This window comes from Bos indicus x Bos taurus, chromosome 25 (assembly GCF_003369695.1).
Source record: "Bos indicus x Bos taurus breed Angus x Brahman F1 hybrid chromosome 25, Bos_hybrid_MaternalHap_v2.0, whole genome shotgun sequence".
Classification (NCBI taxonomy): Eukaryota; Metazoa; Chordata; class Mammalia; order Artiodactyla; family Bovidae; genus Bos; species Bos indicus x Bos taurus.
In genome coordinates, this window is record NC_040100.1 from 14746238 (window position 1) to 14886987 (window position 140750).

The following is a 140750-nucleotide window of genomic DNA, read 5'->3' on the forward strand; positions in this document are numbered from 1 at the left end:
GGAGTGAAGTTAATACACAAAATCCAGGCCACCCATTCCTGCACACTCCATATAGAGGGCCACAATGATGACTGTAGGCTTTCCATTAGTCGTGGAGAAGAAAGGAACAAAATAAGCAGTTCCCTGAGTGCCCTAAGGATTAAAAAACAAAAAAGATATTAAAGCAGAAAGCAATGAGAAATATAATCAGCACTGGTACTGACTTCAGATAAAGGTTTGTGAGTAGGTCCTGGAGGAGAAAGTCCTCAGGACGTCACAGGGGCTTGTGAGTCTGACGAGCCTCACTCTTCATCACATCCTGGGTCTAGCGCTGGACCAGCTTCACTAAACTCTGGAGGTCTCAGTTATCCCATCAGTTAACTGTAGCCATTCTCATCCTCCTTGGGCTGTTGTGAGGGTAAAATGAGGGCATGTGTATGTATGTGTCAAATGTGATCAACTTCTGGTAGCTATTGTACCCCCAAATCAATAGACTGATCCCTTCTCAGGTCTGCATCTTAAAGCCAGATGCTTAGAGGCCATTTACACTGTTTCCTATTGTACTTCTGGGGACTTCCCTGGTGGTCCAGTGGCTAAGAATCCACCTTGCGATGCAGAGGACATCTTTGATCCTTGGTCGGGGAACTAAGATCCCACATGCTGCAGAGCAATTAAGCCTGCAGGCTATAAGTACTGAGCCCATGCACTCCGGCTCCGTGTGCCACAGCTAGAGAACGTGGGCACCGCAAAGAAAGAGCCCACGTGCTGCAACTAAGATGTGAGGCAGCTAAATACATAAATATTTTTAAAAAGAAAAAACAGCAGTCTTGGTTCATTTTGGGCTTTGAAAAAAAAATCAGCCTGCCTACCCTAGACAGACTTCACTGGACCAGAGCTGCCTGAAGGTGGGTCTGTAACATTGGATGGTGGGTCCTCTCCCATCCATTTGAGTCTTCCCCAGTTGTGGGTCTTCCACATAGGACGGTGAATAATGGACCCAATCAAAACCCAAAGGAAGGCTGATGATGGAAAGCAGAGAGAGAGAGAGAGAGATAAAATCCCCAAGAACAACAAAGTAGCTGGCTGGAGACCAGAATTCCTTACAAGAAGTCTCGAAGTCTTCTAGCTCTTCCTTGCAACCTGAAAGGGCCACATAGAGCCTGTGCCTCAGAGGGAGGGCACGGCTGTCCCCCTCCACCAAGTCCTGCACCGTGTGGGGGAGGGGTGCAAGGCCATATCAGGAGCCAGGCGTTGTGTAGACAACTGTGCACCTACTGCAAAGAAGATGTTATTCATCCCATTTCACAGATGAGGAAACTCGGGATCAGAAAGAGGAAACAATAGTGGCAGAACCCAGATTAATTCAGTTAAAACCTTGAGTTGTATGTACAGTATTTGCCTTTATATCCTTCTCCTCTACCACACTGTGAACTAATTGAGGTCAAGACCAGTCCTACTTAACTGTGTGTTTATAGCTCCTGGCACAAAGCCTAGCACACAGTAGACTTCCACGAAAGGCTGAATTAATGAGTCAATGAATTATCAATTATATATCAATGAATTACACAATATTATATAATACATATAATATACAACATGTAATAAAGTCAATGGATTACAATAATCATATATCCCAAACAGATACAATATTACGTAATCATACCAAACATACAAAGTCAGATGACCCTTAGGAATCCTGACCCCCGACCCCCGACCCCAACCCCCCTGAAGCTTCTAAAGAATACTAAGACCCCATGGAGCATATCTAAAGACTCTCCTTGCAAGAAAATGCATTACCAAGAATGTCAGTCGTTTGGGTTGGGACTTTCAATATCATTTCAGTGCAATGTGTACCTAAACGATTCAGGTCATGGAATGGTTAAGCAGAATTTTCGTTTTACCTAGAATTATCCCTTTCTTCCCCACACACTATGGATGCATATGATTAGAGTCTTTAAGGATTGTCCCCAGTGAGAAGCAGGACTTTTTTGAGTCCCAAGAATCAACGTATTTCATGGCCACTGGATGTCCCGTGTTCTGTGTCTTGCTGGTAACCTATGAGCCAGCTGCTCCCTGGGGCTGGCTTCATGCTCCTCCATGTCAGAGCTGATGGGCGCTCTTCACCATGGCCAACCATTCCCAGCGTGCACTGGTCTACATATAACAAACCATTAATGCTGTATTTCAAACTAACTGCTTGTTTCTATAAAGGCCCAGTAAGCACATTTATGGGCTTCCAAGATGGTGCAGTGGTAAAGAAACTGCCTGCCAATGCAGATGACGCAAGAGACATGGGTTCAATCCCTAGGTTGGGAAGATCCCCTGGAGAAGGAAATGACAACCCTCTCCAGCATTCTTGCCAGGAAAATTCCATGGACAGAGGAGTCTGGTGGGCAACAGTCCATGAGGTCACAAAGAGCTGGATATGAATGAACACAGCACAGCAAGCACGTGTGCAACTGTCTTGTTTTTGCAAATTTTCGAGAAGCCAAGAACACAAAATTGTGCTTTGTTTTGTTTTCCTTTGTTACCAGATACTCTTAAAAATAAATATTGAGGGGATTCCCTGCTGGTCTAGTGTCTAGGACTCTGCTTTCATTGTGAAGAGCATGGGGTTGACCCTGGTTGGGGAACTACGGTTCTACAAGTCATGCAGCACTGCCAAAATTTTTTTAACTTTTAATAAAAAATAAATTGATACTTCTGCACTAGTGAATTATATTATGGTTTATTAGAAAGTATTATCCCACATATAATTTTATTTGTTCCTCAGAACAACTTGCAAAGTATGATTATCCCTGTTTTACAGGTGAGAAGTCAGAGGTTTTGTAATTTGCCCAAGGTCACACAGCTAATAAATGGCAAAGCCAGGACTAAAATCCAAGTCACTGGATACCACTCTGTCTATGCTGGAAAGAACCTTAGTGACACTTAACTCTAAGCCCAAATGAGAAGCTGTAGCTCAACAAGGCCAAGTGACCTTTCTCAGGACACTGTCTGGCAGGCTCATTTATGGCAAAGAACAAGCTTTCAGTCTCCATTCTTCACCTGCTACCCTAAGAGTCTGCCATGTTCAAAATCACTCATATACCAAGAGGTATAGAAAGGACTTAAATTAGTAACCATTTTGTGATTAGGTTGAATAATCTGAGAGATACGAGTCGTATTCTTTTATCAGAAACCTCCAACGGACTCTCCAAATAGCTCAGTTCTACTTAAATATTGTACTAAACAATACTTTGGGCTTCCCCCGTGGCTCATTGGTAAAATAATCTGCCTGCCAAGCAGGAGACGCAGGTTCGATCTGTGGGTTGAGAAGATTCCCTGGAGAAGGAAATGGCAACTCACTTCAGTATTCTTACCTGGGAAATCCTATAGACAAAGGAGCCTGGCAGGCTACAGTTCATGGGGTCCCAAAGAGTCGGACACAACTTAGCAACTTAACAACAAGAGGCAATGCTTTAAAAATGTGGGGACTGCCCTGGTGGTCCAGTGGTTGAGAATCTACCTCCCAATGTAGGGGACACAAGTTTGATCTCTGGTCTGGGTAGATTCCACGTGCTGCAGGGCAACCAAGCCCATGCACCACAGATCCTGACGTCCAGACGCCCTAGAGCCTGTGGTCCACAGTAAGAGAAGCCACCACAATGAGAAGCCCCACGCATCGCAACTAGAGAAAGACTTCACACAGCAACAAAGATCCAGAGCAGTCAAAGATAAATAAATAAATAATTTTTAAAAGTGAACCAGGACTTCCCTGGCAGTCCAGTGGTACAGGGGGGCACATGTTGCACTGTGCAGACAAAAATAGGAAAAAAAAAAAAAGTGGGCTGAAATCATCTTTGGACGGTACTCTGATATTCCTCTGATGGTCAAGTAGTGTATATTTTTCTGGATTTTGGACAGTGAAATTTATACTCTAGAGATTGTGTGACCGCTATGCCTGCTGCCACAGTAGATGTGGTCCATGAGAGCAAAATCTAAGGACGTTCAGAAAAGGAGAGACCTAAGTAAACTTCTCTGATAGAAGTACAATGAAGAAAAAATAAAGTACAGTGAGTATAATTCTGATGAATGCTATGGAAATTCAAGAAACACCACCTTTCGCCATTCATTCTAAACGGCAGCTAGCACTTAAAGAGCACTCACTTCGTGCCTGTCACTGACCTACGCACTTAATATTTTTTTAATGTTTCTTTTAAAAAACAATTGTTTTTTATTTCTGGCTGTGCTGGATCTTAGCTGCAGTGCGAGGGCTTCTAATTACGGTGGCTTCTCTTGTTATTAAGCATGGTAGAGGCCAGGCTAGAGCTGGGCTCAGTAGTTGTGGTATATGACCTTAGCTGCTCTGCAGCACATGGGATCTTCCCGGGCCAGGATTGAACCTGTGTCCCCTGCGTTGGCAGGCGGATTCTTATTGGCTGGACCACCAGGGAAGTCCCAACCGATGCACTTTAAATGCATCAGATAAATCCTATTTGCCCCATGTTGCCCCTCTCTTGCATGACAGAGCAATTTAGGATTATTTGGTGGGGGTTTGGGCAGGGCGTTGCCATACTCTATGTTCAGTTTCCACCACACCCACTCCCACTGCCAGCTCCATGGCGGGGCTAGACTTCCTCAGCAGCCAGGAGGCATTGAAACACAGGTCCCAGACCCCCCTGAACCCAGCCCCAGAGGCCACGTCTCCAATAATCTAGCTCTCAGTTTTCCCAGGTTCACTTCCTCCATCCTCAGTACAGCATTGATGAAGTGATCTGTACTCCCCCAAACAAAAGCCTTACGGTCCAGTGGTTAAGACTCCAAGTTTTCAATGCAGGGAGTGTGGGTTCGACCCCTGGTTGGGGAACTAAGATCCCACGTGTTGCACAACAAAGCAAAAAAAGATTAAAAAAAAAAAAACAAAAAACCTTATGTGTGGGAGAGGAGCAGGGTTCCCTCCACTTAGGATTGTCCAACTGAGAAAACACAGATACAGGATGCTAAAAAAAAGCCTTACCCAGGTGAGAGGGTAACAGGGTGCTCAGCTAAATTTGTGTGTCAGATAAACAACAAATAATTTCAGAGGCAGAAGCGGGATGTACATATACCAAAACAATCATTGGTCGTTTATCTGAAATATAAACTCTGTATTTTACCTGGCAGCCCTATTTGCACTCCACCTTTTCCAAGCTTCACAACATAAAAGCCATCAGGAACCCTCTTAGGATGGGGAGACCCATACGCAGAACACAGAGGCTTCTTGGATGGGGAAGCAAAGAGTATAAAAATACCTCACCTTCGTTTGACTCTTCTCTGCAGGGAGACTGAAGCACAAATGAACAGCCACCTCAGTGATGACTCTGCCACTGGAGCAAGGTGATAATTCATGGCAAGATTTTTAGAATATGTCTCTGTGACAAGGCAAATTTGTTATCCTAACCTATGTATTCACAGGTCTAGTCCTGAGACCTTCCCAAATCCCCAAATACTACTTTAATGTAAAGTGCAGCTGAAAATTTTAAATTACCCTTCAGACTCTTAATGATTCCCATACATACAGGATTTGAAATAGCCTTCAAATAGCCTTCAAATGAAATAGCCTTCTGGCTAAAAACAATTAGATGCCTCAGCTAAGATCCAGTGCAACCAAATAAATAAATAAATATTTTTTAAAAAGGCAAAGCAAGTTCTTATTCCTTCATGAGAGTGACCAAGAGGAGGATAGAAGAACAAAAGAGCACTGAGACATGATTTTGGGGGTTACTGGTTGGGTTCAATCACGAGCTAAGTGGCTTCTGAAACTTGTAACAACTCTGGAGGGGAGTCATGCAGATTCAATCTAAAATCCATTGCGAATGACAGTAACCTAATTTATGTGCCTTCTAATGACAAAAAAAAAAAAAGTCAAAGGGCCTAAATAGCAAGTGGTCTGAATAACAGCAGATATTTATTAAAGACTATTTTTTAAAACAGCATGTTCTTTAAAATGACACTCAGGATGTTCCATGCTAAAGAAGGTCTAATTTCACATTTGCTCAAGCATTGATTTGATGTAGTCAATATGACTCCAGTCTTGAATAACGGTGTGCAAACAACGTAGTTTTTATTTCCTCATTTATCAAAATGGATTATGGAAAAAATTAATGAGGGAACCAATAAGATGTTACAAGCTGTTCAGAGGATTCTCAAGACTGCATGTATACAAGACTATCAAGAATGATAAAGATGTTAAATCCTAAATATTGAAACACATGGGACTTCCCTGGTGGTTGGTGATTAAGAATATGCCTTGGGCTTCCCTAGTGGCTCAGACTGTAAAGAATTTGCCTGCAGTGCAAGAAACTTGGATTCAATCCTGCGGTTGGGAAGATCCCTGGAGAAGGGAATGGCAACCCACTCAGTATTCTTGGCTGGGAAATTCCATGGACAGAGGAGCCTGGAGGGCTACAGTTCATGGGGTGGGAAAGAGTCGGACATGACTGAGTGTCTAACACTTTCACACATTTGCAAATTCACGGGATGTGGGTTCCATCCCTGGTCAGGAAACTAAGATCCCACATGGAGCAGCTACTGAGACCTCAGGCCACAACCAGAGAGTCTGCGCCCCGCAATGAAAGACACTGCACTATTCAAGGAAGATCTCGCATGCCACAACTAAACCCAATGACATCAAATAAATAAAATGATCATAGATGTGTTAGGATACCAGATAAGGGCAATTCTTTTAATTTTCTTGTGTTTTTCAAACTCTTGATGTCACATACTGTCATATACATCTATAATTTTAAAATAAATTTTAAAAATATTTCAGCCCATTATTCACCTAGCTTCCAGCCCAAATTTGAAGTCACATATATCTCCCCAAATTATATTATCAAAATGAGAGAATTATGTTTAAAAGAAGTTCAGAACCTAGTAAAGAGATGTTTAGAGCTTTAGTGAGTTTATCACCTGCTCAATTGAAGAATAAAGTTACTTTCTAAGAATTACTCCAGTAAATATTAACACAGTGAAAGCTACTTATGAAAAACATGTAGCCTTAGCCTAGGAGATTTTTTTGAAATTGTAATGGAATCTTGAGAAACACCTGAATCTAAATAAGGTGACTAGAAAAAAGTTGCATGTGTAGACGAAAAAAGTTACAACTGAATTAACTTCCTGAAAATTGGACAAAGACCTGAATGGCAGAAATGTGTGCATTGGTTAGTGGTTCAAACTTGAGCAATGCACTTACATCTTATAAAGGAAAAATTATGAGCTTCAAACGTTAAGGGGCTTCCCTGGCATTCCTGTGGTTAAGACTCCTCACTTCCAATGCAGTGGACCTGGGTTTTACCCCTGGTTGGGAAACTAAGATCCCACATGTCACATGGCTCAGCCAAAAAAAAAAAAAAAAGTTGACCTATATTATTTTTATTATGATGTTACTTGAACACATAAAAACCAAAAAGTAGATATAAATGCCTTATTCTAAAAAAATAAAATAATTAAATGGCTTGATGTTATAGCTCCTTCTATAAGGATAAAGGGCTTCCCTGATGGTTCAGTAGCAAAAAATCCTCTTGTCAAGCAGAAGACTTGGGTTTGATCCATGGGTCAGGAAGATCCACTGGAGAAGGAAATGGCAACCCACTCCAGTATTCCTGCCTGGGAAATCCCATGGACTGAGGAGTCTGGCAGGCTACAGTCCATGGGGTCACAAAGAGTTGGACATGACTTAGTGACTAAAACCACCACAAAAACCACAAGGATAAAACCAAAGCAAGTTTGAAAATTAAATATAATTGTACCAGTAATACAAATATATTAAAAATGGTAAAATTCAAATGAACAGCATTCATTTAATATGATGTACGATGTTTTCTGAAAAGGAAATTCAAATTAAACCCACGAGGTATCATTTCCTGCCCACTAGAATGGCTAACATTTAAAACAATGAAATGCCTACCCGGTTGGCAAGGAAGTGGAGCAGCTGAAACATTCACACATTGTTGGAAAATGTAGGATGGCAAAACACTTGGAAAATTTGGCAGCTACTCATAAAGCTAAATGTCACCTACCATATGACCCAGCAATTTCACGCCTGGATAGTTTCCAGAAGAGTAATGAAAATATATGTTCACAAAATATCTATGTCCACGAAATACATATGTACAAACTTTTTATTCATATCATCTTTATTCTGAACAGCTAGAAATTGGAAACAACCCAATGTCCACCAACAGGTGGATGGATAAGCCAAGTATGGTATATTCATACAGCAGACTTGTACTCAGCAACAAAATACAAAAGAATACCAAAGCCTGATAGTGCAAAGCCAGTTCCTGAATGTCACAAATGACTTTTTCTTTCTCATTGGGTAGTTACCAATGTGCCCATGCATTTGTCCAATAAATCAATGAATTTGCAAAACCCAGTGCATGACAACCGCCTTACACGGTTGGTGGGACTGTAAATTGGTGCAGTCAATTGGTGCAGAAAAACAGTACAGAGGTTCCTCAAAAAACTAAAAATAGAGTTATCATATGACCCCACAAGCCCACTCTGGGGCATATATCCTGACCAAACTATAATTCAGAAAGATACATATTCCACTATCTTCATAGCAGCACTATTTACAATAGCCAACTCATGTTCATTGACAGATGAATGGATAAAGATGTGATATATAAACACACACACACACACACACACACACAGAGGAATACTATGAAGCCATGAAAAAAGAACAAAATAATACCATTTGTAGCAACATGAATAGATCTAGAGATTTTCATACTACAGGGAGGCCTGGCGTGCTGCGATTCATGGGGTCGCAAAGAGTCGGACACGACTGAGCGACTGCACTGAACTGAACTGAAGTAAGTCAAAAAGAGAAAAACAAATACCATATTATATTACTTATATGTGAAATCTAAAAAGATGATACAAGTGAACTTATTTATGAAACAGACTCACAGACAGAGGACAGACTTGTGATTGTGGAGGGAGAAGGAGAAGAGGAGGGAATCACCTTGCTGTATACCAGAAAGTAACACGACATTGTAAATCAACTATACTTCAATTTAAAACAGTTTTTAAAAGTGCACACATAAGCTTTTTGTGTGTTATTGCATGTAAATTTTACCTAAAATATGTATAAACATATAAACCTTAAGAAGAAATAATATTTCAGAGGAGCTGAGTAGGACTAAAGAGCTGAATGTCTGTGTGACTGTCACTTGAAGACAAGTGACACTGACAGCATGGTTGACCAGCTGAAGGGAAAACAGATCACAGAATTGAAAGAAGCTCTCCACTGTTTGACAAGGATGGTGATGAACATCCCAAAACTGAAGACTGTAATGAGGTCTCTTGGGCAAAATTCCCTAAAAGCAAAGTTTCAGAATAAATTAATGAAACAAATGGTGATGAAAATAGTACAACTAACTTTCTGGATTTTTTGATAATGATGGCAAGAAAAATGAAAAACATAGAGTAAAGAAGGAACCAGAGGAAACATTCCTTGTGCTTAATAAGGATGACACTGTCTATGTTGGTGCAACATAAGTACATCACATGATAAAACACCTTCGAGGAAAATGAACACATGCGGGGTTTGATAAAATAGTCAGGGAAGAAAATGTTGATAATAATAGTCAAGTAAACTCTGCAAATTTGTATAAATGATGTCAACAAAGCGAGACCATTGTACAGAATATGTTAAAATTCCTGTACAAAATTAATTTGCCTTTTTTTTTCCTTTTGCTATCAAAAGAATATGCATGATTAGTGATTAGGGCTTACTCCTCTAACTTTTTCTCCCTTATCTCACTATCACTGTCCTGTACCTCATTTTTCAAAGTGCATCAAGTAGCAAGCGCACATGGCTTACTAAATTACTGGCTCTCAAATTTTGGGAGCTCAGTATCCCTTAACATTTTAAAATTGTATTGAAAATATCTAAGATTTTTTATTTAGGAATTATATATATTAAAAGCTTGCAGATGTCCTTGGTGGTCCTGTGGTTAAGACTCCGAGCTCCCAATACAAGGCGTGTGGGTTTGATCCCTTGTCAGGGAACTAAGATCCCATGTGCCATGTGGTATAGCAAAAAAATAAAGTAAAATGAAAAATAAAAAAGATTAAAGTTTCCATATTAGAAATGAGAACAGAATTTTTAAATATTTACTTGTTCATTATGAAATAAAAACCATTGCATATTGACATAAATATTTCAAAAATAATTCTATTTTCCCAAACCAAAAATAAATTATTGAGAGAAGTGGACACATTTTATATTTTTTCATATCTTTTAATGTCTGGATTAATAAAAGACAGCTGGGTTCTTATATCCATATTCAATCTGTTGTGGTATGACACTTCATGTAATCTCTGGGATAAATAAATAAGAATAAACAGTTACTGAGCAAGAGAAGTAACAATAGCAAAGATAGTGAAAGTCATTCAGTCATGTCTGAGTCCTTGTGACCCCATGGACTGTAGCCCACCAGGCTCCTCTGTCCATGGAATTCTCCAGGCAAGAATACTGGAGTGGGTTGCCATTTCCTTCTCCAGTGGATCTTCCCAATCCAGGGACTGAACCCAGGTCTCCTGCATTGCAAGCAGATTCTGGGTTCAATCCCTGGATTGGGAAGATCCACTGGAGAAAGAATAGGCTATCCACTCCAATACTCTTAGGGCTTCCCTGGTGGCTCAGAGGGTAAAGTATCTGCCTGCAGTGTGGGAGACCAGGGTTTCATTCTTGGGTCAGGAAGATCCCCTGGAGAAGGAAATGGCAACTCACTCCAGTACTCCCCATGGACTGTAGGAGTCCATGGGGACCCAAAGAGTTGAACACGACTGAGCAACCTCACTTTCTTTCTTTCTTTCCAGTATTCCTGGGCTTCCCTTGTGGCTCAGCTGGTAAAGAATCTGCCTGCAATGTGGGAAACCTGGGTTCGACCCCTGGGTTGGGAAGATCCCCTGGAGAAGGGAAAGGCTACCCACTCCAGTATTCTGGCCTGGAGAATCCCATAGACTGTATTGTCCATGGGGCTGCAAAGATTCTGACATGACTGAGCGACTTTCATTTTCACTTTATTTACCATCTGAGCTACCAGGGAAGCCCCAGCAAAGACAACAATTCCCAGTTCTGCTTCAATGGTAAAGACTAGCCTGAAGCTTACTTGAGATGTTTTGCAGAATTTAAACTCCCCAGGCACTCAACTACCAGATCAATGGAAACCTAAGGGATGATGATGTTGACAGTTTCTGATCCTTGAAACTTCATTCAACTAAAGCTTGGACTCTGGACAGCCCAGGCCCTTTCATGAATATGCATGTACTCTTAGCTTAAAAATTCCCCAATTTTGCTGTTTAGGGAGATAGAATGCTTTGGGAAAGATCTGTGTTCTCTTTACTTGCTGCAAGTAATAAAGGAAGGAAGCTTCTTCCATTTTTTGGCTTGATTATGACTTTTGGCTCGATACCTGCTACTGCTGCTGCTAAGTCGCTTCAGTCGTGTCCAACTCTGTGAGACCCCATAGACGGCAGCCCACCAGGCTCCCCCGTCCCTGGGATTCTCCAGGCAAGAACACTGGAGTGGGTTGCCATTTCCTCCTCCAATGCATAAAAGTGAAAAGTGAAAGTGAAGGCGCTCAGTTGTGTCCGACTCTTAGCGACCCCATGGACTGCAGCCTACCAGGCTCCTCCGTCCATGGGATTCTCCAGGCAAGAGTACTGGAGTGGGGTGCCATTGCCTTCTCCGTTGGCTCCATATCTACCAAGAAGCAAATCCAGTTTTCAGGTAACAGCAGCAGCCCACTGTCTCTATGGGGCGCTGTGTCTATGGCTGTCATTTCTCCCCCAGGAGATGCTGTATGGTCCAGCTTCTTCTTACATCTTATATCCCCCACCACTCTGGTCTTGCAATATGGCAAGCTGCTGAGTCAGTGTTGATCTACTGCAGCTATGACTTCAGAATTCATCAGGGCAGTTTGTGTTTCAGAAAGCAAACAGGAGAAGGTAGACCTAGCCCATCACTGGCCAACTAAGCGGGTTGAAGACACTAGCTGTGAGTCTGCCTTTGCTCCCAGGGCTCTTTGAATAAAACAAATTCACTTCTCCCAAGGAATTCTCAAAGTACACCCCCACCAATGGTGAAGCTGAAACTGTGTACCTCAGACTGGGACTTGAACCTACTGGTCAGGACTCAAACCCAGCCAAAATCCATGGTTTTCCAACTGAGATCACACACCTGGTTTCAGCACCTAATGAATCTAAGGTTCTTGATGTCTCATCACAGAAAGAACTCAGTGAGAGACAAGTGATAGCTAAGAAGTGGATTTACATAGAAACACACTCTGCAGAGTGTGGGTAGTCTCAGAAGGACAGAGCAGCCTCAAAATACAGCAAGGTTAGTTTTTACCAGGTGGGTAATTTCATAGGCTAATGAGAGGATTTCATAGGCTAATCTCAGGGAATGGGGTGGGGCTCTCCAGGAATTGGGCCAAGGCCACGCCCACTTGTCATCTTTGGTGGCTCTATGAACTGTGCTGTGGGTGTGTCACTTAGCTAGGTGCTGTGCTACAATGAGTGTATGATGAGGTCTGAGGTCTAGTAGAAGTTGACTGATCCACCATCTTGGACTTATTTGGTTCTAATCAGTTTATGTTGTATTCTAGGGTTATGCCATTCTTTAAAGTTTGTGCCCTGCACCCTTCCCTTCTATTTCAGATCTATCTTTCTAGAAGTCCTATCTTAAATCCTCTTCTTATATTCTTTCCCTCCTTAAATTACCTCTCACACATCTGCAGGGATAGCAGACCCAGATCTCAGTGGGGCTGGCAGCCAGCTTCAATGATGAAAGGAGGCCCTAATGTGGGGACCAGTGGGAACTGTGACAAACTGAATGTCATTCCCATTCAAAGCTTCTTAAAACTGCTAGTCAAACCAAACACATGAACCGGAAGCCCACTTCAATCACCACAGCCAATGTGGGGTGTTTTATTTACATTTTATAGTACCAATTCAGAGAAGGTGATGGCACCCCACTCCACTACTCTTGCCTGGAAAATCCCATGGATGGAGGAGCCTGGTAGGCTGAAGTCCATGGGGTCGCTAAGAGTTGGACACGACTGAGTGACTTCACTTTCACTTTTCACTTTCATGCATTGAAGAAGGAAATGGCAACCCACTCCAGTGTTCTTGCCTGGAGAATCCCAGGGACGGGGGAGCCTGGTGGGCTGCCGTCTATGGGGTCTCACAGAGTTGGACACGACTGAAGCAACTTAGCAGCAGCAGTACCAATTGCTTAGTATTAATTACAGGGCCCTTCAGATTCAGCCACTCCTACCAATTGTTACAGGGAAGAACTGACTCCATGTTGGATCTGTTTCTTTTACCTTAACCTGTGCTTCCCATTGCTTCTGTTCACTGAAAGTGTTACAGAGTCCAAGCTCGCCCTGCTCGCCTGTCCACCTGTGGATGGCTACAGGAAGGAAGAAATCAACACATCCCCTTCCCGAGGCTAGTTGTTCCAGGAGATATTTGTAAGATTAATGGCCTTTTTTTACTTTACCTCCTCACCTCCCTGCTCTCTGTTCTATAAAAGAACCTGGCATCCAGACCTCGATAAGACGGTTATTTTGAGATGGTAGTCTGCTGTCTTCCTGGTCAGCCAGCTTTCCTAATAGTCATATTCCTTGCTTCAGCACTTTGTCTCTCAGTTAGTCGGCCTGTCATGTGGTGAGCAGAGTAAGCTTGGACTTGGTAACACCACATCCCTACACTCTGATTACATGACATACTTTCACATACTCTCCCTGTCACCTTTATTCATTCTTTTTGCCCCCCAGCATTTACTGAGCCCCTAATATGTATCAGGCGCTATAATAGATCCTGAGGTAAAAAGGGTGAACAAGAGTTTCTGTTCTCATGGAGCTTAGAGTGTATGTCAATGAAAAACTAATCAGTCCTAGTGGTAAAGCTCTGCCTGCCAATACAGGAGATGCAAGAGATGTGGGTTTGGTCACTGGATCGGGGAGATTCCCTGGAGGAGGAAATGGTACCCAGTCCAGTATTCTTGCCTAGAAAATTCCCTGGGCAGAGAAGCCTGGCAGGCTATAGTCCATGGGGCTGCAAAGGGCAGACACAACTGAGTAACTAAACACATACAAACATCTATGAAAGAAATGAAAATTTTTATCCAAGTCATATTGAGGATTATAACCCAGGAATGGCCTCTCAGAAAACTCTGAGAACTGTTCTGCCCATTAAAAATCAAAGCCCAGTTAAGTAAGTTTTTGGGGACAGAGGGCTATACATTAAATGATGTACTATTAACAGTTTGCACAATCCTGATCTGATCCTGATGGATCATCATAACGCCTTACAAAATCAGGAAGGAATGTCATACTTTAAGGAGCTGTTGTGTATGGCTGAGCAGGTATGTCTGCCTAAGGGACGGTTTGGTCAATACATAATGCAGATACACAAGGCAAGTAGAGGACAGAGAGAAGGCAGGGGAACATTTTTATGTTTAAATTTCTCCTCTTTTGCCATAAAGTATGAATTTCACGTCACAGTAGTGAGGAGACATATTAACAGTTACCAATCTGTGATAAGTATGAGAGAAGTACAGGGTTTGCTTGAACTAAACACAAGAGGCACCTAGCCGGATCAGAGAGAGATGGGCTTGGGAAGGCTTCTCAGAGGAACAGATACCTTAGCTGAGGTTAAGGATGAGCTAAGGAAGCAAAGATGAGAGTGAAAGGGCGAGGGTGATGTTAGGGAGAGGGTTTCCTGGAAGAGGAAACAGTACTTATAAAGGTCCCCAAAGAAACTGACATTCCATGTGGCTGGAGAGAAAGGATGTAGGAAAGGGTGTCACAAGATAAAACTGGAAAGGTGAGGAGAGGCGGGATCTTTCCAAACCTTGTGGACAAATGAGTCAGATGCTAACCTAAGGGCAATGGGCAGCCAACAGCAGTTGTTTTTTTCTAAGTTATTTATTTATCTGGCTCCACCGGGTCTTAGTTGCTGCATGTGGGATCTTCATTCTAATTTCTGTCACGAATCTTCAGTTACAGCACGTGGAATCTTTTTTTTTTTTTAAGTTGTGGCATGTGGAATCTTTAGATGTAGCATGTGAACTCTTAAGTTGGAGCATGTGGGATCTAGTCCCTGATCAGGGATCAAATCTGGGCCCCTTGCATTGGGAACTCAGAGTCTTAGCCACTGGACCACCAGGGAAGTCCCAACAGTTTTTAATCAAGGAGTCAAATTTGTCTTTTAGAAGAATTCCTCTGAAAAAAAAAAAAAAAGAATTCCTCTGGCCTCATTGTGAAGAACAGGCTGAAGCAAGCAAGGGGTGGATGCAAAGAGGATATTTAGAATAAGGGCCCTCATGGTAAACCAGCCAGAGATGATGATGACCTGGCATGCAAAGTGGCAGTGGGCTGGAGTGGACCAGACTTGTGAGAGAACTGACGCCACTCAGAGATCTAGTGACACGGGAGGAAAGACAAGAGGAGGTGTTAATGATGATGAACTCAAGAGTGCCCCGATCCCCTCATCTTCATGGACATGCAGGCACCTTCTTACCACTCTTCTCACACTCTGTCCCACTATGGTTTAGCACACCACACTGTATAATGGTGAGAGGCTTGGGTGTCTTTCATCCTTGTTATGTTGGTCAGGGACCCTGTATCACTCAGGGTCAAATTAGGAGATGGAAGCCACACAGCAGCTAAATTTTAATATGTAGATTTTTATCAACTGTAACAGGGGATTTCAGTAAAGAGAGATTGGCTACTAGCCAAAAAATAAAGCGAGCTCCAAAGAATATAGGATCTGCATATATAAGGTATATCCGTCACCTCCCTAGGCTGAGGCAGAGCACCAGGGCTGAGACCCAGCTTGCTGGAGACTTACACAGCCATGGGTAACTGGATGGCACAGAAGTCACCCAACGCTGCACCAATGGTGAGACCAAGTGTGGCCCTGTGCATCTCCCGGGCACAGGGGCCCTTTTGTCCCATTTCTGTTGTCAGTGAATTCCAGGTTTTTTCTTCATCTCAAAAGAATTCAGAGATGAAGCACAGAGATTAAGTAAGTAGGTGAGTGAGTGAGTGGAAGTCACTCAGTTGTGTCTGACTCTTTGCAACCCTATGGACTGTAGAGTCCATGGAATTCTCCAGGCCAGAATACTGAAGTGGGTAGCCTTTCCATTTTCCAGGGGATCTTCCCAACCCAGGGATCGAGCCCAGGTCTCCCAGATTGCAGCCGGATTCTTAACTAGCTAAGCCACAACTCTTTAATATTTATTTATGCATTTGGCTTCCCTGGTTTTTGTTGCAGTGTGCAGGGTCTTTAGTTGTGGCATGTGGGATCTAGTTTCCTGACCAGGGATCAAACCCTGGCCCCCTGCATTGGGTGCTTGGAGTCTTAGCCACTGGACCACTCAGGAAGTCCCCAAGTCCACTCTTTAAACAAGTAAATCATTCTTCTTTGTTATTCTGAGTAGATTAAAGTTAGCTTTTCCATCTTCCCACAGACAACTTGGGCAACATTTCTAGACTTGTCTAGAAAGTAAAGCAAAAGTTTATTTAAGCAAGGATACAGCCTCAAGGGGAGAGTGGGTAGGCAGGTGAGGAGCTGCCAACCAGGGTTTCTTTGGCAAGTTGGTTTTGAGAAGGGTAAGAATGAAGGGACTGAATATTCCCTGGGGAATGAGGAGTTTGGGCGTTGACCTTCCTGATTTTTTCATCCCAGCTTCATTTTACTGAGGGAAGGAGGGATTTTGTCCCTATTTAGCTTAGAGTAGAAATGTCATGGCATACATGCCTGATGACTATTCTTATCTGTGAGGCTAATCTTATCATAATGACAGCACAATGGGCAAAAGGTTACATTTGGACGCAGGGGATTCCTGCCTTTCCTCACCTTTCTTGGTCGCCTGTTCAGTCCCTTATCACTCAATTTCCTGTAAGTCTGAAGGTGCCTGCTTTCCTTATCTGCCCATGGACTCCCGCTGTTTACAAGATGCATGACTTTTCTGTTACTTGGCTCCTGGCCCCATTTCTCTGCTCCTACATAAGCTGCATGCTGCAATATTTCTTGTGAGACTCCAGCCTGCATGACCTTTCCTAAGTTCCAAAGGGCAGAATCAAGGGAATTGCTAATCAAGGGAGGAGCCATCAAGAAACCACTTGATTAAAGAGATCAGAGCAGCTCATCAAGATGAGATCACCTGAGAAAAGGTGAACACACCCTAATCTTGTCAGAGACCCACCTTGGAGTCCCTTTTATAAAACCCTTCATTCAATCCTCCTGGGTTGGCAATCTAGGGGGAAAGGCAGCTACGCCACCGCCACCGCAATGGATGTGTTCCTCATGATCCGGCGCGGCAAGACCACCATCTTCACTGAGGCCAAGGAGTCGAGCACCGTGTTTGAGTTGAAGCGCGTCATCCAGGGTATCCTCAAGCGTCCACCAGATGAGCAGCGGCTGTATAAAGACAACCAGCTTCTGGATGACAGCAGGACATTGGGCGAGTGTGGTTTCACCAGCCAAACGGCACTACCTCAGGCCCCAGTGACTGTGGGGCTAGCCTTCAGGGAAGACGAGGCATTTGAAGACGTGTGCATCGAGCCCTTCTCCAGCCCACCCGAGCTGCCAGATGTAATGAAGCCACGGGACTCAGGAAGCAGAGCCAATGGACAAGCTGTGCAGTAAGACCCCCACCTCAACTGCCTCACTTTCCCACTAAAAGAGATTTGGGTGTCTTAAAAAAAAATTATCCTGGGTTGGGACACATAGTTTTTCAAGGCAGAAGCCCTTTGCCTGGCGAAGTAATAAAGCTCTCCTTACCTATTTCACCCAAAACTGAGATTCTCTTTGGCACTGGTGTACAGGGAAGCTGAACTTTCAGTAACAATGGTAGTTGCTGGAAATTTGCCCTCCAGAATGTGTCAAGAACCTACCATCTAGGGCTTCCCTGGTGGTCTAGTGGTTAAGAATGCAGGGGACAAGGGTTGCATCTCTGGTCCAGGAAGATGCCACGTACCTTGTGGCAACTAAGCCCATGTGCCACAACTACTTAAGTCTGCATGCCTAGAGTTCACGTTCTACAAGAGAAGCCACTGAAATGAGAAGCCCATGCAATGCAATGAAGAGCAGCCCCTGACTGCAGCAACTAGAGAAAGCCTGAGTGCTGCAATGAAGACCCAGCACAGCCAAAATATAAATTAAAGAAACAAAAAACAAACTTACCATCTGGAGTGTCAAGAAAAGTCATTCATGGAGAGGAATCTCAATGGAGGCATCCTGAGACAAAGCCATCCAAGGTGGGGAGAATTGGGGGAAAGTACGGCTGCTGGGTGGTGTTGGCCCCTGTCATGGCAGGACTGGGGCTCCGGAGGAGCTACATGAGTTGGAAACGTGGTGCTGGAGAAGCCATCTGCACTGCAAGAGCTGAACCCCTACACACTGCAGGAGCCCGATACAGGAGTACCCTAGAATTGTTACCACCAAACACAGGTGTTTCCTTGGTTCTTATCCCCCAAAGGAAAGAATTCAATCAAGAGACAGAGAGCAGTTGTAAATAGCAAGAGTTGTATTAAGCAAAGCAGAAGTACACACCAAACAGAGAAAATGAAGGAAAGCAGGCTGCCTGAAAACAAGAAGCCGCCTGCAACAGGGTCGGGTTGGTTTTTCAGAGTGGTGGCAAGTCCCTCTCTCTGTCCTGTGTTATTTGACTAAGTTGATTGGCAGCTTTAGGTTGTATAACTTTCCTCCTAGCGCACAGGCACTTACCCACAAGCACCCAAGTGGAACCCACCATGGGGCGGGGTGGGTGGGGCAAACTTGAAATGCTAATTTACTACAAATACAATATAATGAACCCCGGGTTACTTCGAGTCATCTTTTAGGTCTTGGTGCACCTGTGCTGGCAGGTTTTATCTTGTTTGGTCCTGATAAGGCTGGAAACTTATCGGTCCTTGATCACAAAAAGGGAAGATCTTGAGGTGTGTTTTGATCACCAGTGTGGGGTGGGGGTAGGGAAGGCAGAGAGAAAGATGACCCTATCCAGGATGGGGCAGGGACCAGCCCATGTCTGACTGACTACCTAACAAAAGGAGGAGGGAAACCCCTTCCTCCTGCAGTTACTCTCCAGAGCGTTCAGTTGACAAAAACTAACATTGTGCCAGCTGGTTTAGAAAAAAATACTCAAGTGGTCCACCTCAATTTTTGCACAGCAAGCAATAAAGGGTGAATTTGGAGTCAAGAGGCAATTAACTGGAACCTGGCACAGACTCCATCTAGAAATCAACATGGCAAGGAAGGTTCTGAAAGAAGAAAAGTATATTCAAGTCTGTTGCCCATTTTTAACCAGTGTTGTTTTTTGGTTCTTGTTGTTTTTCATATATTCTAGATATTAACCCCTTATCAGATATATGATTTGCAAATATTTTCTTCCATTCTGTAAGTTGCTTTTTCACAACTTCTGATAGTATTCTTTTTAAAAAAGTATGTATTTATTTTTATTTGTTTGCACCAGGCCTTAGCTGCAGCATGCAGGATCAAGTTCCCTGACCAGGGATTGTACCCTGGCCCCTTGCATTGGGAGTGCAGAGTCTTAACCACTGGACCACCAGAGAAGTACTACCCATGTATTACATTTAACAGGAATTTTTATGTCTCCATATGACTACAAGTTACTGTTTAGCATCCTTTCATGTCAACCTGAAGGAATCCTTGTGGCATTTCTGGTAGGACAGGTCTAGTGGTAATGTGTGGGAGAGCGGTATGGGTGGGGGTTTGGACAAAGGCCGTCAAAAGACACAAACTTCCAGCTATAAGACAAACAAGTTCCAGGCATGTAACATACAATATGATTAATATGATTAACACTGTTGTGTATTATATACAAAAGAGAACAAATCCTAAGAGTTCCCACCACAAGGACAAAAAATGCTTTTCTATGTCTTTAATTTTGTGTCTCTGTGAGATGATACAGATGTTTACTAAACTTACTTGGGGTCCTCATTTCATGATAGTGTGAAAGTGTTAGTCACTCAGTGGTGTCGACTCTTTGCAACCCCATGGACTGTAGCCCAGCAGGTTCCTCTGTCCATGGGATTCTCCAGGCAAGAATACTGGACCGGGTTGCCATTTTGTAAGTCAAATGATTATGCTGTAAACCTTATACAGTGCTCTACACCAACTATATATCAATAAAACTGGAAGAAAAAATATTATATTAAATATTATAAAAATATATTACCTAAATAATATATTAAGGTATATTCATGAGGGAAAGAATTCTAGCTACTAAGTGTAGAAGAAATCATTGAATTAAAAAATTACCATCGCACAGCACCTAATGAAATAATAACAAATGAACACAACAGCAAACAAAAAAATGAACCATGGTTGAAACTATTCGATTGAAACTATTAATCCTGAACTATACAGTTGCAGGGATAGGCTGTCACCACCTGAGCCCACTAATCACTAAAACTGGGGCAATGAGCTATTGTGGGTCTCCTGGTGTGATGCCAAAACACATCACCTCCTAGGAAAGTGAATCTGTGCATAAACCCACCTCTAGAATCAACTTCAATTGACAAGATATGGGAGAGAGGAACAAGTTACATGACATGACAAGGAAGCAGATAAATCCACAAAGTGGGGCATTTACAGGACAGCTGACCCAGTTTTTGCAACAAGTCATGTCAGGGCAAAAGGAAAAGGGCAGGGGCCCGCCCTATATAAGAAGTGACTTAAACACCATAACAAGCAAATTTTATCTGTAGATTTTTTTAATGTATTCCAAGTTGTATGTTTCCTATTGTAATTTAGAGATTGAAATTATTTAAGAAATAGGCTGAGTTTTTTAGAGCTGTATATTGAGATGCATGCTTCCTAGGTGGCTCAATGGTAAAGAATCCACCTGCCAAGCAGGAGACATGGGTTGGATCCCTGGGTGGAGAAGATTCCCTAGAGAAGGAAATGGTAGCCCACTTCAGTATTCTTGCCTGGGAAATCCCATGGAAAGAGGAGCCTGGTAGGCTACAGTCCATGTGGTTGCAAGAGTCTGACACCACTTAGTGACTAAACCACAACCATTGAGATACACAGGAATAAAACTTAAGATCTGTAGCAGAGCAAAACAGAAAGGGATAAAGCAAACCAGACAGGATCTTGATAACTGTGCAAAAGCTCCCCTGTGAGGGGCTATGAGAGTTCTTTGTTCTATTTTCACTTTTGAGAATGTCTGAATATTTTCATTAAAAATTCTAAAGAGATTTTTTTTTAAGAGATAATGTGTGGGAGAGTGGATGGGAATAAACAGGTTCTCTCTTTCCCAGTAGCAGGTGTAAGACACGAGGGTGGAAGAGAAAATCCCCTGGGTGTGTTATTAAAAACACTCTCCTGGGACTTGCTCATTTAAGGAACTGCCAAAATTGCCCTCAGAGCTCGGTATGTAGGCCACGCCCCACCAGGGACACGACTTTAGAGAGCAGGGGGAAAAAACTCAAATTGGCAACTTGGTCACTGACAGAAACTCAGCAAGATCAAATATCTGAGGCCTTTTTTTTTTTTTTTTTAAGTAGAGAATTATTTTCCATCTATTAAAAAGAAAAGTCCCCGGGGGAGATGGCTGCAATATTTGTGGGAAGAGAATTATCTGCACTAGTTAAACCAAACGCAAACAAAGGCATTCTTGGCAATAATACCCTGAGAGCAGCGTTTAGGGAGACAGTAATTAGGCAATTAGACCTGGGAGTCTCCGCAGAGCCTCGGGTGCCGCTGGATGTTAATGACTCTTGCTCCGCGGTGCATCAGCCCTCGGCGAGGATGTAAACCTGGCCTTTTCTCAGCGCAGAACACCCGGCCTGATTCCTCTCGCCTCAGCTGCTCTCCGCGAGCATGCTTTCCCCCATGCCCGCGGGGCTGGACGCAGCCGGGGCTGGCGGGTGGGACGAGGGGTGCGCGCGGCTGCTCCCCGACTCTCGGCCCTCACCCCCTAACTGCCAGAGCATCAAGCTATCACACCAGCGTCCCCTGACCACAGTACTTGGGCACCCTCGGATAATCCAAAATTGCCGCGCGGTTCCTGGCCTTCCACAAGGCAAGGTAACTTTCCCTTCTTAATTGCTCGCTTAATACTTATTTCCTACTCCTTATCAAACACATGGACTATGGAAAGAAAAAAGAACTAATGTATGCCCCTAGCAGCAGGAATACTTTAAGCATTCTGATGCATTTCCTTTTCATCTAGATGTGTTTTAAAAATACATTACTGGGGGACTTCCCTGCTGGTTCAGTCGCTAAGACTTGGCGCTCTCAATTCAAGGGAACGGTTCATCCCCAGTCGGGATTAGATCCCACATGCCAGCTACAGATTCCACATGCCCGCAACGAAGGTAAAAGAAGAGCTGTGTGCTGCAACTAAGACCCGGTGCAGACAAACGAATGAATCAATTTCAAAAAATACATTTCTGGGATACCAGAGATATTATTTCAGAACCCTATCTTTCATTTTGCATTATTACTGCGCAAAGCTTCCCTTGTACCTCAGTTGGTAAAGAATCTGCCTGCAATTCAGGAGACCCGAGTTCGATTCCTGGGTTGGGAAGATCCCCTGAAGGAAACTGCAACCCACTCCAGTATTCTTGCCTGGAAAATCCCATGGACAGAGAAGCCTGGCAGGCTACAGTCCATGGTTTAGCTATCAAACCATCATCATTACTGAGCACTTAACTCATGTCATCAAATAACCTGACAAAATGCTCACTGTTGATCACCCCGACGAATGCACAGCCCCTCACTATTGATAATTGGCTAATTTCCCACTTTTGACCGACATAAACGGGTCTTCGATCGGATTTGCCAAATGCCCGTCTCCCACTGCTACTGCTGCTAAGTCACTTCAGTCATGTCCGACTCTGTGCGACCCCATAGACGGCAGCCCACCAGGCTCCGCCATCCCTGGGATTCTCTAGGCAAGAACACTGGAGTGGGTTGCCATTTCCTTCTCCAATGCATGAAAGTGAAAAGTGAAAGTGAAGTCGCTCAGTCGTGTCCGACCCTCAGCGATCCCATGGACTGCATCCTTCCAGGCTCCTCCGTCCATGGAATTTTCCAGGCAAGAGTACTGGAGTGGGGTGCCATTGCCTCCTCCGCCCCTCTCCCACTGGGGGTGCACAAAACTGGATGGAGAAAAAGGTCATGGTTACCCGGACTGCGTGCAGCGCAGAGGCCTCACGCCAGGGAGCATCCCAGCTCTGTGACGTCATCCCTAGGCTCCACCCCCTCTCCGGCGACGCCAATCGAAGCGCGGGGCGTGGCCCTCCAGAAACGCGCGCACCCGCCCGGGCGGGCGACCCGGCGCGATGGAGCCGGCCGCTCCCACTGTCCAGCCTCGAGCGCAGCCACCGCCACCCGACGTGTGGCCCCCGGTGGGCTCCGAGGAGGAGTTCTATGACTGTCCGGATTACTACTACTTTCGCGACTTCCCAGCCTGCGGGGCCGGTCGCATCAAGGGCCGGACGCGGCGCGAGCGAGAACTGCGCACCAACTGGCTGGTGCCCGGCGGCCACGAGCGCAAGATCGCGCAGAAGCTCCTGAACAGCCAGCGCAAGCGTCGCCAGCGCCAGCTGCAGCCCCGGCCGCGCACCCGTCTCACCTGAGCGCCGGTGCGTGCAGGCAGCCAGTGGCCCGGGCCCCGGGGAGCCGTGCGATCGCCCGGGCGGCGCTCCGATCCGTCCCCTGCGACTCGACCCGGCACAGTCGCCCCCTTCTGAGGCTACCCTGTAGCCAAGTCATTAGCCGGGTGGGCCCCCTAAACTCCCAGCTTCTCTCCCGGCTGCGGTTGGAATAGTGTAAAATTATATTTTGGAAATTTGTAGTTGGGTAGACGGGGCTAGGAAACGCAGAAAACATCTTCCTAAAAATACAAGGAAGGGATTTAATTGCAGTGTTTATGCACGGACTAAAGAGAATAATTGAATTTTGTTTTTTGTCTGATTTTCTACAGGATACCCATACCCGAAGGACCTGATATAAGTATTTTCTCTGACTCCAGCTGTAATCGTGGTCCTAAGGGGAACAGTCCATGTTGGTCAGCAGAACTTTACAACATCGCTTAAGTTTACTGCTTCAGTAACTTTTCCTTACTGATTGTTAAGTAACATCCAAGTGGGTATGCCTGCTTAGGGTTTAGGGTTTTTCATTAAAAGAGAGCAGCAAGAATGGCATTTTAAGTCTTCTGGTGTTTTTTTTGGTTAACTTGTTGTGGTAATTTGTTTCAAGCCCACAAATATTTGAGTTAAGTGTAAAGAAGTGACAGAGATGAATACGGGCAGAACAGAGATAGGAATTTGTATAAGACTTTAACTCAAATGTTACCTAGGACTGTGTGCCCTTAATATTTGTTTGTCAGAATAGAAGTATTTTAAATTCAAATGGTGTATGCTAGGTTCTCTGCACCACTGGCCCACAACAATCGTTTGAAGTGAATGCTATCTCCATTTTACAGGGGATTCTGAGGCATAGAATTCAAGTAACTTTCCAGAGGCCGTACAAGTTAGAAGACATTAACAGATACTCAAAAACATTCACTCTTCCCACCACCACCATTTTCATCAACTGTAGACATCCTTTTGTGGCTCAGAACCACCCACAGATTCCATGTTTAAAGATTATGCAGAGTATGGCAGGGTCCCTTTCCTGTCTCTTCAGTGTGCATTCTGTCAGGCCTCTGCACCCAGTGGTGAGGAAAGAAGGGTGGTGTTCTGGAATGAGCAACCTGAATTTTAATCCTAGCAATGGCTGTTCATTGACCTGGCATTCAGCAGACTTTGAGTGGTAACTACTTTCAACTTCTGCCAAGCTTCACGTTTCACATTTGTAAAATGGGAATCATACTGGGTTGCCCTGCCAAACTGATAATTGATAAAGTATATAAAACATCTAACACACTTAAGGGCTTGGCACATAATTGGTGCTCAATAAATGGTGATTATTTTTAAGTTTACAGAACATGATCCCTCTTTTTCCTCTCTTGTCAGGAAGCCTTAAGTTCTTTCACTGATTTCATTAATTCTTTAAAAATGTCTCCAACATTCAGGCAGTGTGGTAGGAGTCCTCCTGGTTTTGGAGTAAAATGCCTGTATGGACTTGGGCAAGTTGTTTAAACTCTATACATCTGTATCCTTACCTATAAGTTAGGAATGATACAGTACTTATTTCAAGAGTTCTTGTGAAGCATAAATGAAATAATGCATATAAAGCTCTCTGCCTGATATATAATAGTTACTAATAATGTTCCCATCACCACTGTCTTATTTAGCCTTCAGGATTTTTTTTCCTTACCCTTAGTCTCCCTCTACTACATCTCAGACATGGCTAGACCAATCTTCCTGAAGATCACTTTAATCATATAAAAACCCTCAATGACTGCTGTAACCTTGTAGGTTAAAAAGCTTAGATGCCTTATATTGTGCTGGAAATCATCTATTGGATTTTCTTAAATTTGTTTCTCACAACTTCCAAAAACACACTGGTTCTTGACACAGGTCTTCTGTCCTCTAAACTCACCATATTCAATTCTTCCTCTTCATTTAAATCTGTGCTATCCTACTCAGGGTGCCCTTAATCAATTTTAATTTTTCTAAAACTAGTGTCAGCTATACTTAAAAGTGCCACTTTCTTCCTGAAGCCATCACTCACACTGAATATCCATCCCCTTAAAATCCTTTAGAACTTCATATAGACAACACAACAACTTGTTTTATAGTATTTTGTACTTTTAGATCATCAGTTAAATTCATTCATTCATTCTTGTCTGGTATGTGCCAGGCACTATAATCATATACATATGTCTTAGTTATCCAAACACAAAACTACATTTACAGTGTATGGACTTCCCAGGTGGAGCAGCGGTAAAAAATCCACCTGCCAATGCAGGAGACACGGGTTCAATTCCTGAGTCAGGTAGATCCCCTGGAGCAGGAAATGGTAGCCCACTCCAGTATTCTTGCCTGGGAAACCCCATGGACAGAGGAGCCTGGCAGGCCACAGACCATGGGGTCGCAGAGAGTGGGACACAACTGAGCAACTGAGTACACAGTGTATGGACCTTAATGTCTTAAACATCTCAGTTCCTCACAATTTCTGCTCTAAAGTACAGCATACCCAGATAGACATCAGCTATGTTAAAGCAACCCGTAAAGTGTTCTAACTAGATTTTGCCCATTTTAGATAGTAGAGCTTTTAAAATTCAAATACGGTCACTGTAGATAGAGATTATGCGTACTGGTTACGTATTGCTGTGTAACAAATTACTATCTTAGCTTCTGTGCGTCAAGAATTTGGGAGTGGCTTGGTTGCGTAGTTCTAGCTCAGGGTCTCTCATGAGGTTGGAGAAGAATTTAATTTGGCTTCACCTTTTGAAGGGAGTGTCAAGGAATTTGAGGACACGCTTTAAACCACCAGGGTAGGTTTATTCATTGTGTGTTCACTGTAGACAAATTGGAAAATAGAGACAGGCCAAAAAAAAAAAAAATGAAAGGAAGCAGAGAAAGCAGTATCCAATGGATAACATCACTACTTGGCTGTATGTAATTCCAGTTTTTAAAATATATATGAACTTTCTCAAAATACATACTGTATATACTATTTTATAATCTGCTTTCACTTAATATTTTGTGAAGACAATTCTCATGTCAGATATTCTATAACATTTTAAATGGATGCCAAACATTTCATCATATTTAGGTACTAGAACTTATTTAACTAATTCTAAATACATTGCAAGACACTTAAGGTATTTCAGGTTTTCCCTATTTTATACATTTTGTTAAATCAACATCCTTATGGCTAATTTCTTTCACATTCACGACTTTTGAAAATTCCTAGATATGGAATTTATGGAACAAAGTCTGCACAGTTTTAAAGCTTCTGATATTTATCTTAGCCTTCAGGATTTTCTTCCCTTACCCTTTGTCTCCCTCTGCAATTTTTAATTGCAATCATCAAGAGTCCATTCAGCCAAATGTCTGTAACAACATCTGCAAGAGTTCTTTGTTCAAATTTTGATTACTTTTTAACTGAATTTGTGCCACTGCCTTAAAGCAACCAGTGTTGTCAGCTATTTTATACACACACAATATGGTCTTTTCTCTCCGTTTCACACAAATAATAGCACCTTGCACCTTCTGCCGTTTGCTTTTTTTCTCTTGACAGTTTAGCTTGGAAATCATTTCATATCAATATACAGAAAAACTTTTTTTTTTTTTTAGCTTTATATATAGCTTTGTTTTTCCAGTAGTCACGTATGGATGTGAGAGTTGGGACTATAAGGAAAGCTGAGTGCCGAATTGAGGCTTTTGAACTGTGGTTTGGAGAAGACTCTTGAGAGTCCCTTGGACTGCAAGGAGATCCAACCAGTCCATCCTAAAGGAGATCAGTCCTGAATGTTCATTGGAAGGACTGATGTTGAAGCTGAAACTCCAATATTTTGGCCACCTGATGCGAAGAGCTGACTCATTTAAAAAAACCCTGATCCTGGGAAAGACATAAGGCAGGAGGAGAAGGGGACGACAGAGGATGAGATGGTAGGATGGCATCACCGACTCAATGGACAGTTTGAGTAAACTCCGGGAGCTGATGATGGACAGGGAGGCAAGGCCTGCAGTCCATGGGGGCCACAGAGTCGGACATGACTGAGCAATTGAACTGCACTGATATTGTGAGTGTGCCATTATTTTTTTAACCTGTATTTTACTGACAGAGATTTAGACTATTTTAAATCTCTTACTTTCACAAAATAACCTTGTACAAACATCTAATTTTCTCTCCTCAATTTAGGAATGAATGACTTAGCGAGGTAAAATTAAAGTTGTCTCTGTTCTGGTCTGCATGCCTGTCTGTCCAAAGCTCTCCTCAGTCTAAGCTCTTCCGGTCCCAGAATGTCCTTTATAAATAAGGTTCCTAATAACCTAAATAAGGTTCCTTCAATTAAAAATAAGTATATAAATAAGGTTCCTTTCTCCCATCTCTTTTTATGAATTATCCAAAGGCAAATACAAGGGCTTACCATTTACAGTTTTCATTTCTTTAAGAAATTCTGTGAAAATAAAACTTTTTCACAAAATTTTTTGCATTATTTACCCCTCAGTTCCACAAACATTCTGCTGTTGTTGAAAAGGCTGCTTTAACTCTGTCACCTCTGGTGAAAGGGGGAAATTTCTGACTGACATCCAAGCAGAAATGGAGGTTCTACCCCTGCTTTCTCTCCTCCATAAAACCCATCCCATCTCCAAGGACTTCCACGAAGCCCCCCATGAAATGCCATTAGTTTACTTGTCCCCTACTGCAGAGGCCCTAAAATACATGGTTAAAAGAACTTTCCACCAAGTATCACTGAAGCACAGATCCTTGGGGCCTTTGCAATTGCTGTTCTCACTGTCAGGAAAGCTCTTACCCTTGGGGTGGCTTGCCTCCCCACTTCCTTAAGGACTCCGTTCAAATACTGCCCCTTCAAAAAAAACCTCCTGCCCTCTCGGACCCCTAATTCTCTACACCTCGCTTATCTTGCTTTTGCTTCCTATCATCACCATCTAATTAATGTAGGTGTTTGTGTCTCGCCTCTATGAATTTAAACTCCTTGAAGGTAGTTTTGTTTCCTGCTCTAAACCTAGATAGCACTTGGGAAATCATTCAGAACACCTTATTTCATTATCAGTGAACGAATATCATTCCACTTACGGGCACAAGTTCTATAATACACATGAAGGGGTTCGGAAATGTGTGAAATACATAAAAGTAAGGCATTATTACTGTCTGAATTTAACTTTTGTTTACTGGATGAACAGACAAAACACAAGTAGAACCAACTCGGCTCTGTCGATCCCTAAAATTGTCCGTTTTCTTCATTTCAGTCTTATTATGTGCCCACACTGTGCTTCAAGAAATACTCAAATAAGTAACTTAATGGTGAGAAAGGTTAAGTAACTGACCCAAGGTCCAGGAACAACCACGCCAGAGGTCTGACTCACTCTCGCCAGAGGTCTGACTCACTCTCTCAAGGTTGAAGCTGACCTACCACATTAATAAGCAAACGTTTGAAGGTAGAAGCGACGGTCCTTGTGCCCTAGGAAACGGTTGTGAGTCGCGCTAAGGCTCGGACAGAATTTCCACACCCACGGCCACCTCCGATTTTCTAAACAGTCCTGGCCCCGAGCGTCTGACGTCAACTGCATGCGACGAGGCGCAGCCGTGACGTCCTGCTCTTCCTGTGACCTTCAAACCCGTGGAGAAGTCGGAGAGCGGAAGCCCTGTGCGCTGATTGGCCGCGCGCTAAGACCAGCCCGGCCTCTCAACTTCCGCTCTCGCGCTTCGCAGAATCCGCCAGGGTCTCAGAGTCTCCCGCCTGTTGACGTCGCTTAGCAGTGCAGTCAAGATGCCTCGTGGAAGCCGAAGCCGCACTTCCCGCGTGGCCCCTCCTGCCAGGTGAGACTACGTCGGGGTTTGGGGTCCTGCCTGTGCTGTGTCACAGAGGGACGCTGTGCTTTGCCTTGGGACGGCGGGGCGTCTACGGGCGGGGGCGTCTGAAGCCTGGGGCGGCGTGGGCCTTTCTCCGGTCGCCGCAAACTGGTTATGGGGCTTTGGGTAGCTTTCCCGTTAGTGCAAACTTCCTAATTTCGAATGTCCATGAGTTATTTCTTAACATATTTTAGAGTCCATTTTGTGTTAAAACATGCCAGTTCTAGAAAATGGATATTTGTAAGTGTAATCTGGCTGAAACGTCAAAAACAGCAACAATAACAACAACCAAAAAAAAAGTAGAAAACAGATGGTATAAACAGGAAAATGATCGTACCTCAGTTCAAGTAAATAACCTTTGAGCACCTTCCATAAGCAGTGAGCGTTCCAAGGGCTCAGCCCAGTATACAGTGGCTAAGGTCTCACGTGTGCATGACGTTTTCCGGTTCATAAGATACTTGTAAAATATACTGTCAGTTGCACCTCCTGATAGCCTCCGAAGGTAGGTGTTTTCCTGTTACAGGAACAAGGAAACTGGAGAAGCAGAATAAGGGACTTGTCCAAGGTCATGTAGAGGTAGGAAATAGATGGGCCCCTGGGCCAGGCAGCTGGTATTTGTCAAGCGGAGTAAAACTGAAGCTTTGTTCTCGCCCTGATACTAAGGACAAAGCTAGTGGCAGAAGCTGAGCTCTGCTGAAGTGAAGAGATAAGGTGTCCACTCCTGAGGTCAAGGAAAACGTCCCTCTCTGCACATGGGCAGGAAGGCTCCGTGGGGGTCAGAAAGGGAGGGTGCGCCACCCCATGATAAGTGTGGAATATACCACAGGCCTCCACGATGGGAACCATCTTAGCAAAAAGTTGCACGTGCATCTTGGGGAGGGTTCTAGGAATAGTCACTGTGTGAAAAGGGACAAGGTAATTGGCCAAATGTAAACAAAGACCCTGAAGGACTGTCCTGTATAAGTGATTTAAATCACCTCTCTACTGAGTGCGTCATTCAGGATGCTGGCACTCCTCTCTGGGTGTGTATTTCTGCCTAGTTTCTGACTTTTAAGTTAAACTTTATACCTGTTTTTATAGTTTTTGCTTCCTGGAAACATTTTTGCTTTCAAACAGGGGAAGAGCCAGGAACTGCATCTAGCCTCCAGTCCCTGGTGGTCTCAGTTCAATTCAGTCGCTCAGTTGTGTCCAAGTCTTTGTGATCCCATGGACTGCAGCACTCCAGGCCTCCCTGTCCATCATCAACTCCCAGAGTTTACTCAAACTCATGTCCATTGAGTCCCTGATGCCATCCAACCATCTCATCCTCTGTTGTCCCCTTCTCCTCCCACCTTCAATCTTTCCCAGCATCAGGGTCTTTTCAAATAAGTTGGTTCTCATTTGGCCATCACGTGGCCAAAGTATTGGAGTTTCAGCTTCAGCATCAGTTCTTCCACTGAATATTCAGGACTGATTTCCTTTAGGATGGACTGGTTGGATCTCCTTGCAGTCCAAGGGACTCTCAAGAGTCTTCTCCTGGTGGTCTAGTGGTTAGGATTCCTGATTTTCATCCTGGATGAAAATTCATTCCTGATTACCCTGGATACGTTCAATCCCTGGACAGGGAGCTAAGATCTCTCTTCAGGACCGCTCACTGCTGTCCTTCTGTATGTATAGAGAAGCCAGGTCTCAGAGTTTTCTGGTGACAGCTTCAGAACGTTTAGCACAGTACCACATTGCTTCTCTAGACTAAGGTGAATTGTGTTCAAACTGTGTTAGGAGTGTAGAGAAGGAGTTCAGTAATGGAAAGATGCTGCTATCCAAAGGAGGGGAAACCACATTTGTTTGGTGAAATTAGACCAGATACTGGATACCACCTGATTAGAAGTCATAAACTTTTGACCTAGCCTTAACTAAAGGAAGAGCACCCAAGGAAACAATCTAAAAAATGGACAGAGAGTATAATCTATGTGAAAGATTTTTAGAGCAGTACCGGACACATTGGGTGGTGGTTTAGTCCCTAAGTTGTGTCCCATTCTTGCGACCCCGTGGACTGTTGCCTGCCAGGCTGCTCTGTCCGTGGGATTCTCCAGGCACAAATACTGGAGTGGGTTGCCACTGGACATTTTAGTGAAATTAAGATATCCAGATGTCCTACAGATGGGAAATCACTGATACTAGTGTAGGTACAACAGTCGAGGCAAGTCAGTTCCACTTGCTGGGTTTCAGTTTTCTAATCTGAAATGAAGGAATTGGACTAGTTTATTTCTCTAGACGACTGTCCATCTTTACTCAGTTGTTACCTCCCTTGACGGTCCTAAAATTGCAACATCCCAGAACATGCCCTCCCTCTCATAGTATTTTTCCCTTAACACTCACTTGATCCCTCAATAGAATGTCAGCTCCATAAAGGCAGAGGGTTTTGTCTCATGAACAGTTATATCGAATTTTATGAAGTTTTGGGAGAACTGTGTTCTTAAAGATACTATAGACTTTGTGAATACATGGAGATGGTTGCAAAAAAGCAGGGAAGAGAAGTTTATATCCAGTGATTACAACCTTAACAAAAGGTTCAAGAGAGGAAATGATGTAAATAGCTTAGGGAATTATGTGCTGTGAAGTTTTCTTGTATGTATATCATATTTGTGTTTGATAATTTAAAACCCTGAGGTTTATTTTAATATACAAGGGTTGTTTGTGTAAGTTGACAGTTTCCAAACCTGGCTGGGAATGGGAACTTAAACTACTTTTTGTCCTTTCTTTCACAGCCGCGCGCCTCAGATGAGAGCAGCGCCCAGGCCAGCACCCGCAGCTCAGCCACCAGCAATGGCTCCACCGTCTGCCGTCGGCTCCCCTGCTGCTGCTCCCCGGCAGCCAGGTCTGATGGCCCAGATGGCAACCACTGCTGCTGGTGTGGCTGTGGGTTCTGCCGTCGGCCACACTCTGGGTCACGCTATCACTGGGGGCTTCAGTGGAGGAAGCAGTGCTGAACCCTCAAGGCCTGACATCACTTACCAGGTAAGACTTGGGGCAGCATTCCCTTTGGTGTGTGTTTTATGAGAGAATCTAGTTGTTAGTAGGTTCTTATGTGTTGGCACTATCTCCACATGGGGAAAATGGTTTATCAAGAGCCACATTTGGCAGTTGAGTTAGTACGTTCCTTAGGCCAGCATCAGGGAATCCTGTACACATGGTATTTCTTCCCAAGGTGTAGAATTGTAGCAGTTCATCCTGATGCACTGTCAAGCAGCCCCTTTCCCCTTATTTTAAATGTTTTGGGGAGTTCCCTGGTGGTCCAGTGGTTAAGACTTAGCTGTTTCACAGCCATGGGCTCTGGTTGAGTCCCTGGTTGGATAACTAAGATCCCACAAGCCAGGTGGCCTGGCATAAATTAATGAATGAATATAAATATGTGTATTTTTTCCTGGTCACTCTTAACTCATCCAGGCTCAAACTTAGTTAAGTGTTTAGAAATCTGTTTTGTGACTCTAATGCTGTCTGATATCTTTCCTAATATTTGCCACTGCCTTTCTTTCTGACATGTGAATTTTCTCCTCTAGGGAGAGTGGGCATATACTTCGTTGTATTTCTGGTGTACTAAAAGCTCTCGTTCCTCTATTTTTCTGTAGTAATCCCATTTTTTTCCTTCATGAAACATGACTGAACCATTGATCTTTAGATGCCCAAATAACCACTTTGAATTACATCTTGATTCATGAGTCTTTCTGATTACGACTGGAATTTTAGTTACAGCTCATTTCTTTCTGCCTTTAAATTTCTTCGTGTTTCATGTTATGAAATAGGAACTTAATTTGCCTCTGGTTCTAGTTCTGTTCCCCCAGTTAACCTCAAAGAGTGGCTGTTTCTCTTTGCTGGGGCGTAAGTCTGATTTCCTTTTTTAATACTCCTAAATGTTGCGTGTTTGCAGGAGCCTCAGGGAACCCAGCCGGCACAACTGCAGCAGAATGGCCCCTGCTTCTATGAGGTGAAACAGTTTTTGGAGTGTGCCCAGAGCCAGGGTGACCTTAAACTTTGCGAGGGTTTCAGCGAGGTGCTGAAACAGTGCAGATTGGCCAACGGTAGGTGACCTCTCAGTCCATGACCAAACTTGCATCTGTTTAATTCACTGAATGGTACTTCTGGACCCTGTAAAACTTAGGGAGTCTGTGTTTGATAAATCCAACTGACAAATTGGAGGAGATTTTGTTTACTCTAAAAATAATCTTAACAGGGAGCTGGTCCAGAGATCTCTAGTCATTATCTTACCTTTTGCCAGTTATGTTCTTAGTCTAATTCTTCCTTAAGCAGATAGAGATTAGTGTGCCAGGATCTTACTGTGGCTATTGCATAGCCTTAGTGCTAATTTCACCAGAGTCCAGAAATGTGCACAAGATTTGATGGAGCATTGTCAGTCTTCACACCCCGTTTGGGAGAGACAAGTTTATTAGATCCCTCTGTGGGACTTTGAGCTTTATGCTCTTTGGAATGTTGGCAGTCAACTTATTCTCCTCTACCCCCCCCCCCCCCCCCGCCTTTTTTTTTTTGTAATTTCCTCCTGTCAACCTAGGAATTCACCATCTATTAAAAATGCTTGTTTTCATTTTCCTTCCTTCATTTATGGCAGGAAATATGGCAGAAGTTAATTTTTTCAGGTGGTTGAACTGTGGAATTAAGAGATTTAATGGCCAAGTTTTATCAGAAGTCTATGGTGAAGCTCCATCTAATACCAAAGTGACTATACTTCTGCTTCAGTACTCTGTGCAGAGAAGGACATACACCCTCTCTTTTTTCACTTGTGACAAGTATAGAGTTGAAGTTTGGTTGTGGCAAGATGCCTAGGGCTTCCCTGATAGCTCAGCTGATAAAGAATCCTCCTGCAATGCAGGAGACCCTGGTTCTATTTCTGGGTCGGGAAGATCCCCTGGAGAAGGAATGGGCTACCCACTCCAGTATTCTTGGACTTCCCTGTTGGCTCAGCTGGTAAAGAATCCGTCTGCAATTCGGGAGACTTGGGTTTGATCCCTGGGTTGGGAAGATCCCCTGGAGAAGGGAATGACTACCCACTCCAGTATTCTAGCCTGGAGAATTCCGTGGACTGTATAGTCCATGGGGTCACAAAGAGTCGGACATGACTGAGCGACTTTCACTTCACTTCAAGATGCCTTAAACGGTTTCTTATGAAAGGAACTAATAACCTTGGATTTCATCCCTCCTTTCATCATTTTGCAGGACTTCTGCTTTGTTGAGAATATGTAGCTAGTGCTCTTCTAACAAACCTTTTCTATTTGCAGGATTAGCTTAATCAAGAAGTTCCAGTTGAAGACATGAAAAATCACCTCTCGTGACCATGTTGATTTAGCATTTAAAGTATAATTAGTAGTGAAGATGTGAAGTGTGAGACCACCCGTTAAAACTCTCCTTAATCATTAATAGCTTTTGTGCTTCACGATTGCGGTGGAAGAGGGCATTGTCACTGTATAGAAGTTCACTGAGATGGTATTGAGTTTGGGATTGGGCAGAAGAGGCGGTTGTGGCCTCTTAAGCGTGCTTTTCTGATGTTATTGTTTGTGACTTGATTAGAATAAAATGCTTTTCTTTCTAGTCACTTTTTTTCTTAAGTAGAAGGTTATAAATCACACATGCTGAACACAATGGATTTTGCAGGAAAACACAGCTGTCTACATGTATATAGTTTATAGTCTCTGGGTATTAAAGCAGCGGCCACCTAGTTGCTCCCCAGCAAATGTGCTGTTCCTTAAACAGGTTCCAGGTACAGTACTGTCCTAAATCAGGAGAGTGATAAAGGAAATGTGGGAGCAGAGCCATTATACATGCCGTCTCCACGTGGCCAGGTCAGCAATATCTATCACTTTCACCCTAGAACATCCAGTTAATTGGTTAGAGATGAAAAATCATTGCCTTAGTGAAGGCAGTTCCCCTGCAAGTGCTTTTACTCTACTTAAGGCATATGGGGCCTTCCCTGGGGATCAGTGGTTAAGAATCTGCCTTGCAATGCAGGGATCATGGATTCCATCCCTGGTCACAGAACTGAGATCCCACATGCCGCAAGGCAGCTAAGCCTGTGTGCCGCAGCTAGGGAGTGTGTGGTGCAACAAAAAATCCCGTGTGCTGCAACTAAGACTTGACATAGCCAAATAAAAAAAAATTTTTTTTTAACTCATTCTATTTAAGGCATGGTGTGTTGCTCTTCCTGAAAGATTCAAGTTGCCTCTCCATGTTACCTTAGGGAGATGGAGATGCACCATTTAGTGTGCATCTTTTTTTTTTTTTTTTAATGAATCCAGCTCTATCCTTCACAACTCAAAATTTCATTTGCTTCTTGACCTCAAGTCTGCATTATGGTCTGCAGTTTTCTGACTTTCACATATACTTCTCAGAGCTCCCATTATCTGATTCTTTATTTTTCTCTCCGTTACCATGAAGTGAGTGAAGTGCTGTTGAGTGAATTATTCATTTGTTACCTCCTATCCTCAGCAGTGTTCTCAGAATGCTCCATTCTGCACCTAATCTAATTCAGTTCCTAAAAGAGGCCAAGACTGCATTGCCCAAGGACCTAAATGACCATAGACAATTCACTCTTGTCCAGTCCCCCAGCCTATTCCCTGGGTTCACCAATGGGCTGCTTTGCCTATTTTCCTAAATGCCTAAGACCCCTGAGTTCGTAGTGTTAATGCCGTTTATGTCCAAGGCAAGATGGTGTGTGTTGGGTACCCAGATAGGGTTGAAGCAGTGAATCCAAGGAAAATGAACCTCTGACAATAAAATGTAAGAGTCTGGCTGATCTGGCCTCTCCCTGGGGGAACCATGACTGTACAGAAAAGGGCACAGGGAATGATTCACTAGGTATGTTGGCCTTTTGCCCTAATGTCAGAGGGATTTTTGTCTTGCATTGAAACTAAACCAGCATGAGTCTACAGCTTAGAATCAGGAGAGGGAAAACAAATGAGTCTTTTTGACTGTAAGAGGGGACTTAAATGTTTTCATCCTTGGGACCAGATGTTGCATCTCAGTAAGCTGGTGGCCTTTATGGATAGAGACAAAGTCATTTACAACTCCTTTCTGTGTAACAATTCAGCAAAATATTTCCCTAGAATGAAAGAGGTAGTGACGTGGAAAGAGCATGTGGGCGTATACCTGGGGTTGACTTAGGCCCTTCCACTTGGTGACCTCATAGAACAAGTCACATTCTCTAAAATTGGCTTAATACCAGAGTTTCAGGGGCTCAAGTGAGAGTACATTTGCAGTACATTGTAAAATGCTCATTAAGTGGGCTTTTATAGGCTCGGCATCTGTATGAAGCACTGTATTATCCCTTTCTTCATTTGGTGTATTAGAATTAGGGGTTTGAATAACAAGTAGCTTTGGAATGAGAGAGCATTAAAAAAGTGTCTACTGGGACTTCCTGGTGGTCTGGTGGCTAAGACTTCACGCTCCCAATGCAGAAGGCCTGAGTCAGAGATGTAGATCTCACATGTCGCAACTAGAGTCCTCATGCAAAGAAGTGGCAAAGAAGATCAAAGACCCCTCCAGCCGCAGCTGGGACTCAACACAGCCAAATACATTATAAATAAAAAATAAATAGGAAAAAGCTTAATTTCTCTGAAATATTTTTTAAGTGTCCTTTTGATGCCAGCATACATTATTTCCAATTCTGTCAACCTCTTAAGCTAGAATCACACTGATGAGGACCCTAACCCAAAGGGCCCAAAGCCGCCCACAGTTAGCGCCCAAGTGTTTTTCCTGGCACATGAACCTCCTCTCATTCATCAGGAACTGCTGGCTGAAAACAAAATGAGTTAAGAATGAAATCTTGGAGGCTGATGAGAGATGGAGTCCGGGATAAACTTTGAGGTCTGCATTTGGTCAATCAGCCACACAAACCATAGCTGATCAGTTCCCCTGGACAGCCAGGCTGCAGAGTTGGCGCACAGGGGTGTCTCCAGAGCGCTCAGCACACAGAGAAGTCAGTGCATTCCTGGCAAGCTGGCTTTGTTCTCCCACATGCCGGAAGGCTTAGTGAGCTCCCGAGGGAGGCTTAGTGAGCTCCTGAGGGAAGACTGGTCACCGACTGATCACCACATGCTGTCCTGCCTGCTCCCAGGCCACCCGAACTTCCTTCACCCTCCACCAGAGGTCATCCCCTGGTGAGACTTGGCCTGCCAAGCCTTGGCCAGCATCCCAGCTTTGCAGTTGTGCTTTATTTTTGGCACATCAGCCTTCAGTCCTCAAGTAGAAGGAAGAACAGCAAGATATCCTACTCGGGCCACAAGTGTCTGCTCAGGACACGCTTCAGTCCTCCGCTGTCCCCTCTCCCTGGGCGGGTCCGGGACCTTTGGGATTCCCATCACGTTCACTCCAGGGCCTGCGAGGTATAGCGGTGAGTAGCTGGGTCAGTGAGTGATAAAAGCCTGGTGGGGAGCAGGAGAAGTCATGGGGTAGAGAAGACCCTCCCAAACCCACTAGGCCCACTTCTCACTTCTGACAGTAGACGAACCCAGGAGAATGGCAGCACTGACTTTTGAAGGTATTTGTCCACAGAAAGTAGATCCCTGTGACTGTTTGCTGACTGTCAGTTTTGGGGAGAGATGTTATGTTCCAAAAAGGACCGGGCTACGTCCTCGCATTTGGGGACCCTTTACAAAGGGGTGCCTTGGGGGATGCAGGTGGGGACAGTGGACAGAGGCACGAAGCTGGCCCCAAGTTAGGCCTAGAGCAAGGGGATGGGGCAAGATGGACCTCATCACCTACCTGCCCAGTGCTGGAACTCGGGTGGAGATGGTGGTGCCAGGGAATGGGGCCCCTGGATGGGATGGCATGCCAGGCTGGGTCGGGATACACCCTCTGCGCATGGAGGGCTGGGGGAAGGGAGAGACCTCCTATCTGGCTTTGAGAGGTGGGGAGCAGGGGAACAGATGCCCGCCTTGGAGCTTTACAGGACTCACCAGGAACTGGGCTAATTTTTCTGGGGAACAGACACTCCTGTGCTCAGCCGGGGTTGCTGACGAGGGTGGAGTGGAGGCAGCGCCAGGCCTGCCGCTGGCAGAGGAGACCGTTGTTATTCTTGTCCTTCCCCCGGTAACCAGGCACCCAGCAGTGAGGACACCAGGCTTCCTGGAACAGCCAGCCTGTCTCCAGGCAGCCCAGGCTGCCGCCAGTCAGCAAACTGGCCCCTTGATCAGGCCAGGCCTTCTTGGACCCAGAAAGCGAGATGGAAGTGGGACCAGAGGCAGCTTTGGCTGTGCTGAGCGGAAGCTCGTGCCCGTTTTCTCTCTGCCCCTTTTCCGGTTGGTACAGCATTTTCTCCATTCCTCAAATCCTCCAAGCGAGGAAGGAGTTCGGTGCCCAGTGGCCTCCACGTTCCTGAAGCAAAGCCGGCCAGCTCCTCTGAGTCCAGGCCCGAGTGTCCTGGCTCCACTCTGCCTGCCTTGCAGCGGGACCACCCAGGGCTCACTGGTCGTTAGGTAGGGCCTGGGGCATGCTGAGGACAGGACCATCCTGTGGGCAGGAATCTGGACCAGAGGGATCCCTCCGGCCGCTGACTTACATCTGTGGAGCAGCACTAGTAATACGCCTGCACTGGGCCGGGCGGGAGGGGTGGTTGGGAAGTCCCAGAGACCATCACAGTTGGATGGAGTGGGCACACGTCCATGAGTGACACCAGGGGCCGGGACCAGGACTCACCCATCAAGCTCTGCCTCCCTCGGAGCACCTGGCACAGTGCTTCTCAGAGTATGAAAGAAAGGAAGGAGGAAAGGGGACTGGTAGTCCAGTGGTTAAGACGCCAGGCTTCCAGTGCTGGGGATGTGGGTTTGATCCTGGGTTGGGGAGCTAGGATCCCGCATGTCCAGTGGTGCAGCCCCCCAAATAAAACAATATAGGCAAAAAAAAAAAAACCTTTTAAAAAAAGGAAGGGGAAAAGGAAGGAGGAAAGAGAACAGAGGAAGGAAGGAAGAGAGAAGGAGGGAGAGTGACAGAAGTCCTGGGTAAGGACGGAAGGAGTGAGGAAGCAGCAGTGGGAAGCATAGGAAGCCTGTCCTGGAAGGAGAGGTGTTTTCCGGGTAGGACAGTTACTACTGGAGCAATAAGGTGAGATTATGGGGGCGCCCGGTGAAGTCTCTCACCTTTTCCACAAGTGCAGAGGGCAGGCAAAGGAAAGCAGGACCGGCTTCATCTCCTCCAAGAGGAAAAAGAAACAGCACTTTAATTTGTCCTTTGCAGAGTTTGTTGGTGGTACTTCCTAAACCCAGGGGTGTGTTGGCCTTGTCAGAGCTAACCCTGGGGCCCAGTGGTCTGATTCCTGCCTCAAACCTGGGCTTGGACCTGGCTGACCATCTGCTGCTCCTTCTGGGGAGCAACAGCTAACAAGGAGAACATTTTGCGAGCCACGTGGTCAACTGGGGTCACAAGAGTTTACACCAGTGGGGAGAAGCAAGCTGAGCTCTTTCCAGAGCTTTCTTAAAATTCACAAGTGGTTTTTAAACTATCTTTTATTTTTAAAATTTTATTGATTTTTAATTGAAGGGTAATTGTTTTACAGTGTTGTGTTGGTTTCTGCCATGTATCAACATGAATCAGCTATAGCTATACTTACGTTACTTCCTTCTTGAACCTCCCTCCCACCTCCCATCCCATCCCACCCCTCTAGGTTGACACAGAGCACCAGGTTGAGTTCCCTGTGTTATACAGCACATTCCCATTGGCTATCTATAAAATTCACAAGCATTTATTTTGAATATTCACAAGAGGTCAGCCCTCTGCCAGGACATACAAAGCTAAGGGAGAGATGGTTTTAGCCCTCACAGACCACATCCCCTAGGTCAGGAAGGCTGACGATTTCTTTCTGTTCCCCTCTTAGAGCTGATATGACCCAGGACAAGTCGCTGCCGGACTCCTCTTCTGCACAGAGCTTCTATGAGAACTATGAGCCCAAGGAGATCCTGGGCAGGTAAGGCCCAGACCTCCCCCAAGAAGTGCGATCCAAGCCTCTGGACGGCTCTGCGGGCAGGAGCAATCTCTCCTTGACCCTGAGCCCTGACCGTCTTCATCTCCAAAGCACTGTCCACTTAGAGAAAACTTCAGTTTGGGGTTTGGGATGGAGGAAGCAGGTATAAAGGCACCCAGATCAGAGACCCTCCCAGCAAAGGGAGCCCCACCCCCCACCCCAGAGCTGTTGACAGCACATCCAATCCAGCCTTGGCTCAGGGTCAGGGGTCAGGCGTCAGAATGCAGCTCGGGGTCCTAGGGGTGTACGGTTTCTTCCTCTGAGCTGAGAAAGAGCAGTGACGGAAACCAGGAGGCCTGAAAGCAGACTTCTTCCTCTGGCTCCAGGCAAATCGCCCCCATCCCCCGGAGCCTTCTTCAACCTTCCGTCCCCCAAAGCAGGGGTTCCTAACCTCGAGGATCTAATGCCTGATGCTCTGAGGTGGAGCTGATGCAATACTAATAGAAATAAAGTACACAATAAATGTAACACTCTTGAATCATCCCAAAACTATCCCTCATCCCACGGGTCCATGGAAAAACTGTCTTTCATGAAATTGGCCCCTGGTGCCAAAAATGGGCCCCAAAGTTGGGGACTGCTGCCCCGAAGCTCACAGGGAGTTGGGGGACAAGGCAGGACCTCTCTGCTGTGGCCTGAATGTGGGCCTCCCCCTGGGGTTAGGGGCCCCCGGGACCATCTGTCCTCTGCACCCCTAGGGGAGTGAGCAGCGTCGTCAGGCGCTGCATCCACAAGCCCACGTGCCAGGAGTACGCTGTGAAGATCATCGACATCACCGGCGGGGGCAGCTTCAGCTCCGAGGAGGTGCAGGAGCTGCGAGAGGCCACGCAGAAGGAGGTGGACATCCTGCGCAAGGTCTCGGGACACCCCAACATCAGTGAGTGGTGGCCCCGAGCCACGGCAGGGTGCCCTGCCCCCGTTCTGCGCTGATAACCCGGCCGGGGAGTGTGGCCCCAGTGCAGCTAGCCAGAAACACCCAGACTGTCTCCCGCAACCCAGGGCCCCCGCCGGCGCAGTGCCCGGAGGCTTGGGGCTCCCAGCTCCAACTTCCTGCTCCCAGGATTCAGCTCCAGGCCTCTTCCTTCAGCCCTACAGACTGGATGACAGGCAGGGGTGTGGGTGGAGGAATGTGGAGTTCAAAGTCCCTGGCTGCCCCCTCTCCTGGGGGGAGGGGGAGGCTTCCTTTGAACCCTGAAACCCCCTCCAGCTTCTGAGTCAGCCCACAGCGCCTTTAATCCCCTCACCCCTGCATTCCACTGCCCCGCCTGGGCTCCTCTGCTCCTGAGATGAGCCATTTCCATTTCAGTACAGCTGAAGGACACTTATGAGACCAACACCTTCTTCTTCTTGGTGTTTGATCTGTAAGTACCCAGGCCTGGGGCCTAACTGAGAAAATTCTCCCCATTCAGGGCTTCCTGGAGACCAGCAGCCAGCCCCCTACATGGTGGACATCAAATAAGGACACAGAAGTTTTAGGCAGATCAGGCCCCTGGGATCAGGCTGCCTGGTTTTGAACCCTGCGTCCCTTCTGGGCTGGACGATTTACTTTCCACATCAGCTTTCTCATCAGGATTGCAGGAGTAATAAATACACAGGGACTGACACAATGTAAATGCTAGTCATTACTAACTACCATGTGATGACCAGGGCGGCCAGGCAATGCTTATTCTAGACACTGAGGATAGGCAAACCTACTGCGTGCACGAGTTTTCACCGAGAGTGAGGAGAAAGCAATTAAGTCATAAAACACACACAGAGTTATGCACATTTCCAGACACACAGAGCTGAGCAAGGGTCAGAGGGAGCGGGTGGGGAATGTTCTCCAGAAGTGACCTGAACAGAGACCTGGATGAAGGGCGAGATGGAGTCCAGCCAAGACCCAGAGAAGGAGCCCCCAGCAGAGGGAAGAGCTGAGGCAGTATTGGGGCAAGAGGCCCACGAGAGAGGCAGGCGGTAGAGATTGTATTTGGCATGTAGTTCAAAGATTGACATTATCATCATTGTCATCATCACCATCATCACTGTCAACAACACGTCACTATTCCTTTGCTTGTGCACCAACAGGACTATTGAGATAAGCTCCTTGTCATCTAGGGACTAGATTTACTTCAGAGAATTATTCAAGCAGATTTTGTATTGTTGGAACTTTTTTTTTGTCGCCATACTGAACATGCACAGTGTTACTTTTTTTCGTGGAGACACCATTTAATTTGGCCTTTGTGTATAATTAAACTGCCAGCTGTAGGAGGCAGGAGCCTGCTGATGGCCCTTGCAGTGTCCCAGCGTTTACTGGTACATCTTTTTGCTGCTGCTCTGCCATTAGTGAGTTCTCCTAGTGTGTTTAAAATGGAATTGAAGTGATCAAAACCGGAGGCACACATTGCTTTTTAAGAACATGGTACTGATCATGTCTGAATTACATCTGTAATTTCTGGGCTGCTCCTCAAAGAGAACTCCCCTCCCTGCTGCATCAGCTAAATTCAAGGATTTTCTTGTCTCCCTCTGATACTGGCCAAAATCTCTTGGACCCTGCTTTCCCTGGAGGGGTGGGCAGGATACACCTTTTTTATTCAACCAAGGGAGACTTTCCCAGGACCCCTCCAGCCTTGCCCAGCTGCAGCTGTCTCAACTCTGCTCAGTGGCTCAGTCCTGTAGAGCCCTTGGGGGCAGCTCAAATGTCTCTAACCTTTGAAGAAGTTGCTTGGGAAGTTATTTATAATGCTGCCTCAAGTTGCCCTCCAGGGTGTAACTAGATTATTCCAGCAGAGACCTCCTTCTAGATCCTCTCAAGTGGGAAGATGGAATCACACTTCTAAAAAATCCAAAAATAGGCAAAACCGCTCCTCCATCACTTGTACTGCTGCTGCTTCCATTTGTTCCTGGAAAAAGACAGGACACTCTGGTCCTTCTGATCTGGGTCTGGGACCTTGGGCCAGTGACTCAGGGTCCCTTTCTCCTCCCCCGACTCTGATTTTGGCTTTGATGGGTCCCAGTCCATGCTGTCACTCCCACACATGGGGGACCCTCACAATGGTGGCACCCCACCCCTCCAGTGTCCCTTGTTCTTACTCCAACCTTCCCAGACAGCCTCTCCACTCACTTCCCCAGCTCCTCCCTGCAGACTGTGGTCCTTAGTGGGGAGTGGGCCACTTTGCCCCTGGAGGTGTTAGGTGGGAAATAGGGTAAGGAGGGGGTAACCTGCTGGGCCATCCAGTGACAAATCCTCTGTCCCCGCAGGATGAAGAGAGGGGAGCTCTTTGACTACCTCACTGAGAAGGTCACCCTGAGTGAGAAAGAGACCAGGTGAGGGTCCACTTGCCCCTCTCCCTACTTCCTGTCTGAGTCCAGCTTAGGCACGGAGGTTGTGGAGGCAGCGCGGCGTGCACTGGTCTGGTTGGGGAGTGTGCGCTGTGGGCTATGGTGATATCCCTCCTTCCTTGACCCAGTCTAGGTGGGTCCGCCTGTCTGGAGTCCTCCGTCACTTGCAGTCAGGCTGGCCTATGGGCTTTGGTCTCCCTGCCTGTTACCTGACCTTGCAGAGTAGCAGATGAGGGTAACATGTGCCTGTGCCACCCCAGGAAGATCATGAGAGCCCTGCTGGAGGTGATCGCCACCTTGCACAGACTCAACATCGTGCATCGGGATCTGAAGCCTGAGAACATCCTCCTGGACGATAACATGAACATCAAGCTTACAGACTTCGGCTTTTCCTGCCAGCTGGAGCCAGGAGAGAAGCTGCGAGGTCTGGAAATGTGGCCCCAGCCCGTGTTAGGGGCTCAGGCTCTCTCATCAGCTCTCCCGGGAACAGGGACTGCCTGGGTTTTTTCCCCCCAGAATAAAAAATCCTACCATTTCAAGGCTGGCTCTCTCTTCCCGGGACTGGGCTGAGCCAGGTTCCCACTGCCTGTGTTCCAACCCAGTGCTGGCTCCTATGACCAAGCCACTGACAGGCCCCAAGTGGGTGGCCATAGGAGCCAGCACCCTGGCCTGCCCTTGGCTCTGAGCCTGGGGCCGTGTTCAGAGTCCCAGTCCGGCCATACCACTTCAGTTCCACGTCTACTGTCCCTGTGGGCCTTTCTCTTCCATGTGCCTCTGCTGACCTGCCCCGATGGAAACTGTCCCTGCAGAGGTCTGTGGGACCCCCAGTTACCTGGCCCCTGAGATCATCGAGTGCTCCATGAACGATGACCACCCCGGCTATGGGAAGGAGGTGGACATGTGAGTGTGTTGGGGGGAGGGAGGTGACCCGTAGGGACAGGGGTGCTCCCCTGACTGGGAGCACCGGGCTGGGGAAGGGGGATGGGGTGGGCGCTACAGCCCGCCCACCTGTCTCCCTCCGCTGCTCCCCCGATGCCAGGTGGAGCACGGGGGTCATCATGTACACGCTGCTGGCCGGCTCCCCGCCCTTCTGGCACCGCAAGCAGATGCTGATGTTGAGAATGATCATGAGTGGCAACTACCAGTTTGGCTCACCGGAATGGGATGATTACTCGGACACCGTGAAGGACTTGGTGAGAGGCCGGGTGTGCTGGCTCCCGGGCTCAGGCGAGGGGCAAGTCCAGTGTTGGTGTCGGAGTTGGGGGGGGGGGGGTGTTGGGGGTCGGGGGAGGAGTGGTGGGAGACATGGAGCCGCCTGCTGCGAGAGAGACCCCGGCCTGACATGTCCTCCGTTCCACCGTGTTTCTCTCAGGTTTCCCGCTTCTTGGTGGTGAGCCCCCAGAGGCGCTGCTCGGCAGAAGAGGCCTTGGCGCACCCCTTCTTCCAGCAGTACGTGGTGGAGGAAGTGCGTCACTTCAGCCCCCGGGGCAAGTTCAAGGTACTACGGGCTCACCTCCCACTCAGGGCCCCTGAAACCCAAGCCCCCAGTGCTCTTCATACGGACTCCTAACGACCACCTGCCCTTCCCCTCCCATCCAGCCCTATGATGGTTCCAGCTCAATTTCTTCCGGCTTCTGTTGCTGATAGTCTAAAAGCCTGCGCTTGCGGGTCGGGCGGGAATGGGGGTAATTGGGGGGCGGGGGGCGGTGACGGTAGGACGCGCCCAACCGACGCCACACAAGGCTTGGAGACATCCGAGCTCGGGTCGGCCTGCGCGGGACGCGGGAGGAGACAGGCCTGGGAGTGTGGCCCGGCGCTCAGGCCCCGCCCCCCGCAGGTGATCTGCCTGACGGTGCTGGCTTCCGTGCGCATTTACTACCAGTACCGCCGGGTGAAGCCCGTGACCCGGGAGATTGTCATTCGAGACCCCTACGCCCTCCGGCCTCTGCGGCGACTCATCGACGCCTACGCTTTCCGGATCTATGGTCACTGGGTGAAGAAGGGGCAGCAGCAGAACCGGGCGGCCCTCTTCGAGAACACGCCCAAGGCCGTGCTCCTCTCCCTGGCTGAGGAGGACTTCTGAGCGGAGGGCGGGCGGGGTAGGTGGGGCGGGGGTCAGGCAGGGTGCAGAAGCCACCGAAAGGGGGTGAGAGTGTGTGCAGGGCCCTGTCCAGAGGGTACACTTGGCCCTGGCCAGGACCTCAGGAACTGGGGCCACTCTCCCCTCTCAGAGGCATCATTTGATGGTCAGTGCAGCCGGAGCCAGGCCCCCGCACTAGGGGACCAGCTGTGGTCTAGAACCTGGAGCCTCTACGCAGCTCCACTGCCCAGGTGTACTACCATCTCCACTTCTCCTCTGGAGGCCCAGAGTTACTGACACTCAGTGCACTGCCCAGGGGGTCCCAGGGTGAGGATGAAAGAGAACAGTCTGAGAATCACAATCACAGGTGATTTTTACTGACCCCACAGTACCCAGTGACACCATGGGAGCAGGTTCTTCTCTGGGGACGTTTATAGAGGCATGTGGGCGCCCTTGCATAATTAACAATAGAAAGGGAATCATCTGCTGTTTCTTCTGAGTACTATTCATTCTGCGACTCCCATGGTGCACAGTCTCACCTGGTAAATCCATGGTTCTCCTAGACCCTTTTAAGACTGACATTGAGCTTTTAAAGAGCCCACGGAACTGCATTTCATGTGCTGGAAACCAGGTTCCCTCGGAGACGTGTGAAACCCCACAAATAAGGCAAATAAAGGAATCATTTTCTTTCTATGGCAACTTGCTGGGAAAACAAGGAGGCCTGGGGAGATTCTGGATTCCCCAAGAGCTCAGTTGGTAAAGAATCCACCTGCAGTGCATGAGACCCTGGTTCAATTCCTGGGTTGGGGGAGATTCTGCCTTGAATAATGTCAGATCCCTGGGTCAGACATCATGAAAGGGGGAAGGAGCAGATTGAAAATTTTTTTCACAAACTGCCTTTCTGAGCACTGTGACCTAACTGTTTGAATATGTGGCCCCTATATGGTCAATATCTGACCTCTAAGAGAAACATCCAGCTCCTGGCCACAATCAATAAGTTGGGCCCCTTCTCCAAGACACAGTATCACCATTCTGTGGAGGTCAGGGTCCTTTCCTGCCCTGGGGAGAGGTGCCTGTCACAGAGGATGGGGAAGGGGATGAAGGTCATCTGGAGTCTGGCTGTGTTTGGAATGTGGCCGGGGAGTGGCCTGGGTGCCACAGGACTCTTCTGGTTTCTGCATAGCCACTCACAGCTCTCCAGGCGGTCGGCCTGCACCGGAAGCGCAGCGGAAGCCTAGGTTGTCTGAGGCTGAATCTGGAGTGTTGCCCATCCTACCACCAGAGAATGGGAGAGAGAACGGACATTTGCTGAGAAAGGGGCCTGGGCCTCACCCAGCTCTCCTGCTCCAGCTCCCAGGGCCTTCTGTGGTCTGGGGGGTTTGGGGGCTGGGGACTGAGGAGGGCCTAGTCTCTAAAGAAAAGTGGTGTGAGGGCAGGTCCAGAGGGCATGCCATTCCTGGGGAGTGGGGAGAGGTAAGAAGGGACCTTGGGACAGGGTGGAGGAAGCGAGGCTGGTCCTGAGACTGCATGGAAGGCAGGAAAGGCCGTGCTAATAACTTCCAACTGTTGGTAGTTTAGACTAATAACTCAGCCAAAAAGAACCTGTTGGCAACAAGTGAGACCATCACAGCCTCAATCAGTACTCACACTTTTCAAAGAACTTTCACATGGATTCCTGCATTTGCTATTTCTCTTACTGCTCTGGAGGGTAGGTTTTGTTCACCATCTCACAGACCCCAGAATCAGATACCAGGAAGATTTACATGTCTTGCCCAAGGCCAACCACTCTTTCAGCAGAATCAGCAGCAAACCCAATTTCCTGGTCCCCAGACCAATACTTTCTCCACTCCTTTGTCCTAAGGTAAAAGGGGAAAGACTTCTCTGGTGGCCCAATAGTTAAAAATCCACCTTGCAATGCAGGGAATGGGGTTTGACTCCTGGTCAGGGAATGACGATCCCACATTCCTTGGGGCAACTAAACCAGTGCACTGAACTACTGAGCCCAGGTGCCACAACTAGAGTTTGTGAGTCACAATGAAAGATCCTGCCTGATGCAATGCAGCAAATAAATAAGTAAATAAACATTAAAAAAAAAAAAAAAAAGGTGAGGATAATCCACATGGCCTCTCTACCATCCTTAAAGAAACCAGGAGCAGGAGGAGCTGCAAGGAGATTAATCAAAATAAATCTACAGACAAAGCAGAAAGTCCTAGAAGGCAACTTGGGAGCTGGGAACTCTACCATTCAGGGGCCAGCACTAACCATCACTAATCATCTGTATGAAATGAGCAGGCCCAGGACCTCCCTGAGACTATTTTTCCTTGATTGTAAAACAAAATGGTTGCATAAAATGTTTTTTTACATGCCCTCTTTGTTAGAAAAGTTAATATTTCAATGATCCCTGGCCATGACCTATTGATGTGGCCATTCCAGTCCCCTCCCTCTGCACGCCTAGCTATGAGGATAAGAGAAACCCATATAATTAAGACATCAGACACAGTCTACCTCGGTGCTGAGAGCTGGCAGGAAAAGGCACCGGGCTCCTGGCTTTACCTGGTGAGGTTGGCTTGCTTTCTCTTCTGGACCCACACCCCCCCAGTGGAGAGAGAGGTGTAGAAGCAGCGCCCACAGCAGCTCCGGTGCTACCTGTGCTCCAGGAGACCAGGACCCAGCCCCTCACCTGGTGGTGACACGTGCCCGGTGGTTGGCAGAGCCATCGGCTGTGTCGATCCAGGACGCCCCCCGGAGGACACGCATGTCCTGGTCGGCAGCCTGGTACTGTGACGCCGTCCACTCCCATACGTTGCCCACGAGGTCATAGAGCCCTGTGGCACAGCGGCGGCTCAGGCCCTGGCTGGGAATGCCACCTCCACCCGCCCTGACCAACAACGGCCCAGGGGACCGAATGCTTCCCAGCGCTGCTTCTCCTGCCTCGACTACCAGGCAGAACCATCCAGCCAACCAACCTGTGAGCGCCGACAGCAACCCGCTGTGTAGTCTTACCGTAGTCATTCTGTGGGGGGAAAGCATTCACGGGGGAGACGCCATGGAAGCCATCCTCAGCCTTGTCGCCCTTGGGGAACTTTCCCTGGGGTGGGTGGGAAGGGATGTTTAGGTTACAGGATTTACCATCCACTTGCCCAGAGGGGTTTTAACCAAGGCCATCTTGCGGTACCCTCTGGGGTAGGGGAAGGGCATGGGGCAGTGACCTGAGGTCCCAAGCTAGCTGCCTCACGTCCTCCACCATGACCTCCTGGCTGGATTAGGAAGTCTGTGGTTCCCTGTATGTCCACACCCGCCCAGCCCACCCACTTCTCCACTCTCAGCGACTTCCCTCAGCTGCATGAAGCCCACGTGCCTTCGGAGGAAAGGCCCCGTCTCCCCGCTCTGTACCCCGCCTCTCCCTACAGGAACCAGTGCTCCCTTGCACCTTCCCCTTCCCTTCCACCACCAACAGGCTTCACTCTCCCTTACCTGCCCTGACCCTGCCTTCCTCACCTCCTGCTCTTTACCACCAAGATTCTGGAACAAGTAACCAGTGTTTGCTGATGTCATTTGTTCAACTTATTCATTCGACTGGAGGGCAGCAGCTCTGTGTGCCAGCCCTCAGAGTCTGTCACATCTCTGAACACGCTGGACCCTTTCCCACTGCTGACACGCATGGTGTTTCCCCCATTTTTCTCCTGGCAAGCTTCAGTTCCACCAGCTCAAATGGCACGTTCACCGTCCAGTCACTCCTCCACCGTCCCAGGCAGGGATGCGCTCCTGAGCACACACTGCTCATCTTCACCACGCAGCCCCACTACACTGTCTTTCGCTTTATCCCTTTACTGCTTTACCCCTTTTCCGGTCTGTTAGAACATGGAGGCCCCTGAGTCCCATGGCCTAATGCCACGCCCAGCCTGCAGCAAGTCTCAATCCACACCCTCAGAAAAGAACAAGGGCGAGGAACTTGTCTTACCTGCCACAGGTTGGTGCGGTTTGGCTGGAACTTGTTTCCCCAGGGGTACACCTGACCTGCCGGGAGGGCAAGGAGACAGCAGAGGAGGGGAGAGGTAAAGGGTTGGGGAAGAAGGGAAAGACAGAAGGAGCGAGGGGACCGAAAGGAAGAGAGGAGGTGATGAGAAAGAAGAGTAAGATGACTCACTTTGACATCTCACACCCTTCCCTTGTCCTCACAGAACTGCACTCAGAGCCCCTGACTTATGATCTGTTCCTGGACAGCACAATCCTAGGTGTGATTTGGACCAGTGCCATTCTGTAAACTATCTGTTACCCACTCATGCTGGGGTAAGTACAGAAACCAAGGGTAAGCACTGAGAGATTTGTTCACTGGACTTAGACTGGATCAATGAACAAGCAATCTCATTTATCACATGAATAATACTGACTATGGGTTTAGCTGGTGTTCATTCAAAGAGTGTGTAGAGGCAGTGAATACGGGGAATTGCCATTTCACTCTAACTTTTTGTTTAGTTAGGATTGAGAAATAACTGAGTTACGAACAAATAGCAGTTTGTCACATTAATCCCTCCACAGCTATGGAAAAGGTATCCAGCATAGGGAATACTTTTCTTTTCCTCACGCCATGTGGTTCTGATTGTATTTATCTGAAGTGGCACATGTCTGTGGAATCTCCAACAATTAAAAAAAAAAAAAAAAGTATGTCTGTTTTTTCATTCCATTTTCTAGTTATTAATTTTTATGGTATTTTATGGAAGTACTGGTTTGAGACAGATTAGAAATAACAGTAACAACTGATCCATGACCACAGAGTGTAAGAAGCACTACTCCAGGGAGTGTGAGCCCGTCCCACCCTTTGAAGCTCCCCCGCCCCGCACCCATGCAAGGCAGGATGGAGAGAAAGAATCAAGGAAGATTGCCCTGGCATCTCTATACCCTTCAAGCCCCCTCGGGCAGCAAACTCCCACTCTTCCTCGGTGGGCAGCCGTTTCCCCCGCCAAGCACAGTAGGCACGGGCATCATTCCAGCTCACGTGTACCACTGGGAACTCCAGTTTCTCTCGGATGCCAGAGCCAGGACCTGCAGGCTGATAGCCAGGATGAAGTGAGACAAGCTTCTGGGAGCTCATGGAAGTCTGAGGAAGGCTAGGCTTAGGGTGCCTGAGTTCAGCTTTTACCACTAGATGGAGCAAGGAAGTAGGAAGAGAGAGCCTGGTGAGCGAGGAGAGGTCCAGAGACAGAAAGGACTACACGAGACAAAAGGGAGAAAGGGGACAAAGGGGATGGGCCAGGGTAAAAGGACTGGTGCAGAGCACACGGGGCAGCTTGGCTGCTTCCCTGAAATTTCTCCGTCATCCTTTAAAACTCAGTATTCCCAGATGGGCAAGGGATCACGGGAAGCCAGGCTTCCACAATGAGAGTCAGCAGGGGTAGGAAACAAGACTGAGGAACCAACCCTTACCTGCCTCCAGAATGCCCTTTCTACGGGGAGCCACCAGAGGAGAGACTGCAAAAAAGAAGGAGCGCAATTACAAGGTGCTCTGACCCAGCGAGGCACCTTCCTGACGGACATCCAGGAGGCAGAGACTTCAGGCTGAGACTCAGGTGGTCCAAGTGAGGCTGTGTCTGGGATCTTTTACTTATTTGTTTATGGCTGTGTGGGGTGTTGGCTGCTGTGCGGGCTTTTCTCTAGGGTGAGTGGGGCTACTCTCTAGTTGCGGTACATGGGCTTCTCGTTGCAGTGGGTTCTCTTATCGTGGCTCATGGGCTTCAGTAGTTAGGGCTCCCAGGCTCTAGAGCACAGGCTCAGTAGTTGTAGCACACGGCCTTAGTCACTCACTGGCATGTGGGATCTTCCTGGATCAGGGATCAAACCGTCATCTCCTGCGTTGGCAGGCAGATTCTTTACCACTGAGCCACCAGGGAAGCCCCTGTGTTCAGAATCTTTAAAGTGTGACACCTCAACACCCTTATTAGAAGGAGGCTTCTCCAGGGGTTCTCTGGCTGGTCCAGGGAGTACGCTGAACCCTGTGTATTATCTGCATCTTACAGTTCTCTCTCTGTGGACCTCAGCACAGAGTGAACTTCCCGGGAGTGTGTGTTCATCTGGCTCTTCCAGGGTGGGTCTCTCTGGCTTCTTCCTTGCCTCTGGTTCTCAGGTTTGATTCTCTACGGTGGCCCAGGTGACCCCCTAGACCCCATAGGCTTCTCAGTCCAGGTCCCACTCCCATGAACCCAGCTGCAAGCCTGGGTTCTCTTACCTGCATTCTCTGGGTTGCTTTGTTTCTAAGCTCATCAGAGACAAGGTCCTCAAAGACAAAGCTCCACCCAAACACCTCAGCCTCTGTGCGGTACTTTTTCTCCCTGACAAACTCCCTAAAAAGAGAGATTTCATAGTTTAGCGGACACGCTTCTGTGCTCCACCCTCACCCTCTCTTGCTGCAGCAAACCTCATACACCCTTATCCTATTAGTCACACATCATAGAGTCTTTAGGAACTACAAGGAATTAACCTGAGAGCCTGAGCAGATTTTCTTTTAAAATTTGTTTCTGTGTGTGCAGTTCACAAACAGGAGAATTCACATTTTTGGGGGTATAGTTTTGTGAGTTTTGATAAACCATATAGTCAATGTCACAATCAAGATACAGAGCAGTTCCATTAACTGCCCCCCAAAATTCCCCGATGCCTCCTCAAACACTGATCTGTTTTTTGTCTCCATAGTTCTGCCTTTCCCAGAATGTCAATTCACATAAACTGAATCAGGCAGTATGTAGTTTTGGGGTCTGGCTTCTTTCACTTAGCATACTGCTTCCAAGAATCATCCGTGTTGTTGACAATGTCAGTGGTTTGTTCCTTTTTTTTTTTTTTTTGGCAGTTTTATTGCTGAGTAGTATTTCACTGGATGGATAGACCAGATTTCATTTATCCATTCACCAGCTGCAGGTCATCTGGGTTATCTCCAGTTTTGGGAGATAATGAATAAAGCTGCTGAGAAGATTCAAGGGCAGGGAGTGGGTCTCTCTTCAACACATACCTAATCTCACATCGATCATGGGAGGAAGGGAGAATAGGTTTTACTATCTCCCTCAGACAGATGAGAGAAATTGAGTCAAATCAAAATGACTTGCTGAGGGACTTCTCTGTGGTCCAGCGGTTAAGAATCTGCCTTGCAATGCAGGGGATGCGGGTTCAATCCCTGGTAGGGAAACTAAGATCCCACATGCCGAGAAGCTACTGAACCTGAAAGCCACAACTAGAGAGTCCAAGTGCTGCAACTAAGACCCAATGTCACCAAACAAATGAATATTTGTTTTAAGAAATGACTTGCTGAGATTTTATAATGGATTTTCATATAGTTTGGTATGGTTGAGCCAATTTCAACATGCAGATTTCCAGGATAAGACAGATTGTTTTCTCTGGACTGAGAGTACCCGGTTGGTGTTAGCCCTCTGATATTAGAAGACACTGTTCACCCATCAAAGGGGTACTAAGAATGGAGGAGGAGGCGAGATTTGGTAGCAATAGTTACTTATTGACCTCTGACCATCTGAATGGTTTGAGACTCTTACCAGAGAGGTAAACACAGATTACAGGTTCTAAGCAAAGTTTAGGGGCTTTCTGGGGGTGACATTATATTTCCTTCATCTAAAAGGTCATCATTTGAAACATAAAAGAATGCATCTATCTAGCTAGCAATTTATGGTTGTCATCATGTGGTGTGAGCCTGATCAGAAGTGATTTCTCCTTTGATTTTAATAACTTTCCTTTTACAAATATTTTTTAAAGCATATATAACATTATATTATAGAAAAATGAGAAAACATAGGTAAGAAAAAGGAAAAAACTAAAACCATCCATTATCACACCAAGATACAACTGTCTATATTCTCTCCCTCTTCACTCCACAACCAAGTTTTTTTTTTTTTTAAGATGACATCTCTAATTTATTTATTTATTTTTGGCTACACTGTGCAGCATGCAGACTCTCAGTTCCCTGACCAAGAACTGAACCAGTGCCCTGCCTTGGGAGCACAGAGTCTTAACCACTGGACTGCCAGGGATGTCCCCAATCAAGGGTTTTTAAATCGCTTTTATAAGGTTCTTCCTGTCATTATTTTCATTTGGAAATCACAAAAACATGAGCAAAATCCATCACCTCATGCAATATTGCATCTTCCAGTTCTTTTTAACACATATACATTCTACACACATAGTTTAAAAAACTGGGCCAAATCCTATGTAGTATTTTGTAACCTTTCTTCACAACATTTTTAACTATCTCTTTTTGACAACAGGTTTTTAAGGCTGCTAAGTATTCTGTTATATTGATGCAATATATTTAAGTGATCCTTAAATTGTTAACATTTATTTACAAGATCACCTTTTTAGCTAAACTTTTTTGGACAACCTTAATTCTTCAAGACAAATTCCTAGAGGTGGAACCAATGAGTCAAAAGGCCTGAGGAGTTTACTGACAATCTTTATGCTTATTTTAGCCTGAGTCTCCTGAATCAATTTTCACCAGCAAGTTTTGATCTTGAAAACTTTTAAATCCACAAATGTAAAATTTGAGTCATTTTTCACATTTGCTTTATCTTCCCATCCTTTCCTCTTCCTTCCCCCCTCCTTTCTATATACTCCTCCCTCCACTGTTTGAAGGTAAATTACTGACATGTGCTGGATCATTTTCTACTTTAGCCTACCCAAAATGTATCACTTTGGGGACATTGAGGCATTCAACATGGCTTCTTAGATTAAGCTGGAATCAAAATGTTTGATTCTGGAAATAATTCCATTTCCCTAAGTAATACTGGGTTGGCCAAGAAGTCTGTTCAGTTAGTTCAGTAACATCCTTGTTGAAACTGAAAAATACGTCATTTTAACTTAAAACCAAACGCACTTTTTGGCCAACCCAATATAAAGGGAATTTAAGGAACTCTCAACTATTATGCCCCTTCTCCCGATTCATCCTCTTCTGTTGAAGAGTGTCTGACTTCTGCCCATGTTTCTCAGTGCTATGCCCAGTGCACGGGACAATCCACTGGCTCAAGAATCAGGGGATCTGAGTTACAGGCCCAGTTGGCCACTCATGAAAGATGAGGACTCTTTGGACTTCAGATTCCTCATCTGAAAAATGCAGATAACACTTGCAAAGGTCATATTCTGATAGTGAACAAGCTAAGCTCCTTTTAAATATTGTGAAATATTATTAGAGTAACTCTTCCAGGAGTCACTTCTCCTGGAAGAACACTGGGAGTACCTGAAGTCTTTGTTGGTGACAGGAAATATGTCGATGGCAAAGGGTTTTACCGTCACCTCCCGGACAGGTCCTTCACCATCTCTGCCATCTGGTGAATCAGTTCCCATCTGGAATCGCCCACCTGGTAGCTGGACCATGTTGACTGTCTGCCCATTTCCTGCAGAGGAAAAAGAGAGTGGTCATTAATTACATGAATATATATAAAACAAGTGGCAATATTTGGATCATATGTAAGACTCAATGCTATAGTGAAAAAATCTGGAGGCTGAAAAATTTGGCTTTAAATTCTTATTCTGCCACTTAATTTGCTGAATGACCTTGGGCAAATTACTTCTTCTGGATTTCAGTTTCTTCATCTATAAAATGGGGGTAATATCTAACTAACTCAAATGCATGGCTATATTAAAATGTGTGAAATGTTTAGCACATGGTAGGTTTTCAACAAATGATTTTCTTTCTTTACCTCTCTGTCCCTCTACATGACAACCCTTTGTCCCAGTGAGATAAATCTAAACATTGTAAGAATCTGCCTGCCAGTGCAGGAGACCAGGTTTGATCCTTGGGTTGGGAAGATCCCCTGGAGAAAGAAGTAGCAACCCACTGCAGAATACTTGCCTGGGAAATTCCATGGACAGAGGAGCCTGGTAGGCTACAGTCCCTGGAGTCGCAAGAGTCCGACACGAGTTATCGACTAAACAACAGCATAGCCTTAAATACATCTATCAACTTTCCATTCATTCTTCCGCTCATGTTGTTTCTTTGCCTCTTCTCCATTACATAAGAAAGAAAAGAACTACATCTATTTTCCCAGGTTATACCTGGCATCTAGCACAAGTGCACAAAAATTATCATCAAATAATCGAATGAACTCTCTCATACATGCTGTTTGAATACCTCAAAAAAAAAAAAATCATAGTATTAAAAGGATCTTTATTTCAACTCCCTCATTTGACAGGAAGAAACCAAGACCCTAAAGGCCACACTCCTCTGGCTTGATGTACTACTTTGTTGTGTTTTTACCTAAAGATGTCTAAGTACTCTAAGTTCCCTAAAGGCAGAGTCCACACGTTTTCATGTCCCCCAGAATCTTATCTTTGGCCCTTTTCTGGATCTCATTCTGACACACACTAATGATTTAATCAACTTTAAGGGAGGCTGGAGGGTGGAATAGAGCAAGCAGGAGATTCTCAAACTAAAAGAGAATTAAGAAACAACACACAATAGCAATATTTGAATTTTATTTGGACATTAATTCCACAAGTAAACTATAATTTAAGAACAGAGCAGATAGATTTGAACACTAACTGGATGTTTAATGACATTAAGGAGTATTGTTCATTTTTTAGGTGGGAGAGTTAGTGATACTTTGTGTGTGTGTGTGTGTGTGTGTGTGTGTGTGTGTGTGTGTGTGTGTGTGTGTGTGTGTGTGTGTGTGTGTGTGTGTGTGTGTGTGTGTGTGTGTGTGTGATTTCTTGTCTTTTTGGCTACTCAAACTAAATAATTACGAATAAAACTGTATTGTGCCTCAATTCACTCCAAACTAAATCTCCCAGAGGAATGGAAAAATGGAAGGGGTTACAAACAAGCAAGATTAAAATTGGCAACTGTTTAAACTGGGAAACAGGTACGTGGCGGGGGGCGGGGGGAGGCGCGGGGGGCGGGCGGGAGAGGCTTGTTTTATTAATTTTTTTATGCTCAAAAGATTCCAGAATAATAAATTAAAAGTTTAAAAAAAAAAAGTGAAATACAACGATATGAGCTGTTAACCCCCTCGCCCAGCTGGCCGCCTCTGGGAGATACCTCCGGGCGCTGCCAGCCGCGGTGGCCGAGCGCCCCAGCCCTTTCCTCCTGCCTCCTGGGACAGTCGGGCAGGCCAGCACACTGACCTAGTTCGAGCCACCGGCCGGAGAGGAGCGACAGCACAGTCAGCAGCGGCGACAGCGAAATGCCCATGCCGGGAACACGAGCCCCCGGAGCACCGCTGCAGGAGTAGCACCACCCTGCGGCTCTGTTGCGCACGCGCCCCGCACGCCTCACGTCGGCGGCCGTGCCCTGCGCGCGCGTGCGCACTGTTCACGAGAGCCCACCCAGCTAGCAGTCAGTCCGGAGTTAGGCGGCGACTAGAGTCCCAAATTCCCACGTTGTGTTCTAGAACCGGTTAAGAAGCTATTTCCTCAGGATTAAGGTCTAGAAGCTGAAGCTCCAGTATTCTGGTCATCTGATGTGAACAGCTGACTCACTGGAAAAGTCCCTGATGCTCGGAATGGTTGAGGGAAGAGGGCGTCAGAGGATGAGAAGGCTGGATGGCATCACCAATGCAATGGATGTGAACTTGGGCAAACTGGGAGATGGTGAGGGGCAGGGAGGTCTGGCGTGCTGCAGTCCATGGGGTTGCAAAGAGTCAGTCGGATACGACTGGGAGACTGAACAGTCTAGAGGCCCTGCCAATTCAGAATCCCCTTAAGTTGTGAACCACTGGATGGATTGATTTCCTTCCCTTTTATATGCAGATTCCTTTTGTACCCTGGAATACCATCTTGACAGCACAGAAAGGTTTTAACTTCATATTTATTACACACTCACTGTAGGCAACTGCCAACTCCTCAAAACACAAAGTTTAGCAACACAATTTCACTTTCAAGGGCTTCAGATATACCTACTGTATTTTGTGCGAACATGTAGAAGAGAACAGTTTTTAAACAGGACACTGGAGGATTTAAGGGTATCAGTATAAGCAAAGGTTCTGAGCTGTGAAAATAACGATCTTGCCAGAAAATCTACCTCACTAGTCCTTAGTCACCATATTTTCAGTCGTGTTTTTAACCTCTGCCTGTATTTTGCCACTTTATACTTTCAGCTCTTTGAACCCCTCTTGCCTCTAGTTCCATCTTTCTACTCACGATAACTTAACACTTCTGGGAAGCATTTTAGCAAAGCTACTTTAAAAGCATGAAAAGTCCAAAGTATGCTTGGGAAGCAGGAATGCTTCAAAACTTTAGGTTATGTAAGTCTTACGCTTAATGACAGGGAACTATTGGAAATAAATTAAAATACATCCATTAGAAGAAATTATTAAACTATTAAAATTTGGTTTTCAATGAATATTTAATAACAATGTAGATAACATATGCTTATCTAATATTTTTATATCACTGAGGGTAAAGCAAAATGTCCTGTTTACTGGGTAAGTATGACCTGCTGTATGTGGACACTGCAGTGCAATTTTTAAAATACTGTAATTATAATTTCAGAACTTCAGAATCTGAATAGGTGCCAGTGTTCTCTCCTTTTTTAATATGGGAAAAGAAAATCCTTTGAAGATCATTTGAAGCTTGGACCAAAATTCCATAGCTGTATTATTAGGATCACTCTGTAGTCTTCAGGATTCAGATACAAGGGAAGCTTCAATTCAACCTTTTAGAGAAGACATTCCAGCTCTCATGATCTCATCAACCAGGAGAATGTTGGTGGCAATCACAGTGCTGAAAACGGGGGGAAAAAAATCAAGACAGCTCAGGTTTGAGGTATGAACTCTAATTCAACTCAATCTTCAACTAACTTGTGCAAATTATGTCAAATTCCCCCTGTACCCCTACATACACAGAAGACTAGCTTCAGCTGCTATACTTCCGACTGATTACATTTTCTTATGGGAAGAAAATGAAACAAAATGTACCAATTTTAAAGAGTATGAAGGCTCCTTAAGTGTTATTTTACAGTTCTGGCTTTCCCAAACTTACCAGGAGTGAAGAAGCTGTTTCTTTACACAATAGTTATCCCATATGCCTGCTTCTGCTGCTACCATTGGTTCACCTGAAAAGTAACTCAGTCTTCTTAAAATCACATAGAGCAGGTTCATAAGATCAGAATGCTGTCTAAAAGAACTAATAAGAGTATTTTGTGCTGCTTTACTCATCAGTGTTTACTCATTTCTCCAGTATTAACTATGAGAACCCAAAGTTCCTCAATTAGCCCAATGCTGTATTACAGACCATGACTCCTATGCATAGCAGCTTTGATGAGTGGCTGATCTCTAGTTAGAATACTTTCAGTGACAGGAATGCTCTATTTGGTTGCCAAACATTTGAACATGTATCTTTTTCTGGAGACATTCTTGTTTGTCCATATTAAAGTACAGCACTTGAGCTATAATCTGGCAAGATAGGCTTATCATTTCCCTCATTCCAGAGAAATCTTTATTAACTGGGAATCTGGGAATGACATATACACATTATTATATATAGAATAGATACTAAGAGCCTACTGTATAGCACAGGGAACTCTACTCAATACTCTACAATGATCTATATGGGAATAAACTCTAAAAAAAAGTGGATATATGTATGTAACTGATTCACTTTGCTGTACAGCATAAACACAACACTGTAAATCAACTACACTCCAATAAAAATTAAAAAGAGAAACGTTTTACATTAACTTGAATGTAAATGCTGCTGTTCACAACAGGTCTTCCACATACTGCACAGATGTATGTACATCTTCCACTTTCTACTTGTATGATCTGTACTACACTGGCCTAACATCAAAGCCTTCATCATTTCATTAGATTTGGTTCCCTCTTCCAGCTTTTGCTATCCTTAGCCTGTTTTCACCCATAAATATGATCATCAAATATATCACTTTAATCAAAGTCCCTGATAAAAAGGTGACTAAAACAAGCTCAATATGAAACCCTTCAACATACACCTGAACCACCTAGCACAACTCAGCAGTATCAGCAATCTGTACTCTGCTTATAGCATCTAGATCTCCCCCTTCAAACGGCTGCATCCTCCTTACCAGTGTTCAAGTCCACACCCACAAGCTGACCGGATTCTGAATGTTCTGCTTGAACTTTAACTAGTGTTTCCTGGAGGTCAAAACCAGAGTTCTGAGCAAGAACCTAAAGGAAACAAATGTAACTATTTAAAGACAGGACCTACTAAGTGATAGTCAAGTCTAAAATAAAGAAATAGTATTTCAAACTAACAGTTAAAAAAAACTTTAATGAATGCAGACTGATATTAATGTTCACTTTACACAATGACTAATATACATTACTAACTCATTCACCAATCCACCTCAATCTCAGCAATACACTAGCCATAAACTGTACCTTCAAATGAGCACACAATAGAAAACCAACATATTAATCTTTCTCCAACTCTCTGCGACCCCATAGACTGTAGCCTGACAGGCTCCTCTGTCAATGGGGACTGTCCAGGCAAGAATACTGGAGTGGGTGGCCACGCCCTCCTCAAGGGAATCTTCCCAACCCAGGGATCGAACCCAGGTCTCCTGCATTGCAGGCATTCTTTACAATATGAGCCACCAGGGGAGTCCATATTAATCTTAGTTTAAAACAAATAAAAAGAAAAAGCAAGCTTGTACTCAAGGATAAGTCCTACACTACAACTTGAGATAGTCAAGCCTCCTGTCCAGAGGAACCAATACATTAGATATGGAGAAACACCTGTTCTAATGTTAGGGTGAAAATGGATGGTATCTATTTATTCAAAATCCACATTATGAAAAAACCCACATCAAAAGCTTTCATCGGATGAATCACTTTGGCATAGTTTAGAAAACTGTTAAAAGCATTCACACCTTGGGAATAATGAGCAACGCATCAGCAAATGCTTGAACTCCAAGCTGGGCCCTGCCCTTTACACTGGGCTTGTATTTAACCAGGGCTTCTGCCATCGCCACTTCCACTGCGCCAGCACCTGGGACGACACAGCCTGTTGGGTGAGGGGAAGAGAAAAATGCTGAGATACAGAGAACATAAAACTGTTGAGTCAATTATAAGGAAAAACATACATTAAAACACAAGAAAGCCATTGATCTGAGAATTCCGTGTAACCACAGCAAGTTTAATACTGCATTTGAAAGCGATACAAGCAACATCTCAAACAACAGAATGATTTAAGGAGCACATGCAAATCCTGCAAGCTTTTAGTTCATTTATTTGTATCCCCTTTTTAACAACAGCATGCTATGAAAAAACTTAGCATACCATCATAGCCATTTTAAAGGGAAAACACTACTTTTGCATGGTGTCTGGCTGTGTAAACTACTGACAAAAAGAACACAGTATTCAGCCATGCCTTTTAGACTAGAAAAAAGAATAAACACAGGGAAGATCTTACCATCATCAATAGCATTTTTAACAGCCCTCAAGCCATCTCTTATTGCATCTTTGATTTGAGTAAGCGTGTGCTTATTTGGTCCTTTGATCAATAATGTGACAGAGCGAGGATTGTTACATTTCTCAATAAAGGTGAACTTCTCTTCTCCCTGTGTGAAGAGATAGTATTTTAAAAAACAGGATATGGTTGTGCAAGGGATGACCAGAGGAGAGGGGCTTATGGAGGAATAAATGGGGTATTAATAGGGCACCACACTGATCACATTAAAGCTAATAATTTCTTTGAAAAAAGGTTACATAAATGAAATGTGATTTCCCCATCAAGGGCTTATTATTACTATGTACAAATCATCAAAATGTATGTAAACAAAGCAAAAACATTACCCTGAGTTTGGAAGAATTTTTAACTACTGAAGAATTCATGAACCAAAAAGTAGTATTATTTTGGGAAGAAAATACACTTACCAATGTATATTCATAGACAAGTCCTGCATGTCCCAAACAATCAGGATTTAGGTCATCAAGAGAATTTAGGGCTATCCCACCACAAGCAAGAGTCAGCCTGAAATATTCAAGTATTTTAAGGGAGATGCAGAAGTGCTTTTATTAGTTATATCTAGAGGTTAATTCTTTTTAGAAAGCAATCTTTTTCAGAATTACATACTAAAATCATGTTCTAAAATATATTTTACATAAGCCTTTCCATTTGCCACCAACCAGCTGAAAACTGGTCTTTTCTCCTAACTCCCCGTTTAAACCACTCTCCTCAAGTCAGTAAATACTCCTCCGACATGAAATCTAAAGATGCACCAAGAGCTCTGCGGGAGAAGTATTCTCTCAAACCCTTGATGCAGTCTCTTGATAAGGAAAAAACGGTACCATATAGGTCATCGTTTCAAAATAAAACAAGTATATATCAACACTCATAGCAGCACTATTCCCAAGAGTCAAGGTAGAAACCCAAAGAAATGTCCATGGACAGATAAATGAATCAACAACACGTGGTATTATTCATCCTGAAAAAGAAATGTGATCCCAACACATGCTACAACATCAACTTTGAAAAGACTACAGTAAGTGAAAATAAGCCAAACGCAGAAGGACAAATACTCCATGATTCCCTTACATGAGGTACCAAATTCATGAGACAGTAAGTGGACTAGTATTTACTGGCAAGACTGTGTACAGTTATTGTTTAGAAGTACAAATTTTCCATTTGCGATGGAAAAACTTCTGGAAACGAACGATGGTGCTAGGTGCACAACAATGTGAATTTCACTTTATGACACTGAATTATATATTTTAAAATTATAAACTTAATATTATGCATATTTTGTAAAAATAGAAAATTACAAACTCACAAAGATAAAAGGGAAAAAAGGAATAATCCAAGTTAACTTGCAAAATAAAGTGAAATTCCTGTCACACAGATAATCTGCCACCCGTACCTTTCCATGTTTCTCCTTTTAGCTCTGCGCAGAGCTATTATGCCTTCTTTGGCAAGAGCATCTAAGGAAAAGGGATCAATTCCCTGTAATAACAACAGAAGAAGTTTCAATATTTTACCATTAAAATAAAAATAGATACAGACTAGTTTATAAAACAAGATTTTTCACCTTTTGATTAATAACAACAAAACCTTTATCTGAATCACCACAGACTTTCTTTTTCAGTTCGATTATTTTTTTAACTCTGTCTTCGATGAATTTCCTTTCAGCTTTCACTAATTTCTCTCTCTCCTCTGCACTCTTGTAAAAAAAGCCAGAATTCACTTCTCTAAAAAAGAAGTTACAGACAGGGGAGGAAATATTTAGCAAGTGGTCACCAAGCTCCAATGCCACCCCCTGGTATGCTTTCAGAGGCTACTTCCTAGAATTTTCTGAATCCCTGGTGGAGGCACTTTGCCCTTTTTAGTGGAGACACTGAGTCTTAGGGGGAAAAAATGACTTGACCCAAATGCCAAGCTCGTTTCTAAGGAGCTATAAACTCACGTTTTTTCATATTCTAATGACACGTTGCACGTGAGGATGTATGCATCTTCCACCCTCTTCTTCATATCAGGATGCCGTGCCCCATGGTCCAAAACGAGACCTCTGATCAAGCTGTTAAAACACGGAAGAGATTATATTCTTACTTATTTCCAGATGGGGGTGTAAAATATGCTAACAAAATTAGAACACTGAGACTATATTGACAATTTTCACACAATCAAGTTTATTTCTTGAGTTATTTGAATAGGACTTTTGGGTACTACCTAAGAAGGTTCAATTGTGAAAACGCAAAATTCCAGAACATGACAAAAACAAGCCATTCAAATTAAAGCCACAACCCTTTCTTATACAGAAAATTCTCCACAGAAAACAGTCACAATTGGTTGCTATTACACTGGTGATCACCTCCTTTTAAAAATGTTTTCAAACTAGGTCTCTGAAATAATTTATCTCTAAAATTCCTCAAAGTCTCCTATATGCTCTGTACTCAATAGTTCAATAAATGCCAAATGACTGATGAAGCTGACTTTCCAGGATCATTCTGACTATAAATACAAAAAATTGACTTCAAGAGATAATACTGCTGAGTAAATGATAACTTGTCTAGGCAATATACATTAATTCAAAAAAAATTAGGCAAAAATAGGTACTGTGTAAGCTTCAAATGTGTACTCTGAAGTATTTCATAGCATTGTAACACCTACCTTGTATCTGTTTCAGATTTATGTTTCATCTCCATGATCTCAACCATGAAGAGGTCAATAGGTTCATCTTGTTTTTTAATGGCCAAAATGGAGTCCACTACGGCCTGCAACAGGAGTGTAACCATTCAATGAATTTGATTTGCGGAAGTTGAGACATTTATGGTACTTATTCTTCACAGATGTTTAAAGCAGTTTCTTGTCTTTGAAAATCTCTGAACTGATCTAAGTCTTTTTCTACATGCTAACAGAACAGAATGCACTATGTGTAAAGGGCTGGAGTAATTTACATTCCTGAAACCTCTATTGTAATTAAAGAACCACTGACACCTCTACAATAAAAAATACTGACAACAGGAAACTTTTTAATAATAAAATCTCCATTTTATAAACCCCCTTTACTGAAAGGTCTGATTATATCTTTGTAACCTGGCCAGGAATACTACTAATACTATGATTTTCTCACTTTACTTCTTCTAGGGACACAGATCAGGTTATTACTGCCACAAAAATGAACTTTATGGCTGACCAAATATTTAGTTGACACAGTATGACACTGTGAAGAGTTTAGATGGCACTCTCTAGTTGCAATTAGTAAGAATACTGATATTTCCAGTTGCCAGGGGTTCTCAGTATAGGCGTAAAGTACCAGACACATGTTAAACTTAACACATACCTCTGTTAAGACATCTGCAAGTTCAGCATGAACTTTAGTACGTAGAGATGTTCTGGCCACGTCTATAAGTGTTTCCCTGTCCATCTCTTTGCTTACTTTGACTTGTTCCAAGAACTGAAGTGCCTTTTCCTTTGCAGCTTCAAATCCTTCTGTAATTATTCTGGGATGAAGACCCTATAGTAAACATACAATTACAAAACCACCACTAACACTAGAAATCTTCAGGTAGATGCTAACTACAGTTCATTACAAAGCAAATTTATGAAAGTTTATTCTGCATCATTCATACCCTTAAACACAATTAATATAATGTGCTGACTTTCTGAATACATTTAAAAGGATAAATAGTCCTTTCAATGCAGAGGAAAAGAACAGACATTACTCTAGCACAGAGTCAAAGCCAAGGGAACTACAAAGCACACTTGGGTGTTCACTGTGCAAACCACAAGGGATAATGCCCCAAACTCAAAATTGTGTCATAACAATTTGACTATTACATCTTTTCTATAGGTAATCTGAAATTAATTCACATCATTTCCTAATGAAAAACAGAGAGACTGTTTTTCAGCCTGTCTTTCTCTTTCCAAGAAATCCTTCCTACATCAGACTAGTACTGAAGTTTGCTTTACCCGTGGAACTACTGAAAGTTAAAAAATTTATGGCATTCTTAAATTTTGTTGACTCTTTCGTTAAAAATATGCCATCGTGAATATCGCATTTCTAGATCTCAATTATTAAGCTATGTTATAGACATATAAAAAATTATATATGGAATGCAACTTGATTGAAAAAACGAAACAAAAACACCTTTCAGGTCAACAAAGATTCTTCAGCTCGAGGATGACAATAAATTTGTCAGACAAGGATACAGACTCTGGTTCCCAGATTTAAGCCCTTTGCTCTTTACATTCCATTATATGGCCTCAGCTACTATCAGTACATCAGTCTGTAGGAGTCAAACTGAGATTATTTCTTATTGACAACGAAGTTTCAAAGCAGCACAAGAATCATGTATACCTCAGAAATGTAGAGATCCGCCTGCTTCAGCAGCTCTCCGATGATGAGGACATTGGAAGTGGTGCCATCACCAGTTATGTCATCCTGGGCTGTTGCTACTTTGGCTATTAAGGAGGCTGTTGGGTGCTGAATTTGCTGCAAGTAGAGAAAGAGAAAAATTCCTTCAACAACTTAAAACAGTCCAAATATACCTTAAGATGTGTAAATGGCTAATCTATTTGCACAAAATGTCAAAGTATGCAGCTACAAATTGCTCTGATTAAAAACTCATGATTAGCTATTCTGAGTTATCAGTTTATGATGACAATAACACTTTCATGTATAATTTACTTCTCAGATTATCTTGACTTTATCGATGAGGAAATATGAGGCCCAGTGAAGGTTTACTCAAGGTAATGGGGCTAACAAGTAATAGCAACAATTTCAAATCCATGCAAGCCTCTTTATAACAAATGTAGGATTCTTGTGAGAATAAACCAAGTGCCTTTTAAAAATGAAAGCTCAGCAGCCCGGTTATTATTTGGCACTGCGCAAACAATTTACAACGGAAAAAACCCACTTAGCCTCTTTAGCAAATATTACCACAGTGGATGTTAAGTCACTGTGGAACAGTTTTGGAAGAACAAAATATTAATGTCTGTCACCCACAGATTCTTAACTACAAAGTATCCAATCATGGCTCCTGCACTGTTCTTGTCTCCTTTATTGTCCTTTACTACAGCCTTTTATGTCTTTAGGGACACTGACCGTTTTAAGAATCTAAACATACTAGCTTATTAGATTAGGTAAAATTAAATAGTCAGATAAAGATAGCTTTTCTGACATCGACTTTAAACTATGACTCCTATTTTTCTCTGCAAGCAGAGGCCACCACTTAACCCACCAACAAAAACTACACCTTCCAGGTTAGCTAATTCATACTGAAGATAGTAACAAAACATCTGGACATTGAAGGTATGATACGCTATTTTCAAAGCCTTAAATCTTATTTTAAACTCAAAACATAGGCAAGTCATTTCCTTTTCTAGGATTTTAACTGTTTTGGGGGAACTTAGGGAAATGACCGCTCCTCTCAATAACCTCAGATTCTTAGTCACTGGGACTTTAAAAATGGTAAGTTTTATTTCTCCTTCAGATGGTGGTGGTGAAGTGTGATATAACACAAAAGAACTGTTTGAAAAAGTATAACCATTCTGCCGCATTTTGCCTGTCATTCCTCTTAGTTCTTCAGGTTTTATTAGAATTTTAATTAACACCCTTTAAAGAAAGCCTTAAATGGTAAGAGTAAGGGATTCAAAGTAGACTTTATTAGACTCCAGGGCTCCTCACTATTCGGTACTGTCAATTATAGTACTGATAACATTTTTTCCTACTCCTTCCACTGTCTGGAAAACTACCTTTTGAGAGTAAAAATCTTCCTACAAATCAAATGTACTACGGAAAACCAAGACACTTTGGATCTAGGACAGCAGCCTCTCACCATTTCATGAAGCAGCACATTTCCATCTTTAGTGAGTTTGATGTCTCCAGCACCAGAAACAAGCCTGTTCAATGGGCAGAAATGAATCGCACTGTGACTTTTTCAATGGAGATCAAGTTAAGAGGCCCTTAACAATCGGGTTTTGACCAGATCTTCAAGAGCTGGGGCAAAGGGGTTGGTTCTCTGTACCCCGCTAACAGGGATAGCGCAGTGCTCACCCCTCTAGTGTCTGGCAAAGAGTCTGAAAGGGCGCTCAAGTCCCAAGCGCGGGGGAGCGCCGCGCACGCGGGCAGCTTTGTTCTCGGCGAAGGAATCGAGCACCAGGATACGGCCAGGGCAAAAAATACGACCCAACCGGGACAATGCGGGGAAGAAGGGCAGCAGTGGCGAGCGCACAGGCCCAGAGGCGGCGAGTTCCACGCCTCGGTTCCCGGCGCAGGCCCGCGACAGCGCGAGGTGCACGGTGCCCGCCCGCCCCTCCCCGCCAGTCCCGCCTTACATCTTCATGGTGCCCTTAGGCCCCAAGTTGGTCCTCAGCACGTCCTGCAGCCCCCGGGCCGCGCTGATGTTGACCGCCAACGCCGCCTGGGCTCGGGCCACCTCGGCCTTGGGGTTCAGGGTCTTCACGGCCGCCATAACTGACCCAGCAGAGGAAGATAAGAGGACACAGCGTGGCGAAAAGCCCTGAGCCGGTTCAGCGTGGCTGGGAGGCGCTATCCGGGTCTTCTGGAACAGTCGGGTGCGCCAGGCCCGCCCCCAGCGTGCCCGCGCGCCGCCGCCACTGGGCCGCGGGCCGGCCGGCGCCGCTCATTGGGTCGCGGCCGAACGTAGCCCCGCTCCTCGCGTCGGCCGCGGCGCCATTGCGTTCGGGCGGAGCTTGTATCCCTGCGACCGGCAACCGGGGCTCCCAGGGCTCCCAGGGCTCCAGTGTCGCAGGTGGTTGGTTTCCGGCTTTGCGGACCCCGGACCTGAGGACGTAGGCGGAGCGAACTTGTCGGCGCGTGACTGGAGAGGCGGCTGCTTTTTCGCGGAGTTCCCCGGCCTTAGGTTGTAGGGTGGGCCTCCTCCATTCCGCACTCGCGCCGTTTACTTTTTTCCTCCCTTTTTGAGTTTATCCCGGTGACCAGAGTTTTCTGGACTATGTACAGTGTGCTGGACGGTGTTCTAGGTGCTTTGGCGGTTACAAAGTGGACCTGAAAAGGACCTTTGCCTAGTATCCTAGGTGTTTTAGGCCTAGGGAAGAAGAGATATAAGGCAAGGTGGAAAGTGCTAGAAGCCTTTAGAAAGCTACCTGATTGGGGCGATGACAGTTGAGAAGCAAGAGTCGGTTCACCCTTCGGGCTTACGACACAGTGCTGAGACCTCAGGCTCTCAAGGCAGGTTTGAAAACTCAAAGTTGGCCAAGCAGTGGTGTCCAGCCTGTGAGAGGACTCCCTTATTCTGAAAGATGTCCACAGTTGTTTCTAGTATCCAGTTCCCGCCTCCCACCTAGATACCAGGTATTCTCTGATATTTTTATTTTTTATTTTTATTTTTTATTTTTATAGGTCATAGCTACAATTGTTCAGAATGTAGAAGGTGACAAAGGGTATATGATGAAAAGTATTTCTCCCTCCTCTACTTCAATTTTCTCCTGATGTATATATATACCTTTAGATACTCTGAATTTCCCAGATGCTGTCTGGATTTCTAAATAAATATGTATATAAATATTTTTAAAAATCCCCACCCCCACAAAATGGCAAATTATAATACACCCTGTTGGGTGTGTCACACTTAAAGTATCCTGAAGATGGTAACATAAAAAATATAAAAATAAGGGGTTCCTCATTCTTACGTTTAAACAGCTGCATCATAATCTTTATAAGAATGACCTGACTAGCCAGTCACCTACTGGTTGGCTTTTAGGTTGTTCCCAATCTTGTTCTAAGGCTGCAGTAAATATCCTGGTATGTAATGCTTTTCAGTGGCTTTTTATATTTGAGAATCACAAAAGCATGTGTATGAGTTACACAGTAGGAGATACATGATTAGTCCTGAAGATCCTTAATCCACAAGAAGCACATAAGCCTAGTTAGGGAGATAAACTTGTAGACAATGGCAATGAACAGTAAAGATTCCGATGTTATAATTAAGGGATGAATGAAGTGCTGTGAGCATGAAGGTATTAACTCTGAGCATCAGGGAAGGCTTTTTGGAGGAGGTGAGGTTTTTTGTTTTGGCCACACTGCATGACATGTGGGATCTTAGTTCCCCTACCAGGGATCGAACCCTGGCTTCCTACATTGGGGGCCTGGAGTCCTAAGCACTGCCAGGGAAGTCCTTGAAGGAGGTGAGTTTTGAACAATAAGTAAATACTTCACAGGAGAAGAGAGCCTAGGAGAGTGATGTCAGACAGGAAGACAGTGGGAGGGCCTGTCAAGCCCAACCAAAGATGTATGCATAGAATGGAGGGGAAAAGGTTGCAAGAGACAAATTCAGGGAAGTAGCCTGTCCTGACTGCCAGGGCCTGGTTTGTGAGTTAAGACGTTTGCGCATATGCCTGCTGGCAGTGAGAAACCAAAGAACTAGTGATGAAAACATTGGTGGAATGGAGGATGAACTAAGGGAGAAGACTGAGGATAGGGCAGTCAGAAAGGTGTTGAAAACTGTGTGCAGAGGATGAGGAAAGCATATTTAATGACACAAATAAGGGAGAAAAGCATGGTTTAAATAGCATGTGTAATGTGTTCTCATTTTTTATAACCATTCCCCAGGAATCAGCTCAAAGGGCAGAGGCCATCAAAATATTAACATGGACTATATTAAAAACATTCAGAATATTTTCATTTTTGCAGTACCCACACTTTATGTGTCCATAAAAGGGGGAGGCAGAAATATTTACAGGAAAATATGAAATGTACAAAGTATGTCCATTTTTATTTTTATCAAATCATATTGAGCTAATGAACATTTTTATTAAATCATTTACCTATATATGTATATATGATTTAATAAATACATATATAAAGGAAAGGATGTCCTCAAAATGTTTAACATTTTGTTTCTGCTAATTTTATAGGTGAAAAATGATATCTTAAAGTTTCGTTTGTTTAGAGTGATGTTGAGTGTATCTTATATGTAGGAGCCATTTGTATTTTTCTGTGAACTGTCTAGTCATGTCTTCTGTTTTTGTATTTAGTTTCTAAATATTCACAGGAGCTCTTTATGTTTTCTATGTTGCAATGAATTTGTCCTAGTGTTATTTGTATTTTGTATTTATGCCTTTTTTCCAATTAAACATTAACTTTTTTCATATAGTCAGATGTTTCCTTTTTTTAATGTGTGTTTGAATTTTGTGCTATGCTGTGTAAAGTAGGCCTTACACACTTAAATATTTTTAAAAATTTCCCATGTTTTCTTTTGTATTTTCAAGATTTTCTGTTTCATTTTAAAGTTTGATTCACTTAGAATTTAATAAGGAATGAGATAAGAATTTGTGATAGAATAAAAATATATGTTGTCTTTGTCCCTGATTCCTAGAACCTAACTAAAACCATGGTTTTCTGAGTGATAGGGGTGTCTTTTGTTACCTACTACAGTCCCCTTTAGAATACACCTGAGTCTTTGCTAATGAGTCAAAGTAGGGAGCCTAGATAACCTCAGATAGGAACTGGTCACTAGAGAGAACAAACGGGATTAGAGGATGGGAAATCTCAGCCCGCTACCCCCAACCTCCAGAGAATGGATGGGGTGGAGGTGGGTTATAAAAATGCTTAAACAATCTGTGAATGGACACATTGATGTCCTGGTAGCATGGTATATCCAGAGGGCGTGGAATCTCTGTGTCACTCCCCTCACACCTGGTCCTGAGCATCGCTTCCCTTTGGGTGTGCCTGAGTTGTATCCTTTATAATAAACTACTGAGTCAAGCGATTTCCTGAGTACTGCGTCAGTCTCAACATTTTTCAGTTTTCCCTATGGAAGGGATTATGGAAACCCCCAAATTTGTAGCCAAGTTGGACAGAAGTGTGGGTAGCTTAGAGACCTTGGACTTGTAACTAGAGTGTGAAGTGGAGACAGTCTTGTGAGACTGAGCCCTTAACTGTGGGGTTTGCACTAACTCTAGATAGTGTCAGAATTGAATTGAGTTTCTGGATGGCAGTTGGTGTCTGAGAACTGGAGAATTAGTTATTGATGTTTGGGAAAAAATTCACACAATCCAATTTTTTTTTTCAAGAATAATGTTTTCTACCATTACTGTGTAAGGTAATTATTAGCATTGCTACATTCCCAGGTGTCTCTGGATCTACTTTGGACTGTATTCACTTGTGTACTGTTGTAAGTATACATACCATATTGTTTCATTTACTATAGTTTTACAATATGTTTTAAAATTTGGTAGGGCCAGATCCTCTTCATCAATCTTTTTTCAGAAATTTTCTGGCTATTTTGTATGTTTGTTTTTCTTTTTAAATGAATGATAGAATTAATCCAGTTTTTAAACATCTCTTTTTTTGGGATCATAGGTTGCTTTCAAAGCATGTATTTTTAAGTAAAACATATGTTTAATAGGTAGAATATTCAAATTAATGCAATAGAAGTGGAGATAGGGAAAGGCCAAGGGGTTAGAGGCATTTCTGACAAAATAGAATTTCAAAATATATGCTACATAGTTACCATTTATAGACTAGGAGTCTGAAGAGTTAAAGGAAATTCCAGAATAGGGGCAGGTTTTGTATGAGGAGGTGGGGTAATCATACTGATTTTGGGTAATGTTTTTCCTATGTTGGCCATTCATTCTTTGAGTGTCTACTTTGTGGCAGAGTACTGTGCTTGGAGTAAATAGACACATGAAAAGAGAAGGCCCCTCCAAAGATTTCTTTCCCAATATAGTTGGAGAAGACTCTTGAGAGTCCCTTGGACTGCAAGGAGATCAGTCCTGGGTGTTATTTGGAAGGAATGATGCTAAAGCTGAAACTCTAGTACTTTGGCCACCTCATGCGAAGAGTTGACTCATTGGAAAGACTCTGATGCTGGGAGGGATTGGGGGCAGGAGAAGGGGACGATAGGATGAGATGGCTGGATGGCATCACTGACTCGATGGACGTGAGTCTGAGTGAACTCTGGGAGTTGGTGATGGACAGGGAGGCCTTGCATGCTGCGATTCATGGGGTCACAAAGAGTCGGACACGACTGAGCGACTGAACTGAACTGATAGGGACAAACATACACCAGCACACATAAGATACACAATGTACTAAAAACCTGTAATGGTATATGTGAGCTCAGTTCCATGCTGTTATAGAAGACTTCCTAAAGCAAATCTTTTTCCTAACTATTAAAAAAAATGTATTTGATTTTCTTATTATACAAATAATACACATAAACAATAATACATAATCATAGACAAAGTACCAAAAGCAAATTTAAATTCATAATCTCATCACTTAGAGATGACTGTGATGGTTAATTTTATGTGTCAGTGTGACTGGGCCATGGTGCCCACATATTAGGTCAAACATGTTTCTGGACATTTCTGTGAAGGTGTTTTTTTAAAGATGAGATTAACATTTATTAATAAATTGGTGAATTAAATATACTCTGTTGGTGGATTAAATACACTCTGTTGTGAAGAGTATCCTACATAATGAGTGGGCCTCCTCAGCTGAAGGCCTTAATTAATCAAAGACTTACCTCCCCCTAGCAAGACGGGATTCTGCCAGCAGACAGACTTTGGACCCTGTCTCCCCTGTGCCTCCCGTCTGGCAGCCTACCTTGCAGATTTTGAGTTTACCAAACCGCTACGGTCATGTGACCCAATTCCTTAAAGGAAATCAATCTTGGACTTCCCTGGTGGTCCAGTGGTTAAGACTCTATACTTCCACTGCAGGGGGCAAGGGTTCATTCCCTAGTTGGGGAACTAAACTAAGATCCCGTTTGCCATAAGACATGCCAAAAAAAAATAAAAAAGTAAATCAATCTCCCTGTCTCTCATTTAAGAAAAATAATTTTGTTTATTTCTTTTTGGTTGCACTGGGTCTTTGTAGCTGTGTGAGGGCTTTCTCTAGTTTCAGAGAGTGGGGGCTATTTTTCATTGCCGTGCATGGGCTTCTCTGCAGGGCACAGGCTCTGGGCACACTTGCTCAGTTGGTGGAAGTCTCTCTCTCTCGTTGTGTGTGTGTGTGTATAGATAGATAGATACACATCCTGTTGGTCTTGTTTCTATGGACAATCTTGACTAATATGGATAAAACTGTCAAAGGAGCAGAAATTTAAGAATGAATTTTCTTTATTTTTTTTTGGCCATGCTGTGCAGCATATGGAATCTTAATTCCCTGACCAGGGATCAAACCTGTGCTACCTGCAAAGTAAGTGCAGACCTAAGAGAAGTTAGGTCTTCTAAAGTTAGGTCATCTTTATATATTTATAAATATATATAAAAATATATATATATATATTTAAATTTTATTAAAGTATAGTTGATTTACAATGTTGTGTTGATTTAGTTATACATGTGCTTACTCGCTGAGTCATGTCCAACTCTTTATGACCCTGTGGTAACAGCCCGCCAGGCTCCTCTGTCCATGGGGATTCTCCAGGCAAGAACATGAGTGGGTTGGCATGCCCTCTTCCAGAGGATCTTCCCAACCCAGGGATTGAACCCAGGTCTCCCACATTGCAGGCAGATTCTTTACCATCTGAGCAGGGAAACCCTTAGTTATACATACATACATATATATATGTATTTTCTCATTTTTTTCCATTATGGTTTATCACAGGATATGGAATATAGTTCCCTATACTATACAGGAGGACCTTGTTGTTTATCCATCTTATATATGATAGTTTGCATCTGCTAATCCCAAACTCCCAATCTTTCTTACCCCCAACCCCCACCCCGCTTTCGGCAACCACAAGTCTGTTTTCTATATCTGTGAAGCCAAATAACATAGCGAGGTAAATTCTTCATTCTTTTTACTCCCCAGAGTTAACAACTATATAGAGACTCATATAATCATGTACTGCACATGTTTATAGACATACACAGAGTTCTTTTTCAAAACTTGGAATCGGTGTATATAATGTTCTGCAACCTGCTTTATTCATGACATATCATGGATATATTTCCAGGGTGTGACTTACTTGACTATCACACATTCTCATATGTGACTCTTGACACTCATGTATGACTTTCTTCTGAGTACATTCTTTTTTTTTTTATTTAATTTTGGCTGCACTGGGTCTTCCTTACAGTGCTTGGGGTTTCTCTCATTGTGGTGAGTAGGCTTAGTTGCCCCACATGGCATGTGGGATCTTAGTTCCCAGATGGGATCAAATCCACATCCCCTGCATTGGAAGGTGGATTCTTAACCACTGGACCACCAGTGAAGTCCCTGAGTGCATTCTTGAGATGGAATTGCTGGGTCATAGAAAATGCACAGGTTAAGTGTTGCTAAATAATACTATATTGTTTCCTAGAGTGACTGTCCAGTGTACTGTATTTTAGAAGGCTATTTTCTTAGCACTGAATTACTTTATAAAAATAGCACTTGGTTCTAAAATAGTTAATCATTAGAAAATTTGTTAGCTTATAGAAATATGATCTATAGAAAACCTTTCAGGAATACTAGTATTACTTGTATTAATAACCTCAATATTAAACTCAATATTAACTTTTTAATAACCAGTTACAAGTTTGCAAAAAAATTTGCTGATGTTTTTATTAGACTTACAATATGTTTATATTTGGTTCAGGTATGCTATTTACCATTACTCCAGAAGAACAACAATGAAGCATATTAAAATCTGTTTATATAGTTATCCCGTGTCTGATTGTTCCATGTATCTGTGACTACTCATTAACCTCCTCTGGAAAACTTTTTTTTTTTGCCGTGTTGCGTGGCTGGAGATCTTAGTTCCACAACCAGAGATTGAACCTGGGCTCCTGGCAGTGAGAGCCTCCTGGCAGTGAGAGTCCTAACCACTGAATGACCAAGAAATTCCCTGGACAATTTTTTTTTCCAGTATGTGTTCTAGCTAAACAGTGTGCAGTGTACAACACTGCCACCTCACATCCACAAGTGTTAATACAGGTGTGAATGTGAGGTGGGTACGGGCATCATAAGTAGTTGACAGATTTTATTTGGTATATTTTACCTGAAATCTATTTAGCATTAAGCATCTATGAAATATGAATAATAGCAAAAATGGACTCTTCTACTGTTTCTTTTCCTCTTGAAATAAACTCTCAATTACCATTTTAATACTTATATACAAGTATTTGGTGTTTATTACCTTGTTTCTTCTATTCCCCTGTATTTCTAAATTACTTACCATAGACTATAAACAGGTTCTTGACAAGATTATTTTTTAGACCCCCTTATTTTGTCCTCCCCTATTAACTATATAATCTTTTACCTCATATTTCAAATCATCAAAATTCCTCCTTCTTGTCCTTCATCAAAACCATCCCTGGCAGATCTGGGAAAAAATGGGTTGTGCCCCAAACCTGCAAACATTTTCTTACTGATGAAATGTGAGAATATTGAACTTCAAAGTCACATGTAACCTCGGAGCATCAGGACTCTTGTTTCTGGATAGAACTGTGTTTTTTGAGGCAGGGATGCTGTGTCCCAGCCTCGCTCCAGCATCCCCTCTGTGTGAATCACCAGTTTGGAGGGAGCCTGCGGACGTGAACTGTCAGTGTCCGAGGTTTCCGTTGTTTTAGGGTAGGACCTCACTGCCTAGCTCCAGACAGCTCTGCCCAAAGGTAAACGTTTGTGGGCAATGACTCCTTATTTACAGTAGTCAACATAAAACTAGTGGGCAAGTGATACCAAGAAGAAAGTAAGAGGACTCCCTCAAAAAGCTGGGGGTGCAAAGACTCATTTTGTCACTCATAGGTTTCTGCATTTTAGCTGCGAATGTGAGCAGTTTTTGCAGTTCTCTTGGGACTTAAATTCCTACAAGAGCATAAGCCAAGTGTGGATTAAAAAAAAAAGCCCCTTAAGGGGCTTTCGTTAATTGCAAAATCAGTACAGAGGTCCCTCTCTTCTCTCACCGACTCTTATCCCAAGTGGGTGGTGACGGTGGGGAGCGCTGGGAAAGGACCGGAGCTGTGCCATTCCTCCTCTGCAAAGTGGAGGTGGAGTGGCTCGCGGCTTCGCAGGAAAGCGTCCACCGCCAAATGCAAGTCGAGGTCCGCCGGCGCCGAGCCCCCGGCGGGATGAGGGGGCGGGCTCAGGGAGTCCCTCCCTCGGGGGCGGGGCCAAGGGCTTCTTCCCAGCCCGGCTCTGCAGAGAGGAGGTCTTGCAGGCTCCAGTTGAGTATAAAACAGATGCAAATCCCGCAAGAAGCCACCGCACTTGTCAGCGGATCTGGTGATTGATAAAGTCCCTGGGGCTTTGCACCGGTCACCTCCCTCAAGCTCCACGACTGAACGTCGGAGCCAACCCTCGGCCCTTTGCAGTCGGAACTTAACAGCCGCGGGAGACCTGAAGGCGGTGGCAGCGGCCCAGGAAGGAGCAGCAGCGCCGGGGTAAGTCTGGGCAAGTGTTTCTCTCGCCGTGTGCCCAACTTTCTGATTGAGCGGCCCGCCTGTCCTGTACCCGGGGCCTTTATGATTCTGCATTTCTTTCTCTTCATCGGGATAGGTAAATTATGTCATGGGATTTCAAGGCTTTCTTTTCATCCGTTTACTTTTGATGGTTTTCACTTGTTTTATCCTACTGCTGCCTGTTACCAAACAGCATGAATGAATGATGCAATCCCGCATAGGGGAGTCATCAGTACAAGAGTAGGAAAAGTTCCAGAATTTAGAGTTGCAGTGTCTGACTTCGTCAACTTCTTTTTCATCAGAATTCGAATTTTAAATATGTACTTACCAGATACATTGTTATACTACTTCAAGCCGGGAATTAAATAAATAATGCTTCCATTCATCAAACTTAACGTTCTAAGTTTTCCTTATATGTGACCTGCACATGGTGTTTACTCTTGAAATATTTGACTACCGAATTGGAATGAGGATCAGGGAAGAAAAATGAAGTCCAGCATTTGTATATGTTATCTCCACTGCCCGATGTGTTTTCAGTGTAATGATCCTAGTCCTGTGGCTTTCATATTGGAAAACAAAGTACTCAGGATGTTTTAAGTTTTCAGATTATCTGATGCATGTCTAATAACTTTTCTTTTTTGGCCGGGAAATTCGGCATGAGAAATCTTAGTTTTTCCCTGACCAGGGATCAAACTCAAACCACCTGCTTTTGAAGCAAAGAGTCTTAACCACTGAACCACCAGGGAAGTACCCCTTATAACTTATTTTTAAGGTTACATTTTATTGATGTATAATCTAATGCAACAATATGCACACATTTTAAGTGTACGTTTTGATGAATTTTGACAATGTTGTACACACTTATATTCACCATCACAATAGAATACTTCCATCTCCCCTAAAAGTTTCCTAGGGTCTCTATAATGATTTTTGTTATTATAGCATTTGTTGGTATTTTCTAGGGTTTCATATAAACAGAATCATACTCTTTTGTGTCTGGCTTCTTCTGGTCAGTATAATATTTTTTTAAATATTTATTCATGTTATGATGGTGGTTGGTTTAGTAACTAAGTCGTGTCTGACTCTTGTGAACCCATGGACTGTGGTCTGCCAGGCTCCTCTGTCCATGGAATTCTCCAGGCAAGAATACTGGGGTGGGTTGCCATTTCCTTCTCTAGGGGATCTTCCTGACCAAGGGATCAAACCCGGGTCTCCTGCATTGCAGGCAGATTTTTTACCAATTGAGCTATTCATGTTATAGTATGCATTGGTAATTTATTCCTTTTTTATTGCCGAGTAGTGTTCTATTTATCCCTTTATCTATCAGTGATGTTTATTCTAGTTTTGGGCTATCATGAATAAAGCTGCTTTGAATGTGTTTTCATTTCTCTCAAATACACCTCCAGGTTTGGAATTGATGACTGACTCTAACGGTAAGTAAATGTTTAATTTTGTAAGGAACTGCCAAACTCTTTTCCAAAGTGGTTGTACAATGTTGCATTGTATGAGAGTTCCAGTTGTTCCGTGTCCTCACCAATACATGATATTGTCGATCTTTTTAAAGTTATTCTTTTGAGCTTATTTGCACATCTTTTTTGAAATGCCTTTTAGGATCTCTTTTTGCTCATATTTTAATGGGTTGTGTGTTTAATTGAGTTGTAAAAGTTCTTTATCCTAGATAAAAGTCCCTTCAAATATGTGGATTGTGAATATTTTCTCCCATTCTGTGACTTACCTTTTTTTTCCCATTCCTTAATGGTGTCTTTTGAAAAGCAGTTTTTAATTTTGATGAAGTCCAATCTATCATTTTTTCCTTTTATTATTCATGCTATGTGGGTTTTATTTAAGAAAATTTTTACCAATTATGGTTGTTCTATTAGGTAGCTATCCCTGCATAACAAATAATCCCCAAATTAGGCAGTTTTAAAAGACAAACATTTATTTTCTTACAGTTTCTGTGGATCAGAAGTTTGGGAACAGCTTACCTGGGTGGTTCTTAATAGGGTCTCTTAAGGTGTTCCCTGGTGGCTCAGAGGGTAAAGGGTCTGCCTGCAATGCAGGAGAGCTGGGTTTGATCCCTGGGTCAGGAAGATCTCTTGGAGAAGTAAATGGCACGCCATTCCAGTACTCTTGCCTGGAAAATCCCATGGACAGAGAAGCCTGATAGACTACAGTCCATGGGATCGCAAAGAGTTAGACACGACTGAGCGACTTCACTAAGGGGTTGCAGTTGGCCAAGGTCAACTTATCTGAACACTTCAGTGGAGGAAGATCTGCTTCCTAGTGCGCTCATCTGGCTGTTGACAGGATTCAGTTCCTTGAGGGGTGTTGGACTGAGGTCTTCAGTTTCTCCCTGGCTGTTTGCTTTCAGTTCTGCCAAATGCATCTCTCTTAGGGCAGCTACCAACATGGCAGCTGCCTTCCTGTAGAGCAAGGAGTGGGGGTGGGGCAAGAATGGAAGCCACATTCTTTTTTTAAAGTGACAACAGGCGCACACACTCTTTATATTTTGGCCATGCTGCCTGGCTTGCAGGGTCTTAGTTCCTTGACCAGGAATTGAACCCAGGCCCTGGCAGTGAGAGCACTGAGCCCTAACCACTGGACCACCAGGGAATCTCCCTAGATAAACTCACTTTAAAAAACGCACTTTTTTTGTGTGATTAGAAATAATTATGGATTCACAGAGGGCTGCAAAGAAATATACAGGGAAATCTCATGCACTTCTCCTTCTTTCATGTCCCTTCCCCTGAGGGCAACATCTCAAGGAACTGACTCTGGCACAATCCATAGAGCTTGTTCAGATCTCACAGTTATACACACTCATTTGTGTCAGTCTAATTTTGCAAGTGATACCCTATCACCTCTGCCTCATTCTGTTCACTGGAAGAGAGTCACTAAACCCAGCTCACTCTCAAGGGCAGGGGGTTAGAGATGGGTTGGAATAGCAGGAAGTTGGTTCATTAGGTGTTGTTTGTTTGTTTTGTTTTTTTGGCCAAGTTGTGTGGCTTGCGGAATCTTAGTTCCCCAACCAGGGGTCAAATCCAAGACCTCTGTACTAGAAGCACAGAGTCCTAACCACTGGACCTCCAGGGAATTCCCTCTAGGGGCTGTTTTAGAGGCTGCCTGCCACAGCAGTGCAATTTTCCTCCTACATTTTAGAAGTCTTATAGTTTTAGCTTTTTTGTTTAGGTCTTGATTCATTTGGAGTTGATTTTTGGCATTGGACTACAAGTTTTATTATTATTATTACATAATTTGTCGTTGGACTACAGGTTAGGGAAGGATGTATATTTCAGTATTTCTATATATAATTAAAACTACCAGGTAGGATTTCAGTATAATGACTATCAGAGTCTTGTCATTTTCATATTGGTGAAACAAAATAGAACATTTTAAGTTTTCACATGATTTAATACATGCCCAGTTGAAAAAAAAAAAGGTAAGTAGCAATGTACAAATTCTAAATTAGAAGAGAAAAAGAGCCTGCCTTTATAATTAAAAGAATTTCTGCTTTAGATGTAAATGGATCAAAGGAGAAATAATAAACTATATTAAAGAAGCAAGTTAGGGCCTTCTTTGGTGGTTCAGTGGTAAAGAATCCTCCTGCCAATGTAGGGGACACAGGTTCAATCCTGGGTCGGGAAGATCCCACATGCCTCCAGGCAAATACCAATGTGCCACAACTACTGAGCCTGGGCTCTGGAGCCCGTGAGCCTCAACTACTGAAGCCTGTACACCTAGAGTCCGCGCTCTGCAACAAGAGAAGCCACCTCAGTGAGAAGCCTGAGCACCTGAACAAAGAGTAGCTCCCAATGGCTGCAACTAGAGAAAGTCCAGGCACAGCAAGAAAAACCCAGCAGAGCCAAAATAAAATAAAATATATACACACATAAAAAAAATAATTCACGCTTGAAAAGAAACAAATAAAAAAGAAGAAAATTGGAAATAGTACCATTCTTGTGCTGCCATTCTGGGCAGTGGGTTGTCTCTTAAAAGGAGCAGCTTCCGGGGAGGGCCAATAGGATGCCCCTCTCCGGGCCTGCAGGGGAGCGGGATTCAGAACACCTGCAGAAGCTTGGCAGCGTGGGGAAGACATGCTAGGCTTGCGTGCTCAGGTATGAGGCTTTGAGTACAGCTTGTTCTCTTCCTCCTTCTCGGGAGTATTATCCTCTCTGACTCTGGTGAGAGAAAGGGTACACCAAACCCTTTCTGAGTGCAGTGAGGACTGTATTTGAACCTCCCAGAAGATTTCTTTCCATTCTGTCGTCTGTCCTTTGTCAAGCCCTACTTTGCTCTTTCTTGCTGCCTGTTCTTAACTGCTTCTTTTTGTCTCTTTGTTTCTTCTGAGATTTAGCACCTTCGTCCACTTCTTTTTACAGTTTAAATGATGAGGATAATAATTGGAAGTTGTTGGCTTTGTTCCCTTCTTACGAGGCAGCAGGATTCCTCTCTGACTATTCTTGGAATGTTGCTGATTTCCTCGTTTTGAAGACAGCAGGGACCATTTTGTACAGTCTGTAATGTTCCTACATTGGCTTCTCTGTATTTGTATTTTGATTTCCCCCAAGATCCTCTTTCCCTTTTTCTCTCCTTTCCCTTGCCTCTGAGCCATGCCAATCAGGTGTAGGTGATTTTCTATCAGATTCGAAGCTTTTTCTGGTTTAGAGCCACAGAAAAGGGCATGTTTGCTCTTCTGTGGAGCTTGAAGGAGGCAGATGTGAAGTATTTCCCAGAGAAAGTAGCCTTAGGAGACTTTGCAGCCGACCTTTCTTTGTTCCAGTCCTACAGAGGGAGGATAGTGAAGCTAGACGGTCTCTTTCTTCTCCTGTGTCTGGACCTTGATGTTGATTTCCCCGTTCTTTCTAGGTTCTTACTCTTGCAGAACTCACGAGATCTCTCTTAAAGAAATTTGTAGTCAGAACTTTATGCTGTGTTTCTTTATCTCCCGCCCCCCCCACCCCCCCAGGAAAGAAGTGGGAAGAGAAGACCATTGTCTCCTGGGAATCCAGCACTGAAGAAGCGTGAGTCCTTTTTGTCTGCTGTTGTCGTCATTGTCAATGTTATATGTTTATCAGTTTACTCTTCACCTGCATAAAAAGAATTGTCTGCTGTAAAGTGGTACACATACAATCTCGGTTTCCCTGAAGAAGATCTGTTTTGTTTTGTTTTAAATCATAAAATGTACTATAAATGCATTGGCAGGAACCCCCGTCCTAGTTAGAGGAAGGCTCTTTGACTCTCCTCTGATCCAGAAGCCTCTCAGACTCCATTCGACCTTGTTTCACTGCTTGGAGGGCCCCAAACAGCCTCACCACCAGGACCAAAGCCACCCTAGATGATGCCCATCTGAGTCCAGGAATCTTTGCTCTGTTGGCTTCCTCAACCTCTGTACCAGCTTATATTTGTTCTTACATAGGTGAAGGTAAGAGGTCAATCCCAGCAAAAGCGGAAGTTGCTGAAGGTGATCTTAGATGTCTCTTGTGAGACACTTAGATGAGAAGCTGGAAGAGAGTTTGTTGGGATGAGAACGTTTTTTCCCTCTTATCTAACATCAGAATTCCTAAGGTTGGCCTTGAAGGGAAGCTTGCTGTTGTACTTTTGGAGCTGGGAGTAGGTGACGAGGGGTTGTCAGCTGTGGCTTCTTTACCAGTTGGCCCTCTGCTTCCCCAAGGTGGACCTGCTTGGGGTCGGGTGGGCAGGAGTCCTGTCCTGAGCCCCAGAAGGCAGTGGTCTAGGGGTTGGGACCAGGCTTGGCAACTGCCATGTAAACACAGACCTTTTCCACCAGGATTTCTTCCACCCCTGTCCTGTCCCCCTTCCCTGCTAGTCTGGATGTGAGGGCTCCAGAGTCCATTCTCCAGCAACAGTTTTTCTAATGTACACAATTCACTTTGAAGCAACTGAATTTACTCAGCAGATTTCCCTTCCTGCCCCTGGAACTATGAGGATTTTGAATTTGTACGAATCATGAGTCACTCCTGGTGGAGACAATGAAAAAAGAGGGAATCAGAAGTGAACAGGAAGGCAGAGCATTTTACAGTGGGGGTTGCGAAGTGCTGGCGGAAGCTGAATTTGTTCTGTAGTCTAAGCAGGGGATTGAAACCCATGTAAGCTGAGGAGTGGAGGGCATATCCCCTGGCACAAGCATTCTGGGGGCAAGGTTAAGGTCATATAATCTAGCTCTGTCTTCTAGGGAGGGCACAGAGAAAAAAATTAGCCTTCCAGGTAGCTTCAGTGTAATGTTTGTGCATGGCTGTTAGCATAACTAGCACCATCTTGGGTCCTTACAGTTTCTCCTGTCCTTCTGACCCTACCCAGAACTGTATTGTGCAGTGAATCACTTCTGTGTCTTCAAGGGCTTTACAGTTGATAGACACTGTTTAATAATCATCAGGGCCAGGTAGCTCTACACTCTGTTAGTCCCCAAACAATGATGAAAACCCTCCCTGACATATTTCCAGCACCCCCAAGACTACTTACCCATTCATCAGTCTTGGCTTAGGAGTGCACGCCCTGTTTCCAAGGACCCTGATTACATGGATCTCCCTGCCTCATTTGTCGCTCTCAAGATGCCTTCTCAGTTTGTGGGTACTTTTTGTTCCCTCTGTCCTCCAATAGTTTGTCTCAAACATCCTGTCTTGGGACCCACAGTGCAACCTACAGGTGTCAGCAGTTCTGAGTTACAAGTCAGGACTACTGTTCATCCGGATTTGTAGAAATCAGTTCTCACTTCATTAGAGTAAATGTATGTTTCCTTTTGTATTTGAGGCTCATGATCTGGTTGAAGCTATTGCTGGTATCAGTGGTTGGAAAGAGGCTCAAGGCTCTGGCTTTTCAAATGTGAACAATGATGATTTGTCCAGCCATCCAATGAGACTGAGAGCGTCTTGAAGGTGGTGCCCATTCTGTGGTTCCCAGATCATGTGCTGGGCACAGAGTGGCACTGTGCACTGGCTTCACTGTCTTTGAAGAATAGTCTGAACTCTTTTTTTAAAAAAATATTTGTATTTATTTGACTGTGTTGGTCTTAGTTGCAGCATGTGGGAGCTTCCATTGTGGCGCATGGATTCTCCAGTTCTGGCACGTGGACTTAGTTTCTCCATGGCCTGTAGGATTTTAGTTCCCTGACCAGGGATTGAACCCATGTCCCCTGCACTTCAAGGTGGATTCTCAACCACTGAACTGCCAGGGAAGTCCCAGTCTGAATTCTTGGTGGAAGTCTTTGACATTTCCTGGATCCATGTTATGTTCTTAACAGTGTCTAACTTTACTTAATTTTACTTAATTTATCCACATCTTTTATGTTGTCTCTGTGCATTTGAGATCCAAATTTCAGTTCTTTGGCCATCACTTAGGAGCTGTATGACCTTGGGTAAAACATTTAATTCCTTATACCTCTATTAGTTAATTTGGTAAATGGATGTATCTATATTGTTCCTGTAGAAAGGCACAGGACTAGCCCCAGATAATGGCTTTGAGCTTCCTTCCAACTTCGGAATATATGATGTTGATTCTGTTTCTCTGTTGTAGTCACCATTTCTGGTTAAGGATTTTAATTTTAGGGTAATAGCATACTAATTTGGAATTGTTTAATTGAGAACAGTAATGTACTCGATTCTGTGTTGGGTTCTCATTAACTGCTTAGATTCAGCTCTAATTCCTGAAACATTTCAATTTAACACCTACTGTGCTGGAACAGAAAAGTAATTCAGTCAAGGTCCCTACCCTGAAGGAACTCACATTCTAGGAGAGGAATGGGGGTAATTAATTAATTCTTGGAGGGGATTATGAAGGAGATAGTACAGGGAAAATAATTTAATCTGCACCTTGAAGGATAAATAGGAATTTGCCCCTTAAACATGAGTAATTAGGTGATTTCAGGCAGAATAAACAGCATTTGCAAAGATAAAGAGAACTAAAAAACCATGACATGTTTAAGGAGCAAGAAGTCCTCTGTATCCCTTGAGCATAAAGTGTGTGTATGTGTATGTGAGTGTTTGTGGGGGGAGGAAAGTGGTGGGGAAAAGCCTGGTGAAATGGAGAGGACTTGAATCATGAAGGGCATAAATGAATCAAGTAACAGAGACATTATGTTGATTTCTACGCTAATAATGAGAAGTGGATAAGCAGGGGCATTCTGAGGTGTGCTGTGATCAACCTGATTTGAATGTCAGTGGCCACACCTGCATACAGGCAGGTGCCAACAGTAGAGTTAATAAATGCAAATGACTATGTTAAAAAGAGCCTTTACCTTTTAAGTGTATACACTGAAATATTTTTGTATGAAATGATATGGTTTACTTTGAGATAAGTCAGATTTATCTCAAAGATAGAATTGTGTGGGTGTGAGAATATGATTTGTAATAAACAGGTATTTGGACCTGTCCTGTTTCTGACACAGAGCTCCCATAACCCTTGGAATTTTCCATGATGAGACAGATAAAGATGTCTCTTGTGTGAATGGGTGACTTTTGGACCTACCTAAGGATGAGGGCTGTTTGCCATGCGAGCCAACCATGTGATGAGAGGGTTGGAACCTTCGGTCCCACTGACATGACCCCGAGAGGGGTTAGAGGCTGAGCTCGGGCACCAGTGACCAATGATTTTGTCAAGTGTGCCTTTGTAATGAGGCCTCCTCAAAACCCACAAAGGACGGGGTTCTAAGAGCTTCTGGGTAGGTGAACACATGGAGATTTGGGCAGAACGGCGAGCCTGGAGAGGGCATGGAAGCTCACCTCCCCTTCCACATATCTTTGCCCTGTACATTTCTTTCATTTGCTTTTCCTAAGTTATATCCTTTAATAATAAACCTCGTAAATTTTGTGAGTTGCTCTAATGAATTAATTGAACCCAAGGAGGGGTTGTTGGAACCTCTACTCTATAGCTGGTCAGTCAGAAGCACAGGTGATGATAATCTGGATTTGTGACCGACATCCGGAGAGAGAGAGAGAGTGTGTGTGTCGGGGGTGGAGTGGGGTCAGTCTTGTGGACTAAACCTTTAACCTGTGGAATCTGATGCCCTCTCTGGGTAGATAGTGTCAGAATTGAATCGAAAAGTAGAACACCCTGCTGGTATCCAAGAACTGCTTGGATGTGTGGGAACCCCAACCCCCTTGTTGGAATTGGGGTGCAGAACCTTTTATAGTGGGGTTGTTGATGAAGTAAGATTTGCTATGATTATTGAAACAGTATTATAAATACATGGAGTTCATGTATTCATACTTCCTGTTTTTATATGTATGTGAAATTTGCCATGATAAAAAGTTTTAAAAAATCGTTAGCTGTGGGTATGTAATTCACAATTGTATCATTTTATTTATTCATTCAACCTTCAGAAATTAATTGAGTATCCACTCAGAAAAGGTTCAAAACGATAGGTGTTTTGGAAAATTTTGTATTTTAGTACAAAGAGCTTGCCATCCCGGAGTGAAAGTGATATGCACATAAATCAATATAAGATAAGTTGGAATATTATGAATTCCATATCTTAAAGCAGGTCTCCATAAAGTACTTTGGAAGTTCTGGGAGAGATGTTTTTCCAGATCAGGGAATCAGGAAAGACTTCATAGTGAAGATGGCATTTGAGCATTATTCATTTACACACATTACTGAGCCTTGTGCGTGTGCTAAATCACTTGAGTCATATCCGACTCTTTGTGACACTATGGACTGTAGCCTGCCAGGCTCCTCTGTCCATGGGGATTCTCCAGGCAAGAATACTGGAGTGGGTTGCCATGCCCTCCTCCAGGAGATCTTCCTGACCCAGGGATTGAACCTGAGTCTGTTATGTCTCCTGCATTGGCAGGCAAGTTCTTTACCACTGGTGCCATCTGGGAAGCCTTACTGAGCCTTACTATGTGCCAAGTACCGTTCTCAGTCCTAAGGATCCAGCAGTGAACAAAGATGATAAAGATCCTACTCCTGTGAAATTTACATCTTAATGGGAACAGATAAACAACACATAATAGACATGTGTTATCAGGTGTTAGAAGATGAGAGATGTTACAGAAGAAAAGAAGTAGGGCATCATGAGGGAGATCAGCAATGTCAGGGGTAAGGTCAGGGAAGGGGGTTACAGTGATAAACAGCGTGGTCAGGTTGACATCTGGGCAAACTGCTTCTGAGGGAACTGGCCAAGAGAGTATTCGCATGATGAGCATTCCCACCAAGGGCGAAGCTAGAGCAAAGACCCTAAGAGGGGAGCCTTCCTGGTGTATTTGCAGAGCAGCAAGAAGACCAGTGAGGCTGGAGCAGAGTGAACAAGGGTGAGAGGGGTAGGAGATGAGGCCAGAGAAGTAATTGGGAGGGCATGCTGGTGGTGGTGGTGGTGCCAGAGTTGGGGGGCAGATCTTATTGGTAATCATAGGAAGTTGGGCTTTTACTTTTAGTAAAATGAAAAGCCACTGAAGGATTTTGAGCTAAGATTGTGACATGATTTGGCTTATAGCTTACAATGATTCTCTGGCTGTAATGTTGAGAGCAGATAGTAGGGGTGGGGACATTTTAAGAGGCTGTTGGTACAATCTTGGCTAGAAACATTGGTGACAGGCTGGAACAACAGCAGTGGATGTGGTGAGAAGTGGTCATACTTTGGTTAGGTTTTTTTTGGTTAGCTCTTACGGGAAGAACCGGACATTCCGGGAGGTCCAGTGGTTAAGACTTCACACTTCCACTGTACTGGGTGTGGGTTTGATCCCTTTTCAGGGAACTATTGGAGAAGGCAATGGCACCCCACTCCACTACTCTTGCCTGGAAACTCCTATGGACGGAGGAGCCTGGTAGGCTGCAGTCCATGGGTCGCTAAGAGTCAGACACGACTGAGCGACTTCACTTTCACTCTTCACTTTCATGCATTGGAGAAGGAACTGGCAACCCACTCCAGTGTTCTTGCCTGGAGAATCCCAGGGATGGTGGAGCTTGGTGGGCTGCCGTCTCAGGGGTTGCACAGAGTCGGACACGACTGAAGCGACTTAGCAGCAGCAGCAGCAGGGAACTATGATCCCACATGCTGCGAGGCTCGGCCAAAAAAATATATATGTATTAAAGGCAGAACAAATAGCATTTCCTGAAAGATTGGATGTGGGATTTCAGGGAAAGAGAAATGTTAAAGGTGACTGAGGAGTGGAGTTGCCATCAAGAGAGAAAAGGAAGGCTGCAAGAATGGCAGTTTTGAGGAGGGGAGGGAACACTGGGAGTTCTGTTTTGGATGTTATGATTTATGTCTGGGATGTTCACTAAACATCTGAGTGGAAGTCAGGTAAGTATATAGAGTTTAGGGTTTGGGAGAGAAAACTGAGCTGCAGCTGTGTATTGGGAGTTACTGTCATAGAACTGACATTTAAAGCTATGATCAAGGATAAATTAATTCATCTAAGGGGTGACCAGGTGGTGCTAGTGGTAAAGAATCCCCCTGCCAATGCAGGTGACATAGGAAACTCTGGCTTGATCCCTGGGTGGGGAAGATCCCCTGGAGGAGGAAATGGCAACCCACTCCAGTATTCTTGCCTGGGAATTCCCAGGGACAGAGGAACCTGGTGGGCTACAGTCCATAGGGTCTCGAAGAGTTGATCATGACTGAAGTGACTTAGCACTTAGCAAGGAGTGTATATAGGTAGAGAAGACCAAGTACGGACCCTGGGCTATTACATTAAGAGAACCAACCAGCAAAGAAGCTTAGCCTCCAAGAGCAGATATGTGAACCTGGGAAGTTGGTCCTCTAACTTGAGTGGTCAGCTTGAACAAGAACATGATGTTGTGGGTAAAAAACAGATCGTATTGTGTTGGCCAAAAAGTCGATCGGGTTTTTCCATCATCTCTTATAGAAAACCCAGTAGATAACCAGTAGCAGATGTGTTTTGTATTCATGTTTTTGAAAAATACTTCTCTTCTGTGGAGACTTATCCACATTTAGGTCGATAATGTCAGTGCAGTTTTAAATTCTGTTATCTAACTGGATTCATTAATTTACCCTCCTCTGCCTGTTTTTAGTGGGACTCCAACGAAATTGATGTTTCCTGTTTGGAGTACTCTCTTGTAAGGGCTCGAAACAAGGATCAGCAAAATTTCTCTCTAAAGGGCCAGACAGTATGTATCTCAGGCTTTCCAGACCATGTCTCTGACACAGCTACTCAGCTTGTCTGCTGTTTTGGGGAAGTCACTATAGACACGTAAATGATGAACGTGGCTATGTTCCCATAGCATTTTATTTACAGACACTGAATTTTGAATTTTATGTGACTTGCATGTGTCACAAAATACTACTCTTCTACTTTTCCCAACTATTTAAAATGTAAAATTCATTCTTCACAGGCTGTACAAAAACAGGTGGCAGGCTGCATTTGGCCTACTGGCTGTGTTTTGTTGACCCCTGTCTTGAAAGATTTTTTTTCCCCCACGTTAACTTTGAACTGGATGGTTCTACCAAATGCACTGGTTTGTAATGAGTTACAAAGTGGGTTGGCCAGGCTCCTGTGAGTCAGTTGTCAGCCACTGTTTATGTGATTTGCATGGTCCGTGTACCTTGTACATGACGTATTAGTTTCTTTGATGGGAGAGTGGCCCCAGATGACCTCTAGGATCTAGTTCACTTCCAAGACTCTAGTCCATTGATTTTCTTTCTTTTTTAAAAAGTAATTTTATTTATTTGTGGCTGTGCCGGGTCTTCGTTACCGCTTGAGCGTTTCTCTATTGTGGCGAGCGGGGGCTTCTCACTGCAGCGGCTTCTCCTGTTGTGGAGCACAGGCTCTAAGGTGCAAGAGCTTCCGTAGTCATGGAGCCTGGGCTCAGCTGCCCCATGGCATGTGGGATCTTCCTGGACCAGGGATGGAACTGGTGTCTCCTGCATTGGCAGGTGGATTTTTTTTTTTTTTTTTTTTTAACCACTGAGTCATCAGGGAAGCCCCAGTTTTCTTAAAAAATAAAAAATACTCAAAATTGTTTTGAAACTGTCCTCTGCAGCTTCTGCGGCACTGTGGTCTCTCAGTTCCTCCCCGTGACTTCTCCCTCTCATTTTCCTTCACAGATTCCTGCCCTGACTGCCCTGTTCCTTTGTGCTCTGTCCTCAGCCTTCTTCTTTTTCTCTTTCTCTACTCTCTCTTCCAGCAGTGTGTGGCTTCAGTTACCATCTCTGCACTGGAAACAGACTCATGTGTATGTTTAGCTCGAACTTCTGAGGTGTAAAGCCTTTCAAGGTTTCCTATTAGCTAAAAGGTTTTTTCCCCCCAATATTTACTTATTTGGCTGCACCAAGTCTTAGTTGCAGCATATGAACTCTTAGCTGAGGTATGTGGCATCTAGTTCCCTGACCAGGAACTGAACCTGGGCCCCCTGCATTGGAAGCATGGAGTCTTAGCTCCTGGTCCACCAGGTAAGTCCTTCTGTTAGCTAGACTGTTAAAATCCAAACTCCTTAAGACTTACCTGGTGGTCCAGTGGATTAGAATCCGCCTACCAATGCAGGGGGCACGGGTTCGATCTCTGGTCCAGGAAGATCCCACAGGCCGTGGGGCGACTAATCCCAGGCACCACAACTGCTGAGCCCGAGCTCTCGAGTCTGTGCTCTGCAACGAGAGAAGCCATGGCAATGAGAAGTCCACCTACCGCAACGAACAGTAGTCCCAGATTGCCGCAACTAAAGAAAGTCTGTGTGAAGCAATGAAAACCCAGAAAAGTCAAAACAAAAAACAACCAAAAACAGCTCCTTAGCCCGCCCATACTAACTGCGCGTGCACTGCCTGCCAGCTGGCTTGGGCCGCTGGGCAGCTCCCAGCTCATCAGCCATATTCTGCTGCCTTGTCTTTGCACGTGTTCTTCCCTTTGCCGTCACTACCCCGCTCCTTGCTGCTGTTCTCCCCCTGGCTTATTCTCAGGACACAACAAACTGATACCCTTCCCTTTGAGAGCCCATGCAGAAGGCCACTTACTCTGCATATTCAGCTCAAATGCCGGTACCTCTTGGAAGCCTGTCTCATGGACAAGGTTAACCATTTACTCTGTGTGCTCACGGTATCTTATGCACATTTCCATTGTAGCACTTGCCTTATTGCTCTAACTGTTAGGTCAAAAGTATCTGAATATTGGTTGAAAATCAAATACATTCATAAATTGATAACCTTCACTAGACTTAATTCCTGGGAGCAGAATCTGGGTCTCCACTCAACTTTGTAGCCCCAGAGCCTGACATTTAGAAGGTGCTTAATTTGTATTAAAAAAAATGAATGACTTTGATGGGAAATACAATATATTGACATTTGTAGGCAAAATTAGACCTTTTATGATTATATTTTGTCTGATGCTGGGAAGGATCAAAGGCAAAAGGAAAAGAGGGCGACAGAGGATGAGATGGTTGGATGGCATCACCAATTCATTGGACGTGAACTTGGGCAAACTCTGGGAGATACTGAGGGTCAGGGAGGCCTGGCGTGTTACAGTCCATGGAGTTGCAAAGAGTCAGACAGGACTTAGCAACTGAACAACAATAACAAATGATTATATTTTATGTCTTTAAATAGATTCATCTTTTTCTGTTGTAGGAGGAAAATTCTTCCAAAGATGGTCTCCCATTCAGAGTTGAGGAATCTTTTCTGTTCAGCTGATGCAGTGTGCTTTGATGTCGATAGCACCGTCATCCAAGAAGAAGGAATTGATGAGCTGGCCAAATTCTGTGGAGTTGAGGATGCCGTGTCAGAAATGTAGGAACAGTATTTATTCACCTTATGAAATGATAGAGGATTGCAAAAGAAGAGTGACTTTTGAATGACGTACAGGACCAGAGCCACAATTCCCTGATTTTAGTCCCTTCCTATGAAATATGGGCACTGGGTTATTTTCTTCCATCACTTAGAGCTGAATTTGTTGGTGTAGTACATCATCCAACCATCCATTTATATAAATATATATATATATGTATATATGTATATGGGCTTATATAAATCTATGTGTGTATGTGTATGGGCTTCTCTGGTAGCTCGGCTTGTAAAGAATCCACCTGGAATGCAGGAGACCTGGTTCGATTCCTGGGTTGGGAAGATCCCCTAGTGAAAGGATAGGCTACCTACTCCATTATTCATGGGCTTCCCTGGTGGCTCGGATGGTAAGGAATCTGCTTGCAATGTGGGAGACCTGGATTCAATCCCTGGGTTGGGAAGATTCCTTGAAGGAAGGCATGGCAACCCACTCCAGTATTCTTGCCTGGAGAATCCCCATGGACAGAGGAGCCTGGAGGGCTGCATATATGTGTATGTATGTATATTTGGCCATACTACATGGCTTTCAGGACCTCAGTTCCCTCCAACCAGGGATCAAACTTGTCTCCCTGCAGTGGAAGCATGGCATCCTAACCACTGGACTTCTGGGGGATTTCCCATTTATACACACATTTATGCCAAAAAAGTGTATATATAACACTAATATATACACTTTGACAAATAAATATGGATGACATACCCTTAGCTTGACCAGGGGATTGATGACCACAAATAACCAAAAAAGATAACCTACCAGATCTCCAGGGGTCCAGTGATTGGTGTCATGGTTGAAAGTATGGCCTTAGAGCTTTGCTAGAAAGCTAGTTTTGGTTCAGTGTCTCCACGGATGCCCAGGTGAGAGTTCCTTCCTCCCTTCTGCTCTCCCCTGTGCCACCCACACTCACCAGGTCCTAGACTGTTTCATGTTCAGCTTCATCTGATGCAAGCATGCCTGGCCTAGTAAACCAAGCCGTACAATTTGGCTTATGATAGCAGCATCAGAGCTGCTCCAAAATATATATAAATCAACAGTGGTAAATATTGTAGATTTATATATATATGCAAAAATATATGCACACTATTCTTATGTCATCTATGACATTTTTTTATCTGAATACTTTAAAAATTATTTGTTTGCTGTGCTGGGCATGGGCTTCTGATTACAGTGATTTCTCTGGTTGTGGAGCACAGGCTCTTGGGCAGGCTTCAGCAGTTGCAGCTCCTGAGCTCCAGAGCACCAACTCAATAGTTGTGGCTTACGGGCTTAGTTGCTCCACAGCATGTGGTATCTTCCTGGACCAGGGATCAAACTGGTGTCTTTTGCATTGGCAGGCGGATTCTTTACCACTGAGCCACCAGGGAAGCCCCTGTATACTTTTCTTTGATGTGATTGTTTTTAACATGCTAAATTATATATGTGTATGTGTATGTATAAAGAGTACTGGCCTTTAGTCTCTTTCTTGGTTTACAAGAGCTCACGGCTTCTAAGGAAGGTACCTGTGGATAGTACGTGCATTTTTCTCAGCTCACTGGATGGTGTATTTGTGGATGCAGAATATCAATGTGATTCTCAAGCAAACCCTCCATAGTTTATCCCTGGCCCCACTTACTCCCATGGCAACGTAGCACGTCTGTTGTATGGTGGGGCACTGTCCTTGTGGATGGACCTTGAGAGGAGCTGAGGAGGGTGGGCATGTAAACTTTGACAACAGCTGACTTGGCTGGCTTGATTATTGGGTCTTCCTCCTTCTAGGACACGGCAAGCCATGGGCGGAGCAGTGCCTTTCAAGGCTGCCCTCACACAGCGCTTAGCTCTGATCCAGCCCTCCAGGGAACAGGTGCAGAGGCTCCTAGCAGAGCACCCCCCGCACCTGACCCCTGGCATAAGGTAAGGGATGCCCAGTCTGGGCACACTGTCTCTCTCTCAGCACCTGCATTTGGGGGCATGTCCTTCATTACTGTAGAGCTTCCGTGTGGTTCTTTCGGTCCTTGTGACTGGTCTTGTCTGGCTGGTTGGTCCTACCCATGTCTGCCTTCCCTCTCTCCCAACAGAGAGCCAAAATCCCCTCTTCATCTCGTGTTTCTAGGTCCATGGGCAGAGCAGAGTTGTGGAATGGTTTTCTAAAGCAGTCAAGCCCCACCCACTAATTTCTAAGTGCATTTAGAAAAATATATATGGAACATTAATTCACTAGGCGATATACCTTGTCTGATGTACCTTGGACAGATGCATTAGGAGAAATGCATATTTGAGTTTCCTTTTCACGTTTCCTGTTTTCACTTTTGTATTGATCAGCATTTGGTATTTGAGTTTCCTTTTTTTTTTTTTTTGCAGGGAGCTAGTAAGTCGCCTACAAGAACGAAATGTTCAGGTTTTCCTGATATCTGGTGGCTTTAGGAGCATTGTGGAGCATGTTGCTTCAAAGCTCAACATTCCATCAACCAATGTATTTGCCAATAGGCTGAAGTTCTACTTTAATGGTAAGACTTTCATGGTCACATTTTCCCCTCTAATCAGTTTTAGTATTTAATGTCTGTTGGAATGCAGCTTCAGCAAGGTGGCGTCAGAGTTAAATGCTGAGATAGAGGGTTCTCTTTACTGATGTCTTTCACACCTTGGTATCCTTTACTCTGCAAGATACACTTAGGGCATCATCTCTCCTACCTTCAGTATCCATAAAATCATCTGTCTGTATATACATGTCTGCATTTTAGTAAATAATGTCATGTAACCCATATGACTTATTTTGTCATTCAGTATATTTCAGTTTTATGAAAGCTCTCATGTATTAGAGCCAACTTGGCTCGTGTGTTTGACTCAGGAAGGAGAGTTAATTTGTGAGCAAGTCACTGCACTGTAGCTGCCTTTGGAGGCGCCTCCTGGCCCCTTTCTGGACCATCACAGAGCCACAACTGTAATCTTCTCGTCATCTTAAGATGTCTCCAGTTATGTCAGGGGGTGGCTGGCATTCTTAAAACCAAATGGCATTAATTAAAAACATTAAATGTGTTACTAGAACACTTTTGAAGAGTTTTTAAGATAGAAATCATTAAAAAAAAGAGTAGAGTATAAGTGTAGTAATTACTGTAAGATGGAAATAATCCATCAAATGTAAATTAGAATCTCCTCTTAGAAGAAATTATATAATAACATGTTTTAAATTAATATATTACTGTTTCATGGTGTTCTGCCATTTCAATAAGTTTTGAGACTTGCTGTACTGGAAGCTTAGAAGATAAAACCAATTAACTGCAAGATGTTTATCACCTAAAGGAATAACCTTGACAAGAAGTTTGTAATTTAAAAGCATAGCTTGTTTATTCTGAGAAATAAGTGTGGAAGTCCAGGCTGTGTGGAAGGCCATTTTTAGCTTTGCCAGTCGTATGTAAATGAGGATATCATCTATGCAAAAAAGTGGCCCTACTGATCTAATTCTGTGGATCTGTTTTATAGGTGAATATGCAGGTTTTGATGAGACGCAGCCAACAGCTGAATCTGGTGGAAAAGGAAAAGTTATTAAATTGTTAAAGGAAAAATTTCACTTTAAGAAGATCGTCATGGTTGGAGATGGAGCCACAGACATGGAAGCCTGTCCTCCTGCTGTATGTATTAAGCATACTCATTTTTATGCAGCTTGTGAGAATGAAACAAAAACCTGTATCACCATAAAACAAAAAAACAAAATAAATAAAACACATTCAATCTCAATATATTAATTGACTTTTTGCAAACCCAAGGAAGGTTGCAAGTAAGGAACTTAAACCCCATTTAAAACTTCCAAAGACCCCTTGTCCCTGCAGTATGGCTGCTGCCTCTTAGCCCAAGTATGTGCTCAATGAGGTTTGGCTTCATTTCCACAATTAATGCAGCTCTTATACTACAACCAGAATTTGTGTTTTATATTTGATAAACTATTTCCTCATACATTATCTTATTTAATCTTCATAACAGCCCTGTGAAGTAAAAAGTATCATCTTTTCCTCTTTACTGATGGGGTAACTGAGGGTCATGGGGATTCGATACTATGGCCGTATTAAAGCATTTTATTCTTCTTCTGCATTTCCATTGCTTTCTGAGACTAGCAGGAAATAAGTGCTCTATGTATGTGTGTGTGTGTGTGTGTGTGCGCATGTGTGCTCAGTCACTCAGCTGTGTCCGACTCTTTGGGACCCCATGGACTGTAGCCAATACCTTAAATATCACATGTCCATTTCACATAGGACTGTGACTCTAACATTTCGTTCTACCTTAAAAAAACTGAACCAAAAATATAGTGGTGAACATTTCACTACCTAGTTTCCTCAGATCTAAAAATAACATCTGTCTGTCAATGATTAATTAAAAGTGGTTAAAGAATTTTTGGGGATCCTTTTAACATTACTTGAGTCAGTTTGAAATAATGCGTTCTTAAATGATTTACAGCCAATGTCAGGGTCGACTAAGTACTGAAAGCCAGGCCAGTGGATATCAGAGTACAAGGCATAAAATGCAGGGTTCTCTCAGGGGGCCCTGAATCCTGGTATCCAAGAAGGACAGAATTACAAAGTGCAGAAGATCCTATCGGTCAGAAGGTGACACAGCCCGACTGAACCAAGGGAAGGTGGTGTGTGTGCAGGTCTGTAGCCCTGGAAGGTGGTCCGAGGAATCTGTGCCCTAATCTGCGCCCAAAGGTTGGGTTCCCCAACCTTTGTGGCACCAGGGACCGGTTTCGTGGAAGGCAATTTTTCCACGGACCGGGGGTTGAGGGGTGGAAGATGGTTTCTGGATGATTCAAGGGCTTTGCATTTATTAATTGCCGCCACTGACCTGACAGAAAGTGGAGCTCAGGAGGAGTGCAAGCCATGCGGAGCAGTTTGTAAATACAGATGAAGCTTCTCTCACTCTCCTGCTGCTCACCTTCTCCTGTGTGCAGTACCAAGTGCGTGGCCCGGGAGCGGGAGCCCTGCCCTAAAGGGCACTTAGCAGTCGCCATGTGGAAGCTAGGCAGAACTTGGCGGGGAGGGCTTCTAGGGGGAAGGGAAGCAGCAGAGCACAGTCCTGATGGACTAGCGCAGTCTCAGGCTGGCCAGTGGGCAGGGAGGTGTGGGAGTGGGCTTTCTCTTCAGCAAGAGAAGAAGACCCCACGCACTAGGCTGTCTGGTGTTACCTTTGGGTCATGGGAAGTCCTGGAAGCCTCTGGACCAAGAAGGAACAAGTCAGGGTGTTAGGACAGTGGAACTGGTGCTGGCCTGCAGAGGGCTGCCGCAGAGGCAGGAGTTCAAGAGGCTCGAGTTATCTAAATGTAAGAATCTACTTATTTTTCCCCCATTGTATGGTATGAAAATAAAAATGAAGAGAAAGGGCAAGTAAGATAAATCTGTACTTCTAAATCAGTGTATATTGTGTCTGTGTCCTGGCAGAAAAAAGAGAAAATACCACTTAAAAAGACCATTGACTATGGAATTTCCCTTGGAGAAGGGCATGGCAACCCACTCCAGATTCTTGCCTGGGAAATCTCGTGGACAGATTGCATCAGCCCTGGTAGGCTACAGTCCATGGGGTTGCAAAAGATTCAGACACAACTAGTGACTAACAACAATGAGGCTTCCCTGGTGGTCCAGTGGTTAAGACTCCACTTTCCAGTGCAGGGGTATAAGGGTTTGATCCCTGGTCGGGGAACTAAGATTCCACATGCTGTGAAGGCGCAGCCAAAAAATTCAAAAGATCATTAACTAAGAGAAGGTATCACTGAGAAGAAGTGAATGAAACAATGCACCTTTAAATCATTCTACCAGTGAAAAATAGAGTGCTGCTAACATACTCCGGGTTGTCATCTCCTTCAGCCCGGGATAACAGGCCTCCCTGCGGGCAGTGGGGTGGGTCCCTCAGGTTCACGCAGGACACCAGCTGGGAGATATTCTGCCATGGCCCTGATTCCATGCCTCGGGCATTTCCCCAGCCCCACAGGCCTCTCTTCAATCTTCTTTCTTTGAAATTGGCCTGGATGTGATTGCCACCCAGTTTAGGACTCAGATGTTTGCCACCTGGTGTGGTTTTATTTACTTGTTTTTTAATATTTGTTTGGCTGTGCTGAGGCTCCACTGTGGTACTTGGGATTTTTAGTTGCAGCAAGTGGGATCTAGTTCTCTGACCAGGGATTGAACGCAGGCCCCCTGCATTGGGAGCATGGAGTCTTAGCCATTGGACTACCAGGGAAGTCCCTATTTAAAAAAATATATACATGTATTTATTTGGCTGTGCAGGGTCTTAGATGTGCTGTGCAGGATCTAGTTCCCTGGCAAGGAACTGAATCTGGGCCCCCTGCATTGGAAGCAAGAAGTCTTAACCACTGGACCACCGAGGGAAGTCCCAGGTTTTATTTTTGTAAGCAGTGGTCTTGATTTTCCGAGGACTTCAGTTCTTCTGAAGCCCACAGTGTCCAGCTGAGTGCTTCTGCTGCAGTGGTGGTCAGACTCATTTATTCGCGTGGCGGGAAGAGGGGAGGAGGTGAGCAGGCTCACAGGGAGCTGGGGAGGGAGGCATCCCAGGTGATGCTGGGCTCACTTGTCTTTGTTCAGAGTTTCTTCTTTTCAATAATACTTATTTCCCTAGGCTGCTGCTGTCTCTCTTTCTCTCTCTCCTTATAAACTATTTCCCTTTCTTTCTCTTCGTAGGATGCTTTCATTGGATTCGGAGGAAATGTGATCAGGCAGCAAGTAAAGGATAACGCGGAATGGTACATCACTGATTTTGTAGAGCTTCTGGGAGCACTGGAAGAATAAGATCCATTTTTATAAAGTTCATAACTTCAGGTTAATTTTTAAAAGTTATGCAGTTTGATACTGTTTGCTTCCAATTGCTGATTACAACCCAATCTATGAATTTGGTATTGATTATCTGTACCTCCAAGTGAACGATAGTTAGGGCTCATAACATTGTGGTTTGTTTTTTTAAACTGTAGTTCCAGTATTATTATGACCATTTAATTGCCTGGAGAGTTTTATAATCTGAATTCTTTATCAATCTATCAGTTCTTTATCAATCAATCAATTCTAGCTATGTTTGATTTGAAGCCTTTGGAAGGTGGATGGTAAATTAAACACCTTCACTATTGGGAATGTGGATTAGGCAGCTTTAAATGAAATTGGTTTTCCCTTTATATATAAATAAAAGTTTATCCACATATCAAAACAAATTTGTAGGTTTTTTTTTTTTTTTTTTTTGAGTCACACCACTCAGCTTGTGGGATCTCAGTTCCCTGACCAGGGTGAACCGAGGCCCTTGGCAGTGAAAGCTCAGAATCCTAACCACTGGACTGCCAGGGAATTTCTGAGTTGTCGAAACTTTAATTCTGCCTATCATGTATTTCAGTATCCAATATTTCAGATACTTTAAGTATTCGAGTAGGAACAACCTCCAAGCAAGGAACCCAGGGGTGGAGATCCTGCTGAGCACAGAGGTCGTCACAGCACATCCACCATCAGCCCCACCCCTGGGGGCGGTGTTGAGTGTGAGGGATGGAAGCCCTTTTCTTCCCTCTTGGTATTTGTCACACAGGAAATGTTACAAAGGCTTTTTTAAAAAAGGTAACATGGAGGGTTGAAAGTACTGACCTTAAAAGATGGGTATTTGAGCTCAGCTTGGTGTCTGTGATGACCTAGAGGGGTGGGAGGGAGGCTCAAGAGGGAGAGGATATATGTATACTGATGTACCTGAACATAGCTGATTCACGTCATTGTACAACAGAAACTAACACAACATCATTGTAAAGCAATTGTACTCCAATTTTTTAAAATGGATATTTGATAATGACATGAATTAAAAGAACTAAAAACAAACCAAAAAGAACTAAAAACAAATCTTAATCATTTCAAATAAAGATCAGCATTTTCCCTTAAATGAATTAAGGAATAGCTCATCAGAACTTATACGAACCATTTCTTTCTTTTTTCTGAAATACTGATTTATTTCACTGTACCAGGTCTTTGTTTTGGCACTTGGGATCTTCTAGTCGGGACCTTTGAACTGTTCACTGTGACATGTGGGATCTAGTTCCCTGACCAGGGGTTGAACCTGGGTCCCCTGCATTGAGAGTGAGGAGTCTTAGCCACTGGACTACCAGGGAAGTCACTGAACTATTTCTGAACTATTTCACAAGTGGTTTGGGAGGATCCAAAAGGCCAGGTTCATGTTTATTCTGAGCAGCGGCCTTAAAGGGGACATTTCAGAACATGCTTTGAAAATCTGAGATTTTATACTCTTTGCTGGTTTGAAAATTTGAGATTTTATACACTCCCTGGTGGGAAACGGGGGGAAGACAGAGACACACAGGTTCAGGAAGAGGCAGCCTTGAGTGGACACTGTTGGATAATTAAGTAGCAAAGGCCAGAAGGGTTTAACATCAGAAGAGATTTGAAAAATTTATAATTTAACCAAATAATCAACTTTGGTCAAATAATGAGATCATTATTTAGCCAAATAATCAAATCAGATGAACCAAACCTCCTTCCAAATCAGAGTTTCTAGAGGAGAGCTTATGACATAGGTTTGGCAACATTTAAATGAGACCACAGACAAGAGGGCGGTTGTTTCGCCATTGTGAGCTCTCACTGGCAGCTCTCCTCAAAGCTGTTTCGCAGCTTTAGTGCCGCAAAGTGGGCAGGACCAAGCAGGCCAGACTGTGGAGAGCTCCGCAAAGCGCCTCAGCCTTGGCCACCACCCTGTGTATAGGAGCTGGAGCAAGCCCGGCGGACGGGTGGAGGACAGGGCTTCCGTCCAACCCCCTGCCCTCCATGTCTAACCACCAGGCCTGAGAAGTGGCCTGAACAGAAGGTGCGTGCTGAATGTGGCTCAGGGGTGTCTGATCTGCCGAGGAATCGTGAGACCCACAGAGAACCTCTTACACCAATCACACGGCCCCTCCTCCCGCCCCCAGGCTGCCCAGCTCTCACTGGCTGCCCAGAAGCAGCAGGCACAGTCCTGTCTTTGTTGTGTCGGGGGTGAGTCTGACACGTCCCAACAACTGAGCTAACCTCTTCCATGCTTTTCTCATTCTGGACTCATTGGAAACAGCCACAGAAAAGCTCTTCCAGGAGTTCTGTACACAGTGGCGCCAGGACAGGGTTCAGAAGGCCGCGACAGTGTTATGTGGTTTCCTATCCTTGTGACATCTATCATTTTTCATTCTGAAACAGACTAACATTGAGAATTGGGTTCAAACCAGTCATTCCTAAAGGAAACCAACCCTGAATATTCATTGAAAGGACTGATGCTGAGGTGGAAGCTCCAATACTTTGGCCATCTGATGCGAAGAGCCGACTCTTTAGAAAAGACCTTGAGGCTGGGAAAGATTGGAGGCAAGAGAACAAGGCAAAAGGGGATGAGATGGTTGGATGGTATCACTGACTCAATGAACATGAATTTGAGCAAACTCCTGGAGATAGTGGAGGAAAGGGAAGCCTGGTTTGCTGCAGTCCATGTGATTGCAGGGTTGGACATGACTGAGTGATTGAACAATTCTCTCTTTCAGTGGAGACAAGTGTTTCTTCACAACATCTAGGGAGGCCCACTTGGCTGCCACTCCCAGAGCAGGGCACAGCGCTCTAGATGTGGGGCAGGAGTGGAGCAGGAGATGCCAGAGATGGAAATGGTCGGCCTCAGTCGTGATGGCATAGTGTGGTGGCTCTTGCTCTGTGACCCTCAGAATCTTTATGATCAGGTTCAGCAAATTTGGACAGTCATCTGGTCACAAGTCACGCTGATTTTTTTTTAAGATTTTTTTTTTGATGACTATTTTTAAAGTGTTTATTGAATTTGTTACCATAGTGCTTCTGTTTTAGGTTTTGGGTGTTTTGGCCTCGGGACATGTGGAATGTTAACTCCTTGACCAGGGATCAAACCTGCACCCTCTGCACTAGAAGGCAGAGTCTTAACCGCCGGCCTAACAGGGAAGTCCCAAGTCACCCTGCTTATTTTCACATTTCCCAAGATGTGTTCAACTGTCTCCTCGTGTGATTCTCACAACCTTGAGGTCAGCAGTATAGAGGTCACTGTCCTATTTTTGACAGATAGGAAACAAGCTCACAAGTTAATGACTACTATGAGTTCTCATTCAGAGCTGGAACCCAGGCCAGTGATTTGCACAGCATCCTTTATCTTATGCATGACTAGAGCATGAACTATTTAGTGGGGCCAAGAGCATCCACCCTAAGCTGTGATCACAGGTGTTAACATAATACACAGAAGAAATTTTACCTCTTAGGATTGAAGACCGTTTTGCAAAAAATTCAAGTGGTTTCTTTTTTTAAAAAATTGTTTGTGGTTGAACTGGGTCTTCGTTGCTGTGTGTGGGCTTTCTCTAGTTGGCGGCAAGTGGGGACTGCCCTTCACTGCAGTGCGTGGGCTTCTCATCGCGGTGGCTCCTCGTCGCAGTGAGCAGCTTTAGGGCACACCAGCTTCAGCGGTTGCAGTGTGCAGGCTCACTAGTTGTGGCTCATGGGCTTAGTTGCTCTGCAGCATGTGACTCTTCCTGGACCAAGGATCAAACCTGTGTCCCCTGCTTTGGCAGGTGGATTCTTAACCACTGTACCACCAGGGAAGTGGTTTCATTTTTAATGGTTACTGAACTCTGGAAAAAGTGCTAGTTTTAGGAATAGTTTGACCAGTTTCCAAATCAGAATGTACATATATGTGTGTGTATATATACATATATATGTATATATATGTATATTTTTGGCCATGTCACGAGGCACGTAGGGGATCTTAGTTCCCTGCCCAGGGATTAAACCCACGCCCCCTGCATTGGAAGCACAGTCTTAACCACAGGACCACTAGAGAAGTTCCTATAGATGTTTTTTGTCTCCCTTTTATCAATACATTGATACATCAGTATATTATCAATACATTTATGGAGCTTGTCTAGGCAGATCATATTTCCAAGGATTTATAGAATGAAAAATAGGAATAAAGTTGCTGCCCTTCTTTCTGAGAGCTCTGTGTATTCTCCAGTTAGAACTGACAATCTCTTTTCCTTCCTTTTCCCTTCCTTCCCTTTCTCCCTGTTTCTTCTATTGACTCATCAAGCATCTTTATCTACTATGTCTCAGCCAGAAACTGAAATTATCAATTTAATAAGAAATGTGAAAGTTTAATGTAGAATTGAAGAAAAAGAATCTTTCACAGGCAGCTGTGAGGATAAGGGAAAAGAGGCAGGTTCTATCAAGTCCGAGTTGGGAGGAGAGCAAAGTGAGGTTCCAAGAGGGCTTGTAAAAAATAGTAGGGGTGATGTCACATGAACTAGAATTAAAAATGAGTTGGCTTGTATAAATAATAATCACCAGGCTTATACCCAGTGAGTGGAAAATGAGTTTGGAAGTTTAATATTGCCAGGGAAAATTACTAGTTGGACAAATTAATAAGATTTGTTCTACTCCAGGGGTTTAATAAAAGAATTTTACAAATTGGGTAAGAATTGCTAAAATAAAGTGTTAATTTGATAAATTACCTTATTTATAGATCACTCCTGCAAAGGTCACCAAGTGACCGCCATGTTACTAAATTAATGATCTGTTTTCAGCCTTCATCCAACCCAACCTTGCACTAGTGTTTGACACAGATAATCTCATCCTTGATGGACCTTCTTCACTTATGTTTCATGAAATCCCACTTTGAGTTTCTTCCTGTTTCCTTGGTGGCTTCTCACTCTCTCTTCCTGGTTTGTCTTCACCTTGGTCCTCTTCTCTATCTATACTCACTCCTCATTGATTTAAAAACAAATTATTTTTGGCTGCACGGGGTCTTTATTGCTCCACACGCAGGCTTCCTTTAGTTGCGAGCAGGGGCCATCTCCAGGTGCAGTACTCAGGCTTCTCGCTGCAGTGGCTTCTCATTGTGGAGCACAGGCTCTAGGCACACAGGCTTCATTAATTGTATTGCACTTAGTTGCAATTGTATTGGACTTAGTTGCTCCACAGCATGTGGAAGCTTCCCTGACCAGGAACTGAACCCATGTCCCCTGCCTTGGCAGGCTGATTCGTAACAACTGGACCACCAGGGAAGCCCTGTCCACTGACTTTCAGTTCTATATGACAATTCTAACTCCAGGCCAGATGTGCTCTGCATTTGAGACTCACATACCCAACTGCCTACCTGATACCTCCACCTGGGTATCTGCATAGACATGTCAGACTCAAACGAAGCAAAATTCCTGATCTTCACACCTTAGATCTTTTCCGCCTTCAGCCTTCCCCATCCTTTTAGTTGCCAAGGCCAAATTAAGTCATTAAAAAATTTTTCCCCTCTCATCCACATTCCAAAATGAGTTGTTCACCAAATCATCTTGGCTGTGCTGTCAGAGTATATTTAGAATCTGACCATTCTCCCTACTTCCACTGCTACTCCTAGTCTGGGCCACCACTTACAGTGTAAGTCAGACCATGCCCTTCCTCTGCTCAAAACCTCCCAGTGGATCCTGCCTCAGAGTAAAAGACCTTCCGATGGCCTCCAACCCCCTATGGATCCAGCTTCGTGACCTCTTCTCCCACCAGCCACAGTGGTCTCTACTGCACACCAGGCAGGAGCCTGCCTTAGGGCCTATGCTGTAGCCATCCCCTCAGCATGAAGGGATTTCTCCCCAAACACTGGCTAACTTACTCACCTCCTTCAAGTTTAAGCTTAAATCTCAGCTTTTCAGTGAAGCCAACTCCGACCAAACATTTTTAATATTATGTACTGCCCCTCCCAGCCCACCCCCAGATTCGTGATCCCCATTACCCATTCTACCGTTTTCCACTATGGCATTTATCAACTTCTGCCGTACCATGTAGCTTACAAAGTTTTGTATTTAATTGCTAGTCTCCTTTCACTGGCTCTTGAGAAACCTATATGCAGGTCAGGAAGCAACAGTTAGAACTGGATATGGAACAACAGACTGGTTCCAAATAGGAAAAGGAGTATGTCAAGGCTGTATATTGTCACCCTGCTTATTTAACTTATATGCAGAGTACATCATGAGAAACGCTGGGCTGGAAGAAGCACAAGCTGGAATCAAGATCGCTGGGAGAAATATTAATAACCTCAGATACGCAGATGACACCACCCTTATGGCAGAAAGTGAAGAGGAACTCAAAAGCCTCTTGATGAAAGTGAAAGAGGAGAGTGAAAAAGTTGGCTTAAAGCTCAACTTTCAGAAAGCTAAGATCATGGCATCTGGTCCTATCACTTCATGGGAAATAGATGGGGAAACAGTGGAAACAGTGTCAGACTATTTTTTTGGGCTCCAAAATCACTGCAGATGGTGATTGCAGCCATGAAATTAAAAGACACTTATTCCTTGGAAGAAAAGTTATGACCAACCTAGATAGCATATTCAAAAGCAGAGACATTACTTTGCCAACAAAGGTCCGTCTAGTCGAGGCTATGGTTTTTCTAGTGGTCATGTATGGATGTTTGAGTTGGACTGTGAAGAAAGCTGAGCACTGAAGAATTGATGCTTTTGAACTATGGTGTTGGAGAAGACTCTTGAGAGTCCCTTGGACTGCAAGGAGATCCAACCGGTCCACTCTAAAGATTAGTCCTGGGTGTTCATTGGAAGGACTGATGCTAAAGCTGAAACTCTAATACTTTGGCCGCCTCATGTGAAGAGTTGACTCATTGGAAAAGACCCTGATGCTGGGAGGGATTGGGGGCAGGAGAAGGGGACGACAGAGGATGAGATGGCTGGATGGCATCACCAACTCAATGGACATGAGTTTGAGTAAACTCCAGGAGTTGGTGATGGACAGGGAAGCCTGGTGTGCTGCGATTCATGGGGTAGCGAAGAGTTGGACATGACTGACGAGTGAACTGAACTGAACTTTCACTGGACTGCAAGCTTCACAAGGACAGGGAATCATGTTTTGTTTATGTTATTCCAAGTGCCTGGTGTTGGGCACATAACAGAAGCTCAGTGTTTGTTGAATCGAATGAAGGCCAAAACCCAGTTTTTACTGCCTCAAGTTGTGAAACCTAATGACTTAATTAGAACAGAAATCGCTCAAGACTCTAGAGGAGGGTGTACTCTGACAGAATTCCATTTTAGAGTTGGCTTATTGCTCTGTGCTTTTTTGAACAGAAAGATTGTTTAAGAAAGCAAGACAAAAAGAGAGTAGCAAACTATTTCTAAAAGATCAGTTTTTCATAGTCTATTGATATTCAGCACCTAGACATCCAGGTTCTCACTCCGAACGGCCCATGGATGAGCAGTCAGGTAGGTGAGGCAGTTTAGGGAGGTTCTCAGGCCCAGTTAATGTATCAACTTGTCTGGCCTAAGGGATGCGCAGACAAGTGGTAAAACTTTATTTCTAGATGTGTCTGTCAGGGTTTTGTTGGAAGGGATTAGCAGGAGATCCCATAGACGGTAAAGTGCACTGCTCTCCCCAGTGTGGGTGGATATCACCCCATCCATTGGGGGCCCAAATGGAACAAACAGGTGAAAGGAGGGCAAATTCACTCTCTTCGTGAGCTGGATGCCCACCTTCTGCTCTGATACTACAGCTTCTGGTCCTTGGGCCTTTGACCTCGGACTGGGTCTTACGTCATCTGCTCCCCGATTCTCAGGCCTTTGGACTTGGACAGAATCCTACCACTGGGACTCTTGGCTTGCCAGCTGGCGCACAGCAAACTATGGACCTTCTTGATTTCCATAATGGCACAAGCCAATTCCTGTAATAAATCTCCTCTTAAATACATCTTTCAAAAAATTTTTATTGAAGTACAGTTGATTTATAATGTTAATTTCTGCTGTACAGCAAAGTGTCTCAGTTATACACACACACACATATTTTCATATTCTTTTCCATTATGGTTGGTCACAGGACACTGACTATAGTCCTATCAGTAGGACCTTGATATTTGTCCGTCCTATACATAATAGTTTGCCTTTACTAATCCCAAACTCCCCATCCTTCTCTCCCCCAAATACATATATATCTAGATAGCCTATTGGTTCTATTTCTCTGGAGAACTCTAATACACCAGTGAATAACAGAAGATTCTTAACTTCTACAGGGTTTGTTTCATTTACAAGCCCACATAATTTTGTAAGTGAAAATTCCCTCTGTCCAGAGCATTTTGTTCAGTTCTGAACAGCTAGATTACCTTTACTAGTAATAGTCATTCTACCAGTTTTCATTAAGTAATTTAGAAAGCAGTTCCACCTCAATGATTCATTCACATCCTGCAAACATGCTCTGAGCATCTAATCAGCAGAGTAGCTGCTGAACTTCAGGTCTGCTATGGCAGAGTTCACTACACCCGCTCTCCCCCACTGCTTCCTATGCCAGCAAGAAGGGCCAGTTACAGAAATCAGAGCTGAAGGGACCTTAGACGCTATTGAATTCCACCTCCACATTTCATAGGCTAAGGACCCAACCAAAGAAGGCAAGTACCCCTTCAAGGAGCAGAGCCTGTTCTTCCATCAGCGCCCCAACTCCCCAACACCAGACCATTATGCACTGGTATACAGACACCCACTCCCCATAACACCTACCACGTGGCCATAAGCAGCAGCTGATGAGCTTATTTTACCCTGTAGACTCACACATGCCCACTGAACTGGGACAAGCCATCTTTCAAGAGTGATGGGCTCACTCTCAGCATCAGTTCATTAAAAAAGATCGCATACATGTAATATGTGAAAATTAAGAGGATTTTTATTAACTTTTATATGTTCTTGGAGAAAACCATTCACATGTAAAAGCTTGACATTTGATATGAGATTTATTCACACTTTAACATAAATTCTTTGATCTGGGGGTCAGACATAATTTTTCACTTCAACAGGACTTTCACATGATTACAGTCACAAAATTGGCACTATTAAAAAATGAAATCAGAGCTAGACAAAGTATGCAGTTTTATGTCAATTTAAATCTCAACATGCACACCCCCCTCCCCCCATTCATGATCTTGGAAGAATCTGCTGTGAGCTTACTAAAATGCAGGTCACAGATGACTGTTTACAAAATAAAACCTCTTTTCCTAGTGCTACTCGTTTTGTTGTAGAAAAATATTACAAATAAAAATTAGTGCTATTCAAGGTGTTCATTTCAAAGTCACATATGATACACAGGTTCAAGCCATCTTTTCCTCGCGTATAAAGACAACACAATACACAAAGTGGAGACTGAATTACCCATCAACCACTTCCCCCTCAGTAACGACACAGTTTACTATGCTGACATTAAAAATGAAAGTGAAGCAAAACATTTCCAGGTATTGAGTACACTTATAATTTGTTCCTAGTCTGAAACTCAGAAAAAAATGCTACAGAAACATGATGAAATTTATATTTCTTCCTGATACAAGAAATTTGTCTTAAAAATCTGTAATTATAAAACAGATTTGCTCTTTATAAAGAAATAGCTAACTTTTTTTTTTTTCCCATGGTTAGATTCTTACTTGGAGATGACTCCAATTTTCAACTGGGCTCTCTTTTCCTGGGGGGTAGGGAGAGGTGGCTTGGTGTTAATATTATACGGTACATTCGACAAACTTAGGGATGTTTCCGAGGACTACAATCAGCCAAGCTGTAATAGTTTCCTGTCTTGTGATTATGTAAATTTTAAAGAAAAGAGGTCTCTTACAAGCTATATACAGCAGTTTACACTTCAGTGTTTCTCTCTCACTTGTAACACAGTTCAAGTTGATTGATGACAAGCACTTGTCACATAAACTTCTGTAGGCACATCTCCATTCCGTCGCTTCACTGGAGGGGCGAGGTCTTCTGTGGGATCATGATTCGGGATTCCATTTCCTGAATAAGTGGGACTGAAAACAAGGGCCGTAATCACTGGGGCTCACTGTTTTCTAAACAGATGGCAATAAATACATGCTAACAAGTAGGCTGCTGAGGATATTCATTCAGAAGACATGCTGCCTGAAATCAGTACTGGAGTACTAAGGACTGGTCTCGGGCAGAAATATACAAGCTAATGACAGATCAGCTGACACCCTATCATGTGTCATTAAAATATTCTGTCAGGAGATGTATTTCATGTGCTGGAAACCAGCAAAGTCTATATTGTGAGAAAAATGGTGCTTTCTTAAAAGGTCCTTTGAACTGAATTAAAATGTATATAGAATCAAATAATCTGACTGTATCCTATATACAGCAAAAAGACCGTATCCTATATACAGCAAAAAACCTGTGAAGATTGTTACAGGTATAATACACTGTACCTGTAACACTGTCAGTGCTGAGGAAATATGTCTTTGGGACCTGATGAAAGTGTTAGAATAAGCAGCAAAGCCACATACAGTTATAGGATTTATGATACATGAACTAACAGACAAGATAATAGTTATTTTCCAGAACAAATTACTCTTCGATCTTCCTGGTAGGGTAAAGGCTTAAGTGTGCCTGACGTGCAACATGGGTGGTGCTTATTACCTGCACTGGTGTCACTGGGTGGTATTCAGTCTGGCTGTTTTCTTCTAAAAATCAAGCAACTAGGATTTCATAGTGTATGTATTATATATACACATATGAGTATGCTGCTGCTGCTAAGTCGCTTCAGTCGTGTCCGACTCTGTGCGACCCCAGAGACGGCAGCCCACCAGGCTCCCCTGTCCCTGGGATTCTCCAGGCAAGAACACTGGAGTGGGTTGCCATTGCCTTCTCCAATGCATGAAAGTGAAAAGTGAAAGTCAAGTCGCTCAGTCATGTCCGACTCTTAGCGACCCCATGGACTGCAGCCTACCAGGCTCCTCCGTCCATGGATTTTCCAGGCAAGAGTACTGGAGTGGGGTGCCATTGCCTTCTCCACATATGAGTATACACAGATGTATAGGCTTACATGTATGTACACAGGCATACACACGTACATATGGAAAGTTTAAATATTGAAGTAATTCCCAAAATTATTTTAATTGCTGTATTAAATTGTAATGCTTTAGGGAATAAACAATTCTGATGAGAAAGCTTAGGAAAAAAATATATTTGTGTGATAAATTTTCAGAGAATACAGAAATGTACAAAAAAATGTAATGATGTAAAATTTACAACACACAAAGATCTGCAAACTGTACTAGACAACATGTATACTTGAAACAATGAATATTCTCTATTGAAAAAGTCATGTAACTATCAAAGAAAAATATGACGATTTCTCTATTCCCTCAACCTTACAATTCACCATCTGACAGCAACACATTATTTTTTTGTTCAAATACACCATGAGCTTCAGGGTGAAAGAACATTAAAACAATGAGACGAGAAGAATAAAGCGCTTTATGCCTATTAAGATATTACCTGTATAATACACTAGTTCTTCCCAGCCATGTTTATGCCATGCTGCGTTCCGTATATCCTCCCTGGTCTGAAGATCCTTGTAAGCTTAAAAATAGCCACACAGAAGAATTAGCCAAACATAACGCCCTACATTCCACTAGTACAGGGGGGAATGACTCCAGGACCTGCCATGAACACCAAAACCTGCAGCTGCTCAAGTCCCACTGCTGGCCCTATGTACCCATGGATCTGCACCCTCGGATTCAACCATCTGTGGGTTGGCTGCATCGTACTGTGTGTATCAACTGAAAAAGATCCATGCGGTTCAAACCTGTGTTGTTCAAGGGTCAACTAGATGTCCAGTAAGTGCTGACTCAGCTGCTCATCTTGTTTTCTCAAATAGCCTACGTTATCTTCCTTGACTTACGATGGGGTTACGTCCCAATAAACCCATCATAAGCTGAAAATATTGTAAATCGAAAATGCATTCAATACATCTAATCCACAAGAACATCCCAGCTGAGTCTTCCTTACCTCATGTGTGTTATGTGTATTAGTCGTTCAGTCATGTCCAACTCTTTGTGACCCCATGGACTGTAGCCCACCAGGCTTCTTTGTCCATGGGATTCTCCAGGCAAGAATACTGGAGTGATTGCCATTCCCTTTTCTAGAGGATGTTCCCGACCAAGGGATCAAACCCTGATCTCTTGCATTGCAGGCAGATTCTTTACCGTTTGAGCTACAGGGAAGTCCTTTCCTACCTTAAACGTGCTCAGAACGCTCATGTTACCCTACAGCTGGGCAAAATCATCTGATGCCAAGCCTATTCATATCAAGAGTTTAGTGTCTCATGTAACTGAATACTGCACAGAAAGCGAAAACCACAATAGTTGTGAGCGTACTGGCTGTTCACCCTTGTGACTGCGCAGCTGACCACTGCCACAGCCCAGCATCATGAGAGACTGTACCAAAAGCCTGGGGGAAGAGCACAATTCACACTTCAAAGTTTCTACTGAAAAGGGATCACTTTTGCACTGTCATAAAGTTGAACAATTGTAAGTTGAACCATCCTAAGTCAGGGACCATCTATATTTCGTGAACTTAGTACTAAGCTGGGCTAACTGTGAGCAGGTTATTCTGAGAATTGTCAGGCCATGTGAGAGAGGCAAAACAATCTGCTCTCAAGGTTTACAGTCTAGTGGATTCAAGATGTGCCTTTACCAACCAAGTGAACTTCCTCATTAATGTGTTAAATCCATAACCAGAAACTGTCAGGCCACAGATAAGCAATAGGAGATTCAATTTTACTCAGTATTTATAAGGCCGTGCAACGATCTGGGTGAGAGACTGTTCACGACAGTGGAGAACAAGGAGACTCCACAGGGAGAACACAGCTGACCAGGGAAAGCTCCCTGGAAGGTATGATGTGACCAAGTGGGGTTTCAAGGTTGAAACCGACATTTCATTGTCCACATGCAGGAACCGGAGAGAAAAGCCCTCCAGTGGAGGGAAGGGCATGGGCCAAGGGTCAGGTCCTGGGGATACAATTCAGGTACCTCACTGGGTGCTTTGGTTTCTGCTTCCCAACCCGGCAAGATCCTTCTAACCACTGGCCCGGGAGGGCTCCCCACTCAGTTCTAGTCTCTGTTTAGGGCTTCCTTCTCCCTATGAGAAGACCTAACCATGCAGGCCGAGTAATTTGACCACAAGTTCCCCACTAGGAGTGTAAATTGATTACATAAAATTTTGAAGGTACTGAAGAATAGAAGGAAAAGGAAATCCTCTACCTCTCACGACCTGGGTGAAAATGGCTAACATCCACATGACAAGCAGCAGTTTTCTTCCCAGAGCCAGGCGCACCCCTCGTGCACTGTGTGGGGACCCCCCTTGCAGGGAACACAGCGGGGAGAGGCCTGTGTTCCTTAAAAAGTTTTCTTAATTAAAACAAACTTTTTGGAGTAAAATATACATAACAAAATTTACTATTTTCTTTTTTTTTTCTTTTTTGGCCACGCTACGTGGCATGTAGGACATTAGTTCCCTGACCAGGGATCAAACCCATTCCCTTTGCAGTGGAAGCATGAGTCTTAACCACTAGACCACCAGGGAAGTCCCTACTGTAACTATTTTTAAATGTATAATTCAGAGGCAATAAGTACATTACATTGTGCCACTTTTTTATCAACCCCAGTTAAAACTTTATCCATTATAAACCATCTCTTCCCAATTCCCCTCTCCCCTCAACCCCTGGTACCCTCCATTCTATGTTCAGTTTTTGTGAATCTGCACAAACCACATTTTGTTCATCTGTTAATGGACTTCTGGGTTTGGGGAGGCTTTTAAAGACGGGAGGCACTGAGACTGTTCACATACCGAGGGAAGGAGCCCACAGGTGGGGTGGTGGAGCAGCTGCGGCCACAAGGCCTCGGAGGAGGAGGGGTGCTGGTGGAGGAGGGTGGAAGGACCGCATCATGTGCGAGGGTAACAGGAAGGGGAGCTCTGCTCGGGGAAGACCTGCTTTGAAGCCAGACAGGCTGATGTCTGAGGCTGGCCCAGCTCCTGCACAGCTGTGGCTGGGGTGATTTCTTTACCACGTGTGGGTCATGGTATCTCATTGGTGGTGTGTGGCTGTCAGGGCTAAAAGGAATGGTGCATAAATAACCAACACACGGAGGTGCTTGGTAAGTGTTGGTTCTTTCTCTAAAAAAGATGGATAAGCGAGGGTAAGTTGTGGCCAACTGAGAATGCATCTCTGCACATCTCAATACTTTTTCCCTATGAGGTAGGAAGTGGGCAGTGGACATTTGGGACACTGGCTGGAGACACAAAGGAAGGTGGAGATGGGCAATGCCTGACAGTAGACACATGTCTGACCTTGGCCTGTGCCAGAGTACGGGGTCCGGACCCTCTGGTCCCAACGCTCACTCACCATAGTAGCCGCTCTCAGAGGGCCCTCCAGGCTGAGGAAGGGGAGGGGTCTGTGTTTTCAGTTTAAATCCTCTGGACAGATCATACACTAAAAATTCACAATAAAAACGACCTTATCCCTACCTCAAGCCTGTAAAGGTTAAGTTATACTTAATAGGTCTGCTTGCCAGACATCACCCTGTCCCTGAGCCTCCAGCTGCCCCAGCAGGCGCACGCCCCTGCAGCACTCGGCGGGACACCCACACCTCAGTGAATTAATACGGTTTAGGGTTTGGAAATGTCAGGCTTTTCATCTTTTTAACGTTAATAACCATTTACAAGTGTTCCCTGGTAGCTCAGATGGTAAAGGATCCGCCTCCAATGCCAGAGACCTGGGTTTGATCCCTGGAACGGGAAGGTCGCCTGGAGAAGGGAATGGCTACCCACTCCAGTATTTCTTGCAAACCAAAGGAGGCGTCAAGCCAAAGTAGGTGGGGACAGCAAAGGCGAGAGAAGATGCCTCAGAGGACAACGGATCCAGACCCGAGGCAGGCAGTGGGCCCTCTTCGAGGACATCTTTCTGTGCGGAGCGTGGCACTGTCCCTGAGGGAGCTGGGGGATGTTCAGAGAGGGAGGCTGGGACTGCCTTGTGAAAGGCTGCAGCACCTCTCAGCCCTGCTCTCATCTCACCAGCTCACGATGAGCTGCGCGTCTGGGGACCCTTCACTGTGGACCTCTTGTGCTGGGGGCCGAACACCTACCTTCCATCTGGGGCATCTGGGTCAGCTGCAGTGTTCCAGGTTCCTGACCTGAGGTATGATTTACAGGCTAGGACAACTTATTTAGTAATGAATTCTGAAATCCCAGGAACGTAAAAATGAAAGGGAAAAAAACATACCCCAGAGATGGTGCACCATATAGAGCTGCCCAATCTGGGAGAAGAACCCTCCAACTGCTTCATTACCGTCCTGTCTGAAGCGAATGGCACGAGCCCTACGAGAAAAAAACAACGTTCAGATACCGCATCAGGTATGTTAAAAAAGTGAGTTTCCTCCATTCCCAGCGCAAGTTGTTCAGAACAAAGAATACTTTTATTGAATGTACTTGAAAGCTATTTTAATGTACATTAGATGTCAATCTACCTTTCTGAAGCAATATTAGTCATTTTTGTAAAATGTGTAGAGTAATTCGTAACTATTAAAATAAAAACAGCATGAGATATGTGGCTGCAGTCCTGATTTTTTTAAAAAATGGAGATGTCTTTATTTTGCGTGGTATGTTGGATCTTAGTTCCCTGACCAGGGGTCGAAACTGCACCCCATGCCTTGGAAGCTTGGAGTCTTTAATCATGGATGACCAGGGAAGTCCCTGATGCTAATTTCTTTAACCTTACATTTAGTGTTACATGATCATAATCATCACCCAAAATTACAAACCTGATTAGTTAATTATTAAAATTAGGCAAATCACTATAGTGTGCATTTTAACCCAAAGAGGGGAAAACCCTCCATATTCATCGACAGTGATAAATGTTCAGGATTGTTCACTTCATTTGGAATTTTTCTCATCCGCTTTCTCAGTAGGGAAAGAAAACATACTTGCCTCAGCCTGGAAATAATCAGAAGCATGTACTGAAGAGGAGATCACCATCTTAAATAGTTACCTATGTGCCAAAATATAAATTGCATGCTGAACTGGGCTTTGTAAATAATTTGTTAAAATAACTGAAGAATACACTCAGTACTTCTCTGTGGATTCCACATTGGACATGTCTCAATTAGTAACATGGAAAAATAGAAATGAGTGATTTTATCCTGTGGGCAACTAAATTACTACACTTTGGGGGATCACTCACCAATTCCTTAATAAAATGATGTCTATAATCAAAGTGTTAGGTAGTTAGAACAGGAAAAAGGAATCCAAAATGGCGGTGGCTGAAGGACAAAGAAAGGGAAAGCCCATGAAAATGGAACAAAAGACAATCCAAAGACTGGAGTGAGAACGTCAGGTCAAACAGACAGCCTTCATGGCTAGCCCAATTTGCATAGGGCAGGCTCAGGGGGGGGAAGAGACAAAACGTATAAAAGGAGGAAGCCAACGCAGATTGGGGCCTCTCCTTTGGGGTGGGCAAATACCTATTCAGGATTACAAATGAGTGCCATTCTAATGAACACTCCCCAAATTAAGTTTCTGGGGATAAGATTTCTCAGGATAGCTCTGAAGAGCCAACACAGCTTGTCCGGAATTGTACTCCAAATAGATAGGAGACAGATCGCCTGATCCCTGAACAAGGAGGGACTTGAGCCATCATGAATGAGGAGTGTTGTTTCTGGGAAATACCTCCAGCTAAGCTGAACAAAGTTTCACAATCCTCAAGAAAAATATTCAGATCCTATAGGATCTCAAAGAATGAGCTGGAGAGTTCTCAGGGTGGCTACAATCTCTCTTTGGGGGAGCCTTCTCCTGGAGAGGGGGAATTTGGTTGGCTAATGCCCCTACTAATCCCTGTTATCACCATATTGATGCTGCACATGATTGCTCCATGTATTATCAATTGTCTAACCTGTTTTCTCTCTGCCCAGGTCAACAAGCTACAACATGCAGTGCCAGTTCAACAAAGACATATCAAACTACACCCGACCATGGAAAATATCACTCACCCTTAGATGGACACCGCTATCAGGACTCTGAGGCTTAGATTACCAAGAGGAGGAGACCCAATGCCCCTCACCATCCCAGCTCAGCAGGAAGTAGCCAGAGAAACCGCAATACCCCTATTCCCAAAGAATTGGGTCTCCCATCTCTTGAGGGGGGAATGTCAGGCAGTTAGAATAGGAAAAAGGAGTCTAAAATAGCAGTGGCTAAATGACAAAGAAAGGAAAAGCCCACAAAAACAGAACAAAAGAAAATCTACAGATGGGAATGAGAACATCAGGTGAAACAAACACGCCCCCTTCTTGGCTAGCCCAATTTGCATAGGGCCGGCTCAGCGGGGAGGAGACAAAACACACAAGGAGGAAGCCAAGAGGAAGCCAAAGGAGGAGGGCCTCTCCTTTGGGCTGGCCTGCCCTCACACCTTGAGGGTGTCCTAGCCTTTGCTTGCCAAATAAAACTGAGGTGTAACCAAGCGGTAACACTGGTCCACCATTTCAAATCTTTGCTGCGGCAAGACAAAACCGAGGAAATTACACACTCCCCCAACAATAGCATACAATCAAATATGTTTTTCTTAGTTTTCAAATGAAAGGGAATTCTATCTTGTATTAGTTAGCCTTGATGATCTAAGAAGAAAAGACTCATTAGAAAGAAAGGTCCCAGAACTGTTTTTGGAGGTAAAAAGATCTTAGAGATTATCAAGCCCAAAGCAATAAATTTCATAACTGAAGAAAAGAGAACATATATAAACTGAAAATAAAAAGTCATAGCTCTCCCGTTCCAAAGTGGCTGTGCTATTTTACATTCCCACCAACAATGTATAAAGGCATCAATTCATTAACAACCTCATCAACACTTGTTATTCTTTTTAATTATAGCCATCCTAAGGGGTATGAACCACTATCTCAATGTGGTGTACTTTGCATTTCCACAATGACTAAGGACACCGAGCAGCTTTTCACATGTTTATCAGGCATTCACAGAGCTCCTTTGAGGAAATGTCTATTTAAATGCTTTGCCTATTAACTTTTTTTTCAAATTTATTTTACAATTTTATTTTTTATTGCGGTAGAAAGCACCTGACATTAAATTTACCTCAACATCTCCTACTGTACAGGCCAGTGGGGCCAAGTCTGTTCACACACTGCTGTGCAACACATCTCTCCAACATTTCATCTTGCAAAACTGAAACTACCCACTAAGCACCAACTCCCCTCCGCCCGCCCAGGCCCTGGCAGCCACCATTTTGTTTTCTGTCTCTCTGGTGTTGACCACTTTAGAGACTTTGCATTAGTACTTGTCATTTTATAATGGGCTTACTTGGCTTAACACAATGTTCTCAAGGTTAACAGTGCATGTGGCAGGATTTCCTTCTTTTTAAAGGCTGTATAAAATGCCACTCTATGTACATGCCACATATGCATCCACTCATCTGTCGATGGAAATTTACCTTCCTTCCACCCTCTTACCTCTGTGAATGCTGTGATGAACAGTGCTGTGCAAATCTCTCTTTGAGATGCTGCTTTGAATTCTTTTGAAGTAGGACTGTTGCATCAGATATAATGCTATTTTTAATGTTTTTAAGAAGCGCTGTATGAAAAAACATTTTCCATAATGGCTGCCCCATTTTATATTCCTACCTACATTATGCAAGGGTCCCAACTTCTCTGTATCTTTGCTAACACTTGATATTTTCTGTTCTTTTGATAATGGCCCTTCTAAAGGGTACGAGATGGTTGGCATATATTTGTGGTTTTGATTTGAGTTTCTCTTATGATGAGTGACGCTAACCATCTTTTCATCTCCTTTTCGGCTATTTGTATATCTTGGGAGAACTGTTTTTACAAGTCTTTTGCCCATTTTTTAATTGGGTCATCTTCTCATTATAGAGTTGTATGATTTCCTTATATATTTGGGATATAAGCCCTTTATCAGATATGTGATTTGCAAAATTTTCTCTCAGTCTGTGACCTGTCTTTTAATTTTTAAAACTGTATCCTTTGAATTACACAAAAGTTTTTAATTTTGGTGAATAATAATCAATTTTTTTCTTTTGTAGATTGTGATTTTGGTGTTTATCTAAGAACTCTTTGCCTAACCTTACGTTACAAAGATTTTCCCTTATTTTTCTTCTGAAAATGTTATATTTTAGCTCTTACATCTAGGTATACAATTCATTTTCAGTTAATTTTTGTATATAATATGAGGTAGGGATCTAAGTTCATCTTTTTGCAATGATATCCAAAGTTTCAGAACCCTTTGATGAAAAGTCTATCTGTCCCCATTGAATTGCCTTTGTACATTTGTCAAAAACTAATTGTTCACATACGTGAAAATTTGTTTCTTGTCCTTCAATTCTATTCCATTGATCTAAATGCCTGTCTGTATGTCAGCACCATACTGTCTTGATTACTCTAGCTTTGTAGTCAGTTTTGAAGTTGAGCAGTGAGTCCCCCAACTTTGTTCCTATTTTTCAAGACTGTTTTAGCTATTTTGGGGTCCTCTGCATTTTTAGAGTCTGCTGAGATTTTGACTGGGATTCTGTTGAATCTGTATATATACAAGATAGAAAAACTGGTATTTCGCTAATTAAACAAAGAAGAAGAAATGGAAGCAGTTATATCATTGTGGTGTTCTGTTTATGTGACAAAAGCAACATTTCAGAAAAGATAATATCCAAGAAGAATAGGAAATAACCTCATGTACCACTGGGGTTTTGTTTTTATAAAAAATCCTTATCTTTTGGGAGATATATGCACACTCAAATTCCCAGAGATGCAGTGTTACATTGTTTGGGATTTACTTTCAAATACTCTGGGTAGGGGCATTTGGACTTAAGCAAGGCCGGCCATGTGTTGATAATTGCTGAAGCTAAGCAAGGCAGGCAGGGGCGCTGGTGGTATTTTTCTCTCTAGTTGTGTGCTTGTTTGAAAAATCTCATAATACAAATATGTCAAACAAAACAACAGTCTAATATTAAATTGTGGCATGAACCCCAGATTTTATTTCTAGAATTAACACTATGGTGTAAAAGACTCTAAGACTTACGAATCTAAGTCTAAGACTTACAAACTCATCATTTGGTCATATACTCACCAGTAATTGCCCCATTCAATCATAGTTCCTGGCTGAAAAGAGATTTGGATTTGGTTTGTTAGTCCTTCTGTGAAGAAATATGGAAACAGCAGCATGAAAAATACCAAATGACAAGACTAACTAAGAAATTAACTTTTAATAATGTGAGATCTAACAAGTAAAAAAATGTAACAGAACAACATTATGCACTCTGTTCATACCTATCTTGTGGTGGGAGTAATAATTCTATGGCTCCATCTAAGGAGACAGCATATACTCAAGGGTAAGAGTTAAGGTCATCCAGTTACAGCTATGAAAATCACAGTTAGGCCATTCACGATTAAATTGTTGGTACCTATTCAGACTTTATTGAGAAATTTTAGTTTTTTATTTATTAATTTTTTTGCTGTGCAGCATGTGGGATCTTGCCTCCCCCACCAGGCATGGAACCCATGCCCTGTGTAGTGGAAACACAGAGTCCTATCCAGGGAAGTCCCTACTTTGAAATTTTAAAATAATTCAATTTAAGTAAACCTAACAGACATTCCTTGATTTTTCTCCCCCCAGTATAATACTGAATGTTAGACCACTGAGATCTACTGATATGTTTTCACTTTAACTATGCTGTTATCTGGGCTTTTTTTTTTTAGTCGTGTCCTAGCAGGGAAACATCTAGAAAGTCGTAGAAATATTATTCCCCTTTTCTCTTACAGTGCTGTATAATGTATTCAGATATCACACGCTTATTAGTTGCTCTAGTTCAATGACAATAGATGCTATATAATGTACTTGGTCCTGCATTTTAGGTCTTTTCTCTTATGTCTAAGGCTATAAAAAACAAATATCCTTAAAAGAAGAGAAAGAATGAGAAAGAAAGATTAAAAAAAAAAAAGAAGGGACTTCCATGGTGGTCCAGTGGTTAAGACTCTCTGCTTCCAATGAAGAGGGGCATGGGTTCGATCCCTGGTCAGGGAACTAAGATCCCACATACTGCACAGCAAAAAAAAAAAAAAGACAAAAACAAACAAGCCAAAAAAGGAAATGAGAAGAACTGGACAGGGGAGAAAATGAGCCAAGCACACATCACAGAACATATGCCCAGCGACTGCTCTCGACACCAGGGGTGTGCGTCCTGCTGCACAGAGAACGAGGGGACATGGCCAACTCCTGTTCCAGGACTTACTCGGAGCTGGTAGGATCTGAGTTCATATATGTTCGGTCCTGATCGTGGGATGGGTTCATTCCAGAAACTGAACTCCAGCAGCAGCTGATTCTTTCTCGAGAGAAGCATGTTGCTTCTTGCCTTACGGAATTCCGAAAATTCCTTTGAGTGAAAAAGGTGCTCATGAGACTTGCTAGTATTTACATACAATATAAACCCACTTGAGTAACATGTACGTTCCCCCTCTAGTAGAATACTATTATAAACAGGGTCCCTTGGCCTGAGACAGTCCCAGCTCACATCTTGTTGAGTCAGCATAATGGCTATTAGCATTCCCTTTCACTTTCAGAAGTGTCCAGGTTTAGATAATAAACTTCACCGTTATCTTGATTATTTAAATGACAATGGAAACAAATTTAATTTCCTATGCTTTTAGGTCCTCCTGACAGTGTTTGACAGTATTATAAGACAGATGACATGGACACCTCAAAATATCAGATAATCCAAAAGCCATTTATATAGGGACAGAGAATCTACACAAAACATTTTCTTCTCTAATAATGTTAAGCTGGTAGAATTTTTCCATGAACACTTTTCTATTAGTGAAGGGAGGGGAGGACAGCAAAGTCAGCCCAAGGTGAACAATGTGTGGTTGGCAGTTCCTAAAGCAGGTATGTGTTAGGTAACTCAGGCTGACTGTGGTGACTAGGTGGACTCACTGGCTTCAAACGTACCAGCTTATCAGTTTCAAAGTACAACTGACTTTTACAATAAGAACTGTTATTTTAACAGTATTACTGATGACTCTGTTCAAATACAACCTCAAGAAACCAAATAATAAAATCTTTACTACCGAAAACTAACAGTTTCCTTACAAAAACTGATGCTAGAAAAGAGTCATTTAATTCTGTACTAACATCTACTATTACAGAGAAGGCAATGGCACCCCACTCCAGTACTCTTGCCTGGAAAATTCCATGGACGGAGGAGCCTGGTAGGCTGCTGTCCATGGGGTCGCTAGGAGGCAGACAGGACTAAGAAGCTTCACTTTCACTTCTCACTTTCATGCATTGGAGAAGGAAATGGCAACCCACTCCAGTGTTCTTGCCTGGAGAATCCCAGGGATGGGGGAGCCTGGTGGGCTGCCGTCTATGGGGTCGCACAGAGTCGGACACAACTAAAGCGACTTAGCAGCAGTAGCAGCAGCAACATCTACTATATCAATAGTTTGAATAAGCAAACATTTTTCAAAATCATTACCTGATTTTCTTTGAGTTTACTCATCACTTCTGTGAGGGCTGGATAGCCTCCTTCATACCTCCAAAGGTGAACTGAAACATATTTTAAAAGATAACATACATTTAGGCCTTTATGATATTCTGACCTTGAAAATATTCCAGATATGCTTAGTGTTAACACAGTACAAAACTGTAATGTGTGTTGGCCTGAGTTATACCGTAAAGTTTCAATAATAGATTCAAATGTGAAAAATGATCAAGAAGGAGTTTTTGCGGTGATTTACTGAGAAACTACTTCAACCATAACACTAGATCAAGATTTGGAAAGCTTTGATTATAAAAACAAGCACTAAGTTGAAAATCATTTAAGTGATGACAGTAAAGGCTTAAGGAACAAGTGTTTATTCCAAAGACTTCTGCTTCCTACCAGCTTGATCCTGCTCGCCATACCACGTGTTCCAAGTCCCCACCAAAGTACAAGGGTAATGTTTATCTTCATGAATCCTTGGCAACACCTCTTGACTTAAAGAGAAGAAAGAGCAACACTAATTAAACAAGCAACAAAATTACATCAGGTGGATAACACATGATCAATAATAGGAAAAGGTCATCTACTCTGTCTTCTGACAACTGACCTCAGAATACGTTTATGATGAAACAAACTACAGAATTAGCCTTTTAGCTGAATTCTGTTGTAAAACTCTAATGGCCCAGTTATCAAATGCTTAGGTGACTGATAACCCAGCTATCTAGAACAGTGGTAAGTAACTCAAGTATATTGATAAAAATGATAAAGAAGAGTCAAAGGTCCCCAAATTCCACAACTATGAATCCATTATTCACCATTTCAGGGGGAAAAAAGCACTTAGGAACGGTGATATGTATAAAAGCTAAGTTCTGGTGGTTCCAAAGATAGGACGGATGAGAGTAATGGGAAAAGAACGTGCGAGAAGAGAGAAAGAGAAGAAAGTAATGTTGTGGATGGGGGAGATGACAGAAGCGGCCCGAGAGGCAGAGGAAGCAGGGGCAGAGAGGGTGGGCTTTAAGGAAGAAGACGAAGCTGAAACACAACAGAGTCTGGAAGCAACCTCCACCCCACCAATCCCAAAGAGCATCCACAGTGCAGGAGAATGCAAATGAAAGACACAACATGAAGTATATTCAACCAGCTAAGGGGATGTGAAAGGTATCGCAGAGTCCCACACTGGACACAGCGCCCAGGTTGTTGCTGTCCATCACACGTGGTCATGCCAGGGTGTCACGTTAGCAGAGGTGGCAGGGCCTCATTCCATGGAAACCCTCCCACGGTACAGATTCTAATGGACAGGGAAAGACAAAGGGAAGAGGCATAGCTGAATCACACCAAGAGGAAAGGTCAAACCTGCACGCTTTTTTGAGTAGAAAAATTATGACAAAAAAGTACAATACAGATCCAACAATGGGTGCAAAAAGGTATCAAGGGTCAGAAATGGAACCTGTTCAGATTATTTGCTGACATCAGGTGATATTAAGCTAGTGATCATCACCCAATGTTGGGGCCCTAAGACAGGGTGGATGTGACTAGTTAATGGAGAAAAGCTCTGAATGGTCTTATGTCTAACTAACTGAAAACTCAAATGTCTTTCTGACCAAGTACGATGACCAAACCACATATTATTTTTTGAAGGGTAGCATTTACTTTTAAAATTAAGATCAGATATTAAATCTATTTGATATATGACACATGAATGCTCAGAAGTAACATGGGGTTGACAGAAATTGGGAAAGATGGATTATGTTAGGGAAATGGGTTTTCTGTTTGCCACATGACATGAGCAGAAAGTAAAGAACCCAGCGCTGGAGCAAGTGCGGCTGATGGAAGCCTGCACAGATGACTGAAGTGAATTGGGGCTGTGAGGTAGGTGACCCTAGTACCCAGAACTGGATGGGTTGGGCAGAACCTCATTACTGGAGCCCCTAAAAACCAGGCAGGTGTTAAGCCTTTATGTACTGGAAATAGGTTGCTGCTGAAAGTTCTAGAGAAAAGGAAAAGAAACAGGATGAAGGAGAAAACAGAACTCAAGCAGACCAACTTGACAAACTTCTGGGTAACGGATTGCAGTGGGGAGGGGGTGGGGCTTGAGGTACTGGGGCAGCTTCAAGCCCAGGAAGGCAGTCAGAAGGGCTACTTGGAAATGCGCCTCAACCGCCCTGGAGAGGGAAACAAGCAAAGAGAAGCAAAATGCATGTCAAATGAAGATGCCCAGCCCTTAGTGACGGACTGGTCACAGAAAACTAAGGCGAGAGTCAAATAAAACCGCGGTCAGTGTCACACATGGGGAAGCGGGAGGAGCAGAGCAATTCTACATTTTGAGTGTGAAGTGAGAACAAGACTTTCAAATAGAAACATGAGTAGATGGCCAGGAATCTGAGACAGGAGATGAACTAATAAAAAAATAGGACAGGGAAGATAATCCAGGGAAATATAAGCATATAGAAAATTTTCATCTTATGAAAAGAGATTTAGAGAAAAACCATCTGCTTTGTTTTAGGTCATTTTTTAAATAAAGAGGACAGTGCTGAGGTGAGCATGAAACTACGCTAATGTTACCTTTTGCAACCCACCTCCAAAAATAAAACAAAAGATTTTTTTGCTTCTGAAAGTTAGGCTGATTCTGGTAACAAAATCATTTGCTTTCTCATGAAAGCAGTAGATATGAACGGTTTTTAAAAAGTGCTTTTAAATCATGTTTGCAGACAACTGATCATTGAACTGCTATTTCTATTAACTTAAGAACTGGTGCATGTAATTCTTTTTGGTCTTAAAGTTTACAAATTCTGTAAGAGTATATGGATTTCACATCACTCTAAGAATCTGCTGAATGGATTTGAACCCAGGCAGATGGAAGACTTTGAAAGAAATGGCAGCTCTACTGAAATCATACAGGGCTCTTATATTGCAGGGGTACTTAGGCATAATACTGGAAATAGGGGCAGTCCCAGGGACGTGCAATCTAACTCTTAACGTTCAGAGCTGCCCAGAGATGGAGCATATGAATGTACTTAAGAACAGTGTCAGGAAGGGCTCCAGAAAGGACTCAAGCACTGGATGAGTAGCTGGACTGGACAGACTGGCAAGGTTCCTTCCAACCTGAAAGTCTAGTAACATTCCAAAGTCTGACAGTCTATGCAGACTTCGGTGAATAAGTGCTTAAAATCAGAATGCCCTTGGTAACCCCACAGAGCTCAACTTAAGAGCCTCTCAATGTTTGGCTTTAAGAAGAGGCATGAAAGATCTCGTTCTGCTATCAAGGGTTAGCACAACCAACAAATATTAAAATCATTACTTTTCCCCAAGTAAAGGATAGTTTGGTATACACACCAAATTTTGTTGTATGCTTCTAGGCATTCCGGTTTAACATTGTGAACTGAAACAAAAGAAAATTCAACGATAAACTTATGAACCAAGGGAAAAACGTTAACTATGAAGATAGCAAACCCAGGACTCACACTGTAATTTGTACAGACTGCTGGTTTCCTTTTTGGCTAGGAGGTTAGAGTGAGCATCTTTCCTTGGGTCAACTTTCCGAACAAACAAGGATTTTAACCAGCTGTCCTCTCGAGGTCTGTTATCGGAAGATGTCAATTTCCTATGGGATCACAAATGCAAAAATCTGAGTTTAGTCAGAGGTACAAAGATGTCAGGGTCTTTGGGTGGTAGTGCGTGGCCCACTGTTTTCATAAACTCATCAATCCGTTCAGCAAGCACTCCTCGGGCACACATTCGAAGCACTGTTCTAGAACTTGAGATATCATGTGTCCACCTTCCGTGCCAACAGTGTGCACTCGGAATGCAGGAGCAAAGTGTGAGAGAGGAACTTCGGCAACCCTCGGAGAGTCCTCACGTGCATCTCCATGAGTCCCGCTATGTTCTTCCCTTCTCCAAGGAAAAATTTCAACATAGAAAAAACACACGGAAACTGAGAACAGTCAAATTCACAGAGAAAGAAAGTAGACCAGTACGTTCCAAGGGCAGAGGAGAGAATGGGGAGATATTATTAATGGGTGAGGAAGATGACAAGGTTCTGCAGGTAGACAGTGGTGACGATTATACAACAATGTGAATATACTTAATGCCACTGAACTGTACCCTTAAGAATGGCAAATGTTTTATGTACTTTACCACAATAAAAAATGTGAAAAGGAATATGCGGAGAAAGTGACATGAATTCCTTCCTTAAAAAAATTATCTTACCCCTAGAGTCAAGATTTTTAACTCACAAAAACCTAAGCTAATTTTCATCTTATAACTGAACTTCTACTGTACACACTGTCCGAGTGATGATAAATCTGACTGAACTAACAAGCAACACTTTACCAGTAGAATTTTAGCAGAGTGTTTTAACTCCCATATGCTTGCTAGTGGGATCACAAATTTGTGTGACTTCCCTAGAGGGCAGTGTGGCATTTATCTACAGCAAAATGCAAACTGTGTGGGCCTTCCGCCCTAAGGGCTGCACTTGCAGTTATGTCCAAGGGCAGCTATATTTAGACAGGCGCACACAGTTGAATGCAGGCGAGCATTCCTTACTGCCTTCCAGTTTGTTCCTGGTAAAGGTAATCTGGACTCCATTAATGGGGACTGGGCAGATCAAACAAGGCAGATCCAAAATCAGGACAGAATGCAGTCATTAAAAAGAATGAGTAGACCTACACGCACTGCCATGTTGGTATCTGAGATGAGTTCTGTGGAGAAAGGCCCAGAACAGTGCCCTAAATACACACACAAAGTGAAATGCTCACAGTGAGGACATCCGGGCTGTGACTGGGCTTGGGGTGTGAGGAGTGAGTTTTCCTTTTCCCTGTATACCCTTCTGCACTCGTGAATTTTCCATATACATTTATTATTTTTATACTTAACATTAGCTAAAATATCTAAAAGTGCATGTTTAAAAACTCCTTTACTGGTAAGCTAGATGTGTATATATAACCTGAGAAAAGACTTTAAAAATTAAACCCTGGTAAGGACTTCCTTTGTGGTCCAGTGGTTAAGACTCTGTTGCACCTCAAATGCAGGGGCTGCAGGTTCAATCCCTGGTCAGGGAACTAAGACCCCACGTGTTGCTGCTGCTGCTGCTAAGTCGCTTCAGTCGTGTCCAACTCTGTGCAACCCCATAGACTGCAGCCTACCAGGCTTCCCCGTCCCTGGGATTCTCCAGGCAAGAACACTGGAATGGGTTGCCATTTCCTTCTCCAATGCATGAAAGTAAAAAGTTAAAGTCAAGTCACTCAGTCATGTCCGACTCTAGCAACTCCACGGACTGCAGCCTACCAGGCTCCTCCATCCATGGGATTTTCTAGGTAAAAGTACTGGAGTGGGGTGCCACTGCCTTCTCTGCCACGTTGCATGGCATGGCAAAAAAAAAAGAATGAATGAATTACAATTCACACACCACATAGATGATTCTCACAAACATTGAGTGGAAGAGCCAGACACACAAGTTCAAAACCAGACAAAATTAACCTAAGGTGTTAGAAGTCAGGGTAGTGTTACCCTTGACGGAGCTCACTGAAAGGGACACAAGAAGGGCTTTGAGGGCTTGTAATGTCCTGTATCTTGATGTGGGTGCTGCTTACACGGTTGTATTTATATTGGGAAAATTCATCAAGCTATAAATCTAGAATTTGTATACTTTCTTGAATGTATGCTATACTTCAGTAACAATTTTTAAGTTAAAAGGGCAAGTATTTTAAATAAAATAATGCACGTAGGATCTTAGTTCCCTCACCAGGAATTGAACCCACACCCCCTGCGCTGGAAGGGGAAGTCTCAACCACTGAGCCAGGGAAGTACCTCTCGTATATTTTTAAGTACACGTTTAACCCCTAGTAAACACACTTAAAACATGTAGGACAGCACCTGATTAATGGTGAGAGATTTAAAAATTATTTTTAAAACTACTTTAAAAAACTAAAAAAAAAAAAAAAAGTTATATATAAAAACTATTAGATCTTTGAAAGTCTCTCAGTCGTGTGACTCCTTGCAACCCCAGGGACTACAGTCTGTGGAATTCTCCAGGCCAGAATACTGGAGTGGGTAGCCTTTCCCTTCTCCAGAGGATCTTCCCCACCTAGGGATCGAACTCAGGTCTCCCGCATTGCAGATGGATTCTTTACCAACTGAGCCACAAGGGAAGCCCAAGAATACTGGAGTGGGTAGCCTGTCCCTTCTCCAGATCTTCCCAACCTAGGAACTGAACCCAGGTCTCCCACATTGCGGATTCTTTACCAACTGAGCTATCAGGGAAGCCCTTAAGTATTAGCCCTTTAGTAAAAATCAAAATCATATGGTATTTATCTCTGTTTTCAATTCACTCGTTAATTATATAAACTAATTCTGAAGATGGCAGTTCTCCAAATGAATCATGGTAAAATTCATTTCAATAAAAATATTTTGTCAATTTGTTTCAAGTATTTTCCTTTTTTTTTTTTCCGTCCTACCCAGTGGCTTGTGGGATCTTAGTTCCCCAACCAGGGACTGAATCCAGGTCCTCTGCAGTGAAAGCACCGAGTCCTAACCACTGTTCTACCAGGGAAGTCCCGTGTTTAAAGTATTTTAAATACACCACATTTTTGGATACTGGGTTAAATAATATCATGAAGCAAAATGGCAAGCATATAAAATTAGTGATATGCAAAGCAGAAAGTTTTAAGATTTGTGAACAGGACTTTGTATAGTTCCTTGAGTTTTTAGATTTCAAATTTACTAAACAGAAATTGTGTTTAAAAATATGTTTTGGTTAAATGAATTTTAAGACTTTAGGAATAACAATTACGAACAACTAGGAAAGAGATACAATGGAAGTTTCTAAAAATATCAGTACTAAGGAACTTCATTAAGAAGTAATTCACGAAGGTAAGCACTACTCACAGTTCTTAATGAATCCTTCCAGAAGTACACAGACAAGCATATGCCATGCACACACATATTGCTATTTAACTCAGTGTATTTAATGCTTTGTAAAATAAGAGCATAATAAAGAATTATTGACAGGCTAAATCTGGAGGGAAAAAAATTCTGAAGTAATTCTTCCCTTCTTTAGAATTTAAGGGGATTACAAGTTAATAAGCACATACTTCCTGTCAAGCTCTGGACAATTTGTATATGTCTTCTCATTTAATCCCCAGAACAATCTAGCAAGGTAGGTTACTATTGCATTTTAAGGACTGGACCCCAGAAGTCCAACTTGAGGTAAGAAGCGGCAAGATAATATGAACCCAGATCTAACTATAAAGTTCAAAATATTTTCACTGGTAAGGGACACCTCACCCACACGGATCTCCCCAAGTAAGCATTTGTTCCAGATTTTTAACACCAAAGGGGTTTACTTTAGGATGGGTAAGATGAAGTAAGGGTTACGACAACACTTTGTAAACTAGGGTTAATGTACGAAACAGCCAACATCTCGGGACACACGTAAGAACCCACGTGCTGTTTACTTGTCAAAGCTGGGTAGCAATTGTCTTGACAAATGAAAGGCAGTGTGACTCAGCATCAGCGCCAAATGACTCTTGACCTCTGAAATCTTCCGAGTGGCAGGTGACTGGAGCTGCCCCCTGTGCCCAGTCCACCTCACTGAACCATGGCAGTGGGCTGAAGTAGCCATGCCAACAGCCACCAGGATTCTAAGGCCTGGGTTGGGCTGGCTCTTTACTGAGAGCAACACACACAGGGATCAGCTGTTTTTACACCACCATATGCACGTCAGGTGGTACTTTATGGAGTGCCGCGTAGGGGGCAGCATATCCAACAAAACACTCTTCTTTTGTTAATTTACCATTATTATTTCTTTCGGCTAAGTCACAGGGCTTGTGGGATATTTTTAGACCCCAGACCAGAGATTGGAACCTGGGCCCTTGGCAGTGAGAGATCAGAGTCCTAACCACCGGATTGCCAGGTAATTCCCCCAAACACTAGATTTTAAACAGAACAAGCACTGAGTGCCTGGTTCAGTGGATACAAAGATGACCAGATGCTGAGTCTGCCTGGTCTCAGGGGAAAAACCTATCAGTAAACAGCCAGAGGGGTCATGGACGCTGTGGACTCGCAGGCACTGTGGGAACTCAAGGGAGTGAATCGTCTTGGCCTTGGCCGGCCAGGAGCTGGAGGAACTTCAGGGCAGAGACTCCAGCTTCGTCTTGGAGGACAGGCAAGACAGGTGCACGAAGCCGGCGATAATTCCAGTCACAGGAACAACGTGTCCAGGGGTATGGAGTTGTGAAGCTATGTGGCATATTTCTGGAACAGCAAAGTGTTCAGGAAGGCAAGAGAACACGGCGTGGAGGACATGGAGCTGGGCAATGGGAGGGCAACATGGGTGGGCAGGGAGGGCTGCACTCTATTCCTATACATGGGGCAATGCCAGCAAGTTTTCAGAAAAGATCTAGGTGTAAAAAGCAGCCTGGCAGTGGTGAGGCAGGTGGACAGCAGTAAGAAAGGCACGGGGCATGGCTCCTGGCTGGGTACGCAGCCCCGCAGTACCAGGCACAGCCGAGGCATTCGATACTCACTGGACAGACCGAGGGATGATCCTGGGTTCAGACGATGACAGGAGGGATGAAGGGGAAAGAATACATTCAAAAGATACTCCTGGGAATTCCCTGGCGGGCCGATGGTTTGGACTCCGTTCACCTCTAAGGGCCTGGGTTCAATGCCTGTTCAGGAACTAAGATCCCACAGGCTGCATGGCAAGGCAAAAAATTTTTTTAAAAAACCCAACCAAACAAAAACCCAACAAAACAAAAGGAAAAACTCCTGAAGTGAAGAGGAGGAGACTCGGGTCCTGATTAGGTACGGAAGATGGTTTTAGGTTCAGTTGGAACAAATTACAGAAGGGAAATATATTTAACGTGGAGACCATGGGATGAGGCAGTAGTAGTGCAAAGGGCCTCATCACCAGGTATCTACTGATTGTGCACTGCACATGCCAGACTGAGGAATAAACCCGGCCCTGACTTCACAGAGCTCGCTGTGCTGTGGAAGCAGGCAGACAGAAGTAATCACAGCGCAAAGCAGTAGGAAGGAGCCCCTACCGGACATGGAGGTGGTGGGTGTGGCGGGGGTGGGGCAGAGGACGTGGAGGGCTGGCCTCATGGAGACATGGGCCAACTCTCCGGGGATACGCTTGTTGAGCTTCAGACTTGAAAGATGGGGGCAGTCTGTCAGGTTGCTGCCAGTGGGAGGAAGGACATTCTCAGAAGCAGAACTCTACCTGCTAGCAAAGCCAGGAGTGTGTGAATATGGCAGGGGTGAAAGGCAGAGGGGAGGCCGAAGGACTGGATCCAGACCTGCCTTAAAGCAGGAGCTATCGGACTCCCCTGCCCACCACCCAACACCCCCGGAATCCCAGTGAATCTGTCTTCACCGTGGCTGCTAGAGAGAGCTGTCCCCAACATTTCATTTTGAAAAACTTCAAACACAGAAATGAAAGAACAGTACAATAAAGACCTCTATGCCCTGCATCTAGATGGAAAAATGATGACTATTTTATCCTGAGTCTTTATATGTATTTTGTTTATTTTTACCAAACCTTACGAAACCAGAGTGCAGACATTATGCTACTCCATCCTTCAATACTTCGGCACACAGCTCCTGAGATCAAGGACAAACTGAATCTCTAACAATATCACATCTAAGGAAAGCAGTAATCCTATAATAATACCTACTTCATATTAAAATATCCCCAATGGTTCCTAAAATGTTGTGTACAGCTTTTCTTGGTGGAGGTGGGGTGGAAGGGAAGAGGGATGAAGATCTGGTCAAGGTTCACGTCATAGAGATCTTTCTAGCAAGAGATGGTCCTGCTCAGAGTTCTCCAGTTGCCCCCTCACCAATGGCTTCAAGTCCACACTCTTCACAGGAACCTAGCCAAGAGCTGCCCAGAGCTGAGCTAGGGGAGTGTTCCTGCAGAGGCAGCGTCAAGACATGCCGGAGGCAGAATTAACATGTCTAGCACCTGACCAGATGGGCAGGAGCAGCGGGGGAAGGGCATGGGGAAGATATTCTGGTTCCTGGCCTGGGGCACTCTGTGGAAGATGTTCCCTTAGTGGGGAGAGCGAGCCCAGGAGGAGCAAGCAGGCTTAGCATGAGGAAGATGAGTTAAGTTTCCATACATGGTCATTTCCAGGGCCTGGGGGGAAAGTTCAGTAAGCAGCTGAGCAGGGCGACCTGGCACTGGGCAGAGCTAAGATGTGTGTGGCAAACAGGCCTCCCAGGAACACTTCCGCCTTCCCCCTGAAACCACTCTTGCAAGGTCAGCCGCAACACCCCTGCTGGTAAGCGATTTTCTTCTGTCATCTTAACCTTTTACCAGCATCTGGCACAGCTGACCCACTCTCTTTGAAATACCTCCTGCCCGGGCACTGACCCATAACAATGACCTCACAGCTGCCCCTTCTGGCTCCCTCGCTGCCTCTCCTTCCTGTGTCTGGCCTGTAAATGACCAGATGTCCCAGGGTCTGTTTCTCAGCTCTTTTCTATTCACACTCCTCAAGCAATCGCACCCATTCCCATAGTTTAAAAAACCACTTTATTATGAAAAATGTCAATCAAATAGAGTACACTGAAACCCATGGATCTATTAACATTTTGGATTCCTATATGCTCACAACTCTCAAATGCGGTTCAGACATCTCGTGGAGGAGTCATACAGCTCCAGAAGGCCAACTGCCTACTGGGCCTTTCTGTCTGAATAGCTCACAGCCATCTCTAGCTTCACCAGGTTCAGAACTGCCCTGGATCCACCCTCTCCCCTCCTTGTACCTGTTCCTCCTCCTCTGAATGACCAGCAGTCTCCCAGACGGCAAGTACCCGTGTGCCTTATTCACTGATGTCTCCGTGGCATGTAGTGGGCATGCTCACCTTTGGAACAGCTGACTCTCGGCGAATGGCACCAAGATCTACCCAGTTGACCATCCTGATGTGGTCCCCTTTTCAAAGTCAGACTGATCTTTTAAAAACGTAGATCAGATGAAGTCACACTCGAGTGTACACCTTTAAATGTTTTCCATGGCTTTCAGGATAAAATCCAAGCTTTCAAAATGGCTTGTAAGGCCTTTAATTATCCAGCTCCGCTCCTGGCCACCTGTTCTCTGTCTTCACTTCTGCTTCTAGATTTTTCTGGGGTTTCCTAGCATGCCTATTTCCATTTGGGGCCTTCATGGCCACTGATCCTTCAGGTCTCAGCCTAATGTCACCTTCTCAAAAAGGCCTTCCATGATCTTGGGTGGGAGGTTCCCTGAGTTTCCCCCATGGCACCTACCTCATTCTGTAAGTCTACAAGGGTTTTCACTATGGCTTCCTGGGGAAAGCAACCTGCGCTATTATGCTCAAGTCAACAGAGCCTCAATGACATTGTATCCATTCAGTATTTGAGAGAATAAATGAATTTACTAGGTCTAGGCTGAGTCCTTTCCAATGAAGGAAAAAGTCCTGATGTTGGGAAAGACTAAAGGCAAAAGGAGAAGGGGCAGCAGAGGATGAGATGGTTATATAGCATCACCAACTCAATGGACATGAATCTGAGCAAACCCCAGGAGACAGTGAAGGAGGGGTGCCTGGTGTGCTGCAGTCCATGGCGCTGCAGAGCTGGATGGGACTGAACGACAGGACTGAGTCCTAAAGAACACCTACAGTTAAGGCAGACTAGAGCCCAAGGAAGAGTCAGAAGGTACTGGGGACCCTGGATAAAGACAGAGCAGTGTCAAGAGCACTGGTCCCACCAGGAAATGGGGGTACCAGGCACACCAGGTCCAGTTCTCCAGTTTACAAGCTTCAAGTGCTCTCGGCACTTTAGGTGATCACTATCAGTGTCAGCTGTCTTTTTTGTCAAGAATAAAATATCAATTTCATGGGCTTTTATCACTTGTGTGAAAAAAGCAACAGGAGATACTAAGTAACAGAATAAAGATAAAAGGAGACTGACTTGGTGATCAACTTGGAAACAATATCAAATTGTGAAACATAACTTAAGCATGAGTCCCAGGAAGGGTACTAGGCCTGAAGCCTGCCAAACGGGTTCAAATGCCTTTTCCAGCCATGTGTCTCAAGTTCTCTGAGGTGCCTTCTCTCTAAAATACAGATCCTATTACTTCTTAAGATTGTTACAGGATTACGTTAAATAAACCATATCAGAATCAAGCTGGCCCGCATTAACATTTAACAAGCAGGTAGTTCCTTCCCTCTTTCCTTTATAAGTGTCAATTGTATTTTCTACGGGCTCACTGTTTAATCAACAAACAAAAACATAAACCTTCAAAGTACCTAGCAGACACCGATTCAGCAAACTGACGTGCAGCTCAGTATGGGCTTTGCTTTTTCAGTTTGGGGAAAAGGGGACTGGCGATGCCAGGGATGGATTCAGAAAACGGAACATTGAATCCAATGAGGTTAGAAAAAAAAGTTTAAACATGAACCCTATGCCGACTCAGCGCTGATAACTGTCCATACTTTTTGGTCCGCTACCTACTTTTAAATACACTTCTTCACTACCACTCCCCTGACCTCCACTGAGAGCTCACCCGGGACGATGCGTTATTTTATTTTCTTCCTCCCAACAACCCAGGACATGAGGGTGTCTCTACTGCCATGTGCGGATGCTGACACTGAGGCTTCGCGCGGGCGAGAAGCGTTCTCGGGCGGTCCGGCCGGAGCCTCATGGGCCAAGTTCAAGGCCTGCGGCCTCAGCCACGCGCCCGCAGCTCGGCCACCGCTCCGGGTCGCGCCGGGTCAAGGTCCCGCAGGCCGGGCCGGCTCGGCGCGCGGACGTGGCTTCGGCGCCGAGCGTCGTTCTCGCCATGACCTTGAGCCCGTCCGGCCGGACAGGCGCTCGGACCCCGCCGAGGCTCCAGCTCGCCCCGCCGCACCGACCGCGGCCCCGGTCCCGCCGCCCCGCAACCCGGGCGGCCCGGCCCCGTGGGGAACGCGGCCGGGGCGGAGACCCGCGCCGGGGACCCCGCGCCCTCCGCCCCGCAGCGGCCCCTCCCCGGCCGCTCCCGGAAAGGGCGGCGCTGCTCACCGGAGCCCGGGCAGGAGGCTCCCGGGGCTGGCCCGCCGCAGGAAGCCGCTGGCTGAGGCCGCTCCGCCAGCGCGCAGCACTCGCGCCGCCATCTTGCTCCGGCGCCTCGGCTCCCACCGCCCGGGCCGCCGCTGACGCCGCCGCCGCTGCCGCCGCCACGGCCGCCGCGACCCCTCCCCCGGCAGGGCCCGCCGAGGCGGGGGCGGGGCAGGGCGGGGCGGGGCGCGCGACCGCTGCCGTGTGGGGGCGCGGCCGCCAGGGGGCGCTGTGCGGCCGCAGTGGGTCAAAGCGCCGAGGTCCCGCGGCTGCGAGAAAGGAGCGGGAAACCGGAGAGGAACCGATTTTGAGACTTAAAGCGCCAGCGAAAGGAGTTCGGTGCGCAGCACAGGGTGCGCCAAAGGAACAAGGGCCAGGCTTGTACGTATGTGGAGAGATCCACAAGGAGAGTAATCCACACGGTTCCTAGAGGAATCCAGGGCCTGGGGGGCGAAGATGGGAGGCGGGCTTCTCACCATATACCTTGTTTTGGACTTCGCACCGTGTAAATATATTGACTTTCAAAAATAAATTACGCTTTAATCGAAGCATCCTGGGTGGAAGCATAATGACGTTCTTTTGTGGTCTCAGAACTCCGATGTTCCTGTTGATCTCAGCACCCGTGGCCGCGTCCTCGCCCGCAAGCAGTCCCAGTCGAGTGAGGCAGGGTGTGAAATGATGGAGTGTCAAGTGTCGAGAGGGAGAGAAGGGAACTGGGACGGGAAAGCATGTAACCTGCTCTGGTGCCTGGGAAGGGGAACATAGACCCTGGTGTGCTGGCAGGATAGCTCAGTCCCAAGGGAAGGAGGTGACCTGTGCAAGGAGGCAGGACAACTCCGCCTGGCCAAGGACACAACTTAAAGGCATGGGCCAGGATGGCACTGTATGAGGAAAATGGATCCTGCAGAAAGATAAGAGCCACAGGTATACTCATGCAACTGCAGCCAAGACAAGGTGGGCAGAGAGCGAGCTAGATGGCTCTTCTCTGGTGGTCCAGTGGCTAAGACTCCCAATGTAGGGGGCCCAGATTCCATCCCTGGTCAGGGGACTAGATTCCCACCTGCTGCACTGAAGATGCATGCAGCCAAATAAATATGTAAATATGTAAAGGAGGGGAGCTAGACAGAAAGCGGGGAGAAACTGGGAGGTGCTCCCCAGCCGCCAAGGGGAGCATTTGGAGGCCAGCTGGAGTCCCAAAAGAGGAAAGTGCCCTCAGGACTGGGTGGGGCTGGGAGATCTCTGCTACCTTCTGGTCCCTGCGTAGGAGTGATGGGGGCAATAACTGGGCTTGTGGGACTGGGGTTGGGAGGTGAAGGCAGGAGGAGGCTCTGACTGGGGCAATGTTCTAATATATTAAGCCAAGGAGCCACCAGGGACAGAAATGGGTCCTGTGGACAGAGAAGTGACCACACCAGGGAGAGGCAAAGGTGGGAAGGAGGCCCAGGCACTCAGGGACAGGAGGCTGGAGGCTGAGTTCTTCATTTGGCTTACACTTTATGAGAGTGTGGAGGATGCAGAGACCCAAGAGGGAGGCTGGGGTGAGCTCTCCCCAGGGCGGAGAGGACACGTCCTGTCAGCACTGTGGGAGGCAGGGCCTCTTCAAGCCAGTGGTGTCCATGTGACTTTCTCACACCTTCCCCTGATTTCTCAGTGCTATTTCTGGAGACAACATCTTTCAAATCTATTTTCCTGACGTGTAAACTTGGTAGGCATGTCTTTGCTGACCTGGCTTTTGTGTTAGTGTTAGGTCCCTCATTCTGCACCTTTTTTCCCACCATCATTTTGCTCTGAAGTTGCATTAACCCGATGCTTTCTCCTGAGGGGAGGGAGGTACTCTTATTTCACAGGTTAGGGTGTGGCTTAGGTTAAAATATCATGGGATCAATAGAGTGCATCTTCCTGGAGCAGAATTTTATGAGATTGTCAGGAAAAATATCTGTGTTAAGATAAAAATGACATGTGTGTACATGTAAACATTTAAAATATTTGAGTTGAGATAACTTGGACAGGTGTTCTGATCCCTCCGTGGTAACTGGTACCACAGAGCCCCACTTAGATAAAACACTGTGGCGCCTCCCTTCGGCTCACCCTCCCTGGTGCCAAGTCCTGGGAGCCTGGCACATCATCTATCCAATCTCTATTCACTTCCCTGCCCAACTTAGTTCAGGTCTCAGGACCAGATCACTGCCTCCCTCTCATCTTCCTCATTCCTGACACTGATGCTGTTATTCTTACTGACTCCTATTTACTCTTTAAAAATGTTTCATGGGACTTCCCTGGTGGTCCAGTAGCTAGGACTCTGCACTAGCAATGCAGGGGGCCCAGGTTCGATCCCTCATCAGGGAACTAGATTCCCACATGCCCCAACTAAGAGTTCACAAGATCCAACTAAGGATCCCTCATGCTACAAGGAAGATGGAAGATCCCGAAAGCTGCAACTAAGACCTGGCAGTCAAATAAATAGATTTTTTTTTTTAAGTTACATAACCTGGACTTCCCTGGTAGTCCAGTAGTTGACTCTCCACTTCCACTTCAGGGGGTGTGGGTTTGATTCCTGGTCAAGGAACCAAGACCCCACACGTCTGCATGCTGTGGGGGGATATGCACCACCCCCAAATGCTGAATAACCCACTACCACTTATACTATAAAAGTGAAAATGTGAGTTGCTCAGTCATGTCTGACTCTTTGCAACCCCATGGACTGTAGCCCACCAGGCTCCTCTGTCCACGGATTTCTTCAGGCAAGAATACTAGCGTGGGTTGCTATTCCCTTCTTCAGGGGATCTTCCCAACGTAAGGATCGAACTCGGGTCACCTGCAATCTGGGCAGATTCTTCACTGTCTGAGCCACGTCTAACTCCTGCCTACTTCTCTACCCGAAGTGCTCACCACTTCCAGAACCCCATGGTTACACTCTTCTCTCATCCTTTGAGGACTTTATACTCCCTTCCCCTGCCTGGAATGTTCTTTCCGCATGCCTCACACACATTGACTCTTCAAGACTCAATTCTAGCATTCTCTCACTTTTTCTGGAAAGTTACCTAACTTCTCCCACACCCATGTGCTTCTGTGTTTGCCATGAAGGCACCTGTGCATACCTGTCCAGGAGATTATAAGCCTGGGGCAGGGTGGGAGAGGGAGGGGTTTGGGGGAGGGCAGGGCCTGTGGTTATTACTGGAAGCCAGTGCTTGCACAATACACTTATTAGCTGAAGTTGAAATATGCTCCAAGTCCCTTGTGGGAGCCAGAACACTGAAATGTGTAGCTCAGTGTTTCATCAGGTCAAAATCTAAGTTATCATGGTTTATCAATGAATGGCAGTAAAACTCTGAAACTCTCCAACTTCAATGCTTGTGTGAAGGACTTCCCTGGCAGTCCAGTGGTTAAGACTCCATGCTCCGGGAATTTGGGGGAGAATGGATATGTGCATATGTATGGCTGAGTTCCTTCACTGTTCACCTGAAACTGTCACAACATGGTTAATCAGCTATACATCAATACAAAAGGAAAAGTTAAAAAAAAAAAAGACTCCAGGCTCCCGGGAATTAGGGGGAGAATGGATACGTGTATATGTACAGCTGAGTCCTTTCGCGGTTCACCTGAAACTGTCACAACGTGGTTAACTGTTCATTTGTATAGCTGTATACACCAATACAAAAGGAAAGGTTTTAAAAAAAAAGACTCTGAGCTCCCAGTACAGCAGGCACGGGTTCAATCACTGGTCGGGGAAATAAGATCCCAGTGCTGCAAGATGCAGCTGAGGGAAAAAGAAAAAGATGCATGGATGAGAAATTCCTCTACTTCACCAGTGTATGGATTTTAAGAACTCAGTCCTATTTAATCTACCCTAGGATACAGGATAAAAGAAAAATGATAGAATTTTAGTTTTACTTTCTACGTGCCAACATTCTAATTAATACAGACTTTAATCAGATAAAGTCTGACCCAAGCATATTGTTTCTGTGGTTAAATCAGAGAAAAACTTGAATTTTGAATATATATGATCAAAACTAAACATTCAGGAAATCAGTCCTGAATGTTCATCGGAAGGACTGATGCTGAAGCTGAAACTCCAATGCTTTGGCCACCTGATGCGAAGAACTGACTCACTGGAAAAGACCCTGAAGCTGGGAGGGATTGAAGGTGGGGGGAGAAGGGGACGACAGAGGATGAGACGGTTGGATGGCATCACTGACTCTATGGACATGAGTTGAGTGAGCTCTGGGAGTTGGTGATGGACAGGGAAGCCTGGTGTGCTGCAGTTCATGGGGTCGCAAAGAGTAGGAAACGACTGAGCAACTGAACTGAACTGAAATATTCACTTAATGTGGTCTTATCTGTTTATGATCTCAAAAGGTTTTCTTCTCCCAAAATAAAAGTTTTAAGATACATTCAAGATTCCTTTGAATGAGAAAAATATATATACCTTCTAAAACAGTGAGCCTACAGAACAATGTAGTGGATTGCTAGGTATACTCTGTGCAACAGAAAAGTAAGTCCACCAAGAAGAAAATCTGAAACATGACCATAAACTTTTATGAAAAATTATAACAAAGACTTTACTTCATTTACTTTTAGCGATTTCATAAATACCAGACGAGAAACTGGACGGTTTGTGAGGAAACTGAGAAAAATTTTTCCATAGAGTAAACTTAGAAATTCCCTTTTGGCTCTGTTTTCCGATCCTCCTTCACTGTGTTGTGGAGAGACTGAGTTCTTCCAGGTTTTTGGCTAGCGGGGTGGTCTCTAGATCAACTGGGCTCTCCAGGTAAGTGGTTCCTGCACAGCGCTTTCCAGTCACTGGATCTACGACTTGTCCAACTTTGAAAACGATCTCAGCCAGTTCGTGCTTCACATGCTTTGTTCTTGGGACAGGGAGCGCCTTGAGAAGCACAATATCCCCAACGGTGCACTGCTGGAGAGCATCGTGGGCAAAGTAGGTTTTTCGCTTATTAAAATACTGTTGAGAGAAGGAGGAAACACATCAGTACTTCCCACTGATGACCTGGCAAGGTAGTAGACAGTCTGAAAAAAGAATGTCCAGAAAACAAGCTGGGACTTGGGGAAAAGAAACAGGTAATATACTTATGGAATCCACCTTCCAAATCCACCCTGATGGCTGGGAAAGATTGAAGGCAAAAGGAGAAGAGGGCGGCCGATGAAGAGACGGTTAGACGGAAATAGCATCACTGACTCAATAGACTGAATTTGAGCAAACTTGGAGAGATAGTGGAGGACAGGGAAGACTGGTGGGCCGCAGTCCATGGGATCACAAAAAGTTGGACGTGACTTAGCAAATGAGCAACAATATATTTATGAAGGCTTCCAACGCAAAAATTAGCCACTTAGTTTCTGGAAAACAACAATGACTTTTCCAGAGCTGATCTTGTCCCAGGGTTCTCCAAGTCCACTGCCTGCAGTATCCTTGCTCTATATTATCATCCTTTTCTACACTATTTAAACTTCCTGGGACTTCCCTGGTGATCCAGTGATTAAGAATCCACCTTCCAGTGTAGGGGATGGGGGTTCATTCCCTGGTCAGGGAACTAGGATTCCACATAGTGCCTCAGGGCAACTATGCCTGAGCGCCACAACCACTGAGCTCCAGCGGTGCAACAAGAGAAGCTGGAGAGCCTCAACAAAGACCCAACATAAAAATAAATAAACTCTTCCTTCCTGGTAGAGTCTTCTCTCCAGCCAAAAAACATCCGGTTATCAACAGAACAAAACGTTATAATGTATGTAAAGCACTTAGCTCCATGCCTCCCTCAAAGTATTGCAAACAAGCCACAGATGAGAACCAGAACCATCTCTTCCTCCAGACAACCCCGCCACAGCAGGTAGTTCCATTTAACAGATATGAAAAACAAGCTCAGGGAGGTTAAGTAAGGTGCACAGCTAGCAAACAATAGCCAGGGGACTTCCCTGGTGGTCTAGTAGTTAAGAATCCGCCTTCCAACGCAGAGGGCATGGGTTTGATTCCTGGTCGGGGAAACTAGGATCCCATATGCCATGGGGCAACTAAGCCCGCATGCCCCAACTCCAGAGCCGACCTGGTCTGGAGACTGAGTGCCGCAACTAGAGAGAAGCCCAGGTAATGCAACTATTAGTAAGACTCGATGTAGCCAAAAATAAATAAATAAACATTAAAAAATAACAACAAAAGACAGCCAGTACACACCAATGATTCTAAGACCAATGACCATGCTGTCACTCTTCAGCTTGCTTCTGTGGTTTTATTTTTGTTTTTGCTTTGGGATCAAGCCATTTTACGGAGCAGCTTCAAGGCAGTCAAAGGGCTGGGAGGATGATGAGACTGGCTGTTCTTCTGGCTGGGATCTATCCAGCTTCACAAGACCCTGAAAAGGCCCCTGTATGTTTGATCCTAGATAACAAACAGCACTTGTGCCTACCAGGGTGCCTAACCTCGCATGCAGAAACACCCCTGGCCCTTGCCCCTCCCTCCCTAGCACATCTACGTAATTAAGGACTCTGTACCTTCCTGCCCGAAACCCACCTTTTCCACGCCATCCTCATTGTTCCATGGACTGTTTGGTCCTTTACCATTTCCATCCTAGACATTTGCAATAGCCTCCTCACCCATTTCCTTACCTATCTCCTTTTCTCATAGGCTGAAATCAAAACTATGACACAGGAGACTCTTCCCACTCCGATTCCAATCATTCTCGCGTTCATTCAAAGCCAAGGCCTACTTAGTACCAAGCTCTGAGCTCAACCTCGCCAAAGCACTGGCTGCTCCAATACAGTGTCATGCCTTTTCATGTGTAAGAAATTAATAAACAGAAACTTCAATTAAACAGAGTCAAGGGACTTCCCCGGTGATCTTGAGGTTAAGAATCCACCTGCCAGGGCAGGGGAGATGGGCTCAATCCCTGGTTGTGGAACTAAGATTTCACATGCCTCAGGGCAGCTAAGCCGGTGCATCACAACTAATGAGCCC

General features: G+C 44.3%; 8 protein-coding genes, 3 non-coding genes and 1 pseudogene across 20 annotated transcripts in view; 5 read left to right on the plus strand and 7 right to left on the minus strand.

Moving 5' to 3' along the window:
• The first annotated feature begins 16382 nt into the window (after positions 1–16382).
• On the plus strand, positions 16383–18120 carry LOC113883732 (annotated as a pseudogene).
• A 5174-nt stretch (positions 18121–23294) lies between these two features.
• NUPR2 (nuclear protein 2, transcriptional regulator) lies at positions 23295–24209 on the plus strand. The gene is made up of 2 exons (XM_027527734.1): positions 23295–23648; positions 23990–24209. The coding sequence occupies exon 1, from the start codon at positions 23346–23348 to the stop codon at positions 23640–23642; it is 297 nt and encodes a 98-aa protein (XP_027383535.1). The 5' UTR covers positions 23295–23345; the 3' UTR covers positions 23643–23648; positions 23990–24209.
• Positions 24210–29309: 5100 nt separating this feature from the next.
• Positions 29310–35083, plus strand: CHCHD2 (coiled-coil-helix-coiled-coil-helix domain containing 2). The gene is made up of 4 exons (XM_027527222.1): positions 29310–29466; positions 32247–32496; positions 33407–33557; positions 34770–35083. Exons 1-4 carry the CDS (start codon positions 29417–29419, stop codon positions 34778–34780), a joined length of 462 nt encoding a protein of 153 aa, XP_027383023.1. The 5' UTR covers positions 29310–29416; the 3' UTR covers positions 34781–35083.
• Positions 35084–35287: 204 nt separating this feature from the next.
• PHKG1 (phosphorylase kinase catalytic subunit gamma 1) lies at positions 35288–46595 on the plus strand. Of its 3 annotated transcripts, none has more exons than XM_027527211.1 (10): positions 35288–37876; positions 40355–40444; positions 41197–41375; positions 41805–41859; positions 43736–43801; positions 44077–44240; positions 44626–44716; positions 44856–45009; positions 45189–45314; positions 45654–46595. In XM_027527211.1, the coding sequence occupies exons 2-10, from the start codon at positions 40362–40364 to the stop codon at positions 45897–45899; spliced, it is 1164 nt and encodes a 387-aa protein (XP_027383012.1). In that variant the 5' UTR covers positions 35288–37876; positions 40355–40361; the 3' UTR covers positions 45900–46595. The 3 variants fall into 3 exon arrangements, with proteins under 3 accessions (XP_027383012.1, XP_027383013.1, XP_027383011.1); XM_027527212.1 differs by lacking the exon at positions 35288–37876 and adding an exon at positions 37883–38023 and having other exon boundaries at positions 45654–45899; XM_027527210.1 differs by lacking the exon at positions 35288–37876 and adding an exon at positions 38033–38960.
• Positions 41411–57189, minus strand: SUMF2 (sulfatase modifying factor 2). 2 transcript variants are annotated; one of them, XM_027527215.1, is made up of 9 exons: positions 57006–57189; positions 55120–55276; positions 52120–52234; positions 51321–51365; positions 50796–50946; positions 49858–49913; positions 48900–48984; positions 48577–48721; positions 41411–41587 (listed from the first exon to the last, which is right to left on the minus strand). In XM_027527215.1, exons 1-9 carry the CDS (start codon positions 57070–57072, stop codon positions 41461–41463), a joined length of 948 nt encoding a protein of 315 aa, XP_027383016.1. In that variant the 5' UTR covers positions 57073–57189; the 3' UTR covers positions 41411–41460. The 2 variants fall into 2 exon arrangements, with proteins under 2 accessions (XP_027383016.1, XP_027383015.1); XM_027527214.1 differs by lacking the exon at positions 41411–41587 and adding an exon at positions 46252–47168 and having other exon boundaries at positions 57006–57167.
• Positions 57190–57669: 480 nt separating this feature from the next.
• On the minus strand, positions 57670–68004 carry CCT6A (chaperonin containing TCP1 subunit 6A). Its single transcript, XM_027527213.1, has 14 exons — positions 67632–68004; positions 67133–67196; positions 65653–65787; positions 64636–64809; positions 63963–64066; positions 63259–63369; positions 62884–63043; positions 62716–62798; positions 61733–61829; positions 61269–61416; positions 60727–60860; positions 59920–60022; positions 58860–58932; positions 57670–58601 (listed from the first exon to the last, which is right to left on the minus strand). The coding sequence occupies exons 1-14, from the start codon at positions 67766–67768 to the stop codon at positions 58529–58531; spliced, it is 1596 nt and encodes a 531-aa protein (XP_027383014.1). The 5' UTR covers positions 67769–68004; the 3' UTR covers positions 57670–58528.
• Positions 61086–61226, minus strand: LOC113884053. Its single transcript, XR_003508802.1, has one exon. It is a non-coding gene; the product is annotated as a small nucleolar RNA SNORA15 (small nucleolar RNA).
• Positions 64943–65076, minus strand: LOC113884055. Its single transcript, XR_003508804.1, has one exon. It is a non-coding gene; the product is annotated as a small nucleolar RNA SNORA22 (small nucleolar RNA).
• PSPH (phosphoserine phosphatase) lies at positions 67984–98588 on the plus strand. 5 transcript variants are annotated; one of them, XM_027527218.1, is made up of 7 exons: positions 68156–68179; positions 81637–81691; positions 91201–91359; positions 93167–93301; positions 93749–93894; positions 94868–95016; positions 98068–98588. In XM_027527218.1, exons 3-7 carry the CDS (start codon positions 91220–91222, stop codon positions 98173–98175), a joined length of 678 nt encoding a protein of 225 aa, XP_027383019.1. In that variant the 5' UTR covers positions 68156–68179; positions 81637–81691; positions 91201–91219; the 3' UTR covers positions 98176–98588. The 5 variants fall into 5 exon arrangements, with proteins under 5 accessions (XP_027383022.1, XP_027383019.1, XP_027383020.1 ...); XM_027527216.1 differs by lacking the exon at positions 68156–68179 and adding an exon at positions 76385–76652; XM_027527221.1 differs by lacking the exon at positions 81637–81691 and having other exon boundaries at positions 67984–68179.
• Positions 98589–99445: 857 nt separating this feature from the next.
• Positions 99446–99518, minus strand: TRNAE-CUC. Its single transcript has one exon. It is a non-coding gene; the product is annotated as a tRNA-Glu (tRNA).
• A 7542-nt stretch (positions 99519–107060) lies between these two features.
• Positions 107061–133914, minus strand: NIPSNAP2 (nipsnap homolog 2). 2 transcript variants are annotated; one of them, XM_027528280.1, is made up of 10 exons: positions 133754–133914; positions 124188–124327; positions 124060–124105; positions 121126–121220; positions 120721–120791; positions 119482–119622; positions 118320–118351; positions 113467–113561; positions 109683–109766; positions 107061–108199 (listed from the first exon to the last, which is right to left on the minus strand). In XM_027528280.1, exons 1-10 carry the CDS (start codon positions 133843–133845, stop codon positions 108135–108137), a joined length of 861 nt encoding a protein of 286 aa, XP_027384081.1. In that variant the 5' UTR covers positions 133846–133914; the 3' UTR covers positions 107061–108134. The 2 variants fall into 2 exon arrangements, with proteins under 2 accessions (XP_027384081.1, XP_027384082.1); XM_027528281.1 differs by lacking the exons at positions 120721–120791; positions 124060–124105 and having other exon boundaries at positions 133754–133893.
• A 4388-nt stretch (positions 133915–138302) lies between these two features.
• The window catches only part of MRPS17 (mitochondrial ribosomal protein S17), a 4276-nt gene continuing 1828 nt past the window's right edge, over positions 138303–140750 (minus strand). For both annotated transcript variants that reach the window (XM_027528283.1, XM_027528282.1), the window contains exon 3: positions 138303–138749. In XM_027528283.1, coding sequence (XP_027384084.1) covers positions 138480–138749 — 270 coding nt within the window. In that variant the 3' untranslated portion in view covers positions 138303–138479. The remainder of the gene's footprint in view (positions 138750–140750) is intronic.

What these genes read in the sequence shown, in the direction of transcription:
- NIPSNAP2 (XM_027528280.1), bottom strand. Translation starts at nt 133,845, where the DNA reads ATGGCGGCGCGAGTGCTGCGCGCTGGCGGAGCGGCCTCAGCCAGCGGC. An exon ending in CAGTCTGTACAAATTACAGT is followed by an intron (nt 124,106 to 124,187) that starts GTGAGTCCTGGG and finishes CTTTTGTTTCAG; the next exon opens with TTCACAATGTTAAACCGGAA. An exon ending in GAAGCATACAACAAAATTTG is followed by an intron (nt 121,221 to 124,059) that starts GTGTGTATACCA and finishes CTTCTCTTTAAG; the next exon opens with TCAAGAGGTGTTGCCAAGGA.
- CHCHD2 (XM_027527222.1), top strand. Translation starts at nt 29,417, where the DNA reads ATGCCTCGTGGAAGCCGAAGCCGCACTTCCCGCGTGGCCCCTCCTGCC. An exon ending in CGCGTGGCCCCTCCTGCCAG is followed by an intron (nt 29,467 to 32,246) that starts GTGAGACTACGT and finishes TTTCTTTCACAG; the next exon opens with CCGCGCGCCTCAGATGAGAG. An exon ending in GGCCTGACATCACTTACCAG is followed by an intron (nt 32,497 to 33,406) that starts GTAAGACTTGGG and finishes GCGTGTTTGCAG; the next exon opens with GAGCCTCAGGGAACCCAGCC.
- CCT6A (XM_027527213.1), bottom strand. Translation starts at nt 67,768, where the DNA reads ATGGCGGCCGTGAAGACCCTGAACCCCAAGGCCGAGGTGGCCCGAGCC. An exon ending in CGTTGCTCATTATTCCCAAG is followed by an intron (nt 60,023 to 60,726) that starts GTGTGAATGCTT and finishes TGTTTCCTTTAG; the next exon opens with GTTCTTGCTCAGAACTCTGG. An exon ending in GGGTGTGGACTTGAACACTG is followed by an intron (nt 58,933 to 59,919) that starts GTAAGGAGGATG and finishes GTTACTTTTCAG; the next exon opens with GTGAACCAATGGTAGCAGCA.
- PSPH (XM_027527221.1), top strand. Translation starts at nt 91,220, where the DNA reads ATGGTCTCCCATTCAGAGTTGAGGAATCTTTTCTGTTCAGCTGATGCA. An exon ending in GAGGATGCCGTGTCAGAAAT is followed by an intron (nt 91,360 to 93,166) that starts GTAGGAACAGTA and finishes TCCTCCTTCTAG; the next exon opens with GACACGGCAAGCCATGGGCG. An exon ending in CACCTGACCCCTGGCATAAG is followed by an intron (nt 93,302 to 93,748) that starts GTAAGGGATGCC and finishes TTTTTTTTGCAG; the next exon opens with GGAGCTAGTAAGTCGCCTAC.
- SUMF2 (XM_027527215.1), bottom strand. Translation starts at nt 57,072, where the DNA reads ATGGGCATTTCGCTGTCGCCGCTGCTGACTGTGCTGTCGCTCCTCTCC. An exon ending in AAGCAACCCAGAGAATGCAG is followed by an intron (nt 51,366 to 52,119) that starts GTAAGAGAACCC and finishes TCTTTTTTGCAG; the next exon opens with TCTCTCCTCTGGTGGCTCCC. An exon ending in CCCCCCACAGAATGACTACG is followed by an intron (nt 48,722 to 48,899) that starts GTAAGACTACAC and finishes GCTGTGCCACAG; the next exon opens with GGCTCTATGACCTCGTGGGC.
- PHKG1 (XM_027527210.1), top strand. Translation starts at nt 38,230, where the DNA reads ATGGACCTCATCACCTACCTGCCCAGTGCTGGAACTCGGGTGGAGATG. An exon ending in CGGACACCGTGAAGGACTTG is followed by an intron (nt 45,010 to 45,188) that starts GTGAGAGGCCGG and finishes TGTTTCTCTCAG; the next exon opens with GTTTCCCGCTTCTTGGTGGT. An exon ending in GCCCCCGGGGCAAGTTCAAG is followed by an intron (nt 45,315 to 45,653) that starts GTACTACGGGCT and finishes CGCCCCCCGCAG; the next exon opens with GTGATCTGCCTGACGGTGCT.
- NUPR2 (XM_027527734.1), top strand. Translation starts at nt 23,346, where the DNA reads ATGGAGCCGGCCGCTCCCACTGTCCAGCCTCGAGCGCAGCCACCGCCA.